We start from the raw sequence: 144,179 nt of genomic DNA on the forward strand, positions 1-144,179 counted from the left end.
ATTCCTTCTCAATCTCTTTAAGGTGCTGGCCTTTTTTAGATTTGGAAGTGGATACAGAGTATACATATCTGTATTAACAAGATGTATTTTCCAGCTCCCAGCAACTATAGCACAAGTTATATACCATGTATGAGTGTTCCCTCCACATGTTTATCTTGGCAAGGTAGGAAAAGCTGCTTTTAGATCCTGTGAGGCTAAAGCTTATGAATTAAATCAATATCAAGGTTCTGTAAGGATGTGGCACCTCGTCTCCACGGGGTGACCCAGTAATGAGGAAAACACTGCAGTCTCATAAACAGATAGACAGATTGCATTATTTGGCTGTACATCTTCCGAAATTATACTTAATTTGCCTGCACCAACATATTTGTTGGTAAAAGTAGCAGTATGGCTTACTATAAATAGAAATGCCCCCTAAATCCCTCTTTTTGTGCATCTATTACCATATATAAGTGAACAGTCCATGTCTGTTACAGAAGGCAGTTCAAGTCACTACTGATGATTGGTTGTCTCCATTGGGGAAGTTCTTTTATCTAGGATGAACCAGTTGCTGATGACTTATCCAGTCACAATGTTTCTCCCTGGCCTCCACAGTTGCCCCTGGTTCAGCCTTGCTTCAAATATCTCCTCAGTCTATGGGCCTGATCAGCATACGGACAGCCTTCATAGAGTAGAAGCCTCCACCATAGTCGGCCCAGAAAATCCCATCTTGGAATTTGCTGCGGTAAACGCCTCCGGTGTACCAGACACCGTTCAGATTGGCTTGACCGCAAGCGTTGTACCACCAGCCTCCTTTATGGAAATGGGCACAGTTACCTGTAGAAGGGAAACAGGAAGGTTAATGACAGTGTTCTTTTATAAAACATCTACATATTGTTGGTTTCTATTTTGCCTTTTCAAGATAGAGCGACCAGATCTCTGGTGCTTCTAACTTGTAGATGTTAGCATGTAACGTTTGCTGGTTTTCAGTGTTTGCTAGCGAAGGCTACTCTTGCTACAAGTGCTGACATGCTCAAAATAATGGACAAAGAAGTGGAAGATGTGATTTTGTGCAATTTGCCCGGTGATAATCACTTTCAATTTTCATTTGGGAATGCATATTAATTGCATCATAAAGCATTATGGGATTTGTGGGACTGATGCCATATTTTATTTGTCTTTGATCTACGATGACCCCGTTCGAGAAATCTCGATTTCAAGAATGTGTAATGGGTATTTATTAAGAGACTTTGAAGGTGTTTTACTTTTTACCAATATATAATGTTTGCTAGATTAGATGTGAAAACTAGGTACAATTTCAATAAATAATCATAATGCATTTTAAAGTTCATCTACCTGAGTAGGCGTCCTTGTCTCGATCCAGAGTAGTGAACTGTTTGCCGTTGTCGCTGCTCATGGAGTCCCCGGCGTTGCCCTGGTAGGTGCCCAGTCGCAGACGGTATCCCTCGCTCTCAGGTTCTAGATGGAAGCTGCTGTACTGAGCGTACACCTTCTTGTCCATCCAGTCCTCCAGCTCCACAAGCAGCTTGTAGTCCCCCTGCCTCCCCAGGTTGTAGATGCCCTCCAGGCCGAGCCAGTATTCCCCGTCTATGTTGCCAAAGCCGCTCTGAATCAAAGGAAAATTAAAAGGAGGGTTAGAGAAAGATCACAGGAAATAACGAGCATTGTTTTTCATGTGGTAGCCTGAGGAGTTTAGAAACATGAGAATTGTTTGGGAAGATAAAACCCCCTTGTGAATAAGGCTGTGGGATTGTAACAGAACAAACAAGAGTTTTCTTTTTGATGACGTTCGGGTTGTGGTTCTGTAGTTAAGACAAACTACAAAGCTTCAAAAGGAAAAAGCTGTTGCAAAAGATTATCACCCTGTCTTTGAAATGATTAAAAAGACATGTTGTAGAGTGTAGGCAGCAAAATAAGCATCCATCCTCAAAATGCTGGTTCATCACTTAAACCCAACAGAGCTCTTAGATCACGGCTGCTGGCGAAAATGGCCTTGGCGCGTATGTTGAATAACAGCGAGCAATGTACATCTGGCCATGTGCCTGAAGAACACTTCACTTGGTAGAGGAGGTTGAGGTTTGGGATTGGGGATTAGCTTGGTGAGCCAGCAGATGATGAACGATGTAGGGTTTCAGTCCAGGGCCTCCTCTCTGGTGCTGTGTGTGTGCACTTGTGGTGGCTTTTTGAAAGAGCACAGAGGCAAATCAATGTTGAAGAGAGCAATTTAGCTTCCAGTTACACATGCACGAGCCTGGCGAGGTTGAATGGAACACTGGATTGCTGAGGCTGCCAGCCACGATATACTCCATCTTATTCTCACATAGCTTTGATGAGAGGGTCTATATGTTGCGCAAGCCAACCAGCTATTCATCCAGGAAGGCTCCATAGTAGTAGCGGTTTGGAAAGCAACCTCTGCAGTTTGAGCTACGGAACATACCTTCCTAGTGGGCCATCTAATGTTTCATAATGGGAATCTCAAACCAGATAACCCTCCACGAATACTGTTGCTGACGGGGCGTTATATTTTACAGTTAGTGAAAACACAAGGAATATGGCCTAGGAAATAGTCCAGACCCCAGATGGTTCCGCTACATGGGTCATATACTGTAACAGCCCCCATGTTGTCTTTAGATGACCCAAATATTGAAGTTGGCTCAGGAGAGAAGACAGAAAAATAAGACAGACAGGGTGGGGGAAGTGTCATATGTCAACACCTTGTAGCTATCCCAGTTCCTGAAGAAGTTAATGGAGCCGTCTCGCCTGCTCTGGATAACGGTCCAGCCGCCGTTGTCGATGTCCTGTTCACACCAAGCCTGCACTGGCCTTTCTGCTTCGTCTGGTCTGATCAGGTACATGCCGCTGGTGCTGTGGCCAGCTTCCTGCGCGTCGAGACAGTCTCTGAAAGGACCTGAAGGAAAGGACAAAAGAGAGAGGTGGGCATCTAGCCGTGGCTATTTAGCTTTTAGCAGGACTATATCTGGTTTCATTTTTTTTCCATTTTGATTACATTTAGCTACTACGTTCATGTGGCAAAACTCAGTTTGATGTTAAAGTTTCAAAGGAGATTTTTCAATGCCCATTTTTTTTTTCTGACAGCCTATTATTTTGAAACCTCAGAAGTCAGAAAAAATATGCAATTGGAAAAGGCCCATTGTTCTGACAGTCTGTTTTCCTTCAAATAAGTGGCCAGTTCTAAAAAAAACACACAAGAACAGATGGCTAATTATTATGCAGAAGACGTCATTTGACCTTACAGACTTTATTTTTTCTTAGGGCAAAAGCATTACCCGCCTCACTCTGCTTTTGATTGGCTAGAATTTGTTGCCTTTGTAGGTTTCGTTGGTTATGTTTAGGCAGGAGAAGTGAGTTTTAGGGTTTAGGGTTAAACGCAATATAAATATTAAAACATGTATCAAAGAGTCTGATTCAGGTTAAAACTCAGTTTTGGTTTGTATGACAATTTTACTCTGTTGTTTCAGAACATGATTAAGAGACATTTAAGTTGAAGTCTGACAGAGGGTTGAACTTTTAGGGAATATGGTAAACAAGAATAAAATCACACAAACAAAGAGTAATCAAAAACACATTTATCCAGCAAAGATGTTTACCGTGTTCTTAAGGAACAGTGGTAGGGTCAGGCAAATAAAATGACTTTATAAGATATGACTTGCCCCATTTGTGGTATGAAAACAAAACAGGAACAACTTAATAGATACTTTGTACAACCACTGTGACTAACTGCATTTTTCCAAAGTAATTCAACATTCTCATTAGCATAGCATTTTTACTAATAGCCTATGAAGCAATGAGTTTATTTAAAGGGGGAGCAACCCTCTCCAGGCTAATGGTAAAATAATAATGTAAAGGTTTAGTCCATTCATCCCATAAAGTATAGCAGAAGTGCCTCTACTTTGTGGTTTTTGAGGGGTCTATACATCAGCCTGGGTTTTGTCTACATCTCACATGCAATGGAACAGTCTTGTAAGGGATCGTTTTCGTACACAGCTGTACTGAAATCCTACACACTTTATTATTCTTGGGCGAGGGCAATCTAAATGTGTCAGGAATTTACTGTTGATGAGCAAAATCGCACTGGTTAGGTCTTTCTTTGCTTTGCTTTAAGTCCCCTGCCTCAGTTGAGACGTTACAACATTTTTATTTCCATCCTGGTTTGTGTTCTTTCTGTTGAGCCGGCAGCAGAGTTCCAGCTGAATGTGCAAATCTCTGACCTTTGAAAATTGAAAACATGCAGCTGTTTTCAAACTTAGGGATTCATATTTTGTCACGGCTGGCCTCCAAAGTCATGACTGCTTTACATTTAACCATGACTTGCATTACATTTTCACGTTTTAAACAATGAATACATTATTGAAATGTAATGGATGGATTGGTGGATTCTTCTCTCACTTACCTTCAGCACTGAAGTTTCCAGGTGAAGGTTTCTGAACTTCCAGGGTGCCGCTCGTGGGTGACGGCCCAGAGCGAGAGCCCCTTTCTCGGGCAAAGCCTCGGTTGTTGTCCCTCTGGATCTCATTGGTGAAACGTGGCACACTAACAGGAATGTTCTCAGGCACCACCTGCACAAGTGGAGGTCCCAAGGGTGTCTGGTCATGCCTGCGGCTGTACACCTGCATGCATCGCTCCTCAAGTGCCCCAATCAGCACTGACTGGTTGTTCACTACAGCAGACAGGGCTGCGTATTTGGACTCCAGCTCTTTGTACCGGGATGCCAGGCGCAGTGACTCTGAGGTGGCATTGAGGATGCGCGTCTCCAGCTGCGCCAGCTCCAGCGAGTTGTCCCTCTTCCTGATGATCTCGTGAAGCAGCTGCATGTACAGCTGGGTCACTCTGGAGTTCATGTTCCTGCTCTCTTTCCTCAACAGCTTCATTTCATTCACCAAGTTGCCGTCCACATCCACCACCAGCTTCAAAGTTTCCGTCTCCCTACGCTGCTTCGACATGAGGTCCCGCACTCCAGCCACATCCAGGCGTGTCACTCGATCCTTGTCGGTAGAGTAACCGCGGGCGGCACATATGGGTCCTGTGATCTTCTGCTCAGGAACCAGGAAGGTGTAGGAGCACTTCTTGCTTTCCCCATTGGCCTCTGGAGCCCTTCGTATCCGGGACAGGATGGGGTTCTTTGTGAGGGCTTGGCTGTTGCCGCAAAACGACAGACCAACCAGAATAAATACGCTCCATGATCCAGACCCCATGGTTCCTTCTCTCTTTACCACCAAGTAGCTTAAGATCTATAAAAAATAAAAAAGTTTGGACCATTTTACATGAAAGTTGGTGCACCCATGTCCCCCCTTAATGAATGTTAATAATTGTCATCCTGCATGATCATCGGGTCAAAATATGTCAAATACATTGGTTTAAAACAAAAAAAACTGCCCACAATGACCATGTAGACCATGTAGACCTTGTCCTCAGCATGTGTGAACATGTAAGCAAACTGATGTAAGCGTTTAGCTTACTTATTTAGCATTACACATGTTAACATTGCCATTGTGAACAGGTTAGCATAACGATGTTAGCATTTAGCCAACTTATTAAGCAATAGAGTGCCACAGTGACGCGTCCTAAAACCCGGAAGTAAGTTAGCATTTTACCACTTCCGGTTCCTTCGACAAAAACCAATGCAATTTCTCCATAGGATTTTGGAAAATAGCTCGAAATATCGATCATAAATCTATCGATTAGATTTATGATTCGAAAATTATAAAAGTAGGGTAGACATGTGGATATTATCCGGCTGAACAAAACGTGATCTGTCTCTTCAATTTGTGTCAACCACAGACCTTATTTCGAGCTATTTTCCAAAATTCTATGGAGAAATTGCATTGGTTTTTGTCGAAGGAACCGGAAGAAGTTTACTTCCGGGTTTTAGGACGCGTCACTGTGGCACTCTATATAGGCCTACATGTTAACATTGCTAATAGCCGCTTTCACACCGAGTACTTTGCCGTGCTTAGTTCCCAGCACTTAGTTCCCCCATGGAACTAAAGAGCAGATCGCGTTCACACCGGAATAAGTCCCTGAGGGAAGATTACGCAAAGGAAGCAGCTGACGTCACTTCTTCTTCTTCTGCTTTGGGTTTACTGGCAGGCCGCAAACAACTTCACGGCGCATACTGCCACCCGAAGTCCCCGGCCGGAAGTCCCCGGAGTTGGGGACTGGCTTCAGTAGAAATCACCGGGTAAATCGCCAGAACGCCGACACCTCCTCATCACTCCACCGCTCCCATGTTATTTTTGGGTTGCCATAAGTTAGTCTCTCTCCGTTGGTGCGCTGGGCTAATGCTAATGCTAATAATGCTAATGCCAGCAAATACAATGGCGGCTTCACAAAACTTTTCAGAGTTTTACGGGGCGTGGTGTGCAATTCGTCCAGCCAATCAGAAATTGGAACTTTTTTCTCCCCAGGAAAGTACCACCTCTCTAGCAGGGACTGAAAAGGGGGGAAAAGTTCTCATGAACTAAGTTCTCTATATGGTGTGAACGCAAAATCCCAAGAACTATCGGAACCAAAAGGGAAAAGTACGGGGAAAAGTACTCCGGTGTGAAAGCGCCTATTAGGCCAAAAAGGCCTATTAGGCGCTTTCACACTGGAGTACTTTTCCCCGTATAGTTCCGATAGTTCTTGAAATTTTGCGTTCACACCAAAAGAATCCGGAACTAGAACTTAGTTCATGAGAACCTTTTCACCCCCTTTTTAGTCCCTGCTAGAGAGCAGGTACTTTCATGGGAGAAAAAGGTTCCTATTTCTGATTGGCTGGGCGAATTGCAAACCACGCCCGTAAAACTCCGAAAAGTTTTATGAAGCCGCCATTTTATTTGCTGGCATTAGTATTATTAGCATTAGCATTAGCCCAGCGCACCAACGGAGAGAGACTAACTTATGGCAACACAAAAAAAAACATGGGAGCGGTGGAGTGATGAGGAGGTGTCGGCGTTCTGGCGATTTACTCGGGGACCTCCGGCCGGAGACTTCGGGTGGCAGTATACGCCGTGAAGTTGTTTGCGGCCTGTCAGTAAACCCAAAGCAGAAGAAGAAGAAGTGACGTCAGCGGCTTCATTTGCCTAATCCTCCCTCAGGGACTTATTCCGGTGTGAACGCGATCTGCTACTAAGTGGGAACTAAGTACGGCAAAGTACTTGGTGTGAAAGCGCCTATAGTGAAAATGTTAGCATACCGATGTTAGCCTTTAGCTAACTGATTGTGAACATTTCAGCATATAGCTACTGTATGTTTGTGTGTTTACTGTTTTACGATATCCCATGTGTTTAAGACATCTGAGGAGTGTCCTCCCTCTTTAGGTGAGAATTATCCCTTGAACTGCATAAATGCAGCCTAATAAACAGCTGATTTCTAATAACTAATAGTACTGTATTTTTTTTTCTTGACATTTCAAGTGGCCAGTTTCCAGGGCTGAATTTTAGTCCCAGTGCGCCCCTGGGTACAGAAGAGAGCTTCCACTCAAGACTCAACACAAGACTCTTGCCTAATTATAAAACGAATGAGCATACAACTGTGTAGTGAAAACTAGCAGACTTAGGCAAAGACACAGCTTACATATCAACTGCTCTGCCCCAGACAAGATGTGCCTTCTGGCACGCTTGTGGTCGAGTTAGAACAGTGCCACCCATCCACCACAAATCTGTTATCGTAACTCAGATTTTCAATACATTCCCTCATGGGTTGTCTTTCATTACAGCCCTTACCACATCTGTATCAGGTGTCTGGGTGTGGGCAAGTACTGGGATCTGTTTTTCATATTTCTGTAGATTTCCTGGCTCAGAATTTCTACAAACCTCCACTTTAGTCTTATAGTGTACCTGTGCTGACTGGTGTGGAACATTTGTTAAAAACCTCTTGATGGGGCCAAAGATTTAACTGAAAATTGAAATATTTGATACAGAATTGATTTAATATGGCCAGGGATTGCACGCTACCAGGATTTATGAGGTAGATCGGTAAATAGCTAAATGCTAGTGATGGTTAAAATGATGATTCACATGCTCTCTTTAATTTCTTCTTGGTTGGTACAAACAAAATGTTAAAATTGGATGAGGAATAAAAGAAGAAAATGTGTTAAAAGAGCAGTAGGAGTAGCAGGAATCCCTGATTTATGAGTAATGCTTTTCTGGAGTCTATTTTTGGAACGAAAGCTTTTGTTTTGATCTTATTGGTTTTGACAGCACAACAAATGCAGCAGGGGAGGGTGACGTTGGCAAATCCATGCTAAGTAAAATATCCCACCCTCCATATTCAATAGCGAGGCTTGGCTCTGGAAGTGAAGCCAACTTCAGGGTGATTTTGGACCAAATCCAACCAGAAGGCAGGATATGTCTGGTGGATATGGCTGAGGGGGTGAAGAAACCTTCATCCAACACCTCAGACAGGAACACAATGTGACGCACTTCATATCAGAGCTAATTAAAACTAATCTGTAGAGGAATTTATGCCAAAAAAAAAAAGTAGAATTAAATGAGTCCAAGACAGAGACAGCAGGGACTTTGAATAATTTCTCCAGTCTCCTCTTTAAATTTCTTGCACTGAAGAGTCCTAACCGCAGTTAATGGGAGAGATCCCAGAGCATTACTGCCGTGTTTAATCATTGTCATAAGAAAAAACATGCCTCGAGGGAAATCTATAACAAATAGTTTTTAGTACAGTGACTTATCCACTGAAAAAAAGTCTGAGCTAGCATACATTTTTTAAAGCTTAAAAGTTCAGCAGCATAAGAAAATGCCAGTTTAACATATGGAAGAAGCTGCAGATTGTTTAGTTTTGGATTATAAACCATCTGAGAGGAAAGGAAAAGGCACTTTAGGAAAAACTAGCCATGTGTCAGAACTCAAAAACACCTTGGCACTGTCAGTCCGTTAATATTACCCGGAGAGTACTTTTTCCTGTCTTTCCGTAATCACAGGTCACCCCCCTTCAATAGCTCGGCCTCAGCAATTGGCCCGTCTGCACGTCTCCATCCCCACAATATGAATCTCACAGCAGTGACAGTGTTTACACAAAGGCTCCTCAGCCAGGGATCTCTTCTGCAGTTTTTACCACCAGGTTGCCCTCATGTCGTTCACACCCTGCTGGTCTTCATCAAGTCGACCGCAGCAGACGTGTTTTTTTTGTTTACTTATTAAAAAGGGGTATATTCATCTTACTCGTCGCTCTGAGCCAGACCTGACCAAAACCCAGCTACCTCATCTGTATTAATGCAGTCCTTTCAATCAAGCAGGTCAAACTTTGCGGCGGCTGTTTTTTTTCCCAGCCCAGAGGAACACGGAGACACTGCCAATCGGCCCACTCACTCTAAGTGGTACCACTGAGCTCTCACTGCCTACCGCTAAGCCCCCCAATTAAAAGATTTATCTCACGTTAAAACCCTTCAAAATCACTTGGAACACAACATGTACTCCCCCCCCAATTTCCCTCCAACTTTATTTAACCATACATCAAAAAGCCCCAAATTTTCCAGTCTAACTTTGTTGTGGCTTTTGCTTCTGGCCAGCGGATTCTATGAACTGTGCCAATTAACCCACAACTTATTCTGATGGTGCCACTGATTGGGTCCGTCTGCTAGGAGACATGATGCACCAACAATGATGGTTAACAAACACCAGATGTATACAGAATTTAAAAAACAAATATAAGTTGACTTTAATTTAAACTAAAACTAATTCTTCCTGTATTAACTTTGCTAAAATGATTAAATTTAAAGGTTTTTCTCATAGTGATGACGTGGAAATATGCAGATTTAACAGTGTGAACAGTTTTCCAAAGCTTAAAAAAGATACAAAAGTTAATTTCCTAAGTAGCCTGATCACAGAAAAAAAAAATCTTACCTGTGTCAATGAGTTCAGTCCAGAAATTGCAGGTATTATACCCAGCCTTGGTGTCTCAGTTTTGATTCATACGCAGGTTCATGCTCTCCATTCTCCTCCTCTCACTCTCCGTCTGTCTTTGCTCTCATTTAGAATGAAGGCCTGCTACGGCACAGGCAAACACCGTCCACTAGGAGAACAGTGGAGGGTGGTCCGTGTACAGAAAGAGGGAGGCTGATGGTGTGACTTTCTCTGTAGTTGGAGCAGAGGGAAGGCTTGGCCCTGCCTTCTTCCTCTGAAGTTCGGAAAGAAAAAATAACTCCTCCTAATATAAAGTTTCACCACAAATAAATAACAGAACCGGATTGGCTGTGAATCAGCAAGAGTGGTGAAGACATTTCAAATCAGTCTAGCTGTCAGGCTTATAGGAGCTGATGAAATGCACATACATTTCTCTCTTCCACACACAGCCTTGTTCAACTACAATTTATCAAAGTCTACTTACTCGCAAAGCTGTTTCCCATCAGCTCTAATCTAATGACTGACTGATTCTGGCAATCCAGTAGTTTAAGCATATTCAATTTGCATGTGATTTCTCTTGTGTTTGCTCCATATATGGGGTGTCTCCTGTGGCAATGCGAGGGCTTTTTGGCAGCTGTGTTTATTTGGTTACGAGGACAATATGCAGAGGGGCTTTGCAGACAAAAAAAGAACGCCCTTCAGCTAAATGTTTTGGATTGAGGAGGAAGCTCAGGCTTTGATGCATGGGGATTCTCTGCGTGGGGAGATACTTCAGCATGTGGGAGGACAGATTTGCTTATGAGGACATCCATAATGTAGAAGTGTTATTGCCTGTGCATGGTACATGTATGAGAACATGTGTTTGTATGCGTGATTGGAAGCGTGTGTCTCCATGGTGGTCGGGTCTATATAGAGGTCGCATAATTTAAATAAATGATATGTAGAAGAACATGTGTTCGGAGGAAGCTGTTACTGAGGGAAGCTGAAAAATACATTTTGGGCTAATTCGATCCATGCCTGGAAATCTTTATCTGCAACCCATTTAACAAGCCTGTCTATTGTGTAGTCTAGAGCCGGTGTTCCCAACCTTTTTTCTTAAGGGACTCCTTTCACATCATTGAGTTAACTGACAACAACTGACCTAGTGACATAAGTAGTCGATATTTCACATCATAGAATATTCCATGCACAGTAAAAATAGTACAGAACAACTTACAAAAGAGCTATTTTTAGTCTGTATTTTCCTTCTCCATGGCACTTTTCCTGATGTTTATTTAGCTGTTTTTTAAAGTTCATATCTTAAATGATAATCTGAACTTTCCAAAGAATCCAAATTATTAAAAAAATATTCACAGACATGTATCAAATGCTGAGATCTAGGCTAAATGTATGTTTGAAAAAGTCCTACACCTCTAAAAATCTAGAAGGCCTTGCGCCCCTTGAAACTTTGGCAAGTCCTAATAGTTGGGATTCCAGAGTAAGGAACCAATGCAGTCTTTACATTACTTATGGACAAATTTGCTGATTCTCTTTTTATTTTAACCTAATGCTAACCATGTAAACAGGACTATGCTATATTAGTCCCCACATGTAACAGTGATATGTATTTCTGCAAGGTAATGTCTTTCTGCACTTCATTAGTGTACCATAAATGTTGACTAATGAGACAACATTTATTTTGGTATTTAGGGACTCATTATTTAGTATCGAATTTGACATTTGACTACAACTAACATAAACTAATAAAGTTACTCTGTCTCTCTCTCTGAGCCCCTCCTTGTGGCTAAACAAGTCTATTACCGCCTGCACCTTCACAGTTATTGCAGGTACACTGCTTTGCTCTTTGAAAGATATACTGACTTTATGCAGTAGAGGAAGAAATATTCAGACAGAAGTAAAAGTCCTGCATTCAGAACATCACTTGAGTGAAAGTAGGTCAGTATTATTAGAAAAATGTGTTTTAAGTATTAAATGTAGAAGTAGGCCTACTTATTACAGAAAAAAAGGTCCCAGTGTGTTTTCCAAATGTATGATGTTTTTGGAATGACATTACTGCTATACTGCGGGTGTTTTTAGCTAAAATCATCATATGTTTGTATTGTTGCTGTCTTGAGAGAATCACGTATTAACTTTATAAAGTCCAATTATGACTTTAATTAAATTATTAAAGAGTTTTCTGAGAGTTTCTCAGAAAACAGCCCTGTTTTTGGCTTAGTGACGATGCATTTTTCAGCTAATCCAAGAGGGTTTTCAATAGTTTATTTAATTTAAAAAGTAGGACAAGGTTCCCAACTCATAAAGGAACTCTAAATAGTTTTGTTTATTTGAGAAACTACAATTATATATCACCAAATCTGGAGATAGATTGTTTTCACAGGACAGAAAGGGTATGACAAATTGTTAGCTAAACAATAAATAAGTAACTAACGCTGTCAGATAAGTATAAAGTAGGCTATGCTGCCTAGGATGGTGTTGATGATGTCAGCATAGCATAAATGTAAAAAGGCCAAATGAAGAAGTTTACCTCAGATTAAGTACAGTACTTGAGTTACATTCCACCAATGTCTGTGAACATGTACAAAGAAGTACATGTTCACATATATAGATATATATATACAGTTAAGAGTCAAGTAAATACTGATTAAAACTGTATTAGCACGAATGAAAACACACGCTAACATATCCTGAAACAAGCTCCTCAAGAAGAAGAAGAAGAAGTGGAAGAATACCCCGGTGACGTCACGCGTATTGACCAATAGGAGCCGGTCGGGTCAACTTGTGACAGTTGGTACTAGTGTACTCGGCGGACAGCAGCAGCGACTGTAAACAAAACAGAAGATTTAATAACTTTAGTCGAATAGAAAGAAATGTTCATAAAGACGTCCTTCAATTTAAAATGTTGCTGAACGTCGTGTTACCGTAATTATTATAATAATTGTTTTAAGTTTCCTGTCGACTGTTTTCTTCTCAACCATGGTGAGTTTGACCCATAGACTGTATATATAAAGGTTTGACCCCGTCCCCTGCTGTTAAATGTTTCCAACGTGTTTACTGTTGTGAACCGAATGTGCCGTTGACAAACGCTTTTAGCCCATATACCGCCCCGTGGGAACATATTGCTTTTGTCCACTGTGCCCTACAGAGACCGGCAGGATTAGGTGGTTTAAATGGGCTTTACTTGTGTAGTGTTGCGGATAAAATTAGACTCTGGCAGCGTTAGAGATCCTGTGTCAGTGTGGATCTGTTGAGCCCCTAAGAAAGAAGCCTGAGAGACAACTGTCAGGGCAAACATTTCCTTCACAATTGTTTTTAATGTACACTAACGAGCCAAGTGCTGTAGCTAAGACCTTAGTTACAGTACTTGGCTCGTTAGTGTACATGTACGTGTAGGCTACATTGTGAGACATATTGTACACATGTTTATTTAGCTATTTCCATATCGCGCATTTATCTGACAGATTTAGTTATTTAGAATTTGCAGATTTATAAAAGGACAAACTAACCCTTGATGAAATTCAAGCTACCTGGCAGTAAAAAAAAGAATCCTTATTTACCAGGTGCAACATTAAAGTTAAAGTGATGAACACATTAAAGGTAGGGTAGGTAAGAATGGAGAAACCAGCAAGAGTGCGCTAGAATTTGAAAGTACACAACCGGAAAATATCTGCCCCTTCCTTCAGACTTCCTTACAGAGCCCCTCCTCCAACACACACGAACGCGCACATGACCAATGAGGGCACGAGATAAATTTGTGCTCGAGATGGAAGGCTGACAGGCAGGTAGGCCATCCAGTTATTTTAGCCGGGCCGGCTCAGATGATTGGTCGTGCTTTTTACATCGCCACGGCTTCCTCAGATGACATTTTTTAATGTATTTATTGTCAAAGCAAACTAATTGCGCCGCATAAGCGTATACAGTAGGCGTGATCTGGCTGTAGGGAGGGACGGCCCTGATAATATAACACATACAGTATCATTCTTAAATGGGCTGTTGCGCAGTATAAGTACTTTTACTATTTGTACATTAAGTATAATATGATCGTAGTAGCCTAGGCTACTTTTGTAGTTTTATTGAGGAAAGATGTTGAATGCAGGACTTCTCGTATTTATAGACTGGTATTAATACTTTTAATGAGATAAAAGATCTGAGTATTTGTACATAGATATTTTACACCCTTTACGATGTAGTAGCCTACTATTAAAAACTCCACTTTTAAATTACGGTTTCACCTAAATGTATTTTTTAAATATATAATATGTTTGTTTTTTCAGTAATTTGTCTGCATTTCGTCACTGCACTTATACCTTTGTAATGATTTGTGATGACCTAGTAGTTTCTGATCACCCGCCGCTCCATTGATTGCAGGATGCTGACGGCCCCCAGGCCCTGTGTGACCTCTGCTTGGCTAAGGTGTGCAGCAGCCTGGAGGCTCTGTGCAGCAGGAGAGCAGACGGCTCCCTTGGCCTCAGCTTGGCCCCGGTGTTCCCACAGGAGATGGCAGACCAGTTACTGCGCAAGATGGCGACTAAAGGTAGGTCAGGAGGATAGAAAAAGGATTTGACAACATCAATATCAACAACCGCTTCTAAGAAAGGAGAGAAGTTCTGTTACAAGTGGTAAAAAAGGGCGAAATGATCTTACTTCACCAAAATGTGATCTTCTGTCTTTTCAAGTAGTCGGAACACTAGGCAGTAAGGGATATAAGTGATCAAATATATAGAGAGATATTATTTCTGAGCTTCATAAGGATGTCGTATTTTTGAGTGTTATTGATATTATATTAAAGCTCCCATGTCATGCTTTTCCGGTTATTACCCGTCCCCTTGTGTGTTATGAAGGTTTTTATGCATGTAAACGGTGTGCAGAGTCAAAACCCTCAAAGTACACCCTGTAGCGAGTAAAACTCTAACACAGAAAATACCTCCCCAAAACGCCTCGTTGGAGATACGTCACTGCCCATTTGATTCTTCCGGGTACCGCCTGATGTCATGCGGTACCCGGAACGAAATGGACCAATCCCGAAGAGCTATGGCCACACCAGCAGCGGCGTGTTCCTCCAGAGGTTCGAAGAACCGGCATTTCACAGACGAAAGCTTCCAAAACATTGCCCAGTTTGAGGCCGGATATGCACAGCTTGTTTGGACCGTTTGGAGCAGGGGAAGATTCGGGTACACAACCTGTGAGTTTGCATTGTTATTTGTGTATTTATCAAACAAGGTAGCTACCACGACTGTTTAAATGTGTAAACATGTTTCGGACTGCTAAGCCAGTGCTAACTGTGCTAACTAAGTTGCTAGAGTTTAAATATATCAACTACAATGTCAGCAGATGGCCTTACATGTTTGTCATGGCAGGAGAATGTCTGCAGTCACACACACGGAATACTCATACAGTATACTCCGGGTGATTTACCGTACATTGTGACAGTACATGTATAGCTAACGAGGCTAGCTATGCATGTATAGCTAACGAGGCTAGCTATACATGCTAGCGGGAAACATTGTATGACCGAACGTAGCAGACTACCCGTAGAATAATGCAATTATAAACACGTTATTGCTAGCCTAATATGAACCACTAACTTTTGTTCATAGTAGTTTTATTACACTCCGTTCCTCCAAGCTAACGTTCATATCGTGTTAGCTACCAAGGTAAACAAAGCTAGGTTAGCATATTAGCAGGCAAGCTGTTCATTAGATATATCCACACTCCTACCACAACTACTACTAACGAATCTAAAACAACTAAGTTTCTCTAATATTTTGTGATTTGCATTTTATTTCGTCCAGACAGATCCTGCCGGACAATACATGACTGGACGACCACACTGAGGCATCGTCTCAAAAAGCCCCGGCTGCTATAGGCAAGATGCCGACAACGGGGAGTAATTGACGATATACCGTGTATATATGTATATTTACGTTCATTTTGTACATTTCTAAAAATAAAGTTTAATGGAAATACTTAGTAGGCCTATCCTTTCTTCCCTGAATTATTTGCACCTATAACATATCATTCATATATAGCAAACCATGATTTGATTTCTCATCAAACAGTAGTAGTTTATAACGGGTAAAAATAACTTACTCTTTGTTATGACCGGCTCGTAGGCCACAACGGAAAGACAAGGAGACATACACGAGTTTACAAAACCACGGCACATTTATTGTGGTAAATGCAGAGATAGGTGGTTGAGAGGATCGCAGAGTTCGTCTTCCTGCAGCCGTTTTGGAGAGAGACAGGGGCCGCCGTGTGACTCCGGGCAGCTGGGCTTAATAGCACCTCGGCTCCGGAGGTGTCCGTGATCGCGCTGATTAGCCTCTTCAGCTCCACCCCATCGTAAGACAAAGGCCCTGGGGCCGTCACACTCTTCTATAACAACAGTTAAAAATATATATGTATATAAAATATACGGCTGTACCGACGCCATGATAAGACTGATGTTCCGCTGAGAGCAGCCGGGAAAAGCACTGTTAGACATGGGCACAGCCTCTCTGGTGGTTGACTAATCAGAACAGAGTGGCCGAGCTGACCAATCGGAGCACACTAGGCTCACAGGGAGGGGGGGGGCAAGAGCTCCAACGAGTCGTTTAGTGGAGAGAGTGAATACTGCTGAATACACATGCTTGACAGAGATGCTGTATACGAAACCAATGTGAGTTTGGAAAATTGCACAGTATAAATCTATTTTAGTATACCTCAACAATGTAATTATGATCAGTGGAAATGGCCATGACATGGGCCCTTTAAGATTTTAGAAATGTATGTAAATGTCAAGTCTGTCAAAACACACATTTATATCAATGTCTGTTACGGTGGAAACCGGGACTTCTTCTCATTTTCAATTGAAATTATAATGCATACTTGAAGAAAACAGAGCACTGAGTGAGAAAAACTATATTTTTAAGTATTTATTTGTAATTTTTAACTATTATTAAAGTTTATAATGAGTTATTTTTATTACAAAAAAGAAGAATTGAAAATAAAATGGGATATGGGAAATGATTGACCCAATATCAAATACAATTTGCATAATATAAAAAATATATACAATTATTGAGAAATATATTTATATATATTTTTTAAATGTCATTTAGTTTGTTGTTAAAGTGGACCTATCATGCTATATTTGAATAATATAGTATAGGACCATACCTATATAAGGCATATTTTTAACCCTTTTTTCAAAATACCAAACAGATCATGCATTTTAGCCATGCCTCATTTCGCTCAATTTGACATTTTTTAGCTCTGTTTTTGCAAGGGCAGATTCAGTGAGAACAGCACCATCTACAGGCCTGGCATATGTACTACAGCGTCTCCAGCGCTTTCGAACGGCAATGGCCGTGGCTGTCTCCTCCTGATTGGTGGAGTTGGCCCAATAGCCGTAGCGCCACTGTCCTGACGTCAGGACAGTGTTCAAATCTGGATCAGTTTTTATCAGATCCGTTGCAGCCCCTTTTTTAGAGATTTGGGTATGGAGGAAAATAGAGAGGGTTGTGTTTTCTGACACTTGGTGAGTTCCCTGGAACACCGGGGACACATATTCATGTGTAAAAGACGTACAAAAGTGCATTTTGCATGATAGGTCCCCTTTAATGTTAAAAGAAAAGAACAAAAAAGAAATGTCCTCTGGATCTCAGGATTCTCCAGGCAAACAGCTTCCTGTATAGACTAAAGACCAATGTAATTTGAAAATAGCAGTATCCTTAAGCCACCCCATCATCATATGATTTATTAGTTTACAATGTACTATGCCAGGCTGAAATGATGGAAAAAGTGTATTCCATCAACACCAATGAGGCTGAACTGATGCTACTTTTTCCTACAAGGGATACTGAATGACACAACTGTTGGGATTTTCCAAAACTGCAAAGAGCTCCGCCTGCGCAGAGCATCAATCCGCCGCTGTACGGTGTCTGCAGAAGCTTTCCGCCTGGCCCTCTGCCCTCACAGGCTCCAGGAACTAGACTCCGCCTGGGCCTCCGGCGGCCTCACAGGGGCTAACATCGTCTCGGGCCTGGCCTCCAACCCGGAGTGCAGATCAAGCCTGCGGAGGTTGTGCCTCACTGGGCTACATGTGGACTGGGAGTCCCTGGTGGAGGATGGAGTTGGCTTCAGCTCCCTGCAGGGCTTGAGGACGCTCAATATGGCCAACACAGACCTGACTGATGCTGCCCTGGAGGATATCTGCTCTCTCCCTCAGCTGGAGAGCCTGGACATCTCCTGCAGCGCCGTGTCGAATCTTACTGCACTCCTCCGTTGCAAGAACACGCTGAGATCTTTCATCGGTCACAAGCTGCAGCAGCTGGATATGTCGCCTATCAGGTGTCTCTCTGTCCTCAGTCAACTTCACACCCTCAGGCATCTAGACTTTTCAGAGGACCACTTTGCTGTGGATGACAGTGACGGGAAAGACGGGGAGGAGATGGTGCGGCAGCTTCTGGAGGGGAGTGCTCAGGTCCTTCCTTCACTTGTATCCCTAGATATCTCTGGACGGAAGAGGACCAGTGAAGCATCAGTCAGAGCGTTTGTGGAGGCCAGAGGTGGACTGGTGTTCTTGGGCCTGCTAGCCACCGGGGCTAGCTCCTGTGAAATCCTGACTTCACAGAGAAACTTAAAAGTAAGGCGCTAGTGCTAGCATCGGTCATAGAGTTGACGTCGGAGCATGTTATGGGCAGACACTTAAGCTGGAGTCTCGCATATGTTTCTCATTATCCTTTGACTTGAGGCTGTTTGTATATGCCTGCTGCATTTCCTGTCTCTCTTTAAAATGCTGATGTGCTGCTGTGTATGTTCAGGTAACCGGAGAGGCAAATGAGAACCAGGTGTGCGAGGCCCTGCGGAGGTACAGAGACCGCGAGTGTTTCATACGAGAGGCCCTCCTCCACCTCTACAATCTAACCACTGACATTGACAAACCTCGGCCAGATATGCTAAAGGTACTACGCATATCATTGTGCTGGAACAATATCTTCAAAGCATAATTTTCTTTTTACAGATCAGACATTTTAATTTGAAAGTCTTTCTACCTCATTCTCCTTTGTAAAGAGGCTAGTATTTTCCATCTGTTCTTTTCAGCTAAATTGGAACAAACTGTACAGCTAAAGTTAAAATGTCCTCTGACCTGACGTAGTAATTACTGTATTTCAGTCGTGCTCGCAAAGAGGAGGTTGTGTCTAGTAAAATAGAACAATGCAGCATCACAGCTGTCTGGGTGAGTTTTAAGAGGTGGGAGGGTCAGAGAGACGCACTGTGCCATCACTGTCCACAAAACTGACACCCAAATTCTAGCTGCAAAGGCGAAGAAGAGCACACGTCAAAAGCCCCCCTGCCTCACCCCCCACATTCAGCCCTTTCCATCTTACTCTGAAGCACATGGTTTGTAATGCACCTCTTGTTTCCTGTAGCTGGTTCTAGAGGGGATGCAGAGCCACCCCACCTCCCTGCACATCCACCTGGTGGCCACAGCGTGCCTCTTTAATCTGACCACTCAGGACCTGGCAGAGGCCATGCCTGTCTGCCTGCTCACCTCCACCGTCACCCAGCTGCTGATCGCCATGGAGAGCTTCCCCAGCCACCAACAGGTCAGAGGACATGCTCAGTGTTTCACATTACAGGCCCATTTTCACATTTTGTAGTTTCACAACAGCACCAAGTGGCACTGTATGTCTCTCTTGCTACCACGTAACTGTCCTTCACCATATTGTGACCTTAGATTTTCTGCATTTTGTTACAACTCCCTATTTTTTATAACCTTCATTTCAACCCTTTTTGATAGCAGCCATACCTCTGTCAAAAAAGCAATCATACGCCTCTATCAACACATTCCTTATCATTTTCTTAAATACATCAATGGATATGATTCTAGATATGTCTCTTCATTTTCAATTCCCATGGTGCAACGTAGAACAATACATTCTTCCCCAGATCCTTCAAAACCCTTATCCCAGGAAAACACACTACAGGAAACGGGACACCCCAAGAAGCACAACAGGGCCTCTTTAATTTCCTGAGCATTTAAACCCCATTTTAAACTTAGCATAGTTGTTTTGTAATAACTGAATTGCAGTATGAAGTTATGCAAATCCTTTACCATGGAGGGAGCATGCATATAAATGATAGTATCATCAGCATAGAGGTTTATTTTGGATTGATTGTCTATTCCTTAACCTTCAGACAGTATTGAGTTACTTCATAATGCCTAATTCTTCTTCATATTTTCTTACACCCATGTGGTTTCCATTCCTCCAGGTGCAAAAGAACTGTCTTCTGGCGCTCTGCAGTGACTACATCCTTCAGGACATCCCTTTTGACAAGTTAGTTCATTTCCCTCCGTTATTATATGAGCCCACAGTTACGCAAGATAATCAGCGCTCTCAAAGAATGGCACTGTATTGTTTTTCCAGCTAAAATATATTTTGTCTTGAAATCTAATTGCCAAAAGAAATAGTTCCTCCAGATGTAAAAATGAAGACTTTAACTCAAATGTCTGCCCATATGTTTGTAATACTCTGTTCCTTATGTCCACAATGTGATCATGGCTCAGGTATTTTGCGGCCACGCTGGTGATTAACTGGCTGCGAAGCCACGAGGATCCCACCCTTCAGAGGATGGCGGTGGCTGTCATCTCCATTCTGGTGGCCAAGGTCAAGACACTGCTCACTTACTGTGCATTAGTCTGCGGCAGGGAAATAGTATAGCAGCTGTTAAGAGCCCTGTGCTCAGCCACCACCTGTACTTCTGCGAAAATAGTTCAAACAGCCAGCTTTCATTTAGTCCCTGTGTGATAAATATGTTCTACTGTGACATTTAGGAAAATATAGAATTAAATTTATTTATTGGTTTTATTTACAGTTGTCCACAGAGGAGACGGCTAAACTCGGCAAGGACGTCTTTATTATGAAGGTATATTAACACTTGCACACTTTAACGAGTCCCCAGCTTAGCACTTGATATGCACCAGTGTATTTCTAGTCTCCCCCTTTCTGTCTTTCTCACCCGCTCTATTTTCCATGACCTACCATGTACTCATTTGCTCACTGTCACCTCATTGCTCCATGCACTCACGGTTTGATGTTACCCCACTGTTCAATTACGCCACTCTGATTCTCTTTGTGTGTGTGTAATCACGCCTCTCTATACTTTATTTTTCGCTTATTGTATGTCCATTGTTGTTGTTTTTCTATTTGCATTTTAAGATATTAGTTGGTTACAGGGCATACATAATGAAATGAGATACAATTCAAACAAAAAAACATTGAATAACTAAATAACAATCCATAAATCTAAAAAATCTCAAGAAAGAAATAGAAAAAAAGGAGGGAAAAAAACAAAATAAAAACCTTTCTCTTTGACTTTGGGCTTTTTCCAAGTTATAATACATGTGGTTTCTTATTTAGAGAAATGCCAAAAATAAAATGTTCCCTTAATGATCCTCTTTTTATCTTGATTAGTTTATGTCCACTTGTTGATATGTTGTTTAGGTCAATACCACCACAAGATGTTGCCTCCATTTCTACAAAAGCATTCAGTTTCTTCCCCTTTTTAGCTTTTAAATGTCTCTTTCTATCGCTCCATTCCGTCTCATGTTTTCTCCGCTCATTTCCTCCATCCCACAGCAGCTGCTGGCTATAGTGCAGCAGAAAGCCATGGCGGGAGCGGTAGACTCCACTCTGAAGTTCGCCCTCAGCGCTCTGTGGAACCTGACGGACGAGATGCCCACCGCTGCTCGCAATTTTATCGAGTGCCAGGGCCTGGGGCTGTATGAGGAGGTTCTTGAGGTACAAGGGCTCCAGAAATACACGTTAATGCTCAAATGCACCCACCCACCCACCTACACACAGACACACACGCACGCACGCACGCACGCACGCACACGCACGCACGCACGCACGCACGCACGCACGCACACACACACGCACACACACACACACACACACACACACACACACAACATCTTTTCATGCTGTCCCTTTTTTGTGTTCCAGACTTACTACACTGAACCCTCCATTCAGCAGAAAGTTCTTGGCCTTCTGGTGAGTGTGTGTGTGTGTGTGTGTGTGTGTGTGTGCGTGCGTGCGTGCGTGCGTAAGATGACATGTATGACACACTGCTGCATGTTTTTGTTTTAATTTGATCTCGAGGGGTGTCTCAACCAAAGCATTAACAAGACAGTTTGGTGGTTTTGTGAAGTACAATTTCAAACTATGATAAAGTTAGTTAAATGTTCATTTTTGATAAGCTTAGCTTAGCCTAGCTTACACATGTTACAGGTCAACCAATGAAACAAAATGTAACCTTTACATTAATAAGGGATTTCTCTGGGTTTAAAGAAAGTTCAAAACTTTTGGGATGATGTAAGTACAAAACTCAACAAAATGTATAACATGAGTCTCTGTTTTTAGACATTTTAATGCAGAAATGTACCATGTTATAAACCAAAAGTTGTTTACAGCTTTTTGCAATCGTTCCCACATTCAGGATGTAATAATCAGGCAGCAGCTGAATTTGAGAGTTCTTTCAAATATTTACATATTGCTCAGAAATGTTTCAAATCATTTGAGAAATATGATTAAAATGAACTCCATGTGTTGGCAATCTGACATATTATAATTGCCGTCATCGTTTGTCTCTCTCTGTTGCAGAACAACATAGCCGAGGTGGAGGGGTTACAGGGGGACCTGATGGAGGAGGGCCTGCTGGAGCACATCCTCAGCCTGCTGCAGGACTCTGAGGTGGAGGTGGGGGTCCGTTACTTTGCGGGGGGGACTCTGGCACAGCTCGCCTCCAGACCTGAGGCCTGGACCCTGGGCGACGAGCTCCACAGCAACACCGTGAAGCAGCTGGTGTGTGTGAGAGAGGAGCGTTATAGGTGCTAGTCTACATTTCCCCTTTGGCTCTTGTTTAAAAGTGTATTTTCTTTTGTTCCAGCATGAATCGATAATGACATGGAACCAACTCGAGAGGGAAATGGTCTCTTACAGGTGACGAAACAGAAGCTTTTTAAAAGTGGAGTCTTTAAAGGATGCTTTCTTTGATGTTTACCCCTTCCTGTAGTGTGTTATATAGGTTTATGTGCATGTAAATGGTCTGCAAAGGCTAAAATCCTAACGTTCCCTACAGAGGGAGCTTCTCTCCCACACACTCCCCCCCCTGCCTGAAATGGCTCCATTGGACTCCTTTGTCTACTTACACGACATAGTGACATCACTATGTAACTCTTGCGCTTCTATTGGCTAGTGCAGGGGTCGGCAACCCGCGGCTCTCGAGCCGCATGCGGCTCTTTAAGCCCTCTACTCTGGCTCCCTTGAGCTTAGACAAAAATAAGAAGGAAATAAAATTAAAATATTTGTAGGACTATTTATATTTTGTTGCACGGTTGAAAATGTTTCGTATTTTGAGGTGATAATGTGACACAAAAATAAAACGTAATTAGGTCAACTAAAAATATGCGTCATATCCTGCGACGGTCACGCACCAGCGCCTTTTCTGGCAGGCGAATAACCTGACCCCCGGCTCGATGAGGGTTTAATTCTGCGTGGTTAGAGTTATATGCTTTCACAGTAAACGATGCTGGCTTACCGGTATGTTTGATTTGTGGAGAGAAGTTGTCAAAGGTGCTGCAGCCTTTACGTATTGGAGGAAGAACACGGGAGAGGAAGACTGCTGACGATCTTCAGTCATAATTCAGTCAGTTAACTCTTTTTAGGGTGCAGCTATATGTTTTATTTATTTCAAAGTGGGCCCATTTGAATTATATTCATTTTCTTCAAATGTGCAGAGGACTCCCCAAGTGCTGTGTTGATTTATTTTAAAGTAGGCCTGTGTATTTTTTTTAATTCTCCTTATAAGAGTTCTTTGTTTATTATTAGAGGTAAACAGTTTTCTATAATGTAATAAATAATAAATGCAAAAAAACTGTAGTTTTTGTCTATGATGTAACAATATTTATACAACTTTATAAGCTATCAAGCTATCAAATATGTTTAGCGGCTCCAGACAAAAAGAATTGGTGGAAAAGGGGGCAAAATGGCTCTTTTGGTCAAAAAGGTTGCAGACCCCTGGCTTAGTGCTTCAACACATTGTACTTGTTACGCTAAGGGGCGGGACATCTCTTCGTGGTTGACCAATCACAACAGAGCCGGTCAGCTGACCAATCAGAGCAGACTGGGCTCTGGTTTCAGACAGAGGGTGAAAAGAGGTGCTGCAGCACAGGCAGTATGAGAAAAATAAAGAGCTTTTTCAACATTAAAGCCTGGAGACATTTCACAGTAGAGACACTACATACAAATGTGAAATAATAATAATAACTTCAATTTATATAGCGCCTTTCAAGAAACCATAGGACGCTTTACAATAGAACGAGGGGCCGTGGGGGGGACACAAAGAAAACGGTCAAACAACAGGGAGAAAATAAGAAGATAAAAAAACGAAATAAACAAAGGTTGATCAATAAAAAAGGAAGAGGAGAGAGCTAACTGAGGCTGAAGGTCTTGACAAACAGATGTGTTTTGAGTGCTTTTTTGAAAATGTCCACAGAGTCAGCAGTCCTGATTTCAAGGGGGAGGGAGTTCCAGAGGGTTGGGGCTGCGACGCTGAAAATTAGCATTATAAGGCCCCTTTATTAAATCTCCTCATTCTGTCTATTCTATTTAACATCAACCTACATGTTGCATAACACTTTTTGTTGTCGTTTCCTATCAATAACACATCCTACATTCCCTCGACACTCTACCATTCCATTTGGTTGCTGATTTAGTGTTTTTTTAGAAGGGAATCTGGAATTTGCCACACAGACCATCACAAGAATGCCTTTTAAAATCTATTAAAAACACATTTCTATGACTGACACCTCAGTTTACATTCCCTCTTACCATCGATGCCAAAGAAAATAAACATTCCAGTTATTAAAGCATAAAACAAAACAAAGAAAAAAGGTTTTATCCCTGTGCTTTGTCTCCTTGTTTCCACATTTCAGGTCGTTCCGTCCATTTTGCCCTCTGCTTCAGACTTGGCAGCCCTCGGGGGTGCAGCTGTGGGCAGTGTGGGCCATACATCTGGTCTGCGGTCAGAATAGTAAGACACACAAACACCCTTCTGAGGGGGTATTTAGGGGGAGATTAACAACTGGGATTCACAGGGGTGGATTCATAGGGGTCAGCATATTTAGATACATGTGTCATACATAATGTGTTACAGTACTGGAGCTGCAATGATAATAAGAAACTTTACTTTACGTGGTAGTTTTTACTTGTAAACTAGAAAATAATCTATTGATTAAACAATGTTTAAAATAGTGGCTGCCCTTTATTGTATTTCATTATTTAAATATACCACACATGTGCACCATATGTAATATTCAATAGATTAATGCAGACTTCTCCGGAGTATTAATATTTGAGTGTAAGCGTGCTCAATCTGCCAATCCTCTCACATGTTATGATAACGTCTTCTCTCTATCCTCTAGCTTCACATTACAGGAGCATGATGGAGAAGGAGGGTGTGACTGAACTTCTGCGGGCTTTGGCTGCACATCCCGACACACACAGCGACATTAAAGAACTGTCAGACAGCATCCTGCTCATGGTGGATCAACAGCAGAATGGCTCGGCATCCACCAAGAACCACACAGAGCCTCAAAACTCTTGACAAAAGTGAAATATCATTTATTTTATTTATTGTTGAGGTTGAAGATAAAGAATTGAATCACATTGAAATTTTTCTGTCAGAAAAGTGTAATTTATATCAAAATCTTTATTTAAATTATTTAATTTTAAATTATTTTGCGGAGGAATAAAGTGTTTACATACGTGAAATTAATATGTTCACATTTCATTTGTAAAGTTAAGGGACAGAAAATCTTGTGTTTGGTAATATTGCATAAAATCCCACACCTGTCACTAGGGGGTGCTTTGGTACTGTAGCTTCAGGGCTTTCTGTCCCTAAGCTCTGTTTTTGTACAATATTTACTCAGCACATGATTAGACTTAAAATCAAACATGATTCCAAGCAAAATATTAAAGCCACCTGTTTATCTGTCTGTACCGAGTGCATCATTATAAAGCAGTCATGCTGGAAAACAAGTTATGTCTCTCTCCCGGTATCCTAGATGCTGAATTTATTTTAATTTTATATAACACAGCTGGAAGACAGAACCGCTTGTAGGCATCTACAGAGTCTATTCTAAGTTGCCCTATAAATAAATCCTTTTGAAAAGTGAATTAACAACCTCCCGTGAATATATGAGTTGTACCACAGTGTTAAAATGTCAAATCCCCTTTAATTGACATTTTTGAATCCCCTAGAGGATTTTGTGCTTGTGATTCAGCCAGGTTAGTCATCTTGTTGCCAGTGGTAGGCTATATAAGACAGAAAAAAAACGGCGTAAACTGATACAGGGTCAGCATTTAATCACCGCTTCACCATTAATGTCACAGAGGCAGTCCTGGGGGGTTAAAGGTCATGCGCCCCATAGCGAACATGGTGTGGTGTTACGGTAAGAAGTTCAAAGGCAAGAGAAGTGTGGGAAAATGCCACTGCTTTCCAGGCAACCCAGTCTCACGGCATTTAATCTATTGATTCGTGTTCACCAACACGATTTTCCCCCTTTTTTTTAAAAGCAATGTATTTCTATTGGTAGTATGTTTCGTGCCTGCACCACGTCTCTTTGTCCGGTCGGGTCTTGGAAGACCGGAAGCTGTGTGGTTCATAAAAACATGTTCTTACTCAATATCAAGCCACGATTATTGTTTTTATTTTAAATCGTATAATGTCAGACTTTCTTTGCCCGTGAGGAAAGGAAATGGGGCTCAGAGCCTCAGAATACTGAAATCTGTATTTTTTAAATCTTTTTTCGTTCTAATTTGTTATTATTTTCTAAATAACACACTGTTATTTACTCAACAATAACACACAATTATCCTTGTTTTTATTTATTTGTTTAATTCTATAATCTCTGGCTTTTTTGCCGTCCGTCAGGAAGTTAATTTCAAAATAAAGTAACAGGAAACAGGCGTAGGCCTATATGGGACATTTCGAGCATCATTGCGATACACACCAGTCTATGGTTGCAGTCGAATTGTCCAAAAATCAGCTCCTAACGTCTAACCCTATCGTCTATTCCTTGACCTCTGTGTGAAACGTCACAGGGTTAAGGGATAGTCGATAGGAGAATTCAAAAGGACTTAGGAGAAGAGACTGCGGTACTTTAGAGAATCCGACTGCACTTTCACTATCCGACGTGTTTATGATGCGTCAGCGGACGTCATAAATGTGCGTCTGCTGCTGTGGGGAAACTATGGAAACTACAGTTTTCTATACAGCGGACTACAACATGTAATAAGAACGATGGACTACTGTAAACTCATCTAGAGACTAGTCTCTCTGTGTGTAATGAGTTTACGAATTACACATATGATGTTTGTCAATCTTAAATAATAATTTCCATGTCAAAAAAGTCACAGTTTGTCGTAAAACTGTTGAAATATAAGACTATGAAAAATACGCAACTAGAAAGACTACGAATCCCGGTCCCGCATGCTGGCTCTTACGGAACCGACTAACTCCCCTTTTGTGTATGTACAGCTCTCAACATGCCCAGACTTGTAGTGATTTTCACCTCTTTTAATACTTTTCGCCTCATTCTGAAAGAAAGAAGTGAAATGTGCCAACGTGACGGCCGTCTTGGTGTGGTGCGAGACGGGAGATGTAGTTAATTGAGCGGTTTCACACAAAACAAAGTGTTACTTCACAGTTTTACGACACGTTTATTATTTTTTTTACTTGCAAAATTGTCTTTTAAATTGACAAACATCATATGTGTAATTTGTGGCACAATTCAAACGGGATCGAAAGATAATCTTTCTCTCGCCATTGACTTCAATACATACTTTTTCCGAAATAAGGTCCCATGGAGGTCCACCGGAAAGGGAGGGACTTCGGCTCTCTATAAAACCCACCCATTTAGAGGGAAGATATGATTGGTCAATTGTACTGTCAGTTGACATTACTCTCTCGTTCAGTTACTATATAGCCTTTCTTTTCCTCAACGGATGGCAAAAAAAGTCAGACATTATACAATTTAAAATTAAAAACAATAATCGTGGCTTGATATTGAGTAAGAACATGTTTTTATGAACCACACAGCTTCCGGTCTTCCAAGACCCGACCGGACAAAAATACGTGGTGCAGGCACGAAACATACTACCAATAGAAATACATTGCTTTTAAAATCGTTCTGTGTGACAAGAAAAAAAGGGGGAAATCGTGTTGGTGAACACGAATCAATAGATTAAATGTTGTGACTATAACACGAAATGCCGTGAGACTGGGTTGTTCCAGGGGCTGTTGGTTATACTGTAGCGTGCACGGTCACTGCATGCGGAAACAAACCTCGTAAGGAAGTGAACAGAAAAGATAAAAGTGGTGTTCATTGCCTTATTAGGTTTGTGGTTTCAAGAGCCCATAAATAATCAAGTGACACACGAGAAAGCGGCAGGAAGAAAGACTATCAAATAACTAGGAAATAATTGTAAGAGTAGTGTGAAATTAGCTTATTGCCCGAGATATCAAGTAGAAGATTAATACTACTGTCAGGTCTGTGCTCTATATATAAAGTTACAGCCAGCAGCTAGATAGCTTAGCTTAGCATTTGGACTCGAACTGTTGGGCGCTAACAAAGTCTGGTTAGCATTACTAGCATTAAAGCTCATACAAATAAACATGTTTGATCTTTACAGAAACCACAATTTGGGGAGGTAATTTTTCGGATGCTAGCAACTGTTTTCGGTAGAGAAATACGCACAATTATATATAATTAATATTTTGAAGCATTAAAAAGCTTTGACAAAAAATCCATAAAAAAATGTCATCTGTGGAAGCCGTAATACTGTAAAAAGCACGACCAATCATTTTAGCCGGCCCGGCTAAAATAACTGGATGGCCTACCTGCCTGTCAGCCTTCCATCTGTGCACAAACTTATCTCGTGCCCTCATTGGTCATGTGTGTGTTGGAGGAGGGGCTCTGTAAGGAAGAGGCAGATTTTTTCCGGTTGTGTATTTTCAAATTCTAGCGCACTCGAGCTGGTTTCTCCAAAATTACCTACCCCACCTTTAATGACAGGAGCACATTAACACTAGACCCAAAAGAAGGGTTAATGCATGTCAGACTACATACACCTTGTAAAAGTTCAATGTGGTGTTTAAAATACGTTCTTTACATGCATTTTCTATGGACTCAACATAAAAATATAAGCCATAGCTGTTTTCATGTGTTTCATGTCTTTATGCTAAGCTAATCCGCTTGCTGTAGCTTCATATTTAGAAAACAGACATGAAAGTGGTATCAATATTGAGCAACAACGCAAATAAGCACCTCTCCTAAAAAGTCAAACAATTCATTTCAGAATGCAGAAGCAAAGACAGAAATAGGTATGTTGACAGGTGCAAAATAGGATTTATGGACAAAAATATCACAAGTTAAATAAAGCATTGGAGGGATAAAACTGGAGATGAGAGGAGCGAAGTAAGTCATAGGAAAATTAAAGACCCTTTCATGCTCCACGATAGTTTGAGCAAAAATACCCTGGACCAATATGCAGATCCCTGTCTCAGTTTGAAATATCATTGTGCTGTTTTGAATTGGAGCTTAGTGTGAGTAAGCATCTCGTTATCTCACTTTTGCAGACAGCTCTATTGGATTACCATAATCGTGAACCAGTCTGGGCACCCAGAATACACTAACGTACAATGCATTTCAGTTGTGTGTGTGTGTTTGCTTGATCCCTTGTGGGGGGGAGTTTGCATTTGTGCAGTTATACCTGTATCTGTGAGCTAACAAGGACCCAATAAAGACCATACGTCTTTGACTTGGATGCTAATAGACACCAGCTACCCTTCTAAATACCCAGAGAGCAAAAGAGGAAGAAAATACATTCAACGAGCATGAAGAGAGGTCAAGCAAGAAGAAAAACAAACCAATTGTGACGCACAAAAGGACATAACATCGTCTCTCAAATGACCTTTTATTGCTGGTGAAGGATACAGAGTTGGCAGGCCCCTGAGCCTGTGTGTAGAAATGCAACAGCTGTTGCAACAGGAGCGTCCTTCTCTCTGCGGAGTGGATGCAGGGGCTTACTCTTCACCATCAATCAATAGCCACTTTTGCAGAGGAGGGTTTAGCAGAGTGTGTCAATGTCTAGTCCAAAAAATGGACATACAGTATGCAACATAGATACATTATTTCTGGTTATAATGTAATATGATAATGATGGACATGGTGAGGGAAATAAAACTGGAGAAAACCAATGCAAATTCTTTCATGAAAATAAGGCAATTTCCCTACTTCCTGTCCCTCTTTCTGTGCTTTAGTGTGGGCAAAACCAGGAGATTATACATGATATGTTTACAAATTGTAAGCATAGGAAATATTTTTAACTTAATAATAACTTGCAGCCGTTTCTGTTCCAGCTTTTTGAGGTTGGATTTGGCTGACAGTAATTTGGTGCTGTCATCCATATGTGGCAGGGATTAATGATGACATTTTCTTGCAATAACTGAAACCCAGGCTGCCTTTTTCCTAGCACTAGTGTCTGAAAAACATGTCCCATATTTCTAACTTTGGTGTAAGTAATACCACTGCTCTGTGACGAAAGGATTTTCATCCTATTTTGTGTGTCTGTGGGAACGAGCGTGTTTGGTAGTAGATGTTTCAGAAGGCTATTATGGTCCGTTAGTTCCGCTCTCACTTCATGTCACATATCCAATCTGCGGGCCTTTTACAGTTTGCCTTCGTCCCATCAGATGCACACAATGATGCAAACATCCACAGGCAGGAAACACACCTGCAAAAGCTTCTGCCAGTAGCTGTGTGAATGTCCTTGTTTATTCACCAAACTGGTTGACAGTCAGAGATGTGATGTTAATGTGACCCAACCAGCTGAGTTCATCTCTGTCCTGAAGCTCATCCTGACCACTGCCTCAGCATGGCTGGTAAGTGATGGGAAACAGAGAAGTGAACACACATCCATTCTCAGGCACAACGATATCTCCATTAGAACCACTGTATTTCAACTTCAAACAATAGCATTACATTTTGGGAAATATGTTTTCTTGCCAAGAGTGAGATTTCTGACAACCTTTTGCTAGAGCAAGCTAGATGTTTCCAGTCTTTATGCTATGCTAAGCTAACTCGCTGCTAGATTTGGCTTCATAACATTTCAACTTCAATGGAACAAGGAATACTACAATGCAACGCTATGCTTCTTTGTTGAAGCAAAACAAAATACAGTTGGGTGACTGCTAGCCATTTCCTTTGGCTTTTAGGATTTTAGCTTAGCTAATAAGCTACTGGCTGAAGCTTCAGAAGTACAGGCATCAAAGTGGTATCAAACGTCTCACCTTGGTCTCTGCATTAAAGCTAACAAGCATTCATCCCAAAATGTGTAACTTTTTTTAATTGAATTTGTTTTAGTTTTGATGTAAGAAGGTGCAGTTCTCGTTTGTGTTGGTAGCGTTAGTGAGTACAGATCATTTATTTTCAAAGCTTTTACAGAGTAAAATGGAGTCAGAGGTGACTGGTGTTGCAGTCCATTATGGAGGCAGAACTGATGCTTTTGTCTCATGCATGCTTGTGCCTTAATATGTTCTGTATTTGCAGTGTGGGTGTGTCGAAAGTGCAAATCCATTTAGTATATTATTCAGCTGATATACTGTAGGCCTACAATACCACCAAGTGCCCATATGGAAACAAAAACTGTCAATAGTGAGAGTCTTCAGAGCCAAGTGTTTGCTTGCATGGTACACAAGAACTATGCACATGTTTATTACTTGGCATTCCATCTTCCTCACTGTGCTGACATGTACAGTATTAGGGCAGCCAGCTCTCCAATTTCCTGGCCGCACCCTTGCCCTTGCCTATGGCATCACATGGCCTAATCAGTGAGCTTAGCAGAATGTAATGCACCCTCACAGTTGAGACTATATATGCATGTGTTGGATGTAGATAAATGAGGGTTCACTACACAAATCTCAGTAGACATGCAGATTAATCAATATATTTTACTGAATGAAGCCATGCAAAAGTTACACCCAATGCCCAAAATCCAACTCGCCACCATATGGCCAACTCGCCACCCTCCCTCTGGAACTCACTCCCACAACCCATCAGAGACTGACCTCACCACCTTCAAAAAACTTACAAAAACTCACCTCTTCAATCTGGCTTTTAATGTGTGATTGTTTTTGTATTATTTGACTTTAACTATATATATTTATTTGTTGTTCTTTTCTTTTCACTATATCTGTAAAGCGTCTTTGAGCACCTGTAAAAGCGCTAACAAAATACATCTATTATATTATTATTATTATTATTATATGTTCAGAGGTATCTCAGCACACGGCAACTAACATGTACAGTAGATCGGTCACTATCTTGGATTGACACTTTGGCATCCAATTACGTATGTCCTGCCAATAAGTGTGCTTAGGATGGTTCATGCAATGCATACTGCCATGAATCAAGATCACTCCCTTATATGACGAGGGAGTGCAATCAAACAGAGACATACCCACACTCCTGACTGTATGCTGACATACATCAGCAGTGTATTGGAAAATGGTTTACCCTTTACAGGAACAACTTCACAATAGACATTTATCAGCAAATATCTGGACCTTTCATTGCAGGAGCAGCACGGGCATGTGCAGAAAATGAGACAATGGGCCCCTGGGCACAGGCATGCACCGTCCTCACCATTTCTCTTACATAAGAGCAAGACAACAACGTTATAGTGGATAATTAGTGCCTTTTGGCTTTTTGTTGTGTTTCTTTGTGGTTTTTATATATATTCATGTCAATTTGTCTGTCTGAAGTCAGTTTGTGTCTCTTTATAGTAGTTTTGTGTCCCTTTGTTGTCCTTGTGTGTCTCTGTGTAGTTATTTTGTGTGTCTTTGTAGTTCTTTTGTGTCTCTTTTTTGTAATTTTGTGTCACGATCTTTTTTAAGTAGTTTTGTGTCTCTTTGTAATCATTTTGTATTTTTTTGGCAACTTGGCTTGCCCCTGTGCCCGGGCGACCTGTTCAGTGAGAACAGGTGAAATGAATACCTTAAATGATGCATGAGACCAGGGCCCTGAAACCTGAGCATCTATATGGAATTCGACCATCAATCATTTTATTGATTACACCTGTTATTTTTGGGAAATTATAGATCAAATGGTTTGAAAAGGGTCTATAATGAGTAAAGCACATAATTAACTTTGCGTTTGACGCTGACACTCAACCACCCAAAACCAGCATGCTTAGTATGTTGTTATATCGTTAATACCAATAACTTTGTATATGAAATTGATTCTGGACAAATCCCGCTAATATGCATACAGTACGAGTGCCAGTAAATGTGTGAAAAAAAGCTTTTTTCGGTGGTATTGCAGATCACATTAAAGAAAGACAACAGATTGTGTGGAGTCAGAGTTCACATGAACCATTATCATTATTAGCATAAGGCCAAAATAATAGCCGTTTTTAACAGACATTTCAAATTTGTAAATTAACTGCATAGGGGATGCCAATCACAATAACGAAGGCTCACAAAACATTTAAGTGTCCCAGTGAGCCGTGGCATTGTGGCATTAAACCAGCATGCACAATACCCTGAAATTGAAGAAGCTAAATGGAATTCGGCCGTCATTTATTTTATTAGCTACACCTGTGCTTTTCTCACTGATGTCAAGATGCCCTCTGTGAAAATTACGAGTAACCTATATTTTCATACATTCAATCATCTGTACACTTTCATAATAAAACTTTAATAAAATGTGCACAACATAAAATGAGCGGAAAACAGCTGGTTCAAACATTGTGGAAGGATACCCTTCTTCTCAGATACCTTATAAGTCCATTTTGTTCCTAAATCAGGTATAATGATAATATATTCCGAGACACAACTGATTGTACAGATACAGCACACATACATTGGAGCAGCTATTTGTTCCCCCAGTAAAACAAGGACTCCTCATCCTGCCCCTTCCTTTATAACAGTTAATAACAGTCGAGTCAGGGGAAATGAAGTGGTACAGACAGTAGAATTAGTCTCAAATGTTAACACTTCAGAGTATCCTTTTTTGTTCTTTAATGATTGAATTAGAGCTTGTACACACCTCGTAAGGCTTTTTGGTGCATCAACAGTGCATGCAGAAACAGAGACGACACTGCACTCAAACCAGTCAGCCAACAAAGAGAGAATGAAGTGGAAATCAATTATCACACTCTCCTGTTTACTTGCCATCTAGCGGGGCCCACTGCCAAACCAGACCTCAGCAGTTGGCTCATGCTGTCTGTCAACTTCACAAACAGATCTTCAACACAAATGCCTCAACTACAGTTTTTTTCAGAGTAGATGAGAGAGGTAAACCATCAGTTCAGAACTGCAGCCCACTGGACCAATAACGGAAAGGCTCAGTTCTGCAAAAGCTCAATCAAACATGCACGATACACATTAGTGTGTACATCATTGTGCACAAATGTATTCATTTACACACAAATGTATGCCTTTACACACGAATGTATTCCTTTACACACGAATGCTTCTCCTCAAACATATGAGTAGAAAGATCACATCACATAAAATGTCACATATGGGGTTGTAAAGTCACAATTCTCTTGTTGCCATTATCGAGGTCCACTGGAGATTATTTTTGAATATCTTTACGGTATAAGGGATTAGCTAGGGTCTAGAAATAGATTGTCATAAACTTTTGTCTGGTGTTTCCACCCAATTTGTAACGTTGTAGATATAAACAAATTGTACAACATTGACATTCTTGATTTTAAGTAGCTGAAAATATCATGGTCAGAGCTAGTCTTTGATGATTACTGTCAGGGGCGGTTCTAGGGGGGGGGGGGGCAGTGCCCCCGTAACACTGACTTTGGACCCCCCTGTGGCCCCCCTGAAAATGAAAGTTTATGATTAAATGATTTATTGGCTGACGGAATGGCGGAACTAACGTTATTTGTCATTCTAGTTGGACCCATTAGAGCGTAAAAACTGTAACTACATTATAAGTATCTGAAATAAACATGTGTACCAATAACTGTATTGCATTGTTTTCTTATGCGCATTTACTTCATACTGTCTTTGTCTTTTTCGTCCTGCATTTATTGTGCCCCTCTCAGAAAATAACTGGCCCCAGCCTGGCCCCCCCCAGTCAAATTGGTCTAGAACCGCCACTGATTACTGTTGTTCTTCGATGGGTAGCTAGACCAAGGTGGTGTTTTTTGTTTAAAACATTTTGGGCTTTCTCGACAAGAGTTAGGTCAGATGATTGATACCACTTCCATTTGTTCTTTGAATTTGAACCTATAGCCTGCAGCCGGTAAGCTTAGCTTTGCACAATGTCCTGAAAGAGCGGGAAACCGCTAGCTTAGCTCTGTTAAAAAGGTAACAAAATACAACTACTAGCACCTCTGAAACTGTAAACAAGTATCTTGTTTTTTGAGTTCTCTGATCAAACTCAGTGTGTCTCCAATGCTGTTCAACATCCGTCTGGAAAGGCTGCTAGCTAACTAGCATTGTTGCTTTGCCTTTTCCTCTGTTAAATTAAGATCATCTGATGACTAAAATCCTTTAACTGGTAACATATAGTTAAAAACGATCAAAAGTCAACTGATGAGAGAAAGGTGAGTGGTACTAATCTTCTCTGACTCTTAGCAACAAAGCTAAAGCATTCGGTCACAGTCAGACCAGCTAGCTGCTTCCAAGATAACCAGCTTATTGGCTTATCCCTGTAAAAAATTACAAAGTAATAAATAAATACTACATAGTCATACATTTGCATATGCGGTCAGTAATAACCAGGGCCTAGAGAGCTCCACAATGGCAGCCAGAGTGTGTTACATCACCCGAAAGCCCACTCCAAATGTGAAGAATGACATTCTGATTCTCTGTTGAATCCTCTCTTCTCTTTCAGGGCTGAGCCTGTTAAACAGACTCAGTTTGACTGAAGTGTAATAAAACTTCACATACAGTCCTGGAAGTAGTCACGAGGCACTGTGGGAAATCCTAAATGGGAAGAGTGGGAATAAATGTTTTAAACAGTATGTGACATTTTCAAATTCCCGTTGCCATGGTCTCTCCTGTCACCGAGTTCTTCCTCATCTTCCGGGTCCAGCTGCTCCTCTTTTTTCTTGATGTAGCGCTCATAGAGCACCATAATGACGCCCATCACCCAGGCCGACACGGTGCCAGCAGCAAAGATGACAAAGCCGATGACAACAAAGAAAAGGTAGTCCCAGGAGCCCAGGGTCTGGTGACATAACGTCCGTAGCTGGATGCCCACCTCACCAAGACGACGGCCCTGCATGTCAGCAGGTGAGCTGCACACCGTCTGGCCCTCATCTGTCAAACAGAAACACATCAAGGAGGAATGATTAGGGACTCATCATGGCTCAAAAAAGTACATCAACATATTTGGTTTGGAAATACAATGCTTGTTCTGGAATACATGAGACAAATTTGTATTTTTCTATAATGGCTTTATATCATTTTAAGTCCACACACAACTGCACATTATTTCTATAAAGTATATAGGTTTTTTCTTCAGTATAGCATGACAACACATGCTTAATTCATTTTTAAGCCCCTCAAGAGTTGGTTCAAAATAGTAACTATTTCTATATATCTTTTAATATTCCGATGTATCTTTAAACAGTTTGTATGTTTTCCTCAATTTTTGTGCGCTCATATGAATGTCCAGCGACAGGTGTCAATTCAGCTTGTTACATGCACACGATCTTGGGAGTCATGTATTGGCAACAAAACTACTTGGTTAGGTTTGGAAAAAGATCCAGGTCTGAGTTAAAGCATTTATAGAAGTGGCATTACTTTAGTACAAAAGTCATGTGATAGAGGTCTCCTGGGTCAAAGTCCAGCCAATAAACCAACCCATCCACCCCAACCTCCTAGCCTGAATAATTCCACCTAAATAAGCAACAGACAAAATCTAAGTGTGGGAATCCTTAGTTATATTTTGTTAAGAATGTAATACTCAAAAGCTATTCAATTCATTGGGTCTTTAATTGACACTGACAGCAACATAGCCCAATTGGTTTTGCCCCGCCCATTTTTAACTAGTTAAACAAACAAAGAACAAATACACAAGTACATAATTCTTTCATGTGAAATACTGAGAACTACGGAGCCCCTAAACCTAAAGGTTCATGGAGAGAAAAAAAAAGTATCTTGTGCGCACGATATACTTTCTCGTTCGCACAAAATAATATTTTGTGCGAACGAGAAAGTATTTAGTTAGTTTCTCGTTCGCACGAGAAAGTTACCGGTGCGCCAAGTAGGAAGTGGAGCACAGAGGAGACAAACGTTTCATTGCAGACTGTTATGTTTATGTGGAGAAATGGCAGTGCATACATTATTTGAGATATATTTGAAACTTGGACTTCATTTAGGGACATTTTAGCCAGGGGTTTAGAGCTATTTGTTTAAGCACCGGATTCGCAAAACAGAAGAGTCTGTGAACCAGTCTGCTTTGATCTATGAATTCCTGTCCGTGACTCTCACAGTATCTGCTGCCCACAGCTGTTTTATAGAAGCAAAACCTCCTTCACTTTATGAAATCTCTGCGGCACCAGTGGCCTGTACTACGAGGCAGGATTTGCTATTTACTATTCATTCATGAAGTATGACGCTGCGCTGTCAGCACGCTTCTCCATGTTTGTGATTGGTCAAATGTTGCTAACCCCGTCCCTTTCACGTGAACGCGCTCTCAGCCGGACAGAGAAACCCTGGTTGATTCATGCCCTTTTCACACCAAGGCTTTTCCCGTTCCAGCTCCGTGCTAGAGCTTTTCTGGTTCGGAACCGGTTCTTTGGTTCAGCTCCCGCTCTGTTCACACCACTCAGAGCCCGACTGGTGCTGCGTCATTGCGTCATCGTTTGCGTCATGACGTAACCGTTTGCGTGCCTGCTTCATAAAGCCAAACCGCGCGGAAACCCCTCACATCGACAACAACAACAATGGCCGATTGTATTGAAGCGCTACTCGTTTTGGTTTTGCTCTGTCGAAACGAAATGGAAGAAATGGGACGACTTTACTACCAACTTTACAGTCGTTACATGCTACATTCAAAAGTTCTTTACAATCATCATCATCAACTTCAACGACGATTCCGTAGGAGAAAGAAGGTAAATATACGTCCTATTCGAGAGCTAGCTGTTAGCCTCTGCATGCGCCAAGCTCAAAATACCCAGCTTTGCAGCATTAATTACTATGGTATAACATTACAACTGATGCCCCTGTCCCCGCCTCCGACGTAAGCGTGACGTACTGTATGCGGTGCTTGCTTTCTAGACCGACAACTTTTTGGTGCTTGAAACGAACCGGATTCCGGAGCTTAGAGTGTGAACAGGAAAAACCAGTGCATTTCAAGCTCCAGCTCCGAACCGGCCCTGGAACCGTGTTGGTGTGAAAGGGGCATTACTGAGTTGATAACCAGCTTCGTAGGACCGCTTAGCGAGATCGCGTTTGTTAGGGTTAGTTAAGCCGGGTAAATCAAACATATCCAGGGTCTGTTGAACTGGCTTCGTCGTACAGGGCACTGGAGGCAGTAACGTGTAACTCAGCAGAATCTGAGAAGAACAGCACCAGCTGCAAAGAGTTGTGCCTTTTACTGTTTACTTCACTGTGTTTCCCTTCATTAGAACAGCTGAATAGAGATCAAGGCTGCTACGTTTAACCACACACACCTCTACACACATCGAACTACCAGAGTATTCCCCCTATTACTCGTTTTATGAAGGAGATGTCCGGTCACCAGGGCGCATGATGTGTGTGTGTTTGTGCTCAGCTCCGCTCTGTGTGTGTGTGTTCGGTGTGTTTGTGTGTGTCCGACACCACCGGCATTTGTTTTCAAATTACCACGAACAGTAATTTACACAAATCTGTGTCTCCATAGTTATATGTGTATTCCCAAGTGAAACAAATTAGTTTAATCTTAATCTCGATGTAGTGCTATAGTCCTGCCGGAGTGCACCGGAACGAACAACACTATCATAAATAAATGCCCACACACACACACACACGCACACACGCACACGCCCTGGCTGGCGACCGGACATATTCTTCATAAAACTAATAATATGGCGTAATAATCGGGCAGTTCGATGTGTTTTACCATAAGAAAGTATCTCGTGCAAACGAGAAAGTATCTTGTGCGAACGAGAAAGTATCTTGTGCGAACGAGAAAGTATATCGTGCGCACAAATTAATAAAGCGTGGCCTCGTTTTATTTAAATTGAGGCTACGAATTACATCTCGTGCGCACAAGTTAATAAAGCGTTTTATTTATTTTTCTCTCTATGAACCCTCCAGGGCTCTGTAGAGAACTGTTTAAATGTTGGAACAAATGTATTATTCATAAAGGACCCCGTCACTCAGAGTAAGAAGATAAATATATTTTCAGGACCTTTAAAGTGCATTTATCAGCGTGCCAGACCAGATTGAAAGTTTTAGCTGATAGGGAAGATGAGTAGAAGTACTGACCTAGAATAAATATTTTGTCTAAAGAACAATAATTATGAGAGAGGGGTCGATTTACAACCCAGTCTCACGGCATTTCGTGTTATAGTCACGACATTTAATCTATTGAATCGTGTTCACCGACATGATTTCCCCCTTTTTTTCGTGTCACACAGAACGATTTTAAAAGCAATGTATTTCTATTGGTAGTATGTTTCGTGCCTGCACCACGTCTTTTTGTCCGGTCGGGTCTTGGAAGACCAGAAGCTGTGTGGTTCATAAAAACATGTTCTTACTCAATATCAAGCCACGATTATTGTTTTTATTTTAATGTCTGACTTTTTTTGCCGTCCGTGAGGAAAAGAAATGGGGCTCAGAATACTGAAATCTGTATTTTTTAAATCTTTTTTTCCTTCTAATTTGTTATGCTTTTCTAAATAACACACTGTTATTTACTCAACAATAACACACAATTATCCTTGTTTTTATTTATTTGTTTAATTCTATAATCTCTGGCTTTTTTGCCATCCGTCAGGAACTGAATTTCAAAATAAAATAACCGGAAACAGATACACACCCACTGAACTGATTACCCAAGATCCTCAGCTATGGTTGAAGCTCGGTGATTGGATGGTTTAGCCGCAATGCACGTTGGGATATGGTGTTAATGCGATATCAAATTCGAAAAACTTTTCAAAAAAAGAAAATAATACTTTATTCCGAGTGTGCTTGCTTTTCTCTTTGGAAGTCATCACATAAACGCATTGTAATACACGGTTCGGCTGCATTGAATATTACACATCTGCCGTAGTTATTTATTTATAGAGCCCTGATGAGAAGACCTTTGGACAAACTGGAAGAACTGCCACGGAAACTGAATACGTGACGTGGATCATAAATATATCAGCAATTAAACAACATCTTCAATTTCTCTTCACACAATACGTCTCATTGCAGTATCAACATTAATTCGGCTGACTTTTATATTTGATCCAATTGGTAGATTATATTTACACCATAACGGTGCACAGCTGATAGAAAAGGACTTGTAGTTTTTAAAGATATTACTGATTTTCTTTGAATATAAGAATTTAAATACTGAGTTGAAAGAATAGTCAGGGGTTTTGGGTGATAATAATAATAATAATAATAGATTTATTTTGTTAGCGCTTTTACAGGTGCTCAAAGACGCTTTACAGATATAGTGAAAAGAACAACAAATAAATATATATAGTTAAAGTTAAAGTCAAATAATACAAAAACAATCACACATTAAAAGCCAGATTGAAGAGGTGAGTTTTTGTGAGTTTTTTGAAGGTGGTGAGGTCAGTGCAGTCTCTGATGGGTTGTGGGAGTGAGTTCCAGAGGGAGGGGGCAGCGACAGAGAAGGCTCTGTCCCCCCAGGTCCGGTGATTGATGCGGGTCGGGATGGATAGGAGGTTGGCTTCTGATGAGCGGAGGCAGCGGGAAGGGGTGTGGTGGTGCAGCAGGTCTGTGAGGTAGGGGGGGGCTGGTTGTTGAGGGCTTTGTGAGTAATCAGGAGGACTTTGAAGTCGATGCTTTGACGGACGGGGAGCCAGTGGAGGTTCTGGAGGACAGGAGTGATGTGGTCTCGGGAGCGGGTGTGGGTGAGGAGGCGGGCAGCAGAGTTCTGGATATGTTGGAGTTTATTGAGGAGGTTGGATGGTATGCCGTAGAGGATGCTATTGCAGTAGTCGAGTCGTGATGTGATGAATGCATGAATCAGGGTTTCAGCAGCAGAGGAGGAGAGTGATGGGCGGACACGGGCAATGTTTTTGAGGTGGAAAAAGGCGGTGCTGGGGCCTCATTTATAATTACTTGCGTAGGATTCACGTGGGAAGGTTGCTTACGTAGTACAAAGCAAAAAAATAGGTACAGAAAAGTTTGGACATTTTCCGATTCACAAAACATTGCGTACCGGCGAGGGAAGTGCGTACGGCACTTCCTACGCCTGTTTCCCTTGATAAATCACATCGACTCGAAATGCGGCGCAGCTTTTGCAGGCTTCACGTAACGCCCATATTTGCCGATAAATAGTCAAAGAAACGCCCATTCATTCATTCATTTTGACTGACTGCATGAAGAAGACCGCAGGAAATGACGACAACAGCTAAAAAAGACATCTCACACCGTGTCAGATTTAGGTTATTTTGGGAAGGTCGAGATAAATCATATTGTTTGGTGGATGCAGTTTGAACCAGAGTAGCAGCATGGAGGTCGGATCGTCACCAAAATAAATAAATAAGTGGTCCGAAAAAGGTTAATGACAAAAAAAATACACATAACCTTCCTCAGGCAGTGTGTTTGTACCGGGGACAGGAGACACCCCCTTGATGAGAAACTGTAAGAAATGATCGGGGAATCCCTCCGGAGTGGAGTCATGACGACTGGATCTGAATTATTTTGTTGTATTTGGTGGTTTGTGTTCCAGCTGTCGATCAGCAACTATATATCCATAATCCACCAGTTAAAGGAAATACAACTAATGTGTTGTGTTATATTAGCTGTACAATTTACCACATATGGTGTTCTTAGTTTCCATACCTCCTGTGTTTTTTACGAGCGACTTATCAAGTCTTGGCAAACGGCATAAAACACGATTAAACGTGATATGATATAAAACCATGCTCGTATCTATACAACCTATAGAAATGCAAAACGGCGTCAGTTTAGACGTAATTCTGTCCTCCTGCTTACCGCATCATTTATGAGAAAACATTTCATAACATTAACACAACATATTCGAGGTGGTTTTAAATAACATATCCGTATTTATTTATTTCTCCAAGTTATGTTTTTGTGTGCACTGAGGAGTCGCAAACAGGCGTTTGTTTAATCATTTTAAGATTGGCTTTAATCAATGTTTGAAAATGAATTCTTCATATTTGATAAATGAGAGGTAACATTTTATTGATGGTATTATTTCCACAAATTTCTCTCCATTCTTCCTTCTGCCAATGGTGTCGCAGTTTCTCGTCTCTCCCGTTGTTGTGCTTAGTGCGTACGCATGGGTTAGAGTTTGCGTGGAGGACCGCACATTTTCCCGTCAAGTTAGTATTTTATAAATCGCAAACATTGCGTAGAAACTGGCGTACGCCATTTTTTGAGCGTATATCCCTTTATAAATGAGGCCCCTGGTGATGTGATTGATGTGGTGATTGAATTTGAGCTGTCGAAGATGACTCCGAGGTTGCGGATGTGAGGGGGGGGGATAGAGTGTGGCTGTCAATGGTGAAGTTGAAATTCTGGATGGCTTTGGTACGGGATGGGGGTCGATGATGATGATGTTCAGTTGGAGATAGTTTGTTTGCATCCATGCTTTTATTTCTGAGAGACAGTTGGTGAGAGTGGAGTGTGTTGTGGGGGTGATGGTTTTTGTTGAGATATAAAGTTGGATATCATCGGCGTAGCAGTGAAATTGAAGGTTGTGGTGACGAATGATTTTGCCAAGGGGCAGCATGTAGTAGAGGATGAAGAGGAGGGGGCCAAGCACCGAACCCTGGGGGACGCCTTGGGAAAGAGGAGCAGTGGAGGAGGTGCAGTTGTTGATGTTGATAAACTAATGTCTGTTGGTGAGGTAGGATTTCAGCCAGGAGAGTGCAGTGTCGGTGATGTTGAGTGATGATTCGAGGAGGGACAGCAGGATGGTGTGGTTGATGATGTCGAATGCTGCGGTGAGGTCGAGGAGGATGAGGATGTTCAGGTTGCCGGAGTCAGAGGATAGGAGGAGGTCGTTTGTGATTTTAAGAAGAGCTGTTTCGGTGCTGTGTTTTGATCGGAAACCGGATTGAAATGGCTCAAAGAGGTCATTGGAGCTGAGGTGGGATTTAAGTTGTGAGGCAATGACATGTTCAAGTATTTTTGACAGAAAGGGGAGATTTGAGATGGGCCGGAAGTTAGACATGATGTCTGGTGTGAGTCCAGGTCTTTTGAGAATGGGTGTGACAGCAGCCAGTTTGAGAGAGGGGGGGACTGATCCAGATCTGAGGGAGGAGTTAATGATGGTGGCGATGAGTTGGGAGATGGCAGGGAGGCTCTCTTTAACACATTTGGAGGGCATTGGGTCAAGTGTGCAGGTGGAGTTAATTCCAGTCATGAAGTTGGACAGTTGCATGGGGGTCACAGGGGAGAAGTGGGACAGGGGCTGTGAGATGAAGGGGGGGGGGGGGGGGCAGGTGGGGGGTGTTGATGAGGGTGTCAGATTGCTGTAAATGTTGCTGATTTTGGTTTGGAAAAACGAGAGGAAGGAGTTGCACTGTTCGGTGGTGAAGGATGAGGTGGCGTTGTCACAGGGTTTGAGAAGTTTGCTGATGGTGGAGAACAGACGCTTGGGGTTGCTGGAGCCAGACTGAATGAGTTGTGAGTAGTAATTAGACCGGGCTGCTTTGAGTGCGTTACTGTACTGCTGGAGATAGTCTTTGTAGATTTGTAGATGGACTGTTAGTGTGGTTTTCTTGTGTTGGCATTCCAGTTGACGTTACCTTGATTTCATTTGGCGGAGTTCGGGGGTATACCAGGGGGCGGAGTGTATGAAAGAGACATTTTTTGTTTTTGTGGGGGCCAGTTCATTAAGACAGAAGGAGAGGGTGCTGTTATAATAGTCCACAAGTTCAGATGGGTTTTCAGAAAGTGGGGGGGGGGGGGGGGGGGGGGGGGGGGGGGGGGGGGGGGGGGGGGGGGGGGGAGACAGACATCTTGCAGGTAATGGAGGCAGTGATTGCTGAAGGTGAGATGGATTTGAGATTTCTGTAGGTTATTGTGCGTTTTTGCTTTTGGGCGGGGATGGGGATGTTGATGTCCATGATGATGGCCAGGGCCCAGGAGTTCAAAGCTTTTAATCCCTATCTGATCAGATCAGATTTGGATTTTGGGTAGTTCAAAACCAAAAAACAGGATTAGGATCACTTTGAGATCCGATCAGATCAGGAAATCCAATCCAAGCTTTAATCTGGATCAAATCTTCAAAATGGGTAGTTCAAACCGACAACACAGGATTGGGATCAGTTTGATCCCAAAAAACTGGATTATCCTGATCCCACCAGAGGGGTGGATTTCCAGTGGATTACCAGAGCAAAATGTACTGTACAAATTATTTTAAAATATGTTTCAATTTAAATAAGATGGCAAAGTTTGTTAACTGAAATAATACACAATTTTTAGCCTTCATGGGAAATACATTTTATCTTTCCATTTTTGCTCACGTTTGTGGTGGCCTATTTTGTTTTCAACCAAATGTTGATGACATAAATGTTTATGCTCATAAAAGTATCACAACAAAGATTGTCAATCACAAATGCAATTTAGATTAAAGAAAAAATATCTTCAACAAAAAAATCATCATGTGTCATCACCTTTCAAAAGTAATTGCGGACAATAGCATCTCGCATTGCACCACCACTCAGTCTCTCATTTAGAGGGAAATCCATAGGTGGGCCTAGATCATCAGCAGGTGCGAGAGGCTCTGGGGGATCATCGATGTCAGAGAGGGGGACTCTGCGATGGACAGCGATATTGTGCACCACAATACAAGCCAGTGTTATGCAGCATGCTCGTTGGGGTTCCACTCTCAGATAGTTCAGGCATGCAAAACGCCTCTTCAGTACTCCATTCAAGCGCTCAATGGCACACCTTGTTCTTCCATGGGCGTTGTTGTAGCGCATCTGTGAGGGAGTGTTGGCCGTGGGAAAAGGTGTCATCACCCATGGTAGGAGTGGGTAGGCACTGTCGGCTCATATAATTCCATCCGGCCTGTTGGTTTGAAATTCAGTGAACAACCGGCTCTCTCTGAAGATTCGTGCATCATGGACTGACCCAGGCCATCTCACAACACAGTTGGTGATGGCAAGGTCAGCATCTCCCACAAGTTGCACATTGATGCTGTGCCTCCCTTTCCTGTTGACATATTCCCACTCCCTCTGACGAGGTGCTTGAATATGTACATGGGTGCAGTCGATCACCCCAATGGTGTTGGGCATGTCTCCCAGAAGAAAAAATTGCTGCTTCACTTTGGCAATCTGGCCATCATTGGGAAAAGTCACAAAGTGATCCAGCAGGCGAACCAGTGCATCAGACACAGCTGTCACCACTTCACCCACTGTTGTCCTGTGGAGTCCCATGCTGTCAGCTATGACCTGATAGAATGTTCCACATGCGTAAAAGCGCAGGGCAATGAGGACCTGTTCCTCCACAGTCAGAACATGACTCTGCAAGGTTCTGCACTGCAGTTGTGGCCTGACCAGATCAGCAATGTAGTTGATGTCATCAAGTCCAAATCGAAAACGATTGTACAGTTCTTCTGTTGTGTACTGTTGGAGAGGTTTGGGGCACTCGGGGTGTTTCTCAATCGCGAGTAAAGCTGCTTCAGAGCCACTATTTCAAGCATACTACGTCATCGAGTGCCGCCGAAGTACTGTTCCAATCTCCAGCATACTTGGAAATCTACCGAGCCCGGCGTACTCCGTTTGGAGAAATATCGAGGCTGCACATGAGTAGACTCCGCGGTCTTAAAATCCCCACAATGCTTTGCGCACTGACCAATTTCCCCAAATCTGTGGCGGAAGATGTAAGGCGGGGCCTCTCATATGACGCACACCTGCACACTTGCTAGCGTGTTCCACACTTCTTTTTCCGAATGCCAGGAAGTATTCTTGACTCGCTTCTGAAGCAAGATGTGGCAGACATGTGCTACCAAGCAAGCGTACTCGCGATTGAGAAACACCCTCGGTGTGGACCCTTTGGCGGTAACCTCTCCTTCCAGCATGGAAGATGTGAACAATCCCTGCCATGACTTTGTTCTGACTGTTCTTTCAGTCAGTAGGCCTACATCAGTCTCTGAATAATAAGTAATTGCAAATACACACCTGGAATGCATGTCCAGATTGGTTAGGGCCTGTGGTTAATTATGTAATTAATAGCAAGGCCAGACCTATAAAACTAATTGCTGACCTGACCAAACCATTGAGTTGGAAAGATGGACAAAAAGGGGCCTAATTTTACATCTGCTGAGACCCATGCACTGCTGCAGAGTGTAAGGAACAATTATGACTCCATAGTTGGTAGCTTTAACAGAGAGGGTGGAGCGACTAAAGTGAAGAGCGGAATATGGATGGAGGTGACAGACAATGTGAATGCCACAGGATCTGGACACAAGAGGACGGTGGACCAAGTGAGGTTGAGGTGGAAGAATTTGAAGCAGCAAGCTACTAAAGACCACAGCCAGGCTAAAAACCCACAGACGGGTAACAAAGCGTATAAAAGGGGACAATACACAGATGTGGTACTTGATATCATTGGTGGTCAGCAGTCACAATCTTTACATGGAATACCAAACGTTGTACTGGATGGTGAGTTTCAGGTATGTGTGATTTTATCCTTGTCCCTATAGAACTACAATTATTATCTTGTATAATTGCTATTTTCATAGTACTACAATGGCTATATGTCTTATATAGCATCCTAGTACTACAATTTTCCAGGAGCTTGCATGCTTGTGATCATCTTATTAAGGGGTATAAAGTATATTGATAAACTTTCATTTCAGGTCGTCAATGCACCTGATGTGACACACACCAGGGGCAGAGATTCAGATCCGTCTGGCCGAAGAACAAATACAGCTGTGCAAACTGAAACCTCACTAAGAATTCAGATCCTCAAAGCACGCCTGGATGATCCAGCTGCCTTTGAATTAATGTTTTTTTGTTGTTACCCTAGTGGGAGTATTTTTTTAAATTACAATTCCATTATGATTTGATGTCCTTTATGTATTTAAAAATATAATTAAACATTATAGATGTCTCTGCAATTTGGTCTCTTGTCTTCCTTGTATTATTTTTCATATCCACTAGATGGCGATCGGTAGGATTAAAGCACTGATATTCAGGATCTAGTAATCTTGAAAAGTCGCAATCTGGATCAGGGTGATCCTATCCTGAATTGCTTTGAACTACAGGGACAACATCTGGCCGACTTGTCTGATCCTGGATCACAAAAAATGGGATTTCAAAATCTGATCGGATCTGATTGAGATTAAAAGTTTTGAACTCCTGGGTGATCAGAGATGTGGAGATTGAGGCTGGACAGATGATGGATGGTGAGACCAGTGGAGCAGACCAAGTCCAGGATGTGACCATGGCTGTGTGTTGGGAAGTTGATGTGTTGAGAGAAGTTGCAGCAGTGAAGGGTTTCCTTAAATTCAGAGGCATATTTGCAGGTCGGGTCGTCAACATGAATGTTAAAATCACCTAAGAGGAGAACAGATGGGGATATGGCAGAAAGCTGAGTGAGAATGTCAGAGAGGTCGGAGAGAAAGGAGGGGTTTGGCTTCGGCGGACAGTAGATGATGGCTGTGACCAGGGGAGTGGGACCAGAGAGTTTGAAGATCAGGTGTTCAAATGAAGAAACATCAGGGATGGGGATTATGGTAGTTTTTATTTCCTTTCTGATAATAGCAGCTATACCACCACCCCGCCCTTGTGGGCGAGGTTTGTCAATGTATGTGAATCCTGCTGGGGGGATTTGATTTAAAGAAAAATAGTCCAGGGGTTTTTGCCACGTTTCGGTCAGATACAGAAAGTCCAGGTTATTGTCTTTAATGAATTCATTCAGAATGTGGCTTTTATTGTGGATGGAGCGTGTGTTGAGCAGGGCTGCTCTGAGGTGACGTTGCATTGGGAGGGGTTGTGTGGACCGGGGGAGTGGAAGGAGATTGGTCAGATTCACGTGTTGTTTGTTGTGATGGCGTAGTGTGGGCGTGCGACAGGACCGAATGGACGGGATGGAGTGTGGAGACGTGGAATGAAATAAAAACTTACGGCCAGAGCCTCTGTGTGGAGGACGGCGTTTGCGGAGTATTTCATTATCTGCGAGGATGTCCATGCAGTCCGGAGGCAGGCGGTTATTAAAGGAGTGGAGATCTGACAGGGAGTAGAGTGGTGGCATGATCCGGTGAAGTGGCGCTAGCACGGAGCTAGCTAATGCTGGGGACCCGGGCAGCAGAGACCAGGATCCGGATGACCGTGGAAGAAGGAGCGGTGTGAGTCCAGGTAAAATCAGAAGGATAATCCACAGCATATCAGGAGAATAATTCCAGTGGTTTCCGGAGGAGAATCGTAGGAGGGGCTGACAGCCTGGTGCAGAGTGGGAGCCGGGTGACCAGCCTACTAGCTTGTTAGCTAGCTTGATAGCCACCGGCTGTAGGTGGCAGGGAGAGACGATGTCAGCGGGGAAGCCGGCTGATCGCAGCGGGATGGGAAGACCCACACGAGCCGCGGAGTTAGGGTGGAGTTGGGGTGGAGACAGAAATGTTAGCTCAGCAGACTTCGGGGAGCATCTAGGTAGCAGCCTGCTAGGTCCGCTAATGCTAGCTAGCTAGCGGGCTAGGGACCGGTGAGCAGGAAAGAGCCAGCAGGTAGGAGATGACAACACAAAGATCTGTGTCGATTCGATAGAGAGATGCTGCTATTTTTGCTGATGACTGACGTTTAAAAAGTAGAGAGCCAGACAGGAGAGGTTCTGATCTGGACTAAAGAACAAGATTCGGGGCGGAGGAGCGGCAAACAAACAACGCCAGCACCCTCGGCGACCCGGGAAATTTGATGGGAGACACACTAGGCGCCTAGTGGTTAAACACGTTATTGAATTATTTTTTTAATATGTTATATTTGATGAAAAAAATATTAAGAGTACATACAAAATAGGGGGAAAGTAGAAGGTCAATGGTAGGAATATAGAATGTAAAAAATCAAGAAGATACTGTAAGTGATCTCTACAATAAAACAGTTTAGTGCCGGATGTACAAAGATATTAATAGGAGGATGTGCAAAACAGAAAAACGAATTAACCTTTATTTAAACATTAAAGAAAACTTTAGGTTAAGGTCTTCTTTTAAATAAGAAAAAGGCTTTGGGGGTATCTACAGATAAATATTAAGCCTGACAAAGTACTTAACGTCTAATATATTGCTTTCCTGCAATGTTAACTATGTTGAAGCACTTATTTTAACTGATATTATACACATTAATTATACTCTTATGTATGTAGATAGTATAAGAAATGTGCAGAATACGACAGTTTAATGGTGGAGGTATACACACATATTGATAGATGTCTTGTAATGCACTGTTGAGGAACCTGCGACCCAAGTTTTTCATTCATTGCATAACTTCAACGTAGTTGTGTATATGATATGTCAATAAACCTTAGAAAATCTTGAAATCTTGAAAGGGATGTGCAAAATAGCCACTATATACAGTCTTTAATTAACTATTAGTAGAGAATAACGAGTAATGAATATACTTTATAGGGATCTGCAGATAAATGTTAGTCTTCTCAAGCACCCACTATTAAATATGTCGCCTGATTTTTGGCACTTGACAATCACCTTCCCTGAATTTTACTCAGGTGTAACTAAAGTCTGATTTAAGGGTTGTTTATATTTCACATCATTAATCAGAATCTGCAAAGTAACTAAAATAAATGTAGTGGAGTAAAAATACCAGGTTAACCTCTGAATTGTAGTGGAGTAGAATTACAAAGTAACAATGAGCTGTCATGTGGGTATATATTAATGCTGCCCATTATGGACACAAGCAATTTTCACCCATTTATTAATGATATGTTTTAAATTTGATAACACCAATGTGTTTAATACTGGCAACTTCTAATTGTGGGAAAAACGAAAACGTTCCCAGTAGAGACGTCCCATAGAACATTTTGCGAAACACAATAGCCAGCATGTGTAGTTCTGGGGGGGGGGGAGGGGGGGGCTGGTCCCGTTCGAGTCCAGTTTTGGATAGTCTGCCGTGGTTTTGTTCCATTTCAAAGTGCTGTTTGACGCTCGGCGTAACCTTGGCGCACTGCCACTCCAACATCCAATCCCAGAGCTTGAAGATTAATCACGGGGTTTGTCAAGCAACGGGACTGTAGTCCCAAACGATAGCTGAGGATTATGGGTAGTGTAGTGTCTTCGGCCATCCTAAACTCCGAAATGTTTTTCGGATTTCATATCGCATTAACACCATATCCCAACGTGCATTGCGGCTAAAACATCCAATCACCGAGCTTAAACCATAGTTGAGGATCTTGGGGAATCAGTTCAGTGGGTGTGTATCGCAATGATGCTCGAAATGTCCCATATAGGCCTACGTCTGTTTCCGGTTATTTTATTTTGAAATTCACTTCCTGACGGACGTCAAAAAAGCCAGAGATTATAGAATCAAACAAATAAATATAAAAAAGGATAATTGTGTGTTATTGTTGAGTAAATAACAGTGTGTTATTTAGAAAAGAATAACAAATTAGAAGGAAAAAAAGATTTAAAAAAAATACAGATTTCAGTATTCTGAGGCTCTGAGCCCCATTTATTTTCCTCACGGACGGCAAAGAAAGTCCGACATTATACGATTTAAAATAAAAACAATAATCGTGGCTTGATATTGAGTAAGAACATGTTTTTATGAACCACACAGCTTCCGGTCTTCCAAGACCCGACCGGACAAAAAGACGTGGTACAGGCACGAAACACACTACCAATAGAAATACATTGCTTTTAAAATCATTCTGTGTGACACGAAAAAAAGGGGAAAATCGTGTTGGTGAACACGAATCAATAGATTAAATGTTGTGACTATAACACGAAATGCCGTGAGCCTGGGTTGCGATTTAATATGGAAGTATACTATACTTAAATGAAATGTAATTCAGAGTACTTTTTAAACATAGGTTAACAAACCTCTATTATTATCATCTTTAATAATAAATAACGCCACTTCAAAAAAAAGAAGTATGGGAGAGGGGGATTTAGAGGTTTGGATTAAAATAAATCAATTAACATAATAAAACCTGTAAGGATTAGTTTATCGTTTGCCAAGCATATAGCATTCAGATCTGTCCTTATTTAGGTAACTGATGGGGAAAGGGGATCTTTAAAGCGGACACATTATACACATTTTCAGATCTTATCATTTGTGTTTTCACTTGAACATGTTTCATGCTTTGCAAAGAAAAACACATTATTGAGGTAAAGCCGTCTGTCTGAATACACCAGTATCCACCCCATGTCTGAAAACACTTCGTTTTGTATTTGTCTCTTTAAGACTGCCCTGTCTGCTCTGATTGGCTTGCTAGAAATATATGTCACACCTGTGCAACGGTGTTAAGGTATTTCTTAAGCTGTGGATGGAGATATTCAAATAAGCCTGAATGTGATAAAAGAAGGGGAGCCAAATCTGAATGGATTGTTGAATCACATGTGTTGAGAAAAAGCATCCGAAAGCGGACTGACTTGTCTGATTTCAGAGTATGTTGGTACTAGGCACTCCATATACCCAAAAGCATGTGCACAAGCACAGAGTTTTTTCAGGACATGTCTCCTTTATATTCAGTCAAGCTGAATGCTCAAAATCCCTTTCAATCAGAAAAGTGAAGACAGCAAAGAAGTCTCAAGAGTGCCTAAAGAGCTTCCAGCTGTGAGTATCTGCTGAAATGAGGTCTGCATCAGGAAGTATCAGAATGACCTGGGGGAGCAGTTTTCCTCGCTTAAGCCCTCTGAAAAGCACCTGATTGGCCGAGAGGAAATGCACCCAGCTGCTCTCAATTCTTAATCAGGAGCCAACAGGTGATCTGATTCACCTCCAATCAACTCAGGGGAACTGAGACATCCAGCTGTAATGAATTGGGAGAAGGGAAATACCAAAACAATGCTAAATAATGAGGGAATGCCACAACTCCTTTGCAACTGATTTCACATACAGAACATATATACACAGTCTCAGCATACAATTATAATACATTTTTATAACAATTTAAATGATCCTTTGATGTGGTGAGAGCTCAATTTAGCAAATAAAATATTATACATATGGCATTAAGCAGAGAACCGTGTTAAATAATTCAAATATTACTTTAAATCGTTTTGAATAAGATTAGGAAATGGCAGGGAACTGAGCTGATGATAACAGTGGCTCCCACAGTTAAAAATCAGCAATGTGCACTAGCATAACAACGCTGCCTTCATTATCGGAATAGTACATAGCTTTAGGAGCTTCATGTGAACGACACTCTTGAGTTATGCAGCATTGAATTACAAAAAAATCATGGATGAATTATTCAAACTCCTTTCTCCCCCACAGGATTAGAGAGTGACTTTGTGTGTGCCTGAAACCGCAGATAATAAGGTTCCCCATCATCAGGCACACCGGGTAATGACTAAGATGTGAAATCCAAAATCCCTAATGAAAACGTGGAGTTCCTTCTCTTTCAGAAAAAAGACAGTAGGTAGATACAATTTTAAAAGGTCTATCAGTCAAACACACCACAGGATGTATGTTGATTCTGTAGCAGCTGACGAGGGGAAAATAATCCTGAAGCCTGGCTGAGTCCTTTGTAACTGCGAACCAACAGAAACACAGCAACACAACACAGTGTTGCACTGTTTTTAATTAGCTTCTGGTTTTTCAAAGCTTTTGTGCAAGAAGGAAGTCACACCGGGAGACTTCAAGAGAAGTTTGTGCATAGGGAACAGTTTTTCTGTAACAGTGTTTCTACCCCAACAGCCTTGAAATATGCATCCTGATTTTCATATTTTCCTAGGAGCGTTGGTCATGCTGACCAAATTTAAACCCTAACATTTGTAGAATCGCATTGAGGAGTTCTGCTTGACTCTCTGTCCTCTGCAAAATAAATTGGGAAAATGTGTAGGTGACGGCATTATTTGGTCATTTTTATCAGCTAAAGTAACTAATAATGAATGATAGATTTTTCATATTTCATATGTGTCAATTTCAATGTTTTTAAACTGGTTGTAAATATCTGTATTGTTAGTGTTTAGGTTTGGTCAAGTTAGCATACCTACTACTACCAATTGCAGTGACACTTTTTATCTTACTTTTTGCTAACTCTTATTACCATTCAGGTATCATTTACCAATTGCTTTTAGCCAAGTTGTTTTTATTTTGTAAAAAAAGAACAATCAAAGACCTTTGTTGTGGTTGTTAATAGGCATTTTTTTACTAAACTCTGATTGTTGAAAACTCAGAACATGTGTGAGTCTTTCCACATGAATTACCTCTACAACATTATACCAGCCAGTGGCTTTCCATCTGAGTTATTATTTATTTATTTGAACCATCACATTACTTTAAGCTAACTCACATGTTCATCCATTAATTCCATTAAATGTTTATCTTTTGCTTTTCGCTAACTGTTTCAGCCAGTCCCTTCAGTATTTTAACCAGTTTCGCTTCATTTACGATAGTTAAATTAACTGTTTATTCATTCATTTTGGCCAAAGACTATTTAAAATATGGACGTAGTGTCCTTGATGTTACCCGAGGCTCCTGAATAGTGTGATGACAACTTCTGAAGCAATGGAGACGAAACTCAGAGAGACAAAGGGAGAGCTGGAACTTTGATGGCAAGCACTGATGTTTTATTTGGAGTTGCGGCTGGAGAATTGACAAGACATGTGCTGCAAGCCACGAGGTGACACAGCGGTAGCAAAACCAATTCTGAAGATCTCTTCTGCAGTTCGAGGTTTTAACTAATTCAGAGTGTAATAATCAACATTCGTCATCAGCGAGACTAAACAAATATGGACCCTAAATCTAACTAGAGCTGTCGTCCATAGAACATAATGTGCGCCAGGGAACCTTCGTTCCAGAAAAGAAGGGCCTCTAGATGTCCCTGAACAATAAACTACTTCATGGCGGCTTGTGCTCGGTCATAAACTGGCAACAACAATGTGCCCAAGCTGCCCCTCCTTAAGAGAGATAGCAGCAATACCCAAGGTCGTAGACCTATGCCATGGGAAAGGAGAAAACGATGAATTGTGTCAAAGGTTAAATACCTAACAAAATTATTCCCCAACAAATAGCCGTTGTGAATCTCAAAGTGTGTGGCTCCGGCAGTCGACATCTTGAAAGTGCTAACTCGCCTAAGTCTTGGCCAATCCAAAAGTTGGCAAAGAGGTCATACTTGCTGTTGGATCAACTCAACAGATCAACTCCAACTTCGTTGAAACAGAGCTGACAACTAGTGGCTAGTGATCGGTGGCGGCACGCACCTGTAACTTAAAGCAGCCACATATTAGAATGGTGCAGAAATGAGTCAGGAATCTCTGAAATGATTTAGCATTTTACCACTTCCAAGTCCCCTCGACTCAAAGTCAGATTTTTTTTTATGAGTTCTTGGTTATATGCCTGTATTAAAGGTGGGGTATGTAATTTATTTCAGAAACACTTTTTGTTATATTCCATGGAATGCTCTTAACATCCCGATAGCAATGAATATATGAAATGCTTTGACAATAAATACATAAGATTATTTCATCTGTGGAAGCCGTGGCGCTGTAAAAAGCACGACCAATCATTTTAGCCGGCCCGGCTAAAATAACTGGATGGCCTACCTGCCTGTCAGCCTTCCATCTGTGCACAAACTTATCTCGTGCCCTAATTGGTCATGTGCGCGTTCGTGTGTGTTGGAAGAGGGGCTCTATAAGGAAGTCTGAAGGAAGAGGCAGATTTTTTCCGGTTGTGTATTTTCAAATTCTAGCGTACTCAAGCTGGTTTCTCCAAAATTACATATCCCACCTTTAAGGTCTGTGGTTTGAGCAAGCTTACGATATATATATATTTTAAATCTACGACATAAATAGGTCAGTAAAATACCCCCTCTTTAAGGTCTTAAAATGTCATGTGTCTTAAAACATGCAATTGCTAAGAAGCCAAACATTAGCCACCTTTAGCTTAGTTGTGGTAACGGTAGTTGGCGGTGAAGTCATGTGATCTTAAAGGGGACCTATCATGCAAAATGCACTTTTGTACGTCTTTTATACATGAATATGTGTCCCCTGTGTTCCAGGGAACTCACCAAGTGTCAGAAAACACAACCCTCTCTATTTTCCTCCATACCCAAATCTCTAAAAAAGGGGCTGCAACGGATCTGATAAAAACTGATCCAGATTTGAACACTGTCCTGACGTCAGGACGGTGGCGCTACGGCTATTGGGCCAACTCTCCACCTATCAGGGGAATGTGGGGTTGGGCCACGGCCGGCCATTGCCGCTCGAAAGCGCTGGAGACGCTGTAGTACATATGCCAGGCCTGTAAGTGGCGCTGTAGTCTGCCACAAAAGCAGCTTTTTTTCTCCCTCCCCGAGGCAAGCGTTTGCTCCCGCTGCAAACGCTTGCGGGGAGGGATTGCTCAATGCTATCCCTCCCCGTCGAGGCAAGCATTGTAATTCTCTCCGGTTAGTCCACCAGCAGATGACAAACACCCACCTCTCACCCACCTCTCCGCCTCTTCCAAGGAACGAGGGGACCGTGCGGCAGAGTTTCAGTTTCAGTTTGTTTCGCCGGTCAAGATGTCCGTTAAAGTTTAAATCTTCCGGACAAAATTAGAAAAGTGCCGGTCAAAGGTCTTCTTTGTTATTTATTGAGCTTTAAAACAAATGAATAACGACTCTATATAATAAAACACGAGGACGGAGATCTCTTTTTCTCCCCCTCTTCTGACAGCCCAGCAGCTGATCAGAGCACGTCTCCCCTCTCCTGCAGGGGGGCGTGGTCAGCAGAATCAGACCCGTAGACAGCAAACAGCACATAGAGCGAAATGAGGCATGGCTAAAATGCATGATCTGTTTGGTATTTTGAAAACAGAAACGTATAAATATACCTTATATAGGTATGGCCCTACAATATATCATTTAAATATAGCATGATAGGTCCACTTTAAGTTTGTTTATAGCCTAACATGAGCTTTTAATTCTGGCGATTAGATTTGTGCTTCAGAAATCACAAAGTGGTGTCAATTTGTGGAGATTACCATGTCGAATAAAATGTGTAGGGATCCTAAAAATGTGTTTGCAACAGATCTTATGTTATGCAATATTCCAAAAGCCCATTGCTTTGTGTCGAAGAAGCCCTTGCGATGCTAACTTAGTTAGCAAAAGTTAGCAAATATATATAACAAAATCTATAATTTAGGGCTTGATATAAATTAAACGGGTCAGTTGTAAAAAAATGTACCTCTGTATAAGACCATAACCGATTTCCTAACAGGCTGTAAACATGTTTATTTCTCCGCATCAGTCTCAAGTGGCCATTAGAAGAACTGCAGGTGTTATTATTATCTTATTATAATAATCATTATTATTACTAATAATTATCTTAATTGTTTATCCTATTTTAGCTGTCTATTTAAACCATCACATTTTAGATAACCATGTCCCACTTCCGCCAGCTTGCTAAATATTTTCCATGCGCTCTCAGTAGCAACACGTGGCGTCAAGGTGTTATGAATGACTCATACTGGTGGGAGTTGTGTTCTGACAGAGGGTGACACAGGGATCACTCCGTAGCTATCAATCAAATCACTCTTAAGTTAATTTCATGGGACGTCAGAAATGTGTTTACCCTGATATTTTATTCATTCGGTGCATATATCTGCACTCTTATCCTCAGACAAGCTCTTCTGCGGCTCACAGATGTGAAAGCGAGTGTGCAGCTGAAGAACAACACGAGTACAGTTAGCCTCTCTAAGCTCTATCTACCACAGAAAATTCAAAGCATACTCTGATCCTCTCAAAAGCTGCTGCTGTGCACTGTCCACACAATATGCTGTTGGATATAACAAAAACACACAAATGCACACTGCCTGTTAGCATACAGTAAAGCCTATTCAAAAACCCCTCCACAAGACTCAGCTTCTATGTTTGTCCTTGCACAATCTACTAATATGTGAGTGTCAATATGTGTGTGTGTGCCTGACAGATAGGAAGGAAACCCTTCTGGCTTCACCCCCCTCCCTCCCTCCCTCCCCACCCCGAAAGGGACCGGCATCAAAGAAGAGGGCTTTCCCCTCCCTTCCTTCCCCCATCCACGCTCTGCTCTATTTCTAGACGCTCTCCTTATATAACAGCTGAAAGAGTGTTAATCTAGCCAGGAAGGCGAGACAGAGGAGAATCTGTTGGTTCCTTCCTGAAGCTTACTTTCGCTCTCACTTTCGCTCAGTCGCTTGCTATCTTGTGTTTCCCCTAAACCAAGTCGACAAGAGAGCGGTGTTGCATGAGCCAGGTGAGAGCCAGAAGAGCGTAAATAAGGCTTCCGAGACATAGCTCGCAGCCGAAACACAGCAAAGTATCCTCCTTCTGTTTCCACCCCTCAAGCAATAAAAGTGGGCTTCATTTGGGTCTACATGTATGACTCAGTGAATGTCTTTTGTGGTTTTCCCCAATTTCTCTTGATTTTAAGAGAGAGTGAGGTATTGCCTGTGCAGAAGGAGATGGACAGCCTGTGTGTACATCACAGAGGTGAAGAATGTGTGAGTATCTATGCGTCCGCCTTCTCCCTGGCTGGCAGCTGTCACTGGAAGAGGCTCCACTCCAAATTAAGCGAGACAAAAGGCACCAAGCAAGAGGAAAATAGGACAGCTCTTGCTGGACTCGTTTTGGCCTGAGCTGCACAGGGACCAATGCGGAACCAAAGTGTGTATGTGTGTGTGAGGGGGGGAGAAAAGCAGGGGATGCCTTTTTAGTAAGCATGGCAGATGTATTATATCCACGGTGTTAGAATTGTGACTCTTGCTCAGTAAGGTGCAATATCAATAGCATGGCCTGCTGCATATAGAGCCACATCCACACAGAATATCATCTATAATCCGGACAATAATAAAACAAAAGGGGGGGATCAATATTTGATGGTGCACCAATGATTCATTAATCACACCTTCTGCACGGTATTCCAATAGCTGGACAAAATAGAGATTGATGAATCATTATGAGATAATGGACCGCAGGAGAAATGGCTCCCAGCCTCTGATCCTCTTTCACCCTCTTTGCTATTTGAGTCTGAATGCCGTCACGCTCCGCCGTCGTCACCTGCGTCTCGTCTCGCTGAAACCTGAGAACTTTGCAGACTTCTCCAAACTGCGAGGCGATTACATATGTGACATATTTTCACGCCACACTGCTTCTCCAGCAGCGTACATAGTGGAAATGAGAGTGCTGATGGCATGGTGTTATCTGTTTGCTCAAAGGTGCAGTCGTGTGTTTTTAAAGAAACATGATGTGAGCGGAATTTAGAAGTTAGGGTTTACGGGTTTGCTTGGTAAAAAAAAAAAAAATGTAAGAGGGCGAGGGAGACTCTAAATGCCATTTTGTTAAGAACTTTAAAGATGCCCTATTATGCTTTTTGGGGTTCTCCCTTTCCCAGAGTGTGTTATGTAGCTTTTAGTGCCTGTAAATGGTCTGCAAAGGCTACAATCCAATAGTTCCCTTCAAAGGGAGTTTCTCTCCCACTCACTACCCCCTGCCTGAAACAACTCCATTCGACTCCTTTGTTTACCTCTGTAACATTGTGACATCACTATGTAACACTTGCGCTTAGCGCTCCAACACACTGTATGTGATAAGCTAATCATTGATAACCAATCAGAGCAGACTGGGCTCTGGTTTCAGACAGAGGGTGAAAAGAGGTGCTGCAGCACAGGCACTATGAGAAAAATAAAGAGCTTTTTGAACATTAAAGCCTGGAGAGAGACATGTCACGTAAAGGCATCAGAATACAGATATGAGAAATGAGCACAATAGGGCCCGATTGATAAGTATTTTCATTTTTTTTTCAGCAATATCTTTTAAAACCATTATTTTTCTTCATATGTTGCTTTTAATATAATGTTTTTTAGCTATACCGTCCACTGTTGGAACAAACTGCCAAAATAATTCAGATTTGCACTGACTGTAGCCAGTGTATAAAATAAATGGCGTGTTTTTATGTCCCTGACTGAAATGTCACTCTGTTTGATGTTTTGCACTGAAATTGCATTGACCTTAAAAACAAAACGTTTTAATTCAAACTCTTATATTCCACCTATCTATGTATTTTAAAGATTTTTTGGGAAAAATAACATTAACGTACCTTTATTTCTGATATGTGTCTTTTTCAAGCGTCATTATGTAAGGCGCCTGTTTACGAAATGTGCAAGATAGATACATTTGCCTTGGCTATGTTTACTTGGTACCACCTTTCAATAAGGCACCCTCAAGGGTATACACTTCATTAATGGTTAATACAAAAAAACAATTCAATCATTATACATTTTAAGGTTAAGGATGTGATATGTACGCTGATTCAGGGCCTGTATTAAAAACTCCCTGTGTCAAAATAGTTTCAGGTTCTTTATCATTGCTGTGTTGCTGTTTGTTGGATATTTTGCAATTAAAGGATTAAACCAAATACTGCATAGGTCATAGGGTCAACAGCTTAATCCAGCAAGAAGGAGTATTTTTCATAATCTGCAAACCCAAAAGTTGGACCTATGGTTTATAACTGATATGTAGAGCATTGGTAAAATAAACATAACAACATAAATTAAACCTTACAAACACTATATTTGATAAGATTTCCAACTATTAAGCGCTGCATTTCTGTATGATAAAGTATGTGATAAATAACTTTCTCCCCTATCAAGGGATAGCCTCCAGGCTGAATATCGAGGTCATCCACTAAGGCCAATAGTTTACATAACAGAGCATTATCTAATAATTAATAACTGGGGCAGCAGTTACATGTATGTGTGATTGGCTCTCTGGGGCTTTTCAACTTGATACTAAGTAAAAGCAACAGTCAAAGGTCATGTTGTGATTATGTCACCTCACATTACATTAGAATAAAAGAGAAGTAAAAACCTTGAAACTTGAAGTCCTCCAGGTGCACCCACAGGCACAGGTCCTCGTTCTCGCACTCGCAGCTCCATGGGTTCCCGCTGAGCCCCACGGAACGCAGGGCGGGCAGCGCGATCAGGGAGGTGATGTTCACCACCGTCAGGTTGTTGCGACTCACATCCAGCACCTGCAGGGCGGCGTTATCCACAAAGGCGTCATGGTGGATCTCCGAGAGCCCCGGGTTGTCGGTCATCCTCAGCATCACCAGGCTCGCCAAGGGCCCGAAGGTCCTGTCCTCGATCCGCACCAAGGTGTTGAAGGAGAGATCCAGGTAGGCCAGCTTCCGTAAATTCCCAAACGTGGACTCGGAGATCTCCGTGAGGGAGTTGTTGCTGCAGTCCAGGTACACCAGGTCCGAGAGGTAGTTGAGCGCGAGCGGCGGAAGCTCCACGATACGGTTGTTGGAGATGATGAGCTGCCGCGTGGACAGAGGCAAGTTGACCGGGAAGGTGGTCAGGTGCTGCCCCGCGCATTGAACCACCAGCTGGTCATCGCACACGCACCTGTCCGGGCAGCCCGGGGTGAGCACCGGAGATGTGATCCCCCCCACGGTGAGGAGGAGCAGAACTAAGAGCCGCAAGGGTTGCGCGCTTGGCTGCGGGGCAAGACGCATGACACCGCCGAGGGCTGCATCCACCCCGTCTGAAGAGAGTCAGGCGAGCTCACATTCTTCATTGATACATCCTTACCGATGTGTTTGTCTCAGGAATGATTCCCACAAAGGTCAATCCTTGAGGCAACCTCTGTGCGTAAATTGTCTCACTCCATCCTGTCAGTTGAATCCGGCGCGCATCCGATGTCTGGCAACTTGTCAACCACCAGCCTTCAAGCTGTTTCAAAGTTCATTAATTTATCAGGCTTCTTCCTTCACAACAATAACATTCACACAGCGTAAACGCGCAAAACGTCCTCCCGCGCTGCGCTGCTCCTCGCAATGACCACGGTCAGTTCAGTTCTACATGTTTGCCATCCTCTCGCTCTCCGAAACTGAATCCAAATGGGGGGGGGGGGGGGGGGGGGGGGGGGGGGGGTGCACTGAGCGGGTGGGGGTGGATATGGGGAAGGGAGGGAATGAGGAGAGGGGGGGGGGGGGGGGGGGGTTGTTGAGTGATCTCACGCTTTGGAGTGAGCTGGAGCGTCAGGGGAAGCTCAGGGCAGCAGAGCTAATGGAAGTTAACATATGTTTTGAATCCATACTTGGAAACTTGGAAACCTTTTGAAATAAAGGTGACCTACAATGCTCCAGCTGCAGGCACAATGATCAACAACAAGCCTATGTGTGTGTTGTATGTATGCGGAAGCATACCATTGAAAGAGTGTATAAACATGTGTTGTTAGGCATCAGGTGTGTGTTTGGAGGTGGCGAAAACACCCAGGCAGCATATTGGATGAAACCACATGGGCTTTGGGCAATGATAACAATGTTTTGAGGGGAGGGGTCCCTTTATGACTATCTCCACCATTCAGACCTCTATGTGCATTGTAGCTTTATGTCTGTCACATCACTCACAGGAAACCCACCTTGTGACGAGATGAGATGGGACAGGGTGGTCTCAGGCAGCAGTTGTTTTTTTATTCTCCTCTCTCCGGTCTCAGTATGAGTCTATTCTTGGTTCTCTGTGTAGGTGTTGAAGTGCTGAATCAGACTGATGGTGGAGGAGGAGGAGGACAGATGTGCGGTTGATGATCCGTGAATTAAAGTAGTACCCCGAGCCGACAGTTAAAAAACACTCTGCGTACTCTTTTTCTGCACCAATTTTTTTTTTGTAATTCCCAAGGGGAAAAGGGAGCAGGAGGCAAATAATGCCTTTTCACACTTGCCATCCTGTGGACTGAACTAATCCGCACAGCTGTTTTGTGTCAGGGATATTCTGTGACTTTATGAGGACATCTAGTGACGAATACCTGGTAGTGTTTTACACTGTGAGCAGCTGCCATGCAGGAACATTCTTACCTTTTTCTCTTTTCTAATGCATGGTTTCAGGTTGACAAAAAACGAATTAATCAGGAATATCCTAATTTAGCTAGCTTTTTATTGCGAATATGGAACAATATATTCTTGTTCCTCATAACAGGCATTGGCACGCTTATGCTGTTCAGTAAACAAACACAAATACCTTATACTTAAAGGGGCCCTATTATGCTAATGTTCAGGTTACACAATCTTATTTTGGGTCTCTACTGTGACATGTCTCCATGCTTTAATGTTCAAAACGCTCTTTATTTGTCTCATCCTGCCTGTGCTGCAGCACCTCTTTTCATCCTCTGTCTGAAACCAGAGCCCAGTCTGCTCTGATTGGTTAGCTGGCCGGCTCTGTTGTGATTGGTCAACCAGTTAGAGATGACCCGGCCCTTAGCCTATCCCACAATGTATTGAAACGCTAGCCAATTGAAGCGAGAGTGCTATGTCACTATGTTACGGAAGTAAACAACGGAGTCCAATGGAGGCATTTCAGGCAGGGGGGAGTGTGTGGGAGAGAAACTCCCTCTGGAGGGAACACAGGGATTTTAGCCTTTGTAGACCATTTACATGCACCAAAACCTATATAACACTCTACAGGAAAATGAAAACCCAAAAAGGAATTCCGGGCCCTTTTAACATTATAGAAAGTATTTCAAAGTGGCCAAATAAACTAAATATGTCAGCTTGAGATTTGGGAAAATGTGTATGAAATTGTGCACAAGAGATCCAGAATATATCCACTCGATGGAATGGTGCTGCGATAGCAACATGGAGTAATAGCTTTGATTATAACAAACATTTTTTATAAAGTTTCACAGAGGATTTAGAACAATATCCCATCATATTGTGCAGAATGGGCATAAATGTATGTTATTGTGTCTGAAAAACGTATCTTCATTATGAACCAACTGTCAACATGCAGGCTGTAAAACCAGTTCTGTTTGTGCGGCACATCCACATATTGCATGTTGCCATGCAAATCCTGGCACTCCTGTAGGTTTTGTAAGTCTAAACACTGCCTTACAATTGTTGGAATCCATTTTTGCACCATCATTCTATAATAGTTTGAAGGATAAATTGCAAAATGTAGGGGAAAAGTTGACCCGATTGTGAGGCCAGGGTGTGAATGTGTTTGTTTTTGGTAATCCGTTGGCTTAGAGCAAGTTAGTCACACTCTACCTTTACCCTTCATATTTATATATTTGTTCTATCAGCATTCATGAAAGCTGTTATGGTTAAAACAACCACTGACATTAAGGTTGATCTACTGTACATCCAACAAAGACAAGAAAAAGACAAAGACATGAAAAATATACGTTATTTTAAGAGCCCCACATTTGAGTAATGGTCAAATAAAATGAAATAAAAAAATAAAAGAATAGAAATACAATTAAATACATTAAAAAAAGAACAAGAAAACCCCACTAACATTGGTTTTGCATACCTCATCTTGACCTGATATCTGATACAGGAAATGGTGGCCTGTGACATCCCTGGTCACCTCAGAGGAAGGCCCAATTCCAAACCACACCCTACCCACTCCCACTCCGTGACGGAGTGAACTCCGTGTCGGAGTGACACTCGCAGCTAAACGAGGCTCCCTCCTCCTGTCAGATGGAGGGAGTAAATACAGCGGCAAGCTTTGGGACAAACTCCCCTCTCTCCGGTAGAAACAGGAAATGCCGTAACTGTATGTAACAACGGTTTCAAATCAGCATCTCTTGGACAAAAAATGTAAATTAATAACTAAAATAAAACTCCAAACATCTTTAATTGTGTTACTTTTTTGTAAAGCTCTTTTAGTTTAAAACCTGATGTTTATAAGCTTCTTAGTTTAAACAAAATATGAGGTTATCATGAGGTTGTTAACATCGCAATTTATCAGTGGATGTTTGCTGGAACTACTTGTAAACAGCATGTTTCCTGACGGACACACACAGCGTTGAGTCCGGTCATGTAGGGCAGCAGGTGAAGTCAGGACCGATGCAGACTCGCTCTTTGAGGGCTGGATAACCCACTCCCCCTCCACACTCGTTGGTTTGGAACAGCACTTAATGTGGCGGACCCTCCGCGCAAACGGAGGGGTAGTGTGGTAGGGTTAGGGGGTGGTTTGGAATTGAGCCATAGTCAGCTTTCTTTGGCTGCCCTTCATTAAGGTTAATCAGGATCAGAGGTATCAGTATTCGGAACTCATTGGCACTTCAAACAGATCGGAGACATCATAAACATTAGGGTTTTACATTTTTCTGGTATGCCAATCCAAAATGCCTGTTGTAAAAAGGGCAGTAAAAGTCGACACCGTCAGATAAAGGGATGCCTTGTTGAATACCTCTATCAGTTACATGTGGGTTGAATACTGTTTCCTGGTAATTCTGTAGGTTTTGTAAGTCTAAACACTGCCTTACAATTGTTGGAATCCATTTTTGCACCATCATTCTATAATAGTTTGAAGGATAAATTGCAAAATGTAGGGGAAAAGTTGACCCGATTGTGAGGCCAGGGTGTGAATGTGTTTGTTTTTGGTAATCCGTTGGCTTAGAGCAAGTTAGTCACACTCTACCTTTACCCTTCATATTTATATATTTGTTCTATCAGCATTCATGAAAGCTGTTATGGTTAAAACAACCACTGACATTAAGGTTGATCTACTGTACATCCAACAAAGACAAGAAAAAGACAAAGACATGAAAAATATACGTTATTTTAAGAGCCCCACATTTGAGTAATGGTCAAATAAAATGAAATAAAAAAATAAAAGAATAGAAATACAATTAAATACATTAAAAAAAGAACAAGAAAACCCCACTAACATTGGTTTTGCATACCTCATCTTGACCTGATATCTGATACAGGAAATGGTGGCCTGTGACATCCCTGGTCACCTCAGAGGAAGGCCCAATTCCAAACCACACCCTACCCACTCCCACTCCGTGACGGAGTGAACTCCGTGTCGGAGTGACACTCGCAGCTAAACGAGGCTCCCTCCTCCTGTCAGATGGAGGGAGTAAATACAGCGGCAAGCTTTGGGACAAACTCCCCTCTCTCCGGTAGAAACAGGAAATGCCGTAACTGTATGTAACAACGGTTTCAAATCAGCATCTCTTGGACAAAAATTTTAAATTAATAACTAAAATAAAACTCCAAACATCTTTAATTGTGTTACTTTTTTGTAAAGCTCTTTTAGTTTAAAACCTGATGTTTATAAGCTTCTTAGTTTAAACAAAATATGAGGTTATCATGAGGTTGTTAACATCGCAATTTATCAGTGGATGTTTGCTGGAACTACTTGTAAACAGCGTGTTTCCTGACGGACACACACAGCGTTGAGTCTGGTCATGTAGGGCAGCAGGTGAAGTCAGGACCGATGCAGACTCGCTGTTTGAGGGCTGGATAACCCACTCCCCCTCCACACTCGTTGGTTTGCAACAGCATTTAATGTGGCGGACCCTCCGCGCAAACGGAGGGGTAGTGTGGTAGGGTTAGGGGGTGGTTTGGAATTGAGCCATAGTCAGCTTTCTTTGGCTGCCCTTCATTAAGGTTAATCAGGATCAGAGGTATCAGTATTCGGAACTCATTGGCACTTCAAACAGATCGGAGACATCATAAACATTAGGGTTTTACATTTTTCTGGTATGCCAATCCAAAATGCCTGTTGTAAAAAGGGCAGTAAAAGTCGACACCGTCAGATAAAGGGATGCCTTGTTGAATACCTCTATCAGTTACATGTGGGTTGAATACTGTTTCCTGGTAATTGGACTCTGAGACGTACTTTGTATCTGCAATAATGATTAACTTTTAATAATTGATGTATTCAAGCAATTATTAATCTACCTCATCAAGTTGTGGAAGGAACCTGAGAGGAATGACCATCATGAATGCAATCACATGATCCTCTCCAAAAACAATCTTTCATGCAACTGGTTTCATGGATTACATTATATATATTTTCTTCTATTGTAAGACATTTCTGATGGTTCTGCAGAGTTTCTCTGGAATATAAACGTTGTGTGCACTTGAAACCCCATTGTTACAGGATTTAAAAGCCAGTCAGTTTCTTGTTTTCACTTCCAAATTGTATTTAAATACTGTAAATGTGTACCTGATGAGTTAAAAACGATTTACATATAGCAAAATATTGAGATAAAACAATAAAATTAAGCAGCAACAAAAATGTGCAAGTGAAAGCCCCCACATTAGGGTTACACAGAGGGGCTAAATAACTGTTTTTCAGGACAGAGGGGCTAAAGAACTGTTTTGTGTTCTTGGACACTCTGGACTTAATTATCTCAAAGGGTCTGAATATCTCAAAGGTTGTGGTGACTGATGTTGCACTCTCTGATCATTCCTGTGTTTTCTTTGAGAGCTCTATTTCTGTTCACAAAAATGTTCAAAAAGAGGTAACCACAAAGCGATATTTAACTGAAAATATTAGGGAAATGTTTACTCAGAATTTTTTACTCAATGAATTTGCCTCCTTCTTCACTGACAAAATTCAGAAAATTAGACAAGCAGTCAGTGCCTCTGCATCAGGTACAGCAAATGTTTTGTCCCTGTGTCCACTTAAAATCAATTCAAACACCATGACACAATTCCATCAGATTAATGATAAAAACCTAGAGGACATTATACAACTTCTGAAATCCTCCTCCTGCTGCCTTGATATTATACCTACAGGATTTTTCAAAAATGTTTTTCATTGCATGGCCTCAGATCTACTTCATATAGTAAACAAGTCTCTTCACTCAGGTGTTTTTCCACAGGCCCTGAAAACTGCAGTCATTAAACCGCTCTTAAAAAAGAATAATCTAGATGCTTCAGTAATGAACAATTACAGGCATATATCAAACCTGCCATTTCTAGGTAAAATCATTGAAAAAGTAGTTTTTCAACAGTTGAGTAATTTCTTCCATTTAAATAACTGTTTCGATGTGTTCCAGTCAGGCTTTCGACCAAAGCACAGCACTGAGACTGCTCTTGTAAAGGTCTTCAATGACATCCACTTAAACACAGACAGTGGCAGAACTTCAGTGTTAGTATTATTAGATCTCAGTGCTGCGTTTGACACCGTTGACCACAACATATTACTAGACCGACTGGAAAACTGGGTGGGACTTTCGGAAACAGTCCTAAATTGGTTTGAATCCTACTTAAAGGACAGAAACAACTTTGTTTCTATAGGTAAATACACATCTGAGTTGACAAATATGACATGTGGGGTTCCTCAAGGCTCCATCTTGGGGCCTCTTCTCTTTAACATCTACATGCTACCACTGGCTCAGATAATGAAAAACAACAAAATAAGTTACCATAGCTATGCGGATGACACCCAAATTTACATAACCATTTCACCAGGAGACTATTCTCCAATTAAAACACTGAGTAAGTGCATTGAACAAATCAATGACTGGATGTGTCAGAACTTTCTCCAATTAAACAAAGATAAAACTGAGGTAATGGTTTTTGGAGCCAAGGCAGAACGTATAAAAGTTAGCGCTGAGCTTCAGTCTGCAATGTTCAAAACAACATATAAAGCCAGAAATCTAGGTGTAGTCATGGACTCTGACCTGAGTTTCAACAGTCACATTAAAACAGTTACTAAATCAGCCTACTATCACCTAAAGAACATATCTAGGATAAAAAGACTAATGTTACAGCAGAATTTGGAAAAACTTGTCCATGCTTTTATCTTCAGTAGACTCGACTACTGTAATCACAGGTCACATGTCTCACTAAAAAATATATTAGAAAGCTGCAGCTGATTCAGAACGCCGCTGCTCGAATCCTCACTGACACTAAGGCCTCCTTCACACGGGAACGTTTGCGTTTATGCACAGTATGCGTATTCAAAAAAGTCTTCCATTCACATGCATTCGTTTCATTTAACGTGTCTGTTCAAACGAGACCGCTGGAAACGCTGTAGTACATATGCCGGGACTGTAAGTGGCGCTGTAACTTCCGCCAAAATACACCAAAAGCAGCAAAGAAGAGCAGCCCCGCAGCAATGTTGCCATGGCTACCCTTCTGTTCATGCCCCGCGGGCGCGGTGTATTTAGCAACATGTAGTTCATGTAATTCTCCATGTCCACTTGTTGCTGATGGTTGTGGTAGAGGAGCTGTAGATTTTGCACTAATATCTGTAGCATGGTCAGTAGCAGTAGCACTAGCAGTAGCTACTGACAGGAGGAAGTGTGTGTGGCGTTTGCTGGTATTCAGCGGGATATAGTAATTTCCTCAGCATATGGATAAATGCAACGGGGAAGTTAACTGAAAGAAACCGAATCTGTGGATATTGCATCGACCGACCAAGAAGCACGTCTCCGTGGAGAGGACGCGCTCAGAAAGAGAGATATTCTCTACAAACACCGGGTGAGATCGCTCCTCTGGGACACGCCGGTCCTCTGCCTACAAACATTTCTCTTTTTGCCGCCGACGGGCGCAGGAGCAATGAACAATAATGGCCTGGATTAGGCAGTAAAGACAAGTTTGGTGTATCGCAGAGCGGACTTTTTAATTTTGTTTGTGTTGTTTGGCTGGAAAATTGTCAATATAATGGATCAATGCATGAAATCTGACTCTGTTTATTTTGTTTAAGGAGTATATTGGGCGTTAACAATTCTGGTTTGCCTTTTATAATATTATTTCATTCAAGAACCCCTTGTGCGTTTAATTAACACAGCTATTTTTGATAGTTGCTACAGCAGTGAGCAGGAGAGGTGGGGCTATCGTTATTTTTTCAGGAAATATTCGTATAGAGGTGATTACACGGACTCGGTTGACCCCCCAGAGCGTTTTGTTTGCAAATCTATCCACCTTGGGACCCGTTATCGTTTGTGGGGTCAGTTTCTATCGGCCTCGTGTAAATAATAGGGCTATACGCACGCGAAACTATGCAGATATAAGCAGTTTTCTCCTCGTGTAAACGGCGCCTAAGAAAGTGGATCACATCACACCTGTTCTGAAGTCTTTACACTGGCTTCCTGTGTGTCAAAGAATTGATTTCAAAATATTGCTGCTGGTTTATAAAGCTTTGAATGGTTTAGGCCCAAAATACATTTCTGACCTAATGCAAAATTATGAACCATCCAGAACTCTCAGTTCTTCAGGGACTGGTCAGCTTTCTGTCCCCAGAGTCAGAACTAAACATGGTAAAGCAACGTTCAGTTATTATGCTCCAAATATCTGGAACAAACTACCAGAAACATGCAGGTCCGCTGCAACTCTTACTACTTTTAAATCCAGGCTGAAGACTTTTCTTTTTGCCGCTGCTTTTAATTGATATATTCATATCTTAAACTGCACTGTAACTTTTATTATCTTTGCTTTTTAATGCCATTTTCTTAATGTCTTTCATTTTTGTAAAGCACTTTGAATTGCCTTGTGTTGAGTCCCCCCAAAGGTAGCAGGGATGCAAACTCATCAGGTATGAAAAAGGTGACAAGGATCCGAGCCCCCCGACCCCACGGAATATCGGCTTTAAAATGAGGAATAACAGAGGATTTTAGCAGTCAGAACAACTACAGCAGTTAATAATAACAGAAACGCCAAAGAGTCACATCTAATAGAAATATATAAAAGCATTTATTTTAATTGTGTAGCAGTCAGTTTATAATTTTGGCAGCACTGTTGAGCATTTTGAAAATGTATTTTCATGCCTCTGTGCAAGGCTTAGTCTTTCTATCTTTATAGCCACTGGTGTAAAGTAACTTCAGTAAGTTCATAAACTCAAGTACTATACTTGGGTACAATTTTGAGATACTTGTACTTTATTTAAGTATTTCAATGTTTTGCTACTTTGTTCTTCTTCTCCACTACAGTTCAGAGGTAAATGGTGTACTTTTACTCCACTACATGTATTTAATACCTTTAGTTACTTTACAGATCTGGATGAATGATGTGAAATATAATCAAGTGTTAAATCAGACTTTAGTTCCACCTGGAGTAAATTCACAAGCTACCCTGCAGTATACAAAGTCATTCAAACTAGCTGCACCTTTATCAGCTTTGAGAACACTTTAATGATCAATCATTATAAAACATATCATATATATTATTCTGAAATGGACCAATCTGCACAATGACTACTTTTACTGTCGCTACCTTAACTATATTTTGATGAGAATACTTTTCTACTTTTACTTGAGGAACATTTTGAATGCAGGACTTTTACTGTAACAGAGTATTCCTACACTCTGGTACTTCTACTTTTACTCAAGTACAAGACCCGAGTACTTCTACTTTTACTCAAGTACAAGATCTGAGTACTTCTACTTTTACTGTCGCTACTTTAACTATATTTTGATGATAATACTTTTGTACTTTTATTTGAGGAACATTTTTGATAGCAGGATTGTTCCTACACTCTGGTACTTCTACTTTTACTCAAACCTGAGTACTTCTACTTTTACTCAAGTACAAGATTTGAGTACTTCTACTTTTACTCAAGTACAATATCTGAGTACTTCTACTTTTACTCAAGTACAATATCTGAGTACTTCTACTTTTAATCAAGTACAAGATCTGAGTGCTTCTACTTTTACTCAAGTACAAGATCTGAGTACTTCTACTTTTACTCAAGTACAAGATCTATACTTATACCACCTCCGTTTATAGCCTATGAAAAAAACTATTAGAAAACGAAGGCTAAAGCTAACGTTAGCAGATAGTGACAATGTATGCTAGTTAGCTAGCTCGACAACGATAATATTGCGACAGAAAAACTTTTCAGTGCACATCATGCTCTGCCGCTCCGACAGGGTGCACTGCTCTGACACCTGAACGGCCCGTTCTAACAGCTGTTCACCAGCGGTGCAGTCTGTGCCACAGTGACTCCGGACCGCACAGTTAATATTAACGAACGCACCCGTAGATAATGTAGCTAATGAAGCTAGACCATCATCGCGGAGCAGCAGAGCCTTATTATACATCGATGAGCAGAGCCGACAGGCAGGAAGACTCGAGCACACAGATCGCGCTGCATTATAATATATACACCATGCGTGTCATGATGGCACATAACAGCTCGCGGCCGCCGATTACTCCGGGTCCCAGACCCCCCCCATACCCCAAAAATATTTTTATTGCAGATCTACATGAATCACACAAACGACCTATTTTGGATTCAAAACGGCGAATTTCGCCGAAAGGTGACAAGTTTGCATCCCTGGGTAGTTAAAGTCATTATTGGGGTTAAAGTCCCCTCGTAGGGGGTTAAAGTCCCCTACGTGTGCCGTTTTGGTTTCAAGACCCTGGTTCGCGGAGGACACCAAAAAAGTCCCAGAAAAGACAACTTAAACTTAACTATGTGCATTTAAAGAAAAGAGGAATAGTTTTGGCGAAAACTAAAAAGGTACCATGGGGTACAGGAATTTGTTTTGGTTTCAAGACCCTGGTTCACGGAGGATACCAAAAAAGTCCTAGAAAGACAAGGTAAACTTAACTATGTGCATTTAAAAATTAAAAAAGGCGAAAACTAAAAGGTACCATGGGGTCAGATTATAATTTTCCAAAGGGGGGTTCGTTCAGATGTGTGTATCTCACACTGCACTGTAACTGTGATTCATGTATCTTTGCTTTTAAATTAGTGTTTTTAAATGCCATTTTATATTTTATATATTTTATGTTTCTTAAATGCTATTAATGTCTTTCATTTTTGTAAAGCACTTTGAATTGCCTTGTGTTGAAATGTGCTATATAAATAAACTTGCCTTGCCTTACTATTAGCCTATTAAATTGATGATATTGGAGAAAATACTCAGATCTTATACTTTAGTAACCTACCTCTAGTACTTCTACTTTAATTTAAGTACAATATCTGAGTACTTCTACCACCTCTGCTCTTAGTATTCACGATAGGATACCCCTATTTTCCCAGTTACCAAGGTAACCTCCATAACATAGCAACACAGCTCACCTGCGGTCCAGTGCGCATGTCAGAAAAGGGGACTGAGTATTTTGAGGAAACGTTTCCTTTACTGTGTAAAATAGGCAGTCCTGTATCGACCAGAGTAATAATGCAACTGGATGTAACCTTCCTTGACTTTTAGTACACATTAGCTATAGCAGACGTGTCAAACTCAAGGCCCGCGGGCCAAATGTGGCCCGCCACGTCATTTTATGTGGCCCGCGAGAGCTCGCAAAGAATATAAACAGTTTATTATACGGTTACATGCCGTTTAAGCACGTTGCCCATAAACTGCATGTCCCAAAATGCATTTCGTTTTGTGACGTGCGCACTGAAGCGACTTCCTATCAGCAGCGACACTCTGAGGCGGTGAGTGAGCAGTGTGTGACTGTGAGTGACACAGAGTTGAAGGAACATAATTTACAGCGGCACAGAGACACCAAACACGGAGCAAAGTCTGCTTCAGCAACCGAGACAAGCAACTCCAGTCCCAGAACAAACAGACAGAATGACCCGCTCTTTAAGAATCAGTCGGTGTTGCTGCGGCTCAGAGACACACATGGATTTATTATGTTTTAGAAAAACTCGCGTTACGGTTATTTCCGGTTTCTGGTTGATTAAAATATATGAGGTCTTGGCTTGCAGAGTATGAACGTCTTTTTGCTATATTCAGACGATAAATACTTATAAATACTTGTGTAAAGTTTGTAAAGGAAGGAGGAAAACTTCCGCGATCCCTGTCCCCTCTCACTGTTCCTCCTCAACACGCCGCCGCCCCCCCCCCCCCCCCACTCACTGCTTACTGAAATAGTGAGTGACAGGTGATAGTAACACAGCAGGATCTGGGACAGGGGGTTCTCAAAGTCTTGGCTTTCAGACTATTAAAATATTATTGCTGAATTCAAATGAAATATAGCCTTCTTAAATAATGCTTGATATACAAAAGAAAAATACTTTATTATTCACAAAAAATAGATTTCACAAACATTGTATCTCTTTTTGATAAGATATGATGAGGCTAACTAAATTTCATAAATTCATGGGATTTATGTAACAGTAAGAGAGTGAAATGTTAGTCTGAGCCCACATACAGTATTTTTGTGTCTACGTGCACAATACATTAATGCACAACCATGTGCTTTCAGACGTAGTTATTGCCAAAACCAATAATACTCCAATGCAGAGGCAATATTGTTATACAGTATAAAACATTATTTTGATATTTATATATGTATATTTATATAGTGTTAAAATTACAACCGGCCCTTTGAGGGCAACCATAATGCTGATGTGGCCCGCGATGAAATTGAGTTTGACACCCCTGAGCTATAGCCTACACGTAATCGAGTAAATGCTTGTAGTTAGCCGCCACGCCCTCTCTGTGAGTGTGTGTGGGCGTTACGTAAGCCTCTACGCAGGACATTTGAGACAGGAAACTTCTGCGTGCTCGGTTAGCCTGTCGTTGTGTTTTCACCTGAGCTGCCAACCTCGTACTCTAGCTGCCACATTTAAGGTAAAAGCTTGTGTTTTTGAGTAAGTTTAGTTATGTGATATTACCATATGCTTCCTCTGAAACTTTTCGGTGTTACATTAATGGCGTCGTTGGAGTCCTCATTTGACCTTTCGTTTTCAAGGCGTCCTTCCTCTGCTGTGGTTTTAAGAAGCTATTTTCCCTAGTTTGAGATTTCATGTGTTTACATCATAGACTGTATATATAAAGGTTTACATATAGGACTTGCGCATACTTGATCAAAGTAATGTAGCTTATTACATTCTTAACAATTTCTAATTAATGTTTTAAACCAGAAAAAACAAACTGAAAATGTCCTCAAAAGCATACATTTAAACCAGGCAGTGTAAAAACCAACTGCCAAAGTTTTTATAAAAGTTCTTCAATATAATTTGAATTAAGATTGAAACAGAATAAATGCTGTAGGCCTACTCTCAAAATGACCCTGAAGTAGACTGATGCAACCCATCATTTTAATTGGTAACTGTAATTTATTCACATATTTTTCTCACTTTGTGTTACTGATTTACATGTATTTTGTAATACTACATAATAACCAGAACTTAATCGACTATTGTTTTTCCTTTCTCAAAGTTTGCAGGATGGTGGCACTCTCCAAAGAATACGGCTATGTGGTGCTGACTGGGGTTGCCAGTATGGCCATGATTGGACATCTGGCCATGAAAGTTGTCCAAGCCCGCAAGAAGTACAAGATTGATGTGAGAAGAAGTATTGTTGTTCAAACCCATTGCAGAATATCTTCCAATCTTTCTCATTCATCCTGTTTTCATCAAGGCCGGTTGGTCTACAGTTTGTTGACATAGTTTCATGCGTGGGCAGTGCCTTTTTTTTGGGCTTGTGTGAAGCATTTTGAATTGTCTATACAAACAAACGTGTCTTGGCTTGCAGTACCCTCAGATGTACAGCGACGACCCAGAAAATGGAAACCTTTTCAACTGCATCCAGCGGGCACACCTAAACACGTGCGTATGAGTTGAAAAATGGGCAGTGTGACCTCAATCGCACCCACTTGAATGGTATTGCGCCATGCTTTCATGATTCATAGTAACAATGGTAAAAGAGGTGAGAGTTAACATGATGTTATCACCTCTTTACAGCCTGGAGAACTACCCCGCCTTCCTTTTCTGCCTGGCAATTGGTGGACTGCATGCTCCTGTGAGTGGATTTTTGTCATACTACTGTAGCACAAAAATAGAGGCTTATAAAATATGCAGGAGAGACACTGCAGGTGAAAAGATGTCATACTTTCACTTCCCTAGTTGACAACTTACTATTTGGCGTATAAAAAGTTTTCTGATTGTTATGTTAAAATAGGCAAATTAGGCGTCGCTCAATAAATTACCTGCTAATTTGCATACATTTGCAACAATTTGTATTGCCAGGTTTAAAGTTTAATTTTGTTGAAATATTATAGTCAAACTTTTGAGCAATCTATAGACGCAAATAAACAAAGATTTAGTAAAATAAACACCTAAATGTGTATTTTGGTCTTTCTCTTTCACTAGTCTTAATGACCACAGCAAAATAAGCTTACATTTTAGAAATTGACAAATTCTCAACATTGCTTTTTGCTTATTTGCTCTTGGTTCAAAGCAACATTTGAGAAATATATAGAATCTTGTCATTACTAAATGTTAACTTTGTGTGTGTGTTTCTATGTTAACCACAGCGTCTTGCCAGTGGATTTGGAGTTGTATGGATAATTAGCAGAGAGGTGTACGCACACGGATACTCCACAGGAGGTAAGAACATGTCAGGCAGTCCAAATGTAATTGACATTTTCGGTGTAGATATTCTATTACCATTAATACAATTCATCTAAATCAGATCCCAAAAAGAGGATGCGGGGAGCGTTCGGCAACGTGGCTTTCCTCGGATTGATGCTGACCACAATCTGCCACGGCCGCACCCTGCTGGGCTGGACCGTACCCCGCATGGGCCCCTTCCGTCAAGTTAGCTGTTGCTAAAAAGGACCAAATCTTTAGGATGCTCTTTCACTTGATAATCAAAGCCACTCTACGTAACCCTTGCAATATGCATGCTAACCCAAGACCAATTTAACAATTTAGAGTTCATGTCGTCAAGTGACCCGACCAGTTCTCCAGGTAGTGAAATTCCTCATTTAGAAAAATGAACAGGGTGTAGTAACTGGTCGGCGCTCCCATGATCTTTATCAAGCACTCAGATTCAGACATTTGTACTTGAATATTCCTTTATATTTTTTGTAAGAGAAGATGAAGATGCTGTAATAAAAATGTTTGCACATTAAATAAAACTTGACAATGGTTTGTCAAAACTATTGCCGTTCCTAAGTAAAAAACGATCATGATTTTCTTATTGAATTTTTTTAGATTCTCATACAGGGTTTTGAGTTTTCCCATTGATCATAATAAATATTATACATTGGTAATACATAACCTTGTGCTTTTCTTTTTTGAATGGGTATTGATCGAATGTGGGGTTTGGTCAACATTGGTGTGCTTAGGGATCGGCTTTTTTGTATTGTAAAGATTAGTAGTAGTAGTTCAAAGTCCACACTACTTGTCTTGGCATGTGGATTTATATCCCTGCAGATCTGTTTGGCTGGAAACCAACTGCGAAAGACAATGCCCGTCACACAGGTTACAATGACACAGCAAGACTCGCCCATATATCACGGTTTGTGTTTTATTATCAAACTTAATATCAATACATTTTTTACAGTCCACACTTCAATGGCATATTATAATACTTCACTGTTGGCACTTAACAGGAAAGTAACACACGAGGTAATAAAAACTGAAACAACAGCTTAGTTCCTGCACATTTGATAGGCTACTCCGGCTAATACAGATACAGGTAACAACCATCTAAACCTGGAAAATTCCTCATTGTCTCCACTTAAAGCACTTGAAGAAATACCATTTGCAGAAACAAATACATTCCTTGCAATATGCATTTTACAACATGTTTTAAAAACTGTTATATATTTTACTTTTGCAACTTGTTTCTAATTTAAGTTAGTTTTAGTCCAAACATTTGTCCGAATCAAATTCAAGTTTTATATACCAGCTTCAGACCATGAAAATAAGTCCCCCCACAATTGTAATAACACAATTAAAGGCTGCAAAAATAAATATGTTCCACGTCAAATTTGAAGTTAAAATATGTTGTGTTTGTTTTTCCCAAAGATATGGCTTATTAAAAAATCACTTCTGTCATTTAAGTATATTTTGCAAAACCTTAGTTTTAAGACAACGTGTGCAACCTGGCAATTTGGCTTAAAAGTGCACGTTACTATTTGGTCTCCTAAGGGTTCATCATGTATATTCCTTAATCATTTTGTGGTAATTTTGGCAAATATCCCATATGTCTTTTTTTTCTTTTTTCTTGCCATATAACCTGAGGTTGTCTGTTTAGGACTTGATCTACATTACCTCAGACGTCCCCCAGGGGGCACTGCAATCATTCAAGCGATTTAAAGTGCTGTGCATACATGGGGAGTCACTCAGGGGTGCAGAGGCTCTACTAACTAAAAAAAAAAACAGTTTCCACTAGACTGAAGATCTCTGGAAATGTAAAGGGAATGTGGCAAAAAGAACATCTACAATCTCCCATTTAAAAGACTAATGCTCCTCTTTATGGAACTACAGATGAATATCATTTTATCACTGACCCAAAACTCTTCTTCAGAATCGTAGCCAAGTCCAGTCAAAGGTTTTTTCTTTGATCCACTCTGGTCTTCCTTTGGTGTCTGCTTTGCTTTTGTTCTCTGAGTGTCGTGGACAGGATGCTTCCATCAGTAGGAGTATCTGGAGAGCGGCGTGTCCTCCATCAAATCATCCTGGAGGAGAAGAGGTAAACAAGATAAAGATTACAGCCTACCAGTTAAATGCTTTTACTCACAGTTGTACATTTGTTGAAAAGTGTATAAGGGATTTAGTGACTTTTAATCTGTTATTCCCTAAATATAGGAGTTACATTTAGCAGTGCAGCAATTTAGTATTGCATTTCTATGCAGCGAGAGACGTTAAAGAAAAATGGTTCAAGAAAATTAGTTTTGCAAAGACGGGAAACCCCTGGATCCTAAATGTCCTATAATACAACCGAATATGGTGTCTTTCTTTAGACCATCCTTGCCTGGCCAGTGTAATTTAAGTGAGCGTAGTGACTGTGATATCACCCATTGGATTTTAGAATACAACGTTTTACCATTGACCTCGAATTGTTACGGTTACTATAAGCCACCAGTCAGCAAATCCTGTGAGATTTTAAGCAAAGTTCCGTAAATTAATTGAGGGTTACCTTGGTTGCAGGTGGCTGTTGCAACTTAAATCATAATGTAAACCCTAGAGCATACCAGCTTGGAAATGAACATTATGCTGTACTACAAAAGACATGAAACTAGAGATTAAGGCCATGATTCAATCACAAACATTTTCAAGTTAGAAGTGGGTTCATTTGTTCTCATTGACTTTTATACAATCAAACTTATTTTTGCAACCAGAACCTGCCCCCTGCTGGCCATTAAAACAAATACGGTTCAAGGCAATTCGCATTGATTTTGACTTGAGGCTCCCAAGGCATTGTTCACTTTGTTTCTTTTTTTCTAAAACTGTTTTTCTCTCTGGACATCTTCTTACCTATAAAAAAAACCTCTTAAGTAATATTGAATCACAGCCACATGTCATTGATATACATTGGTAGGTGTCTCACCATGGGTAGATCCTGCAGCCGATGGAACTCTGGGTGAGTTGTCCGCTGGCGAAACTTGAGGAAGAGGACGACGAAGACGATAGCAGTGGTGACGATGAACACTGAAAGCAGGCCAGCCAGCAGTGGGTCTAAAGGGGAGCTTGAGCGGGGTCTCTTGAGGTCTAACAGGATAAACATAATAAAACATGGGCTTTTAAGAACGAGAAAATAAAGCCAATCTTGGGAGCCTAATACAAATCTCTTACTGCCATACCTTCATCTCCAACATTGAGCTGAGGCAGGACCTCTCGGTGTGTAGGCCCAGCAGGACCTCGGCCTGGAGCTGAGGTCAGAGGCTGTGCTTTGGTGGTGGGTTGCGTGGGGGCTGAGGTCAGTGATTCAGACTGTGGCTGCAAGGTGGAGGCGTGGGCTGTGGAGCTCGTATCCTGCACTGTGTGGGCTGCTGGAGATGAAAAGGTGTTGAAGGGATCTGTGGTCAGAGTGGCTCTGCCTTCCGTGGTGGAGATGTGCGACGTAGAGGCGCTACTCTGTACAGTCGGTGCGGATGAAAGGCTTTCTGTGGCAGCTGAAAGTGGGGATATGAAGGCAGGGATGTGTTAATTTAAGACAGTACATAGACTAGTTCAAAGGGAACAAACCGTACACACAGAATCAAGATTAATCAATCCCTCTGACTGTGACCAAATGTCTTTGTTTTCAGGTCCCACCTATCTTTCCTAACAATACCATGAAACCTTGTTCGCACCGTTTGTATTTTCATGCATCAAACAACATAATAAGGAGGATGGCGGAGGTCACAAATTGCTGAGAACTGCAACTTTAAAGCTTTGCAGAGGCTGATTTCATGGAAGACGATTAGGGCCACATGTGGACATTTGATTTGATTTTGATTTGAAGTTGAGGAATTCCATGTTTAAAGCAATCTGAGAATACATTCAGGATTTAATTGAAAAATAAAAAATCTTACTCCAAATTCGGACTCCAAACTTAAACTCCAAGTAAAGTCAGAGTTCTCTGAATTCAAATGAATGTTTTAAATATTTCAATGTTTTGTTTCTGACTTTAATCTCAGTATTCAAACACATATTTCACATTGGGCTCAGTTCTCTCCTGTATGATAAACTACAGACATCTACACAAATGTAGAGATAACAACAGAATGCTAAACTCTTGGCCTCAAGTCAACAAACTAAGATAGACACTAAAGGATTGTGGTTTTTATGATATTAAAGATCTAAAACTAGATGTAGTTGACAGTCAGAAAATGTATCGGCCCCCATTTGGATAACCGATTACTTGCAATAGTTGTTATTTTAAATCAAAACATGCTGTTTCTATAACTAGTTGTACAGACAAAACTGCGTCACTATGCATTTCACAAATAAATAAAATAATCATAACCAAAGAAAACATGCGCAGATTAATCGATAATGAAAATAACCCAATAACTGTTAGTTTCAGACCTACTGTAAACAACACAGGTAAATGTTGACAAAACGCGTGCTTATAAGGGCTTCTGTGTGCATTATCAACAACAGTCTCCATTTTCCTTTTCTCTTCTAGCTGAAATATTTCTTCTCTGTGAAACTATTGAATAACATAAACACACTAAGCTCACCTCCTTTCCCCTCTCTCATCATGAGTATATTCTTACTCCACTTAAAGCACATGTGGCTGTTTACATCAGGCTTGACAGCTCATGCCAACAGCTGGGGAGGGGGCTAGGAAAAGGGTGTGTTCAAGGACCTTTGTACGCTGTGAAATTACAAGCCAGAGTAATATTTACATTGAGGACAGATTGAGGGAACAGGCAAAAGACAGCCATGTGCATGTTTTGCATCACATTACAAAGCAACCAAAAGTAGTTGCTGATGCAATTGTGGGCCTTCGAAGGGAGAAACTCAAACAGCATCTCTCGCCTACACATTGCTTGACAGGGGCGGATAGAGAAGTGGCGACACAGGCTAAAAAAGGGGGAAAGGGTTTGATCCGGATGACGTTATAATGTCATTTTGTTTATTTCTGGGCTGCTTAAAGAGGCAATGCAGCATCAGCAGCGAGGGTTATATTTATCTGAGCTATAAAGGGAATCTCGTAGATGAGGTTGCGACACACATTCTCGATATCAGTGCAGTCATGTGAGGGTCAGGGGAGCAACATGTTCCTGGAATGCTGCTGGCAGAGTCTGAGAGGAGCGTCTGTGTTTGCAAACAGGCAGATTTAAGTGTGTGGGCTGTTATATTTTAAGATTGTGGACAAAGTAAACAGACTGGACAAGAACATTAAAGATACACAAATATATAGAGCTTTTAAAAAGATAAATGGTGCATACAGGTTGGATTACCTGACAGTGAAGCAGGCACATTGGTGTGTAGGGATGTAGCGGTGGACGATTGTGTTTGATATAGGCCGAAAGAATTTGTCACAGTCTCTAAATGGACTGTCACTTCGGTCTTGGTCATAGTTGTGGTTTGGGTTGGGGTTCCATCCCCGCCTGCAGGATTATATGTCCACTGTGAGGGCTCATTCTCAGGATGCTCCGTCAGGTCAGGAGATGCTGAGCTTCCAGCGTGACTCGGGGGGGCAGCTGGGGTGAGGACAGGAGGCAACGCACCGCTCTGACCTATGGAATAAAAGATCAATCATAAAGGGATGAAAAAATCTCACAAAGTCGAATTTTCAAATGCCTTGTTTTGTAAGATAAACATTCAAAATAAGAATAATACATAAACATATTATTTATATTCATAAAACTTGCATATTTGGTTGGGATAAGTAAACTCACTAAATATGTTTACTTGAGGGCTTCAATGGCTTTCCTTACATTCTCAGTCGACTAACAGTGATATTGTTGAAAAATCGATTAGTTGATTAATCAACAGATCTGTATAAGGGTTTCTCCATGTATCATGCCTCACTTAAAATCTTGTGTTTTCCTGAGATGTGCTCATACAATTTTAAGAAATAAATAATTTAGCATGAAAAAATCTTATAAATCGACTATTTGTCCAAAGAGATCTTTGTGATGAGTCCAAAAGGAACTTTGGTCGACTAATTGTCTTGGAGCTGGTAGCCCTACTATTGTATTATTTTGTTGCTTATGAAGCTTTTATAACCCAAAGATAATCCGTTTATTATGATGAAAGTCCAGAAAAAAGCCAAACTCTGATATTTGAAAAACGAGAACCAGAGATCTCTTTAAAAAGAAATCGCTGCTTATGACTTGATTAATCGATTCTCAAAATAGTTGACAATCAATTTTATGTCATTATGCCAATCACTCTTATGCAATTTAAATTCTATGATGAAAACTATGTGTACTGACAGCAGTTTGAGTGTTTTTGAGTCTATCCTGAAATAAATAAGATATATTATTTATTCCAATGAAATGAGAGAAGACTGAACTAAAGTACGTTCAACGTTTAAATAAACATAGCACTAGTGGTTAAGAGTTACCAAATAAACAACGAAACACTCATCTTCTTGAACAAAGGTAATCCAAACGATATGGTGAGGTAGTAAGCAAACTATAAGAAGTTAATCAAATACATATAATGATGTTAATTTGCCCATCAGCCTGCAGCTCTGTATACACTTTCTGTAAGATCAATAGAGCATCATGTGAGAAATGGAAAGCGCGTCAGCAGGAAGTCACTCCAACACACACACACACACACACACACACACACACACACACACACACACACACACACACACACACACACACACACACACACACACACACACACACACACACACACACACACACACACGCCAGGGATGCTACCTTACCTCTTGTCTGCGATGGGCCGGTAAGCACCACCAACATGCAAAACACCAAATTCATTTCAAATATCATCTTCCTCGTGGCCTTTCCTTGCAGATCACACCAATACAACTGGACCAAAAGCCTCCCTCCACAACGGTTTCTCGGCTCTGAGGTAGTTTCCGTTACGTGAATTGACAGGGCGCATCATCAGCGCTAAAAATATCCTGAGGGAGTCGGGCAGAAGAGAGGCAGGGGTGGGGCCGCTCCGCAGGCTGCATGCGGGCGGTGTTTGGAGCAGAACGGGCTGCACGCGCTTTATTCTAAAGAGGCAAAACCGATCTCACTGCACATTCATATTTCACTCTCCAGCTTTGTTTCTCTTAATCTGCATATATTCCTATAGCGACATGCATCAATTTGCACTCGCTCCTCTGCTCCAATCAGGTGCCAGTGCGTCAGAGGCGCAGTAGTCTGCGTCAGGAGCGCCTGTTGTACCACACACACACTGTTTTCCTGATGATTAGGCTTGCTTCAGTGGCGGTTTCTAGACATTTACCCTCATGGACGTCCGGGTGTGCTGGTGGTAATGTGAGACAACAACTTTCCAGCCCCCGCAGAGGTCAGTGTGTCGTCATGGCTGAGCGCACTGCCCACATGTGTGCCGTGTGGACAGCTGAGCCGCGGCGTCCTCTGTCAGCGACACACTTTAGAGGACAGGCTCTCCTCCTTTCAACCACTTTATTGTTTATTTTTTGCCGATCAGGCTTTAATTTATAAAGGATTTCCAAAGGCGACAGGAAGACACCTTCTCTCCAGATGGAGCATCCAGCCAATCCGGGAGACAGCCCGGTGGAGTTGGAGTTAACGGTGGAGAATGTGGAGTCGGTGAGTGACTTTAAAAAATAATTTAGCCACTTCTCATGGTGACTGTCTGTTGATTTACACGTCTGTTAAATCATTTAAATCTCATTTTAATTCACATATTTGTCATCAAATCATATTGATATGGACATATTTGATTTGATACAGTAGCCTAACTGAATTTTCTGCAGCAGTTTGGTTAAATAAATAAATAATAGAATGGTGGTTGGTTAATTGTAGTTCACCAAAGGGAGTTTAGACATACTGGACATTTTGTAACATGATACCAGCTATAAGCATATGCTGTCCTAATAATAACTAACACCATGTGCCTTGGATTAGTTGCTATGACAACACATTATTTGACACAATTCAAACAATTGGACATCAAGTAAACTGGGCATGATCATCTCAGGAATTATAACTTAAAATGACACCCGTGTTAAAGATTTAAAAAAGGCGTGTATCCACCTGTTATGATGAAAATATACAGGTCGTCATTACTCGTCAGGAAGTAAAGGCATATTGACAGTTTTTAGCCAATCTGACATCCTTATCAATGTTTTTAATAATACCTAATGACGGTTTGTATAAGTGTTCACTTTGCCTCGGTCCTCTGTCCTCCTCCAGGCTCTCTACCAGCTGTACTTCGACCCGGACATGGAGCGTAAGAATGTGGCCCAGAAGTGGCTGACCCAGGCTCAGGCCTCGGCACAGGCCTGGCAGTTCTGCTGGGCCCTGCTGGCCCCTGACAAGGCATGTGTTGTGTGTGTGTGTTGGTCTGTAGTAAATGTCAACAGCAGGTAGTTTATCTTTTTAAAAAATCTCCATATTGTGATCATGGGCTGAAAAAACAATGTTGAGGAGGCAAACTTAATAGATGTTAAGCATCTTTGGTTAGCGTTTTGTTTCTCTTTAGTAATTTTGAGGCTCTGTAGTTCCCTTCTGTTCTCTTTGCAGTTCTTTTCAGTCTGTGTTGTTTTGTTTCTCTTTGTAGTCATTTTGAGTCCTTTTGAAGTTTTTTTGTCTCTGTTTTTGTTTTGTGTTTGTTTGTGGTCTCTTTTGCTCTTGGTTATCATTTTTAGTTGTCGCTTTTCATCCTTGTTGAGTCTCTTTGTAGTCTCATTGTGTCTCTTTGCGAATGTTTTGCATCTCTCTGTAATTTTGTTGTGTCTCTTTGTAGTTTGTTTGGGTTAGGGTTAGGGTTAGGGTTAGTTTGTTGTCATTTTTGGGGCCTTTGTGGTTAACTTGAGGCCCTGTAGTAACCCATTCATAAATGTGTCTGTATCTTTGCAGCTCCCAGAGGTTCAGTTTTTTGGCGCTAGCACCCTCCACACCAAGATCTCCCGTCACTGGAGCGACCTCCCCTCAGACCAGCACGACAGCCTGAGGATGCAGCTCCTCTCCCACATCCTGCTCTTCTCCTCCGGACCCAAAATGGTGCTAACCAGGCTGTGTGTGGCCCTGGCCTCCATGGCTCTTAACTTAATCCCACAGGCTTGGTCCCAGCCAGTGGCGGACATGGTGAGGGCCTTTCAGCCACAGAAGCCTGATTCTGAGGGCAGCTCGGGCTCAGAGGCCACCCAGGACCCTCAGGCACACTGCCTCGCTCTGCTGGAGCTCCTCACCGTTCTTCCAGAGGAGTTCCAGAGCCGCCGGCTGGCTCAGGCTCGTCGTGCCCAGCTGAGAGAGGCCCTGGCTGGGGAGTGGGCAGTGGTGTGTCCCTTGCTGCGTCAGCTTCTCCAGAGTCAAGACTCCTCGAACCAGGTGAAGGAAAAGGTGCTGCGCTGCCTGTCCAGCTGGACGGGGCTGGACGTGACGTTAGGGGACAGTCATGAGCTGGTCCAGGACTGTTTCACTGCGCTGTCCAACCCCGAGCTGTTCGACACCGCTGTGGAGACCATCGTCACTGCCATCTCACAGCCCGACAGCCAGAGGTGAGAAACACTCTGCCAGTGTGGAACAAGTGCATCTACTCAAATACTGTGCTTGAGTTGAGGTACTTGCTATTTACTTGAGCTTTTCCATATTTGTGCTTTACTCTGGTTTTTAAGATAAGATAAGAAGTACTTTATTGATCCCAATTTGGGACATTTTTTCATTGCAGCAGCATAAAAAGAAAATGTTCATACCCTTCCTGGCATGGGAAAAACCATGAATCTCTAGATGTTAGGATTTGGAGGGATTGTAATAAACTAAAGGATGTAGTGTTCCTTCATGAGTTGGGACATTTCTCCTCCTTCTTTAGCTAAATGTTCTCATTCAAAACCTTTTGAATCAGCTCAAAATACATTACAAAACATGGAGGTTTTGAGAGGATGTGTGGTCCAATATCCCTGTGATCTTATAAGATATGGTGCAACGCTGTGGATTTAACTACTAAAACAGTTAATAAGTAGAACTTGGTGCAACCTTAAACATCTATGCAGTACATTGCAACACATCAATTTAGCAATACTATTATTGGAAAAAGTGTAAAAAACTGACAGGGAACAATAACGAACCAATCAATATTTTTATTTTTCATACGTTTGAACTACATTTTTGATGAAGACTTATAAAAGGCATGGAATGAAAGACTTTTATTTTAAGAAGAGTATTTTCACATTGTGGTATACCTTATTTCACTCAAGCAAAGGATCCAAATATATCTTCTACCACTTTACACTGCATCATACATGTTTTTAAAGGTCACAGTCCATGTGCAGGTGTGTGAATCAGAAGGTGTGTGTGCAGGTACACTGATGCTCTGGTGACCCTGATGCCTCTGGTGCTCGGCCTCCATGACCAGCTGAAGACAGCGGCGAGGGACGGGGACATGGAGACCTCACATGGTATCTGTCGTATCGCTGTTGCTATGGGGGAAACACACTCCAGGTACACACACACACACACACACACACACACACACACACACACACACACACACACACACACACACACACACACACACACACACACACACACACACACACACACACACACACACACACACACACACACACACACACACACACACACACACACACACACACACACACACACACACACACACACCACCTTCCTTTAACCTGGCTTCAGTAAATACTTTTATTTCTTAATTGGGATCAATGTGTTTGTGTCTGACAGGGTTTTGTTGGAACAGGTGGAGCACTGGCAGGAGTATCTGGCTCTGGTGAACATGATTCTGTTCTGCACCGGCATCCCGGGGTACTACCCGGTCAGTGAGACCACCAGCTCCCTGACGCTCACCTTCTGGTACACTCTGCAGGTACGCTAAAAAAACTAATTAGATAAAAACATGTTTTGTACATTACATTTTTTGTTAAATGTTATTTTCTGATAAAGAAGTTAGTGGTTTAATATGAAACATCTCAGCATTAAATGACTGCAAACAACTAGACGTATGTTATATATTTTGTTGAGTTGTGAACCTATCCAAAGACTTTTTTGTATTAAGGTAACTGTCTTTTTATTTTAGTTTATTTATTATGTTCGATGTATCCACTTTGTGCATGCATCGGCGTTGTGGCTGTCTGCCAGAAGCTGCCATAAATGGAGTCTTTATCTATTTGAATATTTGAATAATTGGTTTGATCTTGGCTGTTATTAATAATATAGTTTGACCTGATTTTAGTCATCACACATCTAGATCTTCATTTATAAAGAGACAAGCTGAGCAAACATTTACAGAAGCCAAACTACACACATACACACAAAACATTGATTTTAACTAATTATTATTTTGTTCAGTGTTTTTTACTGGCTTTTAACCTCGGATTTGTTCATTTTGAAGACCAATGCAGTTCATTCAAGTCCCTGTAAACACCCCATGAACGTCTTTAGTTAGTGTTTTAATTGAGAAGTAGAACATGACATATTGAGCACTAAATGTGTAACTCTGTCTACCAAAACATTAAAGGTAGGTAAGTTTGAGAAACCGGCTCGAGATACACTTTTTGTTATATTCCATGGAATGCTCTTAACATCCCGATAGCAATGAATATCTTAAGTGCTTTGACAAAAAATCCATAAAAAAATGTCATCTGTGGAAGCCGTAATACTGTAAAAAGCACGACCAATCATTTTAGCCGGCCCGGCTAAAATAACTGGATGGCCTACCTGCCTGTCAGCCTTCCATCTGTGCACAAACTGTGCGCGTTCGTGTGTGTTGGAGGAGGGGCTCTGTAAGGAAGTGGCAGATTTTTTCCGGCTGTGTATTTTCAAATTTGAGCACACTCGAGCTGGTTTCTCCAAAATTACCTACCCCACCTTTAAGGAACCAAACTTTCTATTTCATTTTGTCTTGCTTATTTAGGATGACATCTTGTCATTTGATGAGGAGAAGCAGGCAGTTTACCTGCAGGTCTACAGGCCAGTTTACTTCCAACTGGTGGATGTGCTGCTACATAAATCCCACTATCCCTCCCAGGAGGAGTACGCCTCCTGGTCCTCTGACGACAAGGAGCAGTTCAGAATTTACAGGTAAGACACAAAACTAAAACCATCCACTGGATGTTTGAGTTGCTAAAAAGAGTAGCAGCAGACTCAACTTGTACCTTATATCACACTGTGTTTCCACCTCTCCTTTGCATTACAGAGTTGACATTTCCGACACCTTGATGTATGTGTATGAAATGCTGGGGGCGGAGCTGCTCAGTAACCTTTACGACAGGCTGGGCAGACAACTGATGGACCCCCAACTGTCAGCAGTGTGGCAGGTAATGCACTCTACTCACTCTTTACATCTTTACATTCACAACTTTTTGCAAAGTAAATAAATACACTGTGTTTCTCTCCATCTTCAGGACACAGAGGCCCTGTTATTTGGCTTCCAGTCCATCGCTGAGACGATAGACGTGAACTACTCAGACGTTATCCCGGGTCTCATTGGTCTCATCCCCAGGATCAACATCAGCAATGTAATGCTGGCTGACACCGTCATGTACACCATAGGTACATATCCAAACTCCTGTTTCTGAATGGGTCACTATTAACAACTCCAAGGCTTTGTTTTCTAATGTCTTACATTAAAGGGGACATATCACGCTCATGTTCAGGTTCATACTTGTATTTTGAGTTTTTATTAGAACATGTTTACATGATTTAATGTAAAAGAAAAACACAATATATTTCCCATACTGTCAGCCTGAATAAACCTGACTTCAGTTTCTGTCTAAAACGCTCCGTTTAAGTGCCTGTCTCTTTAAGAGCCCCTCCTGAAAAAGCCCAGTCTTCTCTGATTGGCTCTCGATTAAATTACATGCACCTATCTCAAGGTAGTTCTTAACATGTGGGTGGATATGCTCCGATGTCAGTCAGTATATTCTGATGATCCTGCATGTGACATACTGGGTGTTTCTCAATCGCGAGTAAAGCTGCTGCAGAGCCACTATTTCAAGCATACTACGTCATCGAGTGCCGCCGAAGTACTGTTCCAATCTCCAGCATACTTGGAAATCTACCGAGCCCGGCGTACTCCGTTTGGAGAAATATCGAGGCTGCACATGAGTAGACTCCGCGGTCTTAAAATCCCCACAATGCTTTGCGCACGGACCAATTTCCCCAAATCTGTGGCGGAAGATGTAAGGCGGGGCCTCTCATATGACGCACACCTGCACACTTGCTAGCCTGTTCCACTCTTTGGGTGTTCCTCAATCGCGAGTACGCTTGCTTGGTAGCACATGTCTGCCGAGCATCTTGCTTCAGAAGCGAGTCAAGAATACTTCCTGCCATTCGGAAAACGAAGAGTGGAACACGCTAGCAAGTGTGCAGGTGTGCGTCATATGAGAGGCCCCGCCTTACATCTTCCGCCACAGATTTGGGAAAATTGGTCCGTGCGCAAAGCATTGTGGGGATTTTAAGACCGCGAAGTCTACTCATGTGCAGACTCGATATTTCTCCAAACGGAGTACGCCGGGCTCGGTAGATTTCCAAGTATACTAGAGATTGGAACAGTACTTCGGCGGCACTCGATGACGTAGTATGCTTGAAATAGTGGCTCTGCAGCAGCTTTACTCGCGATTGAGAAACACCCTTAGTTTTCCAAATGTCAGGAAGTATTCTTGACTCGCTTCTGAAGCAAGATGCTCAGCAGACATGTGCTACCAAGCAAGCGTACTCGCTATTGAGAAACACCCACAGTAGGAAAAGTGCATCCCATGACCAAGGAAGTCAACAAAGAACTGATAAGGTTGTTTTATTTGTATATATGTAATTATTTCATAATTCGTCGTTCGGTTGGCCCTCCAGATTAATGACGTTTTTGTGGCACTAAAAATGTGAGTTTTATATATTTAAGTCTCCTTTAAAGCCAAATATTAGTATTAGAATACCCGATTATGTTACTTTAATTTTTTGGTATGCCTTCACACCCATTCACTTTGAGTATGCATTCTGAATTTCCCCTGTTGTCCAGGATCCCTGGCTGAGTGGCTGGCAGATCACCCCGTGATGTTGGGTGGCATATTACCCATGGTGCTTCAGGGCCTTGTGAAGCCAGAGCTGTCTGTGTCCAGTGTGTCCACTCTGAAGAGGATCTGCAGGGAGTGCAGACATGACCTCAGCCCCTACGCTCAGGACGTCCTGACCGTCTCACAGGTCCCACACACAGCCTCTTTTATTTTATTTTATCATTAGCGATAAAGCTGTCTTTACATTAACACTTGTGTATATCTGCAGGATGTACTCGTAAAAGAAATCCATAAGGTGAGTAAACAGGCTTCAACATTTGCAGTCATTTGTAATCTTGTAAACACAAATGCAAAGCTAAGCGTCTCTCTGAGGACTTCATGTGTGTGTGTCTGTCTGTGTGTGTGTGTGTGCAGAGCAGCCAGTGCATGTGGTTGATGCAGGCTCTGGGTTTCCTCCTGTCCGCCCTGCCTGTAGACGAGATTCTGGGCAGACTTCACTCTCTCATTACCCCTCACGTCCAGCGGCTGGACACACTGGCCCAGCAGGAGGTATATGAAGAAACTCATGCATGTCCTTCAGAAGATCCAACACTGTGTTTTCCATACACACAACACACACACATGAACTGAGAGGTGTCAAAGCAGAGGGGCTGCCATAGTCTGGCACCCTGATGCAGCTTTGGGGTTCAATGCCTTGCTCAACGGCACCTCGGCAGGGCCCAGGCGTTGAACTGGCACCTCTCCAGCTACCAGTCCAAAGCACCTTTAAAATGTATTTATTTATCTTTATTTTCTTGGTCCATGCGGGGACTTGAACCCGTGACCCTCGGGTTCACAGGCCAAGCTCCTACAAAAAAAAAACAGCTGACTGCACCTTGGAAGATTTTCTGCAAAAGTACAACATATATTTTAGATAATAATATGATATCATACTGCAATACATAGATTACTACTACTGTACTCTCACAACAGCTGTACATGTTCACTGTCATCACAAGGTGTAATATCTGACCCACCCACTCTGTCTCCCTGCACAGCCGGACCCCACTAACAAACAGGCTATAGTCCACATCCTGGGGATGCTGTCAAGCCTCTTCACCACTCTGGACATCAGACACTCAGACAGCTCAGAGTCCGCCTCCAGCCAGAGACCCTCCGCCCCTCTGAGCACCCCCAACCCAGTGAGTTCATGTACCACTACCTCCATCATCTTAAACTACAGTATTTCAATGTTTCCAAATGGTGCTTTGTTGAAACAGCCCTCAATATCGCAGACATGTCAAGAATGTATCAAAAATAAAAACCTACATAAAGATCTACTTGTGAGCAAGCTTTTGCTCTTATGATCAGAGCTTCCGGAAAAGTCTGCCTGAGAATCTTTCAAAATAAACATTACACCTACCAATTCAGGCTTTTATCTAAGAATGGTTTATGGACATTATAAATTGTATTTATGCTGTATCATTTCATTCAATGTTATGGTTTATTACTTCATCTATTTCCTTTATTCCATATTGTTTTTGTTGGTTAGTATAGCTTTGAATTCAATTGTATTACATGCATTCCAGCATTGGTCTTATTTGTTTAGTTGTTCAATTGTTTTGCCTTTCTACTTGTTCTGTCTTCTTATTACTGTCTTTTCATTCATCTGTGAAGCATTTTAAACTGCACTCACCTTTTTGAAAGGTGATATAAGTATAAAGTGTTAATTGATGTGAAATATTAAAATAAAATCTTATCAAATGTTGTTTTTAGGTAGTTGTTGTTCTGCAGCAAGTGTTCACATTGATCCAAACCATCCTCAGCAAGTGGCTCGATGACTCAGAGGTAGTAGAGGTAGGAGTTTTTGTACTGCTTGCGTAAATATGTATGTATGTGATGTTTTGTGTGAGTCTGAGCATGTATGATTTATGCATGACTCACAGCTCTCTCCCTCTGCAGGCAGTGTGTGGGGTCTTCGATAAGTCGGTCCGAACTCTCCTACATGATTTTGGGCCGATGGTGGCTCATCTGAGCGAGATGCTGGGGCAGATCTACAGCGCCTACCCACAATCCTCAGCTCTGGACCTTGCCCGGCAGGTACGCCTCCACAGATCAGGGCCTGAGTTAAAGCATGATCCCTCAAAACTCTAATTCTGACTCTAACCCTGGTGCATAACTCTTTAAGAGGACATTTTATGCTCATTTTCAGATTCATATTAGTATGTAGTGTCTCTACTGTGACGTGTTTACATGATTTCATGTTCAAAAAGCTCTTTATTTGTCTCATACACCTCTTTTCACCCTCTGCCTGAAACCAGAGCCAAGTCTGCTCTGATTGGTTAGCTGGCTGTTGTGATTTGAGACTTTGGGATTCAAGCCTTTGTAGACCATACACATGCAATAAAAACACACTACAGGAAAGGGAAACCCCCCAAAGGGATCATAGGACCTCTTACTACGGCCAGGAATGTGTCCCTATTGATACCTAAGATTCAAATTCTTTGGAAATCAAATCTTATTTTCTTTCTCCTTTTTTTAGATGGTTCACATATTCTCCGGAGAGGAACAACACGTCTGTACCATCAGGAGCCTCATCGAGGTGTTGACATCTGTGACACTTCATTTATTTCAGCAAGGTAACAAACACCGACAGAGAAATGTCTTGATGATCTCAGAGATATTTCTCCTGTCTCATCTTGGATTTCATCCTCAGGTCCACGGAATCATCCTGATATCGCAGAATCATTTATGCACCTTCACGCTCAGGTGGGTTGAGTGTTCTCGTTCTTTGTTCTGTACGTCTGCAGCACACAGAACCGTCCCCTGATCACTTTGTGTTCATTTAGATTCTTAAGAGGAAGCCTGAACTCTACCTGTCTGAGCAGCTCGATGTTAAAGGGCTGTTTTACTGCGGTGAGTATAGGCCATTGTTTAATGTAGGACAGATCTTTGTTAAATATTTCAGCACTTTTCCATAATCTTGGATGTTGGGACTTGTTTGTTGAAGTATTTGTAAAAATAAATAGTGTTTTTACTCTTTTTTCCCCCAGGGATTCTAACACTTAAGTTTCCAGAGACACCCACAGTAAAAGCTGCTGCTCAATTCTTTGTAAGTAAGCAAAGTGCACGGTTTTTAAATGTATTGTAAGCGATTTAAAACAAATAAAAATCTAATTTCAACACGTGTCCCTGGCAGACGGAGCTGTTGCCTCGCTGTAAGGACATGCCCTCCCTCGGGGAAGTGTTGCAGAGGGACGGAAAGCTTCTGACCGAGACCATACTCCAGGTGAAACACCACAAACAACTGGATGTGACACAAAGTGCTCCGTGCATGCATGTTCTCTCTGATGTTTAGTCATAGTGTCTTCTAGAGAAGCTTATGTTTTTATTTCTGTCTCAGGCGGTAGGAGGCGAGTCCTCCCGCAGTCTGACGGAGCATTTCTCAGAGGTGTTGTTGAGTCTGAACAGACACTGCCCGGCTCTGCTGGCTCAGTGGCTGAAGGAAACTCTACAGAGCCCAGGGTTCCCCTCTGCACACGTCTCCTCAGAGCAGAAGCACAGCTTCAGCCAGCAGCTACTGAGGTGAGGCTGCACCTGGTACAGTTTCAAACACCAACACTGTTTCAAAAAGGTGTTGTGCTCTCAAACCCTTGATTCATATACAAATAAAACTACATTTAGGTGTCTCAGTAGAACATATGAAAAAGGGACAATGACAAGCAACCCTAATCAAATTAGTTCAGTGAGTTATACTGATTCCACAATTTATCATGAAGAAGCCTTAGAACCAGTACCCAACCACATTTTCTTGTAGAAGATATCTGTGCCTTGACAGAAAAGCCTCTTTCATTATAGGGAGCTGTTTATGAACGGGGATTTGATTAAAATAAAGGCTGCAGGAGTTACCAACAAGTGCACTAGAATCTGCCCCGAGTCTGGTAACATAGGGTAAGGGGTTTTTTCATTTCCAGTCCAGCTGGGTTTCAGTGCCCTAAAATCTCTCTGAATCACAAAAGTGAAGACAGCAAAGAAGTCTCAAGAGTGCCTCAAGAGCTTCCAGCTGTGAGTATCTGCTGAAATGAGGTCTGCATCAGGAAGTATCAGAATGACCTGGGTGAGCAGTTCTCCTCCTCTCTTAAGCCCTCTGAAAAGCACCTGATTGGCCGAGAGGAAATGCACCCAGCTGCTCTCAATTGTTAATCAGGAGCCAACAGGTGATCTGATTCACCTCCAATCAACTCAGGGGAACAGAGACATCCAGCTGTAATGAATTGGGAGAAGGGAAATAGCAAAAGTATCTAAGCATTATTAAAAGGCACTCTGTACGTCCCGAAAAATATATTATTTGATCTAATACCAAGAAACTAACCCCCTATAACTGAACTAATTATAAAGGAAACATGATTAGGGACACCTTTTTTGCGTAATAGTTCAAGGGAACTAGATATATGTGCAAAAGAGACACAGAAAACAGTGAAATAAAGTCTGTTGTTTTGACTAAATCCATTGATTTTTCTTTCTTACAGGGAGCAGACCAACAAGCGACGCGTTAAGGAGATCGTGAAGGAGTTTTCTCTCCTCTGTCGGGGTCTGCAGGGGGCCGGATAATCCCATAAATAGACTGAGCTCGGAGCACTGCGCTCGGGAAGAAACATCCGGAATTTGTTTCACTGGTAAATGGTGCCAAATTGGACCGTTTGGGGACAATGGACAACATATCCATAATACTTGGATTGAACCAAAGCAAAAACAGAGTGGACGATTATTAGGCTAAAAGGAGCTCTGTGCAACATGTTTTTATTACAAGACTCTTGTAAACAAGTGTCCCATCTCCACTCTCCGTAACAAACAACAATAAACAGTTCATTCTTTGCATCTGCATGAGCAGCTGTGTATGTGTTCACTTATTTATTGTTTCTTTTCTCTTTCATAATGCTTGTAGATCATTTTCACACATTATCAAAATATAGAAATCCCCCCCAACACACACCCAAGCTAGGCTTCTTCTTCTCTCTGTTACAAAGGAGAGCCTTTTAAAAAAAAGAGACATTATATAGCTTATAATCATGTACATGTATACTTCTGCTAATATATAATAACAACAATTTCATCACTTCCACAACAGAAAAAGATAACAAGACTCACTTTATTTAAAGCAGACAACATGTCCTGACAGTAAACTGCTTACGTTTTTTTAATCAGTGACGTCACTGTGAGGGGGGGCAGTTGTTGTTGTTGTTGGTCTGCCTCTGTAGAAAAGGGGTTTGAGGAGGACTGTGGTGCTGGTGGTGCACTGAGATGAGAGCGCTGTAAGAGCTAGTCTGTGAGTGTGGGTAGTGACTCTGTGCGTTTCAGCCACAGCTCAGGACCCTTCTCCTGATCCAGTCCTGACCGGACTATCGTATCCTGGTGAACAGGTTCAGCACCGACTTCGATTCCTGGGAACAGCAAGATTGAATAGTGTCACAAACAATAAAGATGACTAAACACTGTGTTATGGCTGTGTGCCTCTACCCTAAAAATACAAAAAAGTATCAAAATAGGCTAAGACACACCCACTTCCCTTCTTGTTGCTGAGCTAGGTCCGACCAAGCCCCCAAAAGGTGTGCCAGGCATTCAAGCAAATCTTCGTAGAGGCCAAACCGTGGACATGTCAGCTTTTACCTTTCCACGAACAAACAATTGGGTCCTATAAGTTGTAAATCGCACCAATGGCCGAATTCCCTGTTTGTTTTTCTTCAACTTTCATTTGACAGAGCCAAGACCATGGCTATATATAGAGAACTGGGTACAGCGTTGGAGGCGGGGCCTAGTTCCTTCCTATGAAACTTGCTCAGTGGCGCATGAACCCATTTTGAACTGACTGGAGTGCAAAAATCCGCATTGAGGCCAATTGTGCATTGTGCAATTAAGCCCCGCCTCCAATGCACTCCCTCAAGAACAATCTCAGCTCAGTCAAATGATTGGAGAAAGAAAATAACTACTATTCAAGTGAAGTTCATTTACCTGACTAGAAACTATCCACTGATTTACAGACAACTCTTTCCTAATGTGGGTTAATGTCAAAGAAATTCGGCCCGATGACGTCACGTATCCGACACAGAAGTTGTAGTACCACTGTTTGGTCCCTCCCTTAATTTGCTTCACCGCCCGTCCCACTTCCTGAGTACATGGATCATCTGCATCATTTTGCCCTCAAAAGTAAAACCGTTTTGGCTTAATGTGCCAATGAGCAATTTTCATAGGAACTAACGAGGCCCCATTTCAACGGCTGTATCCAGTTCTGTTCATACATCCATGGGCTCCTGGAAATTATGCGCTAGGTTTTTGCCAAGCTAATTTAACTGTCCTATTTCAAAGCACTTTCCATGGGAATGCAGTCGTTTCTACACAATTTCTTACAAAAGTCGGCATGGTTCCATCGAACTTATCAACACAGGAAATATCAAGAATGCAATCATTCAGTAACTTCCAACAACAAAGACGTCAGACAGTTTGATGGTTATGTTGCGCTCTATTGGACTGTACCTTGGTGCAGCGCGTCTTACTGAAGACGTTCCAGAAACGTAGTGTCTCATCCCCAGCTCCTGTGACGATGGCCTCCCCGTCTGGTGACACAGCCTGCGAACGGAGGACAGAGAGAGAATAACTGGTGAGGGGGACATTTTGGGATGTTTCAATCGGTAAATTGGCATTCAAAACTTTCTCAGTCTCAACCAAAATAGAGGACTTTATACTCTAATACATTTATTAGACTGCTTATGTCACAAGTTACGTATATTCATTAAGAAGAGTAATTATTTGCATATAAAAAAGGTGACTAGGCTGTCCCAAAAACAGCGTCAATAAGGAAAAGGTAATTTTTCAATATCACATATAAATAACCAATTTGCCAAGGGATTTTTCAATCAGCATATTTTCAGTCAGCATAACACTGACCCTTGATGGGATAAGAAACACTTATCAAATGTTGTAAATAGGAAATATGATAATTAAAAGGAAGCATCTGAATAGTTCTTTCTCTAAATATTGACAGAGGAGCTGCATGGCCAGTAGTTTAAAAGCTGCAGTCTCACCAGGTACAGCACTCTGTAGGAGTGTCCGGTCAGCTTGGCCACCTGCGTCAGCGACGGATACTTCCACACCAGGATCTGGTTCTGAGAGTAGCCGTGAGTGCTCACCTGCAAACAGAGACAGCACGATTCACTTATAGATCACATATGCAAGTCTAATGATCTGGAATGGAGTTATAATCGGACCTAATATCCCAACCCTCTGTGAGCCCGCTGAGGTTCTGTATTAGTTTGTTGTGTTGGAGTACATGAGCAGAGTTTTACATTTTCTGTCATGGCTGAATATTTTTGCTTATTATGACAATGTGGATACAAAGCAAACCTAACCTACAGTAAACCCTAACACTGGTTTTCAATCCAAATGACATTTCAACATCTGGAAATAAAAGTTTTGAATTATTTCAAATATGAATTGAAGTTATCAGTGGGATAAAGTTAACATGATACATACTGTAAAGATGCTAACCATAACCGGACCCTAAATCTAACCCTAAATCTTTTTTCAACAGTAACCATAACTATCACTTCATTGGATTTTTAAGAGTTGAAAAATAATAATAATAATCATGCATTTGATTTATATAGCACACTTTAAAAACAACGTCATCTCAAGGTGCTTCACAAGGCTATACAAAAAAGATTGTTACATGTAAAAAATGAATTTTTAGATATCAAGAATAACATTTCTGATATGCCTGACAAATCAACAAAGCATTTCAGATATGTGGGCGTGGTCAGGGTGAAGCCATTCGTGGACTTATCTTGCGTGGAAGGTGTATTACGGGAATAACATTAAGAATGGTCATTATCAAAATACAACACCAATGTTTAGCACTGAACCAAGAGATATTTCAAATATCTCAAATGCTATTCTTTAAATGCAAATCTTACATTTCAATCTGACTGGTTACTTTTACAATAATTGAATTACAACTAATCACAATAGAATATTATATATCTGTTATTTTATTTGTGATAGCTGTAGTTTAGTTGTAATTGTAGATATCTAAAATGAACATTGCAATTACTTTTGGTACATTTGGTGGTAAGAACAATTTACATGAAAGTCACAATGAAATTATTGCCATCAATAATGAACCATTTAACTAGTGATTATTTAACTTTTAGAATTACAAATGATCAAAATTACATTGTGGTCGAGTCAACTTGAAATAAGAACACGTAACTGAATTGAAGATATCTAAATACGTTTGAATAGGAGTCAATTGTAAGAACAAACTATTTTAATTATTACAAATATCTACAGATAACTGTGTGTGTGTGTGTGTGTGTGTGTGTGTGTGTGTGTGTGTGGTGTGTGGTGTGTGTGTGTGTGTCGTGTGTGTGTGTGTGTGTGTGTGTGGTGTGTGTTGTGTGTGTGTGTGTGTGTGTGTGTGTGTGTGTGTGTGTGTGTGTGTGTGTGTGTGTGTGTGTGTGTGTGTGCGTGCGTGCGTGTGTGTGCGTGCGTGCGTGCGTGCGTGCGTGCGAGTCCTCACCAGTTCATTAGCGTGTTTGGACCAGGCCAGGTTGCAGACCTGGGACCCCGGTGTCGGTGCTCTGCAGGGCCTGGCCCGTCAGAGTGTTCCAGAAGCGCAGGCAGCGGTCGGCCGTGCCCCCCCCTGAGGCCAGCAGCCCGTGCTGGTGGGGGGACCAGGCGATGGCCTTCACCGCCGCCAGGTGGTCGCTGTACTGCTGCACAGGGAGCAGGCTGGAGCTGTTCCACACCAGCAGCTGGCAGGAGACAACAGATATGTTCAATCTTACTTATTTTGAAAGATTTATTCATTTTCTTTACTATTATCTCTCTCTTACCTTGTTGTCGTTGCCCCCGGACGCGAGGTGCTGGTGGTCCGGGGACCACTTGAGGCCGCACACTTCCTGTCTGTGACCCTGCAGCCTCCTCTCAGCTGAGGGGGGGGTCCTGACGTCTCGCTGCAGGATCACTCGGTCCCGACTCCCCGACGATAGCTGCTCTCCGTTCCACGCCAGAGCACCTTCAGCACAAAGGGAGGGAATGAGGGGGGGGCTCATATTTCACCGTTACTATATCGTTCTTATATTATAATAACACCTTTAGTGGTATAGTGTTTTGGGAATTTGGAGAAGTTGTGCATTGGTCTTAAATAGTTGAATTCCCTTTTCCATATAACGTTCTGTTTTCCAGGCCTCCTGTAGTGTAACAGGCAGTACGAGTCACACATGGAACTCTTTTTTCCTTTATTTTTGCTAAAAGCAGTTAACATTTTTGCAGCTGTTTTAAACTCAGTAATGTCATAATCTTAAGAAGAAAATGCTTATTCGTTTTAGTCCAATTCAAGTCATGTCTTTCTACAAAGATCTAGTCTGACTTTAGGAGGCAACTCATAATGGTATAGTCCAATGTTCGCTGTCAATACTTAAGTCAAAATGTTTCCTTTCCTACTTTCTGTCACTTTTTTAATCCTTTGTCAAATAACTTTTTAAGTCGTCAGTTTATACTGAGTATTTCAGTCAATTTAATCTAACCAAAATCAATAATCAATGTGATAACATATGTAATTTCTGTCACACTATCTCATAATTATCTGATGAAACACACAGCCTGAGTGATGAAGATGAAGCAGAGTGAAGCAGATGAGTCAGCAGTGTACGGCAGCTCTGACTGACCTACTCGTGCAGAGTGACCCTCCAGACTGCTCAGCTTCCTCCCTCCGGCTGCGTCCCAGATCTGAACGTAACCTTTGTGGGTTCCTACGGCAACAAGACTCCCCTGATAGGAGACAAAGTCATATCTCAATGTTATTTCCCTTCTTGTCTTTGCTAAAACTTTTTATTTGTCCTCATACTGCTGTCTTAAAATAACAGTCCAGTTTTTGTTAATTGTTATCTTGTACATATGTGTCTCACCCTCTCATTCCAACACACAGACGTAACAGAGTCTCCATCCACAGAAAGGTCACATAATCTTGTCACCTGTCAAGACACAACGTTTACAAACTATTTATAACACATTTTATTTGAAAAAGTAAAAAATAAACGAAATGTTGTACATTTAGAAGTAGTTATAGTAGTAATAGGGTAACTATACTAGTACTATTACAGTAAGCTCTTCAGTGCGTAGGGATCACTTAGTTATTGGAAAGTGCGATGCCATAAGGAAAAAGAAGTTAAGATAATTCTTCATGAGTCTAACAACAGTAACATTTGAAGCGTTACAGCAACACAGGGCTAGTGCAACAACAACAGTTAAAAAGTAAAAAATAAAGCAGCACGTTATATCAGCGGCTAACTAGCAACAAGTATTGGTAGCATTTGAATCGGGTGTTTGTAACTGTACTGTAACATTGAGTTATCAAAGTGTTGCAGTACTTTCTATATGTTTATTAACCCTTAAAGGTGGGGTAGGTAAGTTTGAGAAACCGGCTGGAGATACACTTTTTGTTATATTCCATGGAATGCTCTTAACATCCCGATAGCAATGAATATCTTAAGTGCTTTGACAAAAAATCCATAACAAAATGTCATCTGTGGAAGCCGTAGTACTGTAAAAAGCACGACCAATCATTTTAGCCGGCCCGGCTAAAATAACTGGATGGCCTACCTGCCTGTCAGCCTTCCATCTGTGCACAAACTTATCTCGTGCCCTCATTGGTCATGTGCACGTTCGTGTTTTGGAGGAGGGGCTCTGTAAGGAAGTAGCAGATTTTTTCAGGCTGTGTATTTTCAAATTCTAGCGATCTCGAGCCGGTTTCTCAAACTTACCTACCCCACCTTTAACTGGTTAGCTCACTAAGACATGCAGTCTCATTCTCAAAAGAGAACAGATGAAACAACAGGGGATATTTGAGGACCACAGAGTAACTCTCTTGCCAACAGGCCATGGGTAATCTCAAACCCTGCATAATCAGGATGTGTTTAAGGAATGGTTCAAATTATATACAGCCATTTCGCTGGTTACATTTTCTTCATTTATAATTGCCCTACATTGCATAGTAGTTACTTTTTCCTTGCATACAAATAATATATGTGGGGCTGAAAACAGCCGCTTGATGGTGGCTAAAGTGACTTTTTTAAATGAACAGCAGCATTTACGGCATCAGAATGTCAATCTGAATATATTTTAAATATAAAAAGCTGCACATGTACTACATTTTGCGCTTTTATCACAAAGTGAAAAAAAGGTTCTCTATTCTGCCATACTATCCACAGATCAAACACAGATTATATTCCTGCCCTTCTACTGTATGCATCAATTTAGAAGATATTCCCCAATAAAATCCCAACTATAAGTCTATGTCTCTCTGCCCCCCCCCCCTCACCTGGCTGGTGCAGGCGCTCCACAGGTAGACGCAGGCCCCCAGACCCACACTGAGCAGGTTCCCCGCAGACCAGTCTACCAGGTTGAGGTAGAAGTCGTCCTGCAGCTCTGGAGCGTCCAGCACCTTGAAGGGGATCTTAGAGATCTTACGTGCTGGCTTACGAGGCGAGCGGAGCAGCTTGTGACTGCGTGATATTGAGAAGAAAACAAAAAAGATACGTTAATACACAAGATAGTTAGAGCACCGTGTCTGTGCAGCATGTGAGACCTGTCTTACCTCTTGTTACTAAGTGGAGAAAGGGAGTAGGGTGAGACTTCATTGTCACTATCAAAAGGCACTCTCTTCGTGTGGACAGTGTACTGCAGGGGGATGAACACAAAGCAGGGCTACAGTTAGGGATTCTTTTTCAGTTATGCGTGCAATATGTCATTTTCTGCCATGAGAAATCAATAACACAAGGCAAGAGTTTGGTGGCGTAGTTGAACAGTGTGGGATCATGTTAGTTTGCAGTTGGCTTCTCTTGGTTTGGAGGTTTTAAGCGTGAAATTCTCAATTGAGGTGTCCTCTCCGAAACTAATGGTCTATTCTATGTGATTAAAAGGGGGTAAAAACACTAAATGAAGCAGTTTCACATTATAAATCAGTGTTTGTCTGAAGCTCTCTGGCTGCCGCTAACTTTTTCTGGACTTGATTCTTAATTTCTTTTTTTATTTAGACGTCCAATGCCTACAATATTTCATCCGGTTAAAATAAACAGTTAAAAATCTAGAAACATCTAGAAAGAGTAACTTCAAATGTGGCTTAAAACTATATTAAAAGTCCATTTCTGACAAAAGGGGGACAATGCCATTACATGCAATACAATGTAAAGTTATACTTCATTATAAAGTATCACTAGCCTGATATTAGCTTGACAGCTTTGTCATTATAACGTCAGTGTGTGTGACTTCGAGGACTTTTCAGTTTATTTTGGAGTTAAAAAGCCATTTTTGTCTTGACTCTTACCCTAAAAAGGCTGTGAGAGTCGTGAGAGAGGACTGCCTGCCGCCGGTCGTCCGTGTGGGGGTCCGGCACAGACTCTATCCCCGCCCCCAGTAACTCATTCCTCAGCAGGGCAGCGTACGCCACCGCATCTGTAGGGGGGGGGGGTGGGTTTGGGAAAATACTGAATGTACTCTTCCAATATCAGAGTAACATGCTAACAAAGGTATCCCAACTGTAGCTGTGTACATGACAGGATGTATGATTACCTAGAAGAGCATCAGGACTGTTTTAGGCATATGATAGCTATGTGATTATTAACATGATGATTCAGCCTCTATGGAGATAGACATATGACAAGCATGATCATTTCTGACGTGGAGCTAATCTGAACTAAACATTGAATACTGCTTTATATTCCTCCATCTTGTGACTGTGTAACTCCCTCTCTTGGATATCAGCATGTGAAGGACACTGTTCAGGAACTAGTTGATGCTCTGGATGTGATGACTACTTCCATTCTTGAGAGGATCAGAAATACATGTATCCTGATATTGAAGACCAAGCCGGTGACCAGTGATATTTTTCTAACAGATAGTGTAGAGATACGGCTCAGGATAAAAAATATAAAAAAACAACAACTGGGATAAGGTGAAAAAAGTAAAAATGTCTGACCTTTGCTCGAGTCTGAACTGGCATCCTTTGCTTTGTGGTTCTGATTTGGGGAGCGACAGTTCTCCTGCAGAGAAAAGAAAGGGTACGTCAGTCTGTGAATACCAAGCTGTGTTCTGATGGGGCAGCTTTAAAGGTCATGTGATCAGGTGGCTGTGCAGATGTAGAAGTTACTGCTCACATTGGCGTAGTGGAAATTGATGCTCCAGTTGCTTCCAGCGCGGGTGGGGATGAAGCGATCCCCCGACTTAACACTGACCGGACTGCAAGTGGCGCTCACACACTGCGATGGACAGAGAGACAGGAATAGTGACACCATGAATAATCCAGCAGGGTTATTCAAGGCTTTATTATATGTGGCTCAGCACCTGCTCATACCATAATATTACTATGACAGTTTTTAATGTATTTATGGTTGTTTGTGAGCGTATGCAGTGTTGAATGAAGTAGTACCACAGAGTAGAATGTGTTACAAGTTAACCAGATTTTCAACCAAGGATAAAGTACAAAAGTTACTAAAGGCTAGTATCAAAATGTATTTAAAGTACCAAAAGCATAAGTACGTATCACTTAAATGGTGTATAATTACTCTGAATCGAAGTAAATAACGTTATCAGATACATTTAGTGCAGTGGCAACTATGTATGAAAAAAAATATATACAAATTGCAGGAAACAGAAATAATTAAGTACATTACAAATACTTCAAAATTATACAGTACTTGAGTTAATCGGCTAGTTACTGTGCCCCACTGAGCGTATTGTTATTTATTTTTAATTATGTATGAGTACAAATGCATGTGTACATGTGTGTAGATAGGTAGATACATGTATAGATTATTTCATGATATGCATTATATTATAATTATATTAAAGTAAATGTTGCTTCTAATCAGGATTGAACTATTCATGAGCATGATGCTAATAAAGTCAAACCCAAGCTATTTGGATAAGGGGGACTAAAATATGCTAAACGTAAATACCCATTGCGCACGCGCGCGCACGCACGCGCACGCACGCGCACACACTTCACTGACAGTCCCCTCGTGTCACCTTTGCCTGGCCGGCCTCTGTTGGCACGTTCTGCGGGTTTATTTGCCTCAGCAGCCGCCTCTCGTACTCCTGGTCCATCTCCTCCGGGCAGACGAGCAGCAAGGCCCCTCTGCTGCCCTCACCGCCCCGCCCCCCTTTTAAAGCTCCTCTCCCTCCCGGTGAGGAAATCCACCTCGGATCCCCATCTCTGAGGAAAATCAGGTTAGCTTCAATCAGAGATGCAGCGACACGAGCAGCAGCCCTTTAACAGTGTTCTCTCACTCACACTCACACACTCACACACTCTCACACTCTCACTCACACACACACACACACACACACACACACACACACACACACCCGGTTAGCACGGTGTGTACATGTCAGACGCTATTATGTTCCCGATACACATTTAAAAGGCCAAGCATGCATTCGTAGTTTCCTGCTAGCATAAAGCAGACAGATATCAGAGTATATCGCTAAACAGCTCTGTCGTGCTCTAATGACAGCTGCGTCGTTGTCATGGCATCAAGCAGCCCTTCACGTTCAGTTTAAAGGACCCTGCTGCTGCTGCTGCTCGACAGACTGCGAGGCTTCTTACCTCACTGACACGGTGGCTCAAGTGACCAGATAGTCCGTCATTTTCTGGGAGAAGCTCAGTGCCGCAGCGAAGAGACAGTTGTCGCTTTCTTCCAAACGGCGCTATGCATCCAGAATGCCAACGTGAGACTCACTGGTGTTGTTTATGTTAGCGACAAAGATGGCGATCGAATCAGCTGTAGCAGAAATTCCTTGGTTGACTTCTGCTGTCTGTCTGTGTACAGTGAACGCAGTGCGCGGCTCAACAGTGACGCCCGCTGGACACACATGATCCCTGCATGTAAAGTGGCATCGTGGTTGTTCCCCGTGTGGCCACAAGGTGTCACTACTGCACTGCAAAATAATATACGCAGTGCTTTCAAGCAGATGTTCATTGCATGTTTTAAATCGGAATAAAAGGCTATAACAGAACATTTAAAAAATGGTTAAATACTTGAATAATGTGTAATAATTAATGTTTGATTCTGTTTGACCCAACTTACTTTACATTGTTTTTCATTTGTATACTTCATAGCTTTTAATTTAATCAAATTATGTGTGAATATATATTCATAACAAAATAAATATATATATATAATATATATATTTATTCATGCCCATCCCATATTTTATATAAAACACGATGGACTCCTGGTTGGTGCTATAACAATGATGAATTTCCTTCAAAAATGTGTGAAATCCTTATTTGTGTCAAAGGGAATATATACATATTGACATATTTCAAATACGGTATTTTTATTTTATAATTTTTTCACATAAAGCAGAGAGAAAAGCCAATGCAATTGAAACAAAAGACCTCAATTCTGTGCCATGATAACCAGTTAGGTATTTATTGAGGGAATAATACATCCCCAGACCACAAAGAACCCCTGAAATAATTTGATTTGCCCTTAAATGCACTTTAAAAGCCAGCCTCTTACATTCATTTACATACCATCTGTAGTGTCATCAATAGCAGCATGTCAAGCAGAGAGTGAGAGTATTGATAGCACATGTTTGCTTGAGGGCCCCTGTGTGAGCGTGACCTCAAAGTAAACAAAGATCTTACATTTGCACTCACTGATACTACATTTTCCAACCATTGCTAATACCAGAGAGCACACTTAGCTAATGAAAAAGGCTGATATGGGTTTACTCTTTGAACTCTTTCATGTGGGGTCTGAAAGGAGAATGAGAGAGACAGGAATGCGGGGGTTTAATAAGACTGACATGGTAGAGTGGCACTGTGATCTGCACGTAGGCCACGCTGCCCTTCGACATAATGCGAGACGCTCAGCCTACATTTACATGTCAGCAGGCCATGAGTAATCTACTGTTTGGAGATTGTCTGTAATGTGTTTTTGGTGCTTTATGTTGTCTCTGTTTTCAAAACATACAACCACATAATGCATGTGGGGGAACCTTCTGTAGCAATGGAGAGTCAGGACTCAGAGAGACACGAGGAGAGCTGGAGTTTTGATGGCAAACACTGACGGTTTATTTGGAGTTACGGCCGGAGAATTGACAAAACAGGTGGTGTGTCACGAGTTGACACAGCGGTTGCCAAACCAATTCTGAAGAACTCTTCTGCAGCTCGAGGTTTTAACTAGTTTGGAGTGTAATAATCAACATTCTTTATCAGTGAGACTAAACAATTATGGACCCTGAATAGCTAGAGCTCTCGTCCATAGAAAAGAATGTGCGCCAGGGAACCTACGTCCCTGAACAGTAAACTACCTCATGGCGGCTTGTGCTCTGTCATAGACTGGCAACAACAATGCGCCCAAGCTGCGCCTCCTTAAGAGAGATAGCAGCAATACCCCAAGGCCGTAGACCTATGCCATGGGAAAGGAGACAGTGAGAGGAGAAAATTATGAACTGTGTCGAATGTTGAATACCTAAGCAAATTATTCCCTAACAGTTCCTCTCTTTTTATCAATTTTGATAACCTAGAAAACCTATTCTAATAATAATTTGTTCAATACCCTAATAAATAAGGTTCTTCAGAAAGGGTGTAGGCATTCCACACAATGTTGCAAATAATCACATTAATAAAACATTTCAGATTGAAACAGTCAATCATAATCATACAAATGATCTCTCATCAGTGTTTGGAGCATCTTTTCAAAAGCACGATAATGAACATACATGAAATAATCACAGATACATAATAACATAAACATTTGAAAACAAATACATTTTTATCATTTACTCATTAGTTAATTTTATTTAGCAACCTACAAAATCAAGACTAGCTTGCAGCTCAAAGATTTACTTCAAGGCAAACATTTAGTCAAGGCGTCAATAAATCAGGATCATAAGAGATCGAAGTATGATTAAAGAGATTCCCACTGGTGAGCTAACCAATCTATAATCTGCAAAATTGCAGTGTCAACAATTTAGGATTATATTTACGTTTATCTTCATTACGCTTAAATCAAGAGACTATGGCATGATAACAGAATTACATTACTTGAACTATCAATCATTATGTCATTTCAAAATCTGAAGGGAAATGTTAAACAATTCTCAAAATGTTTAACAATCTGAAAAGGAAAAGTTAGGCAAATATTCAAAGACTTTTGTAAAAACCTGGAAAGGAAGGATTAAACATTCCTAAAACTTGAATTCATACATTTGTAAATGCTACAACTGATCTGTACCAAATTAAGTCTATCAATGATTCTTATTAGCCATACTTACCTGAACATCTACTTATGGTTCTTCTGTGTTTATCTAATGTTGAATATAGAATATCAATTTCTTTAAATTATACTTCTCTAATTAGAGGATCAAATATGCTACGTAATTGTTACATGAATTATTATACACATGAAAATGAATCCAGTACTTGAAACATCATTTTAGGTCTGTCTGTGCATGGATAATACATTAAAGAGTAGCGTTGTTAAGCCTGATTGCTGGACGATTAAGGATATTAACATTATCTGTGATAATAGTAGAAATACCTTATTATTCAATACCTTATCATCTGAGAATATTTATTTAATTCATTTTGTTTAGTGCGAAAGTGTAATCTGATTTGACAAAATATATTAATCACCACTATTTAACACATATCAAAAAACAATCATTAATTGTACATCTGTAAACATCTGGTCATTCAATTCAAAGTTCATCTTTGTACGAGAGCTGGAAGAACATGTCCGTCAGTCTTCCTGACTCGTTCTCCTCCTCCCTTTATGACACCGAGTGTCTGGTGTGTAAAGGCATCCTGATACTGTAGATTAGCACTGAGGTTCTTCTCTGCAGCGGAATACTGCGCCCCAGCCTGGAGCAGAAGCCCTCACGCAAGTAAGGTTAACGTGGTCATCAACAACGCCCTCAGGATTATAACTGGATGCTTGAAGCCTACCCCTGTGTCCCTCTTGCCAGTCCCCGCGGGAATAGCTCTGGCCGGCCTCCGTCGGGAGGCTGCCACCCTCGCCCTGGCCAGGAAAGCCCAAAAGCATGACTGGCACATCCTGCATAACACGACAACGAGAGCAGCGCCTCTAAGTAGGCTCAAGTCCCGCCTCCCCTACAACAAGGCAGCACAAGAGATTCTCAATTCCACCTCTGAGGACCTCTCCAGAGATGCATGGTTGGCGGCTGCTTGGAGGCAGGAGTGGGAGCTATCCGGGCCCTCCCGCATCCATCGCTACATCTGGGACCCAGGAGATGGCGCCATAGGAGGAGACGACCTACCACGCCGGCAATGGACCACACTAAACCGTCTACGAACTGGGGTCGGTCGCTTCAAAACATCAATGAAGAAGTGGGGCCTGGCAGACAGTGCTGCATGCGAGTGCGGTGACCCTGAACAGACTGCCGAACACATAATCACCACCTGCCCTTTATATAGACCACCCTCGGAAGCCAGCCTCTTCGACGTAGGACCAGAGATGTGGGCATGGCTACACGACACCGAGTTGGACCTCTGACGTTACACGAAAGAAGAAGCACTGAGGTGCTGATTGGCTCAAACTCTTCTTCATCAGAGCGCCATATTTCAACCCCCCCAATTGCTCTGCTTTTGTGTGGCCCATTCAGTGAGCACTGTAGCTGATCCCCGAGTGAAACGGAGGCTCATCTGCCGGTATTCCTTCTGCTATCTGCTTGAGAGCAACTGCGTATTCCTAGTGGCGCATCCAGGTGTCCCCCCCTGTGATGGGAGAGGATAGGAAGACATCAAACTGCTCCAAGAAACATGGAACCTTGTATTATAGAAGCCTCTGAAGCCCTCGCTCGTCCTGCAGGGTTGTCTGCTAGAGCCCACCGAGCAGAACGATGAAGAGAAGAACCCCCTCTCAGCAGAAAGATGAAGGGAAGCATCTCATCTTATCAGAAAGGTGAAGAGTAGAATCCTCTCTCAGCAGAACGATGAAGAGAAGCATCCCATCTCGAACGACCTCGTGCTTCCTTGCACGTGGCTGGGGGTGCTCTCTGCACCCGGAGAGTGTGACTCTTTCTCTCTGACCCTTGGCCTTGAGAGCTGTCCTAGTTATCGGCACAACACCTGATAGGGATGTTTTTCTGAGTGAAGACAACTCAAAGTAATGGATTAGCACATTATCATTTAATTACAAAAATAGGATAGACTCCTCAGATTGCTTTGGGAGCCTTCCTGACACATGCACATGCATCATTTGAAGGTTTGTGTTAGTCATTGAACATGCAAGAATCATATACTCATCAGTCCATAGCAGAGACATGTTATTGTAAGTTAAAGGTGAGCTAGTCCCTGTGGATATAACCCCTTCCCAATGATTCTAAATGTATATTAATTCACCATTTACCTTTTGATAGAATATTAGTTTATCAGAAATACATTTTCTTTTCCATAAAACATAGGTTTGAGAAATAAATTACCCAATACAAAATCAATTACTCAATATAATTGACTCTTCCCTCCCTTTTCTTACATATGGTACATATGAAATAATAACTTAGGAGTCTATTTAAGCATGGTATTGTTTATAATCTATTAATCGAGAAGACTCAGTATCACCTGTGTGCAGCTCACAAAAACCCATTGTGAGAAACATATATTATGCAGGAAATGGATACATTTGTTGAACAAAGCATATCTGATTTGGGAGGAAAAGTTTCATCCCCTTAACATCTGAGTTATTACTGAAGGCATAGCATGAATGATATTGGGTGTCTGAGGGTGTCATTACTGAGAAATGTCAAACAAAATCAAAACCCTACATTTGAAAACAGGTTTGCATTCCTCCACTTAAGGTGACGTTATCATTTGAAACAATCAAATCTAATTGTTTTGATGTAGAATCTATACATTGAATCGTTAGAGCAGAACAGAATGGTTGTATTGTAGCCTGAGTTTTGTGCAGCAGTTTTACCAGGTGGAAACATTGTCTATATAATGTGAATACATGTAGAACTAGACATTAAGAGACCCCTGACATTAGGCCTATTTTAACAATAGTAGGGGCTTTTACCAGCTCGCCAACTTACAGGCATCCTCTGCATAGCAGTATGAATAGCCTTAAAAAAACAAACTGTGGTAACGAGAGTCATGTATCTGAACCAAATGCCCTAAGTGAAGCCGTTAGTCTCATCTGACTGACCCAAGGGTTGGTGCTGGTGTGACAGGGAGGCTTCCAAGTGTTCATAGCAGATGTCATGCTTTCAGTTCATGGCTCAGTGGGGGGGAGCAGACCCATGTGAGACAGTATCAACGGCTGTAATGTTCAGTTTGAGGAGTGTCATTCTCTCTGGGAGCAGGAAATGGTGTCCATTCAGATCAGACCATTAATGTCATGTAGAGCAGCCATAGCATCTCTGTGACTGCACTCAGCCGGACTGCAGCAGGGCAGAACTGGGTGACTTTTAGTGAAGCCGTCCAAGGCCATAGACAAAATGGAACCACGTACTAACAAAAGGGACACAAGGTCATCAATGTCTCTCTTTACCTTTAGCCTAATTGTAAAACAAATTAGTGGAATAAATGTGGAACACTAATCCATCATCATGTGAAATTTAGAGTTAATTTAAATAATTACTTATGGGTTGAAGTCAAATTAACATTAACATTAGAACTAAAGTCAGTCAAAATTGGACGTGCACGATCAGAATCTAATCAATACACCCTTTTCCAGCTCTGTAATGAAAAGGATATCAAGATGAGGTACATTACAGGAGTGTTAAAACATCCAAACATGCACACTTATCTTATTCTAGTAGAGATTAGAGGACAGGTCTAATATTGTGAACAAAATGATCAAGTCAAAGTTATTCATTTATTTTATCTTATGTACCACATTTAATTTAATAATTAATCTTGAATTACTAATAACTCTAAAAAGACAACAATTTACAATGTGGATAAGGTAAATACTTATCCAAAGTGTGTGTGTGTGTGTGTGTGTGTGTGTGTGTGTGTGTGTGTGTGTGTGTGTGTGTGTGTGTGTGTGTGTGTGTGTGTGTGTGTGTGTGTGTGTGTGTGTGTGTGTGTGTGTGTGGGTGTGTGTGTGTGTGTGGGTGTGTGTGTGTGTGTGGGTGTGTGTGTGGGTGGGTGTGTGTGTGTGTGGGTGGGTGTGTGTGTGTGAACAGCTTGTCTGCACAAGGTTAAAATCTTTGGGACAGCAGTGAGAATGTGAGGCGCCTGTTATGAGAAACAATTTGTTGCTTAGACTGAACTCGAAGGAAGCTCGACTGGAGAATTTAAAATAATTAATTTAGGGTAATTTAGGGCGGTGGTGGCGAAGTCCATAGGGACTTGGCTTGGCAACTGGAAGGTCACCAGTTCAAGTCCCGGAGGGACCAAGTGCTACCAAGGTGTCCCTGAGCAAGGCACCCAGCTATGGGCAAAATAGCAGGGGCAGATAGCCATGGAAGGCAACCCATCTCGTGCCCCTTTCACACCGGTGCTTTTTCAGCTCCGGCTCGGAGCTGGAGCCTGAAAAGTACAGTTTTTTCTTGTTCACACCGCAGCGGCGCCGCCTCATAGCTCCGGAATGCGGTTCACTTCCAGCTCCAAAAAATTGTCGGTCTAGAGGCAAGAGCTTCGGAGATAGAGGCGGCGTCGCTTACGTCTCTTTTACGTCGAGGCGTGCAGGAAACTAAACCCACCTCCCCTGAACAAGCTAGAAAGGGAAAAGCGCTGGTGTGAAAGCCGCATAGGAGAAGGACACTCTGAACTAAAAACCAGGACTGAGAGGAGTTAATCAGCATAGTAAAGTCAACCATGAAGAACAAAGTCATCCCAAATCCTATACTTCCAGCGACGGGAGTCCACAGGAACATCGCAGCGGATGGTGAACTGGCCAGATGTATGGAGAACCGGGATGACTGGAAGCGACGATGGAGGGCTCGTCTGAGGACGACTTAGAGAGAATGTACATTCATAAAATACATTTGACATTCAGCTTGAGCTGGCTTCAATACTTTCTTTATGGTATTTCAATTGGGCTCAAGTAGAACCTTTACATGGATTTGGCTTGCAACACAAAGTGATACTGATCTCTGTCTGTTACGATTTGAAAGTCTCAAAGTGTAGGCCTGTGAAGGAGAGGCCCTTGGAAAACAACGTCTATTTTTTATTTTAACTGTAATTACTTATTTTAAAGAGATTGCAACATTATACTTTTTAAAGAATTGCTCAATTCATTTAACACATTTATTATGCACACAATAAAAACTTCAACAAATATATTGATCCTGGTTTAACCAGGGATCCAAACTATTTTGTTCATAAGCTTAGTTTCAGAAAACTTGTCAGTAGTTTAACAACTATTTGAATTTTAGTAATGTCTATGGAGACCAAATTGGTTGATACGAGAAATAATTTGAAGCAGTTTAATAAAGAATGTTAAACTATATTTAAAACTGTAATTGAACTTCAACTTATATTAATTATCTGAATCCAGTGGCCAGTTGGAATAGATAATCAACAAAGTTTCCATTTTGCGTCTTTACGACCAGCAGTGATGCCTCTGAGGGTCTCAGGGTGCAGGACGGGGCATAGGGTTTATACAAGGTCACAAACATATCTTAACATAACAGCAATACAATTTAAGAATGTATTCTTAAAACAACATAATCTTCTTTTCTTCTTACACCGACAGCGCACACCCTGAACAGTGTGCTTCGTGTTTACATGTTCCTCTGCACACTCAGATGCAGGACATAAAAACACTCTTTTGCTATTTATTTTCATTTTGCAGCACATCTATACTACCAGAATTTTGCTCTACATCTATATATTATTTATTTTTCTCAAGTCATTTACTTTTGGTGAGTTAACTAAAATGTAGTTTATTTTACCCTGGCTATGGACTGATTCATTATTAGTTGTTACAAAACATACACAAGACGGCGGTTAGACAAACCAATATAGACCCCCGATACAAACAATCAGACAAACAAACATGAACTCGTAATAAACACCAGTGCGTCAGCAAAGCTCATCCAGCTCAATTTAGTCCGAATTAAGAGGTTTCAGAGGGGGTAGGCAATTATCTCTAGTGGGGCGCCTTGACTCACGCTTCCACCCTACAAGTCCTGAGATCGGTGCCTGATGACCGTCCAAGAGCGATAACTAGCTTATCCTCTTGCGACACCACTACTCTATTCTAGTGGCGCTATGCCCCCCCCGATCAGGAGCGCATAGACTTTTTATCCTCTACCCTTTCTCTCCAACAACAGCACAGTTAACTGTAGTCACTACGGACCAGCCTATACACTCGCTATCGAGTTCATTACAACGCATGCCACTGCCCAGTGCACTTCACCAGCCACACAGATACGGGGAGGTATTTACACACACACCCCAAGCTGCAGCTGGAGCCGTGTTTATAGAGGTGATAGTGGTGATATCTGTGGCTGCTTCTTCCAACTGCTAGTGTTGGCCGCTCCGGCGATTTGTTCACTACAAATCTTTACATTGCTTTCATACAGAAGTTCCACTTTACTGATGCCTTTCTTTAAGGTTTCTCCGAACATGAGCTGTGCATGCTTGTATGGCACATACGTCCCGAGCAGCATACACAGAGGAAATCAGCCAGGACAAAGTCCCCAGACACTGATTCCCTGGGGTTACTAGCCCCAAATGTTCATTAACCAAAAAAACGAAACACAACCGCTGAGTTTCACGGGTAATTATAGGATACCGTCAATCACAGATTCTGGTAAGGCAATGTCCAAATGTGGATTTGAAATTACAACAACAACAACAACAACAACATCAACAACGCCAATTTGTGGGGGAAACTTCTGTAGCAATGGAGAGTCAGAACTCAGAGAGACACGAGGAGAGCTGGAGCTTTGATGGCAAACACTGATGGTTTATTTGGAGTTACGGCCGGAGCTAACGAAAAAGGCAGATATGGGTTTACTCTTTGAACTCTTTCATGAAGGGTCTGAAAGGAGAATGAGAGAGTGCACGTAGGCCACGCTGCCCTTCGACATAATGCGAGACGCTCAGCCTACATTTACATGTCAGCAGACCATGAGTAATCTACTGTTTGGAGATTGTCTGAAATGTGTTTTTGGTGCTTTATGTTGTCTCTGTTTTCAAAACATACAACCACATAATGCATGTGGGGGAACCTTCTGTAGCAATGGAGAGTCAGGACTCAGAGAGACACGAGGAGAGCTGGAGTTTTGATGGCAAACACTGACGGTTTATTTGGAGTTACGGCCGGAGAATTGACAAAACAGGTGCTGTGTCACGAGTTGACCGGTTGCCAAACCAATTCTGAAGAACTCTTCTGCAGCTCGAGGTTTTAACTAGTTTGGAGTGTAATAATTAACATTCTTTATCAGTGAGACTAAACAATTATGGACCCTGAATCTAACTAGAGCTCTCGTCCATAGAAAAGAATGTGCGCCAGGGAACCTACGTCCTGTTTCCATGTCCCAGTTTAGATGTCCATCAGTTATAGGAAGATTACACAAAGACACATTCCCTTGTAAAAGTTGTTTTCATTTAATTTTAGGCCACTTTAATATATATTCATTGCTGTTAGCTATTTTGCAATGATTTATCTTTTTTCCTTGGTTTCTGTTTGGCTGCTAAATAGTTTTCATGTACTCTAAGCTCTCTTTTGATGTGTCAAATAAATCAAATCAAATCAAATAGGACTCCTAATTGAAACAAAATAACCAAATGTGACATGATCGTCTTGACATAGACATGCACACAATCACATACATTTGGGAAAGTTAGATTTTGTTTGGTGTACTTTACATATGTTGTTTAAACTACTGATGATACATATACATGTTTGCCACTGTACATTCTATGCTACTGGCATGTTTACACCACTCACACACATTCCACACATGCGCACACATGCAGCCCAGTGCAGACACAAACACCATGATTACTTACGAGAAGCTATCGGACCATCATAACATGTTGCCCCAGTCACAACAGCCTCTCTTATCTGCATCCTCCATCAGCTCCACACAGGGGCCCCGCCGGAGGAGCCCGATGCCGAGGGGCAGCGTCTGGAGCAGCAGGGAGAAACTCTGTTATCTGTGATTCAGAGCAGCCCAGTGGGCCAGAGGAAGCTGCAGACTGTGACGCTCTCAGATTCTTACTGGAATTCACAACAAAACAACAATAGGATTTGTCTCATGTTTTCTACTTAACAACACAAATCTAAGTTTCAGAATAATAAGAAATAAGAAAATATGACCTTACTTAAAGCAGGCTCAGTGTTTTTCCGAGCAAACATGTATTCTCTCAGGGAAAGTTGTTATGGAAAAAGTAGCGCTTGTGTACAATAAGCTGGTAACCACAGCAACAGGCCATTACTGTCAAGCATAGCATAGACTATATCAATAAAACACAACATATTTCCCTATTTGGTGCGATAACAGTGATATATATGCTTCCACAAATGTGTAATTCCAATTTGTGTCAAAAGACAAATCATATAATTATCATTTTAATTATTATTATTGGTGCAATAACAGTGCTACATTTCCTGCAACAAACGGGAAATCCTAATTTGTATCAAAGGGAGAACCTTTAACATATAATAAGGTCATAATAAAACTAATTATAACATATTTAAAAAATCAAGAAAAAAATACTATTATTCTTATAATTATTGGGATATAATAAAATCAGGAAAAATAAAAAACTATTTTTATGATTATTAATATTAAAAGAATGTTTTTTAATTAATTTACATTTTATTTAGTTGTATTTACTATTAATTAAATAATCTATTTATTATTACACATTATTATTATTCATCAGCACTGCTACGTGTTTCCTGTGTGTGTGTTTTGGTGATAGGTAAAGGGACACCATGCAACAATAAAGCTCCCGTGTCAGATTCAGATCTACATCTTGGGTGTGGATGACCTTTGATGACCTCTCAGGAGTTTGTGAGCTGCAGCGAGGACCTTTTGTTCATCTCAGCCCTTTAACATGTGGCGTGTATTTGATATTTTCACTTTGTGTAGGCCTCCTCTTTCCCGGTGTCTTTCCCCTCCACCACATACTGTTTCTCTGCAGTGCATGTTGAACCTCTTCCTCCCACACACTCACTCACTTTGACACACCACAGAGCTACAGTACAGAGCTTCCCTGCCTAGCTCTCTGTACATGTGTCAAATAAGGACAAATATTGATCGGGGCAAAAAGAGGACATGCGGATAAAACCTGATTTGGTTCACAGTAGATCTCTATCTCTATCAGATAAACCGCAATTCACAACCTTCATCCGGTGAAAGTCAACACTGCATATGCAATGAGTATGTTTACCTAAAAGGGTTCAGGTGGCGTGTTTGTATATGCATGATCAATAATCCGTCTTCTTTCCCCTCAGGTGGACGCTCCATCTTCAAGTGTCACATCTGTTCATCTGTTGTGGCATGTTCCAGCATGCATGTATGTTCCCAGGGGTGTTTTATTATTTTATTTCTGAACTAACATAGATGACAGTGTGCTCTTGTGTGCCGCTGCATCCCCTACAGGGATGTTCCCTTCCATGTCCCAACATTTCCCAGCATTGCTGAACTCAGAGCCCCCAGGAATCGGCACATAAATGTCCTCCCGGTGCCGTCTTTAAACGCATCATGGTAGATGTGATTTGACACAGACAAGTGCTTCACACATGGGCTAAATGTCAGAGGATCCACTTGTTTTTTCACGTACATGCAACGACAACATTCACACAAAGCTACCATAATGTTTTTTTTTTTTTACATATCTACCTGTGACGTCAATTCGGCTTTCCCCAGTTAAGGTTAATATTACAGCATGTTCCTGGAAAGGTCAACACAACTATGTCTTACATCTGGGTGTGTATCGACATTTCTTATGCATTTGCTCATTCTAAGGATTACATAACTGCTTGCGTACACATTCTATGTATTTGAAGATATTTGGGGCAGTTGCATGCAGAGACAAATCCACACTGAGAAGAAACAATGGCCTATCTATGATGAATGCCGCCGTGTTTGATAAGTAGATGATTTGTGACATTTTCTGGGAAGGACTCATCCTGTTATTGTCCAAATCCTGCATTTTAGAGTCCATGAAACACACACACAAATACAAGAGGCCTCAGAGAGGAAGCTGACTGCCTCATCTGATCTTTTCCAGATTCATCATTTTTTTTTTAGAGCGGGGAAGAACTGTCTTTTTCAGGGCACTTCCTTACCCATCTGTCTCAGCCACTCTAAGCTGATTTTTGACACACACACACACACACACACACACACACACACACACACACACACACACACACACACACACACACACACACACACACACACACACACACACACACACACACACACACACACACACACACACACACACACACTCTAATACAAACACATCCTTGTCTTTGTGTTATTGTAGGGTTACCACACCAGAATATCTATTCCAGGGACCACGCTGTACGAGACTGCTAACATGTTGCGAGCCCCAGAATGTGATAAAGACAAACACACCCTCCTCTGACACACACATCCTTTTTTGTGGTACTGTGTGGGTACCAGACAAAAACATCTATAACAGGGACCATGCTTTCCGAGACTTTACTAACATGCCGTACACCCCATAATGTGATAAAGACAAACCCACTCACACACACAGGCCTGGTTTGCTATTTGATTATGTTGGAATGCCCTGTATTACCCTGTATTCCAACTTCAGTTCTCACTGTCAACTCAATTAAAAACAAACAGCAGCTGTCCAGGAGAAACTCCAGGAAGACATTTGTTATTACAAAGTGAGCGAGTTTGTTTTCCTGGAAGTGGTTCTCTTCCTCTCTTGCCTTGGCCTGGGGCCCCGGGCCCCCTCACAGCCTGGCTGCTATAGTGGAGAAAGGAGGTTGACTGGCAGCCGGAGCCTGAACCTGCGGGCTCTTCACAGTCAGTGCTGCGGGCCGGGGCGGGGGGGGGGGCAGTTTGCCCTCACCCTGCTGACGTCAGTCTGCAACAGACCACAAGACTTGTGTCAGAGTTCTAAACAAACCAGCCGCCCATTGCCATGACAGTACGGACCACCACCATGGAAACCCTCGTTCACGTCTATGCCGTGTTTACCATAAACACTTGACTCGTTTTACGCTGAATCTACAGGAAGAGGAGGTTCGGGTTTCTGGTGGTCACCCAAACATCCACATCTCCACAGTAAACTTAATCTAAAATGCCACCTGTAATTTATTAAATATATATATGGTTGGGTGGTTACGGATAACATGTGGTTGGGGTGACGTAGACATATTGCCAAATGACTATAATCAGCCCAGTTACATTTGAAAAATGTGCAATTATATCATAGTTGCTTTGCAAGGACTACCATTGTCAAGGTTGATAACGTCTTTAAAATACGGCCATTTTGAAATGTTTTCACTTTTATTCATGTTTGCGAATGTAGTCAAACATTTCTGACAAACAGGGGGGCCTTTGATTAAAAAACTGCAGCAACGAAAAGTTACACAATAGAAACAGCATCAATGTTGTGTAATACGCACAGAAAACGTGTAGGTGGTTTTTGTAAGTAAAGGGTCCTTTGATCAACATGATATGCTGAGTATGCAAAATACATGTATTTGTGAAATTGTTCTGGCTACGGCCATTTTTGACGTATTAAGTTTAAGTTTTTGCAATTCATTTTATGACTTTAATAATCACAAAAATGTTTGCCAATTTGTGCTTTTACAACATGGGTAACGTGACCAATTGCAATCTAAGTATTCTGAGTATTTATCAGGGTAAATCATTGTTAAAGAGAAATACTATCTAACTGCAAAGACTGGAAACTTTCAACAAGTTGCACTTCCAGATAATGAGCAGTGAAGATCAGATTGCATTAAGCCTTCCCTCCTCTGTTTCTTTGACCTATTTCAGAAACTAAAATCTTTAACAATCTCTGGCTTTGTGCCAATTGTACCCAGCCTGCCCTCCTGCTACCCATCACGTACTCGAGATGCTTATCCTTTGGGCTCAAGGTGCTCCAGGCAATGGGAGAGTGAATGCCCTGAGGGCTCCGCACATAGCATCACTATCTCCACCTTCCTGTTTACACTGCTGATCGCAGTCCAGCAGTCAGTGATGTTCAATTACAGGGAAGATGTGTCACTACCTGGTTTTCCCCTCAGAGCTGCAAAACTGGTACTATGACGTCAACAAAAAACACATATGGCTGTAATAAGCCTGGCAATTAATTTAAATTGTGTACAAGTGATTATAGAGAATCATCCGACTGTTTCATAGTCTGGGTAAACAAGTTTATAAACATTCAATATTTCATCACTCCTTGATGATGAAATGTTTGGAGACGGGGATAAAGAAAAACATTATTTCTGTAAATTGTCAAAACCATTCATATCATTATACTGGGGTCACGATTTATTTTGTTGCGACACTCTTAAATCTTACTTTACAGAAACAGCCATAAGGAAAAAAAAAATGGTTCACTTTTTTTATGCACTCAAAAAAGTGGGATCTGCTTTTGCATTTTGTCTTTATTTATATTTTTAGCATTTAGAATCTAAAAGATTGCAATAATTGTTATGACATTCTAGCAAAGGAAATAACATTAGTCTATATCGGTAAACAAAAGTGATTGTGTGGGAGAGAAATTCCCTCTGGAGGCAACTTTGCAATTTGAGCCTTTGCAGACCATGTAGATGCATTAAAAAACCTTTTTAGCACTAAAAGAAGGCGAATAGGGCCTTTTTAAAAATGTATCGTATTTCAAACAAAACAGTATCACCAGTCATATCGGAGTGTATTGGTATTTTCTTACACCCCTAACTCATAAATTAAAAATATTTATGTTGGAAATGACTTGTTCTTCTTGTGCTAATGTGATCCAAAAACAAACAGACCAGAACATTATATAATTCATGCCCATTTTAATAATCTGATAGAAAACATTTGTTGAGCACAACATACAACATTGTACAATATATTGTGAGGAAAAACACTGAAAAAATATATTTCAAAACAATGTCTTATATATTTCAGCAAATATTCCTATAGCTGTACAATGACCCGTCACCGTACGCAATACACTGCAGTAAATATCCAGCCTTCATAATCCTTAAAAAAACAAAACATGAAACAGCCAGACTTCGTCGACTTTGTCACGCTGTACAAACTTCTCTGGCAGCACCTTCAAAAAACATTTCAAATCTTCAAAATTGAGCTGCATAACTTCATGTTACGGTCTTATAGCAAAAATGCTAAATAGAATAAACAGAAACCACCAGACGAGTTCAGTCAAACTTTGATTTGACGTGTGGTAGTGCATATAAATAATAACAAATACGCAGGTAATATTAACAATCAATATAATATACAAGGAGAAAGATAATAAATACACTGTTACAAACAGCTGAAGTGTCGGCACAACTCTGCGACCCCCCCCCCCACACACACACACACACACACACCCACACACACACACACACACCCCCCCACCCTTGCACCTTACATCGTGGTACCTTTAAGGTAGTGTTGGACAGATCGGCAACCAGCTGCCGGAAATGTCGACATATTCAAAGTGCTGGATCAAAAAAACTACAGGATACGATTATTCTATAACTAACAGGTGCCTTATTAAAAGTGTGCACACAGTCTTAGAGTCATTCAAAGTTTAAGTCTGTTCAGATGTAAAGCCCACTACGAGATGTGAGCAAATGAAACAGAGGAAGTTACACGTGGAAACAGATTTCCTGTTCGGCGATAGTTCAGCACGATTTGAGGAGATTTTTTTACTTTAACGTACGTTTTGTACAATATATTGACTTGACCTTGACCATTTTTACGTTATTGACCTTTCGTACGATATTTGGACAGGACCTAGACAATTTTTAAGTTATAAACTTTTGTACGATTTATAGACATGACCTGAATCATTTTAAAGTCGACTGTTTTGTTTTGTTTTACCTTTCTTAGATATCTCGGGTGAAATTTCAGGAAATAATGAACTCTTCATCCAGCTACACGACAAAGTCAGGGATTCATTTGACTTCTGGTCAGAAGTTGTATTTGTAACATAGGGAATAGGATTAGGACATTGTAAAATGTATCTGATTTCTGACTGTCCCTTTTCTTTGGCCTAAATCCTCTTTTCTTTGAGCAGTGAAATCATCAAAGTGCTTTCTACAGGATCTTTGGAAGTTATTCTTTACATATTTTTGGACTCATAGATACAAAATGTATTTCCACTTTCAAGGAATATGTTTTAAAACGTATTAAATTCCTTGTGAAATGACTTTTTTGAGAAAAGAAATAGCTGTGCAATTAATCGTATTTTAATCTCGATTATGATTTTGACTTGCAACGATTACGAAAACAACGTAATCGAAATAAAACGATTATTATTTAAAATAATTTTTTGATTTAATTAAAACAATTGTTTTTATTGGTTTTTCAGTTGAATTATACTTAAAGTTCAGGGTAATAAACATACTGTTTACATTTCTTTTTCAATAAATGGATGTTTTCAAAGTAAATGGATAATCGTTTTTTAATAATCGTGATATCAATTATTGACTAAAATAATCGTGATTATGATTTTTGCCATAATCGAGCAGCCCTAGCTGAATGAATCAAAAGATTTTGGTTCCACATGTTTAGTATAATGTAACATACTGATGCTTTCAATGCTCTCTTGGTCTTATGCCACAAGTGCAAATTGTGCTGGGAAGTCGTGTGATTTCTAGAAATACATCCACTATAGTGAGAACAAGCTTATACTATTGCCAGAACATTAGGAAGACTGAGAGACAAATGTGTCGTCCTTGTACAAAAAGTTGACACATTTTACAGCTACATGAATGTGTTCAATAAATTATAAAAACACTTAAAAAAAAGGACACTGTTGTTTAAAAAAAGGCACACAACTTATTTTTTGAGACAAGTGTAAGAAAAAAATAACTACTTGGATCCGAAGAACTTCTCTCCTGTAGTTTTTGGTTGGACGCTTTCACCAGGTCGCATCCAATCCCAACACGACCGGAAGAATCGAAATGAACATAAAAAACGTCCTGAAGTGCAAGTTTGTAATTTTGACTAGTTTCAGTACACAGATACATATTGTCCACTTCATCTTCTTCGATTCAGCCCCGCCTCTTTGACAGTAAGTCCCTTCGTTAAAGAGCAGGACTTCTTCAAGCTCCCTTTCCAGGGGGCTCAAAAACAAACTGCCACAGGGTTTCCCAGCCTTGTTTGCAGGGGTGCCCCACATTCTGTGCCAGGCAGCTCCAAAGAGCCAGATTGCAGGATTGCTCTACTGCAATTAAATGATTTCAGCCAAAACTTGCTGCTCTCCGCAAACACCATCAGTTGGGCTATGTTTCTGCTGGGGAGACGTCACACGTTTCAACCCCGCCCTGATCGGAGGAAGGGTCTCGGGGTATGACCCCGTCGACCATCTCCATCATGGCGCTCTCTCCGCTCTGTCCATCCTGATCGTCCAGCGTCAGCTCAAACTGAAACTTACTGGCCCCAGGCCCCTCCTCCAGCTCCCCATGGGGGCCACCCTCCCCGTCGCTGGTGTAGAAGGGGGGGGAGGGGCTCTGGGGGATCATGCTTTGGTACCAGTTCCTGTTGTCCTCCAGAGTGTCCAGGATGTCCTGAGCGTCGGGGTGGACCAGGTCGGCCCACGTCTCCCACAGAGGGTGGACAATGTAATCGATGAAACCCACCTAGAAAACATAACAAGGGATGATGTCAGTACGAGGGTTCACATGCTCCTTGGAGGGTCTCCGGGGTTCGGAAAACGTTCGTCCAACGTAGGCGTGTTCATGAGCTATAAGTCGTAATATGGAAATAACATTGACGTGACAAACAAGATGTGTTATCATTTTACGAGTCGTTGTCCAACATGCTTTCCAATCAGGAACCATTATTTGTTTTACCAAAGGTTCCGAGACCACGCGGAACTGCGCAAAGAATTGCAATTTAAGCAACAGTGAAAGATGATTTGTGATATGCGGCCCGTAATTAAGATCCCTTCCAAAATGTAAAGGATTCTTTCTTGGCTACACTTTTCCTCCAAGTTTCATAAAAATTAAGCCAGTCTTTTTTCCCGTAATTGTACTGACAGACGGTCAAACCAAGTCAAAAACACGACATCTTGTGTGGAGGAATCAACTACGATTTTTTCCAATTCTTCTAGCTACTGTAGGTGTGTGTGTTCTGTACCTGTGTTCTCTCCACTGACGCGGTGTGTTTGTCGCACATGGGACTGATCTCCATCCCCCTCTCCCTCTCTCGGTCCCCCTGGTGGAAGAACTCGTCCATGATCCTGTCCGTCCACTGCCGGTACAGGTCCAGAGGCTTGGTGGGGTTGCTCAGGTCGGCACAGTGCACCATGTTACGCAACACCTGAAAAGGGAAACAAATTATTAAATAAACATCTTGCATTTCTTTCGTCTGTACCAAACTGTCTGTATCATGAGGTTATACCTGTCACTATAATGGCTTTTTAGACTCTTTTTGACCTTTTATGGACATAACCTGGATTTTTAAGTTACCAACTTTTCGTGATATTTGGACATGATCTCAATCATATTTATGTTATTCGTTTTCACACGATATTTGGAAATTATCTTAATCTTTTTCATGTTATTAGCTTTTATCACGATAATATGACATGACCTGATCAACTTTTTGTACCGTATTTGGACTTGACCTCGATCATTTTCGGGTTATTGACTTATGTACGATATATGATCGTGACCTCGACCATGTTTAAGTTATTAACTTTCGTATATATTGACGTGACCTCAATTTATTTGTACATGATTGACTCTTACCTGCATTCTGTCGGTGTAGTTGTCCAACAGCAGGACTCCAGAGCTGGTCACCTTCTTGGTCTCCACCATCGTCTTCAGATTAGCGAGCAGGCTCATGTGTTTGGACATGTCAGTTGCTAATACCTGAATGAAAGGAAGACACAGACAATGATGTAAGAAATAGTTTTCGAGGCAAGCAATTAAGCTGTCATCACTCTGAAGGCTCTATTGGCCTCGTCTCCTCACCATGTCTATGACCATCCTCCGGAGCGACTGCTTCTGCTTCTTGGTCAGGTTTTGGAAGATATCGCAGTTTTCCCCCTGCAGCAGTTTGAAGCCCACGGCTAGGTGGTGGTTCTCCAGCACCGACTCATCGTTGTACATCAGAGCCAGCTCGGAGTCTAAAGAGAAAAAGAAGAATGGAGAAAGAGAAAAGGGTTAAATGGAGCTCTTGCTTTTTTTAAACCCAGGTCAGGTAACTATATAAGCCACGCCGTGTCCCTAAAGACCCACAATGTTGCCTTTGAAGATCCTGTTAAACCGTGCAAATGTTTTGCTTCTTTGGTAAAGGTAGACTAAATAAAATGACTTTTTTTTTAAAGGACTTACTGGTGTTGATGAGGAACTGGTTGGACACTCCTGGGTGGTCCACATCGTGAATGGCTGCAGCGAAAATGGCTGCCAAGATCTCCAGATCTGTGAAGACCGCCTGTTTGAAGAGAATAAAAGAGAGGTTGAGCTTCACAGTCATTTCACTGCCCATACAAGGTAAGGTATTAAACAAGTGTTGGAGGCCGAGCCTTTCATGTGTCATCTTTGGCATGCAGTTATTGTTTTGGTGACGGTAATGCCAGTCACCCCATCTCAGCATAATAAACAGCCTGAGAAAAAAGGTGTGGCCAGACTTTATTGGTGTCACACGTCAAGTAGCCGAAACCTAATTTGACTGTAAACAGACAACTTCCTCCACCTTCGCGTTTCCAAGTGATATTATTGTTGGGGCCGCTGTCTGATTGCTATTCCTCAGAACTACCAACGACACAGACTGTTGATATTTATATGAAAAAGCAGGTCGATCTACTGGTTTAATAACTTGTTAGCAACATGGCTACGTCGCTAGCAGCCCAATATTATTACATTAAGTATAGGCGCCAAAAACGAGGCCAATTTAAGGGTTAAAAAAAAATAGAGAGTCAAATATAGGTATTAACAAACACTTTTTTTCTAAACAAACAACAATATACTACACTACAATTAACCTCCATGCTAAATGTAAGTTTCCTGGTGCTTAAACTGCGGGGGCTGGTAGGTTTTGGTGTACCTCTAAGGGCTATAAATAGTGACTTTGCATAGAGAGAAATGACTTACATCCAGTGCGGGGGTGGACAGCAGGATGTGTGTGGACTGGGCTACGTCAGCGGCGTGCAGGCTGTTGTGGTAGGCCACGTCCGAGTGATAGTGGCCCTCCAAGGTCAGCATGAACGTCACAAAGGTGTCCGTCGGAATCTTGAACGTCCTCATCAGGTCTCGCTCCTGCATGTCAAAAGGAAGAAGGACGTTACATTGAGGTTTCTTTCTTTGCGTTTTTTCATGTTTCACATTTTGATGCGTTAGAGTAGGGCTAATCGCAATTACGATTTTGGCTTGCAACGATTATGAAAACAACATAATCGAAATAAAACGTTTTTTTTTTTTGTTTTGTTTTTTCAGTTGAATTATACTTAAAGTTCAGGGTAATCAACTGTTAAAAACATACTGTTCAATTATTTTTTTCAATAAATGGATGTTTTCAAAGTAAATGAATAATCGTTTTTAATAATCGTGATATCAATTATTGACCCAAATAATCGAGATTATGATTTTTGCCATAATCGAGCAGCCCTACATTCGAGTCAATGTATTCAGACTTTTGATCTGACCGTAAATTCTTCTTCATATTCTGAATCGTATACTAGAAGCTGAAAATGTACGCTTCCTGCCAGGATGATTCACAGCTAGAAATCAATTCCAAGCGCTAATGTCCCTCTAGCAGATGTCCCTGTGTTGACACTGGCAGCTGAACGTAACATACTGAAGACACTACAGTTGGCTATGAATCCTTCTATAGCTCCAAGCTTGCTGAGGAGGAGGAGGCACTGACCTGGAAGATGGTGTACATGACGCATGTGAGCGGCCGGTTGTGGGAGTGCTCAGTCACTTTGAAGATGTTCAGGCCCCATTTGTTGATGTCCTCCAGATCCTGTGAGAGAAGACGACTGTAAGTGTCTCAGTTGATCACACACCTTTTATACTTGTGCCGTTTGATCGGTCCATGGCTTACCTTGGACAGCAGTTCCTCCTGGTCCGTCTTGACCCCGAAGCGGTTCCCGGTGCCCCCGGAGATGCTGGGCGTGTTGCTGACCTTCCTCACCCCGCTGATCTGAGTCATCATCCCACCCTGCTGCTGCTGCTGCTGCTGCTGCTGCTGTTGCTGCTGCTGCTGCTGCTGGCCCTGCCTCCTCTTCCTCTCCCTCGACTTGGGAGCCGGGCATGGAACCTCCAACTCATTCTGCTTGTCTGGAGAGAAAACAAGAAAAAATACTTAACTTTGAATCACTCCAAAGAGTAAAATGGACTATGCTAGGTGATGTTGCATAAGCACCCGAGTTGGAAGGAGTAAATTAAGTTAACACAGGGAGATAGTTGACCTTTCACACCTACGTGACAACACATTGAGGCTGCACTTGTTCAATTAGCAAGCCATCCTTCAGTTACAGCTTACTCTGTTATTTTTTTTTGAGAAAACGGTGACTAATGCTCATCTTTGTTTCTCAAAATCCAAGATAATGTCTCTGAATGTCTTGTTTTGTCAGTCCAAACCCAAAAACATTCACTTTATTATGATGTAAAACAGAGAACATTGGAAAATATATCCAGGTTGAAGAAAATAATAAGAAAAGTTCAAGAAGTGCTGATGAAATGCTTCTGCCCATGCTCCAGTGGCCCGTGCATTCTAATAACAATCCGCAGAATAGTGGAAAGCTAAATGTTTATCTCGTGTTTTTGTAAGTGTGCGGGTTTGTTTGGTGCATGTGATCCAGCGTGTCTGCTTGCTAAGACTCTCACATGCCCTCTGCAGCTGACAGTGTGTGGAGGACTCTCACTGTGTGCACAACGCACACCGCACTGCGAGGGAAATATGTCAGCTGCACTCTCTGCACAATGATCTCAGTGCACCTGACAGGTGTTCGCTGCAACACAGACAACAACAAAACCACCAGGCTTCAAAAGGATCTCTCTGCGCTGTTTTCGGAAATCTCTTCCCCTGCGCTACTTCTCTTGTTAGGGGGGGTACACACTCCTTTTAATCTGTGAACACACAGCCTTGATAAGCATCTAGCAGGCAGTGTTGGATGTGGAAGGAGGAAAACCAGAAGAACAAACTGGCTCGCCATGAGTCATGACACGCCGTCGGGCTTTTTAAGATAGAAGGAAACACTGCTGATTAATAATGCAGTGACTTTCCATGCACACAAACATTCTCCCTCTCCCCCGCTCAGGGAAGTCTCCCCCCCTTATTTCTCTGCAGTCAGAGCGAGGGGGACTCTCAGACCAGATCAGACTGGTTTGCGCGCTTCTTAGCACATGCATAGGGTAACCTCTGCCACATATGTGTCACTGAGGCATCCTTTAGGTCTGACACTGCACTTCATACTGCTGTGTGATTAGTGTGCTCACCTAGGAAGGTGTTGGAGATGTACTCGGACACTTGGTTGCCCGAGCGACTCATCTCAGACAGGTGGCTTAGCTCCCGGTTCAGCATCCTCTTGAACTGGAGAAAGAACAAAAACACATGATGTTTAATGACCTGTACAAGAAAATACATATTTTTATTTTCACTGAGGTTTCCGAGCATAGGAATTAAAGCATTTCCTGTTGTTTTCCACTGGGATATGTCCCATGAGAGCGTGGCCTCTGCGCCATTTAAGGTCTGTGTTTATCTTTTGTTGGTACTGGTTTGAGTTAGCCTCTAAGACACTTGATTGCCGAGCAAAAACAAACAAAATACAGTGCAAGATATACAAAAAACATAATGTTTATGCTTAGTTTTTCCATGGAAACAAAATGCGGCAGTGTGCGAGCCACGGCTGAGATTCAATCAAGACATAACAAACGTGAGAAATCTGACACAGTATGTGCATGCACTCCCACACACACAGGGCATCTATGCCGTCTCTCCTCTGGGACACACCTTGATGTATCCCCAGGACACGGAGAACAGGTAGTTGGCCTCAGGCATGATGCTGCGCTGTGCTGAGCCCCCGGCGCTCCCCAGCAGAAGCCCTGTACGCTCCTCTCTGAGTGGACCCCCAAGGCTGAGCTACAACCCGAAGCCCAAAGCTCCCCCAAAATCCCCCGCCTTCCAAAACGGTTAAACTATGGTAAAAAAGAAACCCGGCTGAAGTCTCCAGAAATGGGGCTGTAGAGGAACCCTACATCCCTGGCCGAATGCGTCTCCTCATTGCGTCGCGCTCTGTTTTCCAGGATTGCATAAAAGCCTCTGGCGAGAGTGATGGAATCCCCAAAGATGCAATTATTATTTCCTTTTCTTTTCGGTTCTCACTGCGTCTCCAAACCCCTGCAGCCTCCAAATGTTATCCAGTGATATGCGAGGGGGAAATCCAGCGATATACGAGGGGGAAATCCAGCCTTTCCTAGCCCAGATTAAGCAAGGATGGGAGGAAGGGCATGCTCTAAGACGGATGGAGAAAGGAAAGGAGGGACGTAAAAAAAGGCAGAGAGGAGGAGGGGGGGGGGGTACTCCATCAGCCCCTGTGGCAAACGGGCTGATGGAGTCTCTCTTTTTGCCTCCCACCTTTGCTAAACAGTGAGCCGTGCACGGCACTGCACACAACAGTGTTTGGAGGATCCCCCCTCATCTTTCTCCTGTGCTCTCTGCAAACCCCCTCCCTCTGTGTCTTTTCACCCCCCCCCTTTTGCCTCGGTTTCCCTCCCTTCTCGATCGACTCCCCCCCCCCCCCCCACCCCCCCCCCCCCCTGCTCAATAATGCAGAACAGATCCAACGCATACTGCGCAATGCAAGGCTTCAAAGCACCGGCGCGTTTATCACATGGCTGAGGGGACGAGGGGTATTAATTTACCAGATTGGCTTTCAGTCTGGGTTTTATAATCTGTTGTACACACTTCTGTCCATAACCATTACAGGACGTGCCAAAGACCTGTTCTTGTTCTCAATTACACCTACAATTGATCCCACAAATAACAGCTCATTTCCTGTATTAAAAAGGACACAAACGGAGATGCTGGGAGACAAACAGATGAGAGAGTTTTCAGTCTGCCGCCCACCGGTGTACCACCAATCGCACGTCAACCTGAACGCCATGGCAACAGAGTCACGTGGTCCCCTCTATTGTTCATAGGTGGTCCCCGATCTAGACTCATCGTATCACACACAGAGGAGATGCACTAGATTGACACAACTAGGCTAGACATTGTAATAGCACACCATCACAGACTGTGGCAGATTCTGAGGCAAAATCGCTTTTTTGTCAAGAAAAGTGAAACACTAATGCGAAACCACATCTTAATCTTTATAATGAATACCATGGGATAATGGTGCAATCAATTCCTGCAAATGTGATAGTAATTTGCTTTTTTTATGACGTCTTCAAAGAACCCAGCCATGATTATGTGTTTTCCAGGGTTTTTTTCTTCTTCTCCTTACAATGGGGTCCTTTTTATTCTGGCCTCAACAGCTGTCTAAAAGCTGTCAAGCAGACAGCTAACATCTACTTGACTGTGAAACTTGAAAACCACTTTCAAAGACTTGGCTGAAAACTCAAAACCCAGACTGCCAGAGGCGGGCCATAAAAAAAAAAAAAGAAATCAAAGAGAGCTCGTAAGAAAAAAAATGTGAGCTTGGACTTAGAAGGCTTTATTCCATTCAAAGGGAACTTGTAATTGATTCTTTAAAGTGGCAGAACAGAGTGGATGCGTGTGACCTCTAGGAAATGAATCAGGCTCAGAGACGCATTTTAGTCACCCATGTCATAAAGTTCATCTTATACGCGCTGCATACACTCACGGCATGGTGACATGTGCATGAGTGTGTACAGGACAATGGATTTCTCAATGTATGGCGAAATAACTCATGCATCCTTTGACGTTAGCAAAAAGTGCTCACACTCAGAACAAACCCTGGTCTTGGGCAATCTAGAGAAGTTATGTAAACTCAGAAAAAAAACTTGTGGTTAGTTCTGAGAAGATGAGCGGATGCCTCAGAGAGATTGAATATTCAGAATTGGTCATTTTCTTGCAAAAAAAGCAATATAAATTATGCATTTAAGGGTAATCCAAAACACCAGAATCTCATTTGAATTATTAGAAAAAGGTTTTTTTAAAGCACAGAACTTTAGTATTGTCTTACCGACCTGAATATTAAAAATAAAAGAGCGAAAACAAGACGGGGGAATCTCAATCTATTGAGTAAAAAAAGCCAATAAAACCAGTTCCAATCATGTATTTGTAAGAAATCACCTAACATCAAATCATTTGTTCTATTCTATCCATTTGGCAGATCAAACTCCCACAGCACAATGTAAGCAACTCCAAAAGTAAAACTCACCTTTTTCCAACTTGTAAGCATCCCAAAGTTTTGCTTCTGCTTTTCAGAACAACATAGTCCCATTGTCACTTTGCGTAAAACCACACACGACCCGAAAGAAATCCAGTAAAGTTTCACGAGCATTAACTGTGTTCAGTCTGAGACTCTGCCTGCTTCCTCTCTCTTTTCTCTGTTAACTGAAGTGGAGTCAAGCAGGAAACATATAGCAGTAAAGCTCAGTTGTCTGACTGGCCTACAGAGGTCGGTGGCTCCTCCCTCAGACACAGGCCCGAGCATGTGTCCCCACCTACTTCCCTTTTACTTGATAGAGTAATTCACTGAGCTCATTTACTGGTAGACATCCTGCTTCCTATTGTGGCTTCAGGCGAAGAGCAACTACCTGAGCTCATCACTGAAACGTCCCCGGATAACAAGTTCAGACATTCTGACGTACTGTGCCGGAAGATCATAAATGACATTCCTCTGGGAGAAGTCTTTAATAGTTTCAGTTCTTGCAGCACACGCTGACCTTGACTGAAGCAGAATAGAGGGAGAAATGGGTTTGCCCAGCTTGATCTCATATTGCAACACCTTAGCTGTGTAATCTGACAAAGCCCAGAGTGATCCAATGTTGCGTCTCTGCCCTGCGTCGCTGTTTACAGTGTCAACACACAGTGGATTACAACGGCAAGTTTTCAGTTTAGCAACAATAAAAAGTGTTGCGAAAGAAACATTTCCTAGAAATTGCTGATCAACTAATAAGAAACGGGTAACATTAAAGCAGGTTTAACATTTACCTTCCTCTGATAATAGCAGAGGACAGAGGTTCAACTTTTTAATTACAATTAGGCACCATAATCACTACTGCAGCCCGTCTGATCTCCTCACCGCCCCTTCAGTCAAAAGGAATCACAACTCTATAATTTAATGTCCATTACCCCTGCTGCAGCTACAGACCCACCGCTACATCTGTTTCAATCATTTTGTCATTTTTTCCCCCTCGGAAGACGACGGTGCTTCAAAGCTGAAGTGACCACACGTGAGTTAAAGTTTCCTACTGGCTCGCGCTGGGCTCGGGGGCTCGCTCGCACGCGAACCCGCAAAGCGCTAAGCTCCCCTAACTGGATTCAGATGGCAGTGTTTGTGCAAGGCCATCGCCAGCATCGGCATTGGGAGTGTGGCGAGGGTAATGATAGTGAGGGGCGGGGGTGCAGCTGCACCGCTCTGAGGTCACAGCGACCGGGCTGGCGGTCAGCAGGGTGTGTGGTCCCCGTGGCCCCGGACACACCTGTGCCCTTGGACACTGAAAGCGGAGACACCCTGGGTTTTAATCATGGGCTCATTTACGTCCTTTCGGGTTCCCAAAAAGAAACAGGCTTTTCCAACATCACGTCATATAAATACTGGGAATGAGGATTATTATTACTCTTTATTGAACAAGGACCTTACAACTACATTCATCTCAAAGAGAGAAGATATGCTGTATATGCCAGATTATAGCTAAAAGATCATTTCCATCTGCAGTCCCTGGGCAGGTACACACATTAACAAACACTAACACATTTTTTTGGGCACACTAACCCTAACCCTAAAACCAGATCAAAATACAGATGCATCAAATATAAATACTATTACATTTGTCAATATAACTTTACAATTCATTTAAACTAACATCTCAAATCCATGTTGGCAAGATTGGTTGCCCAATTTTTTTTGTCATATGGGAAAAAGAGTATAAATCTGTGCACGTTTTATACTCAACTGGAAGGTATTCCATGATAAAGCCTGCAGATGCTTGGTGCAAAAAAATTAACTGTATCCGACGCCAGTTTTGCAATAAAAAACGATGAGTGGACCAACAATTGATTTCCTTCCATCCCTGCGTAATTTCACAACAATCAGCTTTTAACATCATAAACTGTTGACCCCCGTTCTCTGTTGGTCAACAATGCTTAGTGGTGCTGCTGGGTCGTATGGGAGGACTCTGACTCAGGGCGAACAATGCCCCCGGTTGGCCGGATGGAGCCCCTGCGGGGCCCCGTGCTCATTGTCTTGGCAGTGCTTGTGACGCGGTTGCCTGTAAAGACTCAACCTGGCTGCTGGGTCTATTGTCGTCTGGTTACCAGGGAGCAGAAGAGAGGGGGAGCAGGAAGAGAGGGACAGGAAACTGGTGTCACGGTCACAGTCACCCGTTACAGTCTGACAACACCCCTCCCCATCTTCATCCCAATCCTCCCTCAGACCACAGTGGAGAACACAGACGGAAATGGACGACACCACTGTGGGTGTTTATAATCTGACGCCGCCAAGCAGTCTCTGCTGTCTGCGTGGGGGTTGAGTAATACTGTGCAGCAATTTGTTTGAGCTCTGCACAAATGACATTCGCACGAAAGACGTTCATCAAAGCAAAGGGAAGTAATTAGTTCTAAATAGCTGCTTTGTGTCTCCTTGAAACCACATGTTGAGATTATTTTTGATCCACTTAGACCAAAGCAGAATGCTGACTGATTTCAGATTTGTAAAAACATGTTGGATTTATCTAAACTCAGATGTTTCAATGACTTCGGGAGGTGCCCTGAAGATATCTCAAGCATCCTCATGACGTTTTTGAGGTAATCTTTAAACCAAATTCTAAGTATTTGGTGGATTATGACGACATTTGATGTTACCCTCAAGATAAACGTAATTAACTTAGGTGATCCCCTAGCTTTCCATGAAAACATCTGATGCCCCAGATGGCACAGAACCATCAAAACTGTTTGAGAAAGAGCACTTTCAGAAAATACTTAGCAGGTAATTGGGTGAATTAGTTAATCAAACTCTTGCTGAAGCCAGCCGGGAGAAGAGCAAAAACATATTTTCCATCAAGAAATGCCTGCATTCTTTGCTCTTCTTTCAATAAATAAATACTCTTCAGATCTGATATAACTGATGTTATTGCAGAATCTACACTTACCTCTTTACAAGTCGCCATTGTTCTTAGCGAAACCTATTTCCTAATTTGGTATTGAGCAAATTGCAGCATGCTAACATGCTAAGATGGTGAATATTTTAAATACTTAACTGCCAAACATTAGCATTCTCACATTGTCATTGTGAGCATGTGTGCAGGCTTGTGTTAGCATTACGCTTAAAGCCCTGCTCCACCTAATTGAATCCCTTTCTTTTCAGAGGAAATGTTTCAAATAAAGTCTGTATGTAGTGCCTGCTATTCATTTATATGCTGTTACATGCAATATCTTACATGTTTGCATAATTGTTAGCATTGCAGAAATGTTTCGTTTGACACAAATCAGCCGACGTTGTAGCAGCACCTCCTTGTTTGAAGGCACACATACAGAGGATGTGACCTTGCCTGATCCAAAGTTACAGAAAGAATATTAATTTGAAAAGGAGAGTAAATGAAGTGAATAAGAAGTTAAGTTGAAAAACTGTGGAGTGTAGCTTTGAAACTAGTATGAACTTTGCTCTAACAAGACCTTAGTTTCTCTGTTAATCTTAAACTATAGTCTGGACAAAAGGACGTCTGTCAGCTAAATGTGCCCTTTATAATGACGTCACTTGAGCAAGTGGACCAATGCTAAGCTCAACATTACACAATATGACAGAGAAATGCATCAGTAATCAGATTAAATCAAGAAAATGTACTGGTTATACAACAAGCCATGTGTCTCAGTTAGTTGGAATAAGGTAAGGAGATGAAGAAGAACAGGCCTTACCACTGAATACACACTTATACACACTAACAGGAAGTTAGTGGTCCTGTATGCAAAGCAAACACTTATCTACAAGACAGCCATATAATGATAATGCCAGCTCATACTCAACCACAGGACGGCTGCTACTTTGCAAGTGCGTCAATGTGGCTTCATTTTTTACATTTTGCATATAGTGTGCAAATTGTCAGCCACACTGCAACAAAGACCAGTTGTTCAGCCGTGCATCATGCTTCCTGACAACTTATTACAAAATGCATACTGTTTTACATCTAGGATTGAACCTGTGAAATGGCTTAGCTTAAAAAATGTGCTTATGGTTTGGAAGAGATGACACTGTATAGTGGGGGGCTGTGTTCCTGGGAGGTCTCATGGTCATCATTATGGCAGAAGATTAAAGCAGGCAATGACACAGTTAAACATGTATAAAGTGTTAAGGGGTAGTAAACAACATGTAATTCAACTAGTAGCTTAACTTCATTTTGTATTGAATCAAGTTACTTTTTGGGCATTTAATGCGTAGTCAATTACTGAAACTACAAGCAATTTGGGCCATAAAAAGTTTTCTTTATTTATTTATTTACTAATGCTTCTATACTATTGACGAACCCGCCCCTTTCGGGTTTAAATATAGGTTAGATCTTTATTTGGGTTTATGCACTGGAAATTAAATTAATTTGAGTGGTAATATTTGTTTTTTGCATTAAAATGTGTTATTAATTTGTATCACACGTTTTAGTTTTTCTAAGGAGCTTGAGTAAACCAAATGAGATCCCCATGCTATCATTGTTATAGTTCAAGTTCTGTAATTGGTAGCGTGCATGCTTTCAAAGCTTCCCTAACACTGCACATATTAAGAGTTGTAATGTAAGACGTGATCATAACATTCAAGAGCATATTAGTGTTTGTACAACAACTTTTGAACCTTGCAATTTTGAGAATAATGGTCTCCAGGGTGAGTTGATAGAATTTTCTGACCTGTTGGAATTTTGGAGAGACGCTATTCACCTAAGATCCCTCCATTTGACACACTTTTCTGATGAGTTTCTAAAATGTTAGTCATTTTTTATAAATAAGAGAAATTCATGTTGCATATCAACTTAAATGAAAACCAACAAGTGAAATCCCATAATGTCTTCTCCTCAGAGGACAGACTTTTGGGAAGTCCCATCATTGAACATTGGCAAAGACTTGCTAGCAGCTTCACAATGCACTGTTTGCACATACTGTATATTATATCATTATTTGTCTCACCTTGTTGGAGGCCATGTCGCTGACGGAGCGGTACGTCTGGATGGTCTCCAGCTGGTCCAGACACCAGTCCAGCTCCTCCATGGTCTCCATAGCCAGCTTCTGGTAGGACTCATCTGCCAACAGACACATGGACACGTAATCAGGCCCGAGAGGATCCATGTCTATAGCGGAGCCCCCTGACACCATTCGGGGAGGTCCGAGGGTCCCGGCGTGGCTCTTTCTAACGGAGGACTGGCCCGCGGCACATCCGTGAGACGCGGAGGACGAGGGGGGTGTGTGCACACACAGCTCCTTCATCTTGTTACCCGCTGCCTCCTCAGAAAGTTCAGGGAACTGGGTCTCCCAGACTGAGAGCTAGAGTTACTGTTTGCAGACTCTCCCCGTGTCCCCTCTAGCCCCTTGCTCTCGTGTGCTCTTCAAACCCCCCCCCTACTCTGTCTGGCTCCCTCCCGCCCCTCTCTCTGTATCACCCTGCTGAACGAGTAGCGTGCAAACCAGGCAGTCTGCTGCCTCCTGCTGTCCCCCCCAACCCCCCTTTCATTCAACACACATATAAATCATGTCTACATGCAGGTACACAAACTCTCTGAACTGCATTCAAAAAGGCCACTTTTTGAAATCTCGATTGAGTGGCATTCTTTTCTTGCATCTGGCTCTTCTAAATTAAGTTTTGTTAAAATAACAATTAACACGTTTTTGAAGCTTGGACTTTTTTCCTAAGAAGCTTTAGTTGACCAAATGAGATCCCTATGCTTTCTATATTTTAAGTAGTTCCTGCTCTCTCCCCTGCACCCCTCATTCAAACACATTCAAAAGTATTTGTACATGCAGGTATAGTACACAAACCCTCTGTTTAAAAAGTGGCTTTTGAGTCAAGGCAACCCTTTGGCTGTTTTTTTTATACTTTAATTTGAACAACTGCATATCAACATCTTATATACTAAAATGATTGGGGAAAGGGAAATGGGACAAGGGGAGGACAACCTACATTTACTTTCTGTAAATGCATTTTGTCACTGCTGCAAAAACAACCGCTCCAATTCCTTCTACTTTTCAAAGACTTCCTTTCTTAAACAGGAACTCTAGGGTTGTACTGAATTGCAGCAGCACACAGCACCATGCTGCAAAAACCTCTCTGAGGGAGAAAAAAAATGATATCAAACAACAAATACTGTGTTTGCACAAGAAACACGAGAGGCAAACTTTGACTCCCTGAATTTGGGGGAGGGGGGGCCATGCCGGGGTCTCACTGTGTGCCAAAGAAACCAAAGCACTTCCTCTTTGGCACTGAACAGTACAAAACATGGAGCGGAATGACTGAATTACGGAGTGTCTGCCGAGAATAATGATATCTGTCATTCGATGAGGAAGCTCCATCGTTAGCAGCTCTGACTCATGTGGCCACAAACTTAAGAAGGATGAAGAGGAGTTTATGAGAAATGCACTGAGTTGATAGCACAAGAGGGAACACATTAGGATGCGTCGTCCTCTGGTATACCAGGGAGAATGTTGATCCAACACATTTCTGCCCGGAGGGAGTGAACGCTGAGCGCATCTGGATCTCCCCACCTTCCTTTTTCTACGGAAAAGACTGATCTCGACTTCATAGGGCTTCACACATGGAAGACATTTACCCCATATGCTTAGCACAACAGGACAGCCAGCGTGCTGCTCCCCAATTTACGTCAATACGCTGGATCAAAGCACTTCAAAGCCCAGCGATGGCGTACAGACTCTGAACCAACCGGTGTTCACTAAAGATCATAAATGAAATCTCAGACGATATACACAGTCAAGGAAACCTCCCACCATTGAAAGCTATTAGAAACACTGACTCTTCTGAACCACAAAGGACAGTTAAGTCTCGACTTAAAACAAATTCTGGCTTCTTAAATTACACAAAAGCGACTTCTATGGCTAGCCTCATTCCTCAGGTCAGACCAATTTTTCCTTTATTTGAGCTCCAGGTTGAAAAGAACCCTTGGCTACAATATGCCGCCAAGGTTTGCGGTTTAAACTATTCACAAGAACCACTGGCATCCAAGCCATGTAAAAGTAAGTGACACAGAGCAGAGCATCAAAGCAGCTCATGCACAAGGCGGTGAGCTGTTAGGACCGGGTATACACCAACGTGCGGCCGGCTTGAGCCATAGGGGCACGGGACGATGCCAAGAAGGTGGGACCACATCCTGCCTCCGTTCCCTTCAATGAGAGAATATAGACATTTTTTTAACAGGGAAGTCGGAAATCATCAAAGGCTTGACCGGGATACAGATCATTCCGAAGCTGGCGGCTGATTCATACACACAGTCCAGAATCTGATGGCAGTAAAAACCCTCAGATGTAGACTAAAGTTTATTGGTGTTGCTGGCTGGATGCCACTTACCTACTCCACATTTTCATCAGATATGTTCCCTAAGGCAACAGCTGGATGCTTCTCTCACATGACTCATTATTATCGAGGTTGGGTTGAAGTAAGTTAAACAAATTGTGTGCACATATGAGTAGATGGTACTGTTGAGTCCATCGTCACCTCTGCTTGATCACACAAACAGTGTGCTAACTGGGCTGACAGACATTTCACAATGTCACCAGTCAAAAGTGGCGTGACGCACTTTCAGTCTGAAAATCTGCCCCCAGACAGAGTGAGCGAGGTACTTTTCCAGCCTGTTTTTACAGTGGAAGTCTTTTCTTTTTTTTTTGACTTCGTTGAGTCCTAATGCTTTGGCCATATGCTGGAGGCAGCTGAGAGGACAACAGAGCTCAGTGTGCAGACAGACCCCGTCTGCCTTTTCCCTCCAACTCTCTCCCCTGTAGGGCCACAAACCGGCCTCTGTGAGAGCCATCAACTGCACCAACGAGCGGGGCTGAGCTCAAACATCCCCCCACCTCCCGCCCGAGACACCTTCCGCTCACATCCACCTCACACTGCACCTCTCTGTGTTCTCTAACTACCACCCCCCAAAAAAACCTGCTTCCTGGGCTGTCTGGTTGATGTCGGTGTGCAGAGCTGGACTTCCTCATCTATTATACCACCTACTGATAAGTGTTGAATAAGTAAAAGTAGTAATGCCAGAATGGCAAATAACACTGCAATTAAAAGTCCCGTTTTCAGACATTTCAATAAAAAGTGCAACAGTATTATCATAAATCACTCATATTTGATCCTATAAGACATTTGCGTGACAATGTCATAATTGCTGTATTCACCTTTGAGTCAAAGCCAGGATTTGATTTTTAAGGTCAGCAACCTTGACATTTGCTCAGCATACTAAAGTAATTTATCCGTAAGGCCAGGTGGACATTTGTGCCAAATTTGAAGAAAATGTCATTAAAAGCCTTTTCTGAGATATCAGTCAATAAAATGTGTTTTTCCAACTAAATTCCAACAATCTGAGGGCTTGAGCCTCTTTAGCCCAAAAAGTGTAGTTCGTTTGGTCCAATAGTTTGCAAGAATTGCCTTGGATAAAAGACAGAAATAATAAACACTCACTCACAGTGACAACCTAACAAATATCAATTGGCAGGGATGATTAAAATAAATACATTTGCAATTAAAGGGCCCTATTATGCTGATTTTCAGGTTCATAGTGTGTCTCTCCTGGGACATGTTTCCATGCTTTAATGTTCAAAAAGCTCTTTATTTTTCTCATACTGCCTGTGCTGCAGCACCTCTTTTCCCCCTCTGTCTGAAACCAGAGCCCAGTCTGCTCTGATTGGTTAGCTGGCCGGCTCTGTTGTGATTGGTCAACCACTTAAAGATGTTCCCCCCCACTTAGCAATGTGTTGGAGCGCTAGCCAATAGAAGCGCAAGTGTTCCATAGTGTTGTCATTATGATACAAATCACGCTAAGGGCCTTTCTCATTTCTCTAATTCCCCTCCTCGACTCCTATCCTCGTGTCTTCGTCCCGCCCACAGGAGATGCGAGGAGGGGAACCGAGGAGAGAGGAGGGGAAGCAGCAGGCGGTTAGAGAAATGAGAACTCCTCTCCTCTGAGCGGTCATTTTAAAGAGACGTCCATTAATGATGACAGGAGGCACAGCAGCCCTCTGTCTGATGGACAGATGTGTTCATGACCACTTATATATTTACTTTTAATTCATTCACAGTGCGGTATAATGAGACAATAACAGGCTACAGATGCGGACATATATACACACACACACATATTTATATAAATATATACAATATCAGATTCAAACAAGTATGAGAGCACTCTCATAACGTAACACTATCAGAGACTAGATATATCCCCCCCCCCCCCCTCTGGTCGCTACAATGAGGAAATGAAATTACGGACCAAAAGTTTTATTTACAAGTATTAAAAGTAAGCAGAGGACACCAAACCAATTAACTGAGACCTGTCGGCATCTCACCACTTCATGAGTTTAACCGTGACACTTTTCAAAATCCCGTTTGTGTCCCTCCACTTTACAAATAGGCCTATGTTTATTTTATTTTTTTAACGCAAGCCGTCATCGCCACGGAGGAGCACACAGACTCTGTGAGCGAGCGAGACAGAGTAGAGAGAGAGAGAGCGAGAGAGCACACCTTTATCTATTTAATATAGCTTAGTTGTAAAAAATAAAGTAAGAAATCATTCCAATGTGTAATATAGGACAGTAAAAAAAAGAAAACTGTTTAAAAGGGGAGTGATTAGTAAAATATGCATAAATAAAAAGAAAGAATGCTAACTAGGTAACATAATTGACTAATATGGCTTAAGGCTAGTTTATTCATACTAATGTCATTTCATTTCATTTCAAACCTTTATTTATCCAGGTTGTATCCCATTGAGATCATTGATCTCTTTTTCAAGGGAGACCTGCTCAAGTAGGTTCCACATGAAACATAAAAACATAAACAGAACAACAAAAAGGACATCATACAGCATCATTACAGGGATTACAATTTACATAACTATCCACATGAACAGGTACCAACAGCTTCCGATTGAGTAGCATCCAACCGAGCTTTAAAAACATGTAGTGGCACCAGATTGCTCAGTTTCCATTTCAATTGCAGACTATTCCAAGACAGTGGAGCTGTGCATCTAAATGCTATCTTCCCTAAGACAGTCCTAGCAGTTGGCACATTTGACTTGTGAGGAAAGAACGGGACCGGTGACAACAGAGGGTCCATGAAAAAGACCTGAGTCATCACAATTTGTTAGAGTGTGAACAGCTCCGAGCTATCTGCAAGTACGCAAACACACATTCCACATCTTGACCTTAGCACATTGTGAAGGAGAAAACACACTTTGATACAGATCTGAACACGTACTTGTTGTTTGTGTTTGACTTCACACTACACGTGAAGCTGAGACAGAAGGGGGGGGCAATGAATCACCTTTCTGTCATGGCTAATGTACGTCAGTAACAAGGGGGAAGAATAAGACAGGAGGGAACTGAAACAGAAAGAAGACACAAAGAAAAAGGAAGGAGCTACCTTCATTTACTAAATAATGATCCAAGGAGCAAAACAAAGTAGTTATCTTAAGTCTGAGTCAACTCAGTACACCTGATGGGAAAACGCACTAGAAATGTAAATATCTTTCATTTGATCAGTGACTCTTTACAGGAAATCTTACTATTTGCTCTTTGATAAGAACAAACGTTGCTCTTTGGTTGTGTAATAAGCAAACTGCTTCAAAATTCAAATAAATAATGCTTCCTTATCGTTTTCCCAGAAACTTTTGTCATTTTTTTTCCCTCTCGAAATGTATTTGCTCATTAGGGCCTCAACCAACGATTTATTTAATTATCACCAATTTACGAAAACAATTTTTTTAACTGTATACAATTCATTGTTTCGTCTTTAAAATTGTAAAATCTTGTGAAAATTGTGAATCTTAGTTTCTCAAAATCCAAAATGATTTCTTTAATGTCTTATTTTGTCAGTCCAAATCTCAAATATATTCAGTTTAATATGATATTCAATATAGAACATAGTAAATCTCCATATATGAGTGGCTAAAAACAAGCTTTGCTATTTGGTTATGTAATATGAATCATGCATACTGTTTTAAAATGCATTAAAATGATGCTTCCTTGTAGTTTTCCCACATACTATTCTGTAAATTATTCTTAAAGTCCCAAATTATTTCTTTATTGTCTTGTTTTGTCAGTGGAAATCTCTAATATATTCAGTTTAAATATGATATTAAATATAGAACATAACAGACATTACATGAGCTGTTTGATTATCAAAATAGTTGCAGATAATCTTTCTGAAGATTGACCAATAGTTGCAACTCTAGTGGGTATATTCTCTTGAATTTTTAAACTATAGTCAGAACAATACAAAAAGTGTATGCAAGGTGTGTTTGTGACTACTCACAGATAACAGTTAAAAAGAGAGCGGCACAGCAGAACAATATGTTGTGCAAGTTGAGCGGTAGATTTCCATTCTACTCTTGCAGAAAGGAATCAATTAAAGCACGCTTAATGAACCATGCCTTTAAAGGCTTTGCTTTCTCCCCATCAAATCACAATCTAAAGGATTTCAAAGAGCTGTGAGAACCATGTTTACAGTAGGTCCATCCCCGAAACCACACAGACAGCCTTTTGTCTTCTCTTGCCGATTATGTCTCATCACAATTTACAACTGCAGCATTATCTGCTCACCTATCAAAACAAAAGGCTTCCACAGTCAACCAAACAACACAGCTCATCAGGGCCTGTTTGACAGCTCCTGCACAATGCACCATGGAGCTGTGTTGGCACGGGCCACCATGAGGGATGGGGCGCAGCGAGGTTTATGGCTGTGCTGACGTCAATGACATAATTCACATAGTTAACCAGGCTGCACGCTTCCAGTGCTCTGGACCCTCTGCTCGGGCTGCAGGCCTGGAAAACCCGACATGGAGTCCTGATGTAGAGCAGACTGCACAGACTGGGAATGACAGGTCAGATCTGTCCTGGCTGTTTGTAATCAGCTGTCTGTGTGGTGTTTCATTATTATTTTAAATGCAACTGAGCACACTTTAGGAAATCATTCAAACACACTATGAGGATTGCTTACATTGATCAGAAAGGTATACCAGAAAAACTACGTTTACATGCAGAAAATATTCATGTTGTTGCCCTTTTCAAAATGGTTTAAACCGATTGCTAATTAATTGTGCTCTACATGTTATCAAAAATAGTTGCAGATAATTTTTCTGAAGATTGACCAATAGTTGCAACTCTAGTGGGTATATTCTCTTGAATGTACCCACTATCCCATGGCTTGGGAAGAGTAAGGTCCTTTTCAAGTTACTGAATGACTAATGTAGAATTTCCATTGAGCGAAGCACTGCTTACATAATTGCTGCACAGGGGCGGCAGTAGATCAGTCTGTAGGGACTTGGCTTAGGAACTTGAGGGTCAGCTGAAGTCTCCGAATGGACCAGGTAAGGAAAGTGGAGTTTGAGAGGCTACGGTTCATTTCCTGGGCACTATCGAAGTGCAATTGAGCAAGGAAGCAGACCATCTGCTCCCCTGGCGCTGCTTCTAATTCTAGGATGGGTGAATGCAGAAACTACATTTTACTGTGTGTGCGGTTCACATGTGTTAGACGGTTAAAGAGAAATTAATTTGAAACCTCCATATCCATTCCATCGCTAATATTCTAGTATTATCCCTGTTTACATGCAGCTTCTCTGTGTCAAAATGTTATTTTTAGATGTTTCCACTTCTTCATTGTTGGGTTCTTCTTTTGAATGCAACATCCTGCTTTCATTCCTTCAACCACCTTCTTAAAAGGTCGCCGTTGCAATATTTGCGCATATCCAAAACCTGGTCGGCATCCAAGTCTTTCGTAATGTCTCAAAGTAAATGTTTTTCTCCTTCAGAACAGAAATGTGGGATGTTCTTTCGAGCATGCATTTTTCCTCAGAGTTGCAAGCTAATCGGTTTGGGGACAACGCTCAGAAGTAGCCGTAAACAGGCAAGAATAGTGTGTCAAAATCTGTGCTAGAAAACATAATGGAAATGCATATTCTGAATGCTCTATATACACATGCAAAGAATACTCATGAAACCCTAATACTAGTTGAGTGATAGTGTGTATGTTAGCGAAGGCAGTGTTACCTAATAGCAGATAATTACATTACATTTTTTTCACACACACACACACACACACACACGATTAAAAAGTTATGACTCCTCATTTGGCATTGAATCGTAAATTACCGGTGATTGACACATCCTATTCTCCAGTCTGTATAACCTGTTTCAGATAAGTCTTTCATCACGTCGGTTTCTGGACTTGTTTACAAAGAGAGACGAATGATTAATGAGAAATTCTCATTGTGTGGGGTCCCACACCCGAGGCAGCATACGCATAAAGTCACGTGTCTAAATTAATTTTGCAGAAGTTTGAACTGCAGTGACTTTTTTGAAACAGGCTTTTTGAGCAGCGTGCATTCATGTAACAAAGTCTATGTGAAGATTTAAACCGTAGCTCTCAACAATGTGCAAAGGAACTCTTTCTTGCACAATGGTCCTCTAACTTTTTTCCCTTGTAAGGACTTGAACTTATACTTGATGAGAGGGCATTGCAATGAAAACACATGTATACAATGCAAAATTATACAAAAATAAGTATATTGCATATGCAAAAATGATCCATCAACTTCATTAATCCGATATGTTGTAGATATTTTCATTATTTGTATTGTAATTTTTCTTCTCAGGTGAAATGGACATATTTTTTAAGTATATTTCAAATAAAATATTGTGATTTTCTTCTTTTTCAAACCAGGCAACGTCTATTTTATTTATCTTATGTTAATGTTTTGCAGCAATACACCACGTAAAGATATACTTGGAACTAAACTTGATTTGATTAAAAACAACTAAATTCTGATGGATTACCGGATTAAAATATAGTTAACCTTAGAATATATGTCGTATATTATTCTATAAATTTGACAGGGGATCTACACCTCAAGTTCCTACATTAAATCCTATGATAAATGTAGAAATAGTTTAATTAGCGGTCAAATAGCTTAGCTTAACATATAGAGTTAAGGCAAACGACTATAAAAGATTACGCCTTCCTGCACCTCAAAACAATCTGGCTGTTTAATACGGAAAATGTGTTTAATGGGTGGTTTTGTGCCAGACGACTTCTAACTTCAAGTTTTTGTTTAATAATTCGTGTTTTGCACAAATTGAACAAAGAAGATTAAACTTGCGAGTTAGAGGTTTCCCTCGTCTTTAAGCTAAGCTAAGAAAATGTCAATGTTATCTAAAATGTAGCTGACAGATAGCAGAGTGGTTTTGATTTTTCCATTTTAAATATAGGAAAGTATGACACCACAAAAAAACAAGAGCTTACTGACAAAAAATATATACATTTTCTCAGTAAACTTTCTTGACTGGACAAGGCTTAACGTTTCTAAACATTGTCTTTTATCTTAACGTATTTTGGATTTCTTCCCAAAATGTTCTTATTTCTGGGAAGTTCCATACATTCTGCATACATCTTTATCAGTATAA

At 41.6% G+C, this 144,179-nt stretch overlaps 8 protein-coding genes across 11 annotated transcripts in view; 3 read left to right on the forward strand and 5 right to left on the reverse strand.

The window, feature by feature from the left end:
• The window catches only part of angptl1b (angiopoietin-like 1b), a 10,366-nt gene extending 381 nt beyond the window's left edge, over positions 1-9,985 (reverse strand). The window contains exons 1-5 of the mRNA XM_034137169.1: positions 9,858-9,985; positions 4,412-5,249; positions 2,715-2,908; positions 1,336-1,606; positions 1-816 (exon numbers count right to left, since the gene is read on the reverse strand). The exon at positions 1-816 is cut by the window's left edge and continues 381 nt beyond it. Of these exons, the coding sequence (XP_033993060.1) occupies positions 629-816; positions 1,336-1,606; positions 2,715-2,908; positions 4,412-5,213 (1,455 nt within the window). The 5' untranslated portion in view covers positions 5,214-5,249; positions 9,858-9,985 and the 3' untranslated portion in view covers positions 1-628. The remainder of the gene's footprint in view (positions 817-1,335; positions 1,607-2,714; positions 2,909-4,411; positions 5,250-9,857) is intronic.
• Positions 9,986-12,635: 2,650 nt separating this feature from the next.
• LOC117488305 (protein zyg-11 homolog) lies at positions 12,636-25,899 on the forward strand. Of its 2 annotated transcripts, none has more exons than XM_034137132.1 (14): positions 12,636-12,833; positions 14,223-14,388; positions 17,690-18,480; positions 18,659-18,799; positions 19,268-19,444; positions 20,112-20,176; positions 20,407-20,506; positions 20,715-20,765; positions 21,479-21,640; positions 21,848-21,895; positions 22,505-22,705; positions 22,791-22,843; positions 24,838-24,935; positions 25,327-25,899. In XM_034137132.1, the coding sequence occupies exons 1-14, from the start codon at positions 12,831-12,833 to the stop codon at positions 25,506-25,508; spliced, it is 2,238 nt and encodes a 745-aa protein (XP_033993023.1). In that variant the 5' UTR covers positions 12,636-12,830; the 3' UTR covers positions 25,509-25,899. The 2 variants fall into 2 exon arrangements, with proteins under 2 accessions (XP_033993023.1, XP_033993024.1); XM_034137133.1 differs by having other exon boundaries at positions 21,482-21,640.
• Positions 25,900-34,984: 9,085 nt separating this feature from the next.
• Positions 34,985-61,081, reverse strand: LOC117488353 (leucine-rich repeat-containing protein 52-like). The gene is made up of 2 exons (XM_034137186.1): positions 60,084-61,081; positions 34,985-36,251 (listed from the first exon to the last, which is right to left on the reverse strand). The coding sequence occupies exons 1-2, from the start codon at positions 60,730-60,732 to the stop codon at positions 35,944-35,946; spliced, it is 957 nt and encodes a 318-aa protein (XP_033993077.1). The 5' UTR covers positions 60,733-61,081; the 3' UTR covers positions 34,985-35,943.
• Positions 61,082-73,341: 12,260 nt separating this feature from the next.
• mgst3a (microsomal glutathione S-transferase 3a) lies at positions 73,342-75,837 on the forward strand. The gene is made up of 6 exons (XM_034138026.1): positions 73,342-73,496; positions 74,088-74,212; positions 74,403-74,476; positions 74,612-74,669; positions 75,184-75,256; positions 75,342-75,837. The coding sequence occupies exons 2-6, from the start codon at positions 74,096-74,098 to the stop codon at positions 75,479-75,481; spliced, it is 462 nt and encodes a 153-aa protein (XP_033993917.1). The 5' UTR covers positions 73,342-73,496; positions 74,088-74,095; the 3' UTR covers positions 75,482-75,837.
• Positions 75,838-76,160: 323 nt separating this feature from the next.
• Positions 76,161-82,316, reverse strand: LOC117488873 (cell wall protein DAN4-like). Its single transcript, XM_034138025.1, has 5 exons — positions 82,002-82,316; positions 80,554-80,832; positions 78,463-78,774; positions 78,210-78,370; positions 76,161-77,337 (listed from the first exon to the last, which is right to left on the reverse strand). The coding sequence occupies exons 1-5, from the start codon at positions 82,066-82,068 to the stop codon at positions 77,293-77,295; spliced, it is 864 nt and encodes a 287-aa protein (XP_033993916.1). The 5' UTR covers positions 82,069-82,316; the 3' UTR covers positions 76,161-77,292.
• Positions 82,317-82,567: 251 nt separating this feature from the next.
• On the forward strand, positions 82,568-93,880 carry LOC117488984 (importin-13-like). Its single transcript, XM_034138188.1, has 21 exons — positions 82,568-82,863; positions 83,470-83,595; positions 84,136-84,776; positions 85,576-85,716; positions 85,969-86,110; positions 87,158-87,324; positions 87,440-87,560; positions 87,648-87,795; positions 89,258-89,439; positions 89,521-89,547; positions 89,667-89,801; positions 90,290-90,433; positions 91,008-91,088; positions 91,194-91,331; positions 91,774-91,870; positions 91,948-92,000; positions 92,081-92,147; positions 92,285-92,343; positions 92,431-92,520; positions 92,635-92,816; positions 93,761-93,880. The coding sequence occupies exons 1-21, from the start codon at positions 82,795-82,797 to the stop codon at positions 93,840-93,842; spliced, it is 2,892 nt and encodes a 963-aa protein (XP_033994079.1). The 5' UTR covers positions 82,568-82,794; the 3' UTR covers positions 93,843-93,880.
• Positions 93,881-94,014: 134 nt separating this feature from the next.
• Positions 94,015-104,141, reverse strand: LOC117488985 (fizzy-related protein homolog). Its single transcript, XM_034138190.1, is given in 15 exon segments — positions 94,015-94,672; positions 95,763-95,855; positions 96,311-96,415; positions 97,804-97,851; positions 97,853-98,038; positions 98,120-98,301; positions 98,954-99,056; positions 99,194-99,259; positions 100,606-100,789; positions 100,882-100,964; positions 101,611-101,738; positions 102,262-102,325; positions 102,440-102,541; positions 103,311-103,497; positions 103,891-104,141. Coding segments are annotated over 14 exon segments (1,464 nt in total). The 5' UTR covers positions 103,389-103,497; positions 103,891-104,141; the 3' UTR covers positions 94,015-94,630.
• A 17,046-nt stretch (positions 104,142-121,187) lies between these two features.
• The window catches only part of LOC117488561 (cAMP-specific 3',5'-cyclic phosphodiesterase 4B-like), an 82,089-nt gene continuing 59,097 nt past the window's right edge, over positions 121,188-144,179 (reverse strand). The window contains exons 9-18 of one of the 3 annotated variants that reach the window (XM_034137552.1): positions 134,694-134,806; positions 126,836-126,929; positions 125,439-125,674; positions 125,259-125,357; positions 124,487-124,651; positions 123,728-123,827; positions 123,365-123,519; positions 123,140-123,262; positions 122,526-122,708; positions 121,188-122,026 (exon numbers count right to left, since the gene is read on the reverse strand). In XM_034137552.1, the coding sequence (XP_033993443.1) occupies positions 121,670-122,026; positions 122,526-122,708; positions 123,140-123,262; positions 123,365-123,519; positions 123,728-123,827; positions 124,487-124,651; positions 125,259-125,357; positions 125,439-125,674; positions 126,836-126,929; positions 134,694-134,806 (1,625 nt within the window). In that variant the 3' untranslated portion in view covers positions 121,188-121,669. Of the gene's footprint in view, positions 122,027-122,525; positions 122,709-123,139; positions 123,263-123,364; positions 123,520-123,727; positions 123,828-124,486; positions 124,652-125,258; positions 125,358-125,438; positions 125,675-126,835; positions 126,930-127,349; positions 127,826-134,693; positions 134,807-144,179 lie in introns of those variants that run through there. The other 2 variants (XM_034137553.1, XM_034137551.1) reach the window with 2 other exon arrangements.

This window comes from Trematomus bernacchii, unplaced genomic scaffold (genome assembly GCF_902827165.1).
Source record: "Trematomus bernacchii unplaced genomic scaffold, fTreBer1.1, whole genome shotgun sequence".
NCBI lineage: Eukaryota > Metazoa > Chordata > Actinopteri > Perciformes > Nototheniidae > Trematomus > Trematomus bernacchii.

Excerpts from the sequence above, each read along its gene's own strand:
- mgst3a (XM_034138026.1), top strand. The coding sequence starts at position 74,096 with ATGGTGGCACTCTCCAAAGAATACGGCTATGTGGTGCTGACTGGGGTT. Across the intron at positions 74,213-74,402 it reads GCAAGAAGTACAAGATTGAT|TACCCTCAGATGTACAGCGA; the intron begins GTGAGAAGAAGT and ends CTTGGCTTGCAG. Across the intron at positions 74,670-75,183 it reads TTGGTGGACTGCATGCTCCT|CGTCTTGCCAGTGGATTTGG; the intron begins GTGAGTGGATTT and ends TGTTAACCACAG.
- LOC117488305 (XM_034137132.1), top strand. Across the intron at positions 20,177-20,406 it reads CAGGACATCCCTTTTGACAA|GTATTTTGCGGCCACGCTGG; the intron begins GTTAGTTCATTT and ends ATCATGGCTCAG. Across the intron at positions 24,936-25,326 it reads TCTGGTCTGCGGTCAGAATA|CTTCACATTACAGGAGCATG; the intron begins GTAAGACACACA and ends TCTATCCTCTAG.
- LOC117488873 (XM_034138025.1), bottom strand. The coding sequence starts at position 82,068 with ATGATATTTGAAATGAATTTGGTGTTTTGCATGTTGGTGGTGCTTACC. Across the intron at positions 80,833-82,001 it reads CGGCCCATCGCAGACAAGAG|GTCAGAGCGGTGCGTTGCCT; the intron begins GTAAGGTAGCAT and ends TTTATTCCATAG. Across the intron at positions 77,338-78,209 it reads GGCTGCAGGATCTACCCATG|GATGATTTGATGGAGGACAC; the intron begins GTGAGACACCTA and ends CTTCTCCTCCAG.
- LOC117488353 (XM_034137186.1), bottom strand. The coding sequence starts at position 60,732 with ATGCGTCTTGCCCCGCAGCCAAGCGCGCAACCCTTGCGGCTCTTAGTT. Across the intron at positions 36,252-60,083 it reads GGAGGACTTCAAGTTTCAAG|ATGAGGGCCAGACGGTGTGC; the intron begins GTTTTTACTTCT and ends TCTGTTTGACAG.
- LOC117488984 (XM_034138188.1), top strand. The coding sequence starts at position 82,795 with ATGGAGCATCCAGCCAATCCGGGAGACAGCCCGGTGGAGTTGGAGTTA. Across the intron at positions 91,332-91,773 it reads CTCTGGACCTTGCCCGGCAG|ATGGTTCACATATTCTCCGG; the intron begins GTACGCCTCCAC and ends TCCTTTTTTTAG. Across the intron at positions 92,817-93,760 it reads TTCAGCCAGCAGCTACTGAG|GGAGCAGACCAACAAGCGAC; the intron begins GTGAGGCTGCAC and ends TCTTTCTTACAG.